The 144,179-nt window shown below is 38.9% G+C and overlaps 1 protein-coding gene and 1 pseudogene across 2 annotated transcripts; one reads left to right on the top strand and one right to left on the bottom strand.

The window, feature by feature from the left end:
- Positions 1–51,899: 51,899 nt before the first annotated feature.
- On the bottom strand, positions 51,900–113,403 carry ADGRA3 (adhesion G protein-coupled receptor A3). Its single transcript, XM_082653686.1, has 15 exons — positions 113,338–113,403; positions 111,251–111,411; positions 109,410–109,623; positions 102,481–102,645; positions 99,344–99,545; positions 98,256–98,411; positions 87,776–87,937; positions 84,986–85,189; positions 76,246–76,459; positions 75,827–76,035; positions 66,048–66,172; positions 64,818–64,941; positions 56,878–57,023; positions 53,644–53,739; positions 51,900–53,506 (listed from the first exon to the last, which is right to left on the bottom strand). The coding sequence occupies exons 2-15, from the start codon at positions 111,363–111,365 to the stop codon at positions 52,264–52,266; spliced, it is 3,375 nt and encodes a 1,124-aa protein (XP_082509812.1). The 5' UTR covers positions 111,366–111,411; positions 113,338–113,403; the 3' UTR covers positions 51,900–52,263.
- Positions 113,404–118,265: 4,862 nt separating this feature from the next.
- On the top strand, positions 118,266–118,627 carry LOC309821697 (large ribosomal subunit protein eL33-like; annotated as a pseudogene). Its single transcript has one exon. The product of its transcript is annotated as a large ribosomal subunit protein eL33-like (transcript).
- Positions 118,628–144,179: the final 25,552 nt, after the last annotated feature.

The following is a 144,179-nucleotide window of genomic DNA, read 5'->3' as shown; positions in this document are numbered from 1 at the left end:
TTCAATGCCTCACATACACAACCCCAATTAACCCTAATGTAAGGGAAAATGGCTATTATCCACATTTTATAGGTACAAATGAAATAAGACAGCCAAGAATAGGCACTTCTCATGTCACAGAGCTGCCTCATTCTATAACATTCTTATCTCTAAATTTCACAACATCAACTGTGACCTTTTCTTCTCTTAGCACGTATTTTCCATTCCCTTTATGGGTTTCAGTGTTTTTCTCTGAGAGTGTCCTATAGTCTTCAGGTCTATCCAGAACTTTAATATCTGTCTGTCTGTCTCTCACATGCATGGGTGTACACACACACACACACACACACAAACACACATGTGTGCATGCGTTTGAGTATAGACCTAGAATTCCTCATTCATTTAACAAACCTATATTGAGCACCTACTATGCTGCAGGCTCTATTCCAGGCATGTGGGACACAAGAAGGCTTCTTGAAGCTTGCACTTTGCAGGAGTAACAGATATTAAAGAAACATGGCAAACAAAAAATTATTTTATTGTAGTTGTAATAAATGCTAGAGTAGAACATAGTGTGAACTGACAGCTCCTAACATGGGGACCTAACCCTAAGATTGAGAAGAAGAGAATTAAAATATCATCTTTGTTAAGAACATATTGCAGTGATCGCTCTGTGGGCAGATCTGCCTGCTTCCTGACGGTGGGAACTAGTTCCCCTCCCCCTTGCTTTCCACCTGCCTGAAGCAACTGTACAATCTTGCTCTGTGATATTTTGTCCTCCATGCCAGACCAAAGGTAACAGAAATCTCGAAGCTTTTGAGCTTTTTGAGGTGACTGGATTCTGACTGTCATGAGTCATCCTCCTACACGAGTTTTTTTAAACATATATATGCTGTGGTTTCTATTTTAACTCATGGATAGGTAGCATTGGATTTGAGATTCTACCCTAGGTATTTCTTTCTCTTAATTACCCTTACTTGTTAAATGAGCACTATAAAAACTGACATAGGAGGGTTTTCACTGTAACTTGCGAGTCTCTCTCAGCTCTTATTCATTCATTCTCTGAATCACAAGATATATATTGGACACCTGTTATGGGCCAGGCATTGTGTTACCTACAGGATACATAGCTGGGAACAGAATAGGCATGACCCCAGCCCTCATGGAGCTTATATACTAGACTGATTCTTTGTTGCTGTGTTTACTAACATTTAAAAAAAATGTTTAGCACTGTGGAAGATGCAGAGTTTGCAGAACATAACATCTTTGCCTTGCAGAATTCATGTTCTTATGAGGGAGACAAGATCCAGGCACACAAAGCAACACATGAGAATATACGGTCAAAAAAGAAGTGAATATAGAGTTTAGTGTCCAGGGAAGACTTCCTTGAAAAGATGAGGTTTGAAAAGTGACTTGAAGGAAAAGTAAACTTGGAAAAGTGATTGGAAGAGAGTAGATCATCCAAGGTGAAAAATGACACAGGATCATCTGAAAAGGTCAGGGAGAGGACAGCAAAGAGATGTGACTGTCTAGATTGCAAGCTTACCAAAAATAAGGGAAGGTGGGGCCTTCAGAGCTAAGATGTGTTGTTAAAAATTGTCTTGACAGGTAATGCAAAGCTCTCCTTTTCGTGGTAAGTGAAGAGTTCTTGGATCCTTTTCTATCATTTTTTTTTTTTTTTTTTTTTTTGCGGTACGCAGGCCTCTCACTGTTGTGGCCTCTCCCGTTGTGGAGCACAGGCTCCGGATGCGCAGGCTCAGCGGCCATGGCTCACGGGCCTAGCCGCTCCGCGGCATGTGGGATCTTCCCGGACCAGGACACGAACCCGTGTCCCCTGCATCGGCAGGCAGACTCTCAACCACTGTGCCACCAGGGAAGCCCCTTTTCTATCATTTTTATGCTGCTAATACTATTTCTGAAAATGTATCTGGATTTGAAGGGCAAAGGAATAAGAGGCAGGGAGACAGATGGGGACATTAATGACTTGATTTACGTGTGATGATGTCTGTACAAGTGTGTACCCAATGGGACTAGAAGAAACAAATCTAAGAGATAATATATAAGACTGTGCTACAGTCTGAAACAGAAGGGATGAGGAAATGATGGAAGGGAATATAGGAGAGGGAGTGTAGGGGATGAGGGAGTGAAAGATAGACACAAGTGTGTGGCAGAGTAGCCTTGGTTAAGTTGGGTTTGTTGAATTTTATACAGTGGTTGAGCTTTTGCATGAAAATATCCTGGGATCATTTAAAGCCTGGTGCTTGGGTAAGAAGTCTAGCCTGGAAATCAGGATGTCACTGCGACAGAAGTGATTGTATAGCTCTGAAACCAGATGAGCTCTGTGGATGGAGGGGATGCAGAGACAAACCCAAACTCCCAGAAACCAAAAATGTTAGCAATAGCTAGTTATCTACTAGAAAAAAGAAAATAGAATAATTAGACTTCAGATGATAAGAATGTCTATGCCATTATCAGACATTTATTATGGTTATATAAATTTCTTGGGAAAATATAAATGCTAATTGGAAGAAAAAAAATCTCTTCATTAAGTCATCCACATTCTAATTTTGTGGTTTCTAGAGAGGTCAACACTTTGGACTTCGAAGAGGCCAGATTCCATAATTACCTGACAAATTCTCACGATTCCTGGGAAATGGGTAAACTCCCCATAAAGACAATGAGAAGAAAGAAGCTGATTTATTTCCAATAGCTCCATAAATCATAATAAAAACTTGAAAGATTCAATTAAGAACAGGAATGGCCCCCTGAAAATGTAATAAAGGTGGTGGGGTTTTTTGCAGATTCTTGTCACTGTTAGCTCAAGTCTCCCTAGGTTAAAAGCTTTCGTGACAGATTATTAAATGAGCTTTTATTTCCGAGACTCTTGCAAATGATTTGTGATTTTGTCACTGAATATGTTCGGTATATGCCAGATTTGCCAATAAACTCTCACGACCCCTCTTCTCAATCATGCACACATACAAAAACCCCATTAAAGTATTTAAATTTTAAATTGCAATTTCACCTTTAAAAATACCAGAGAGTGACAGTATAATTGGAAAGATATAAACCATGAGTTAACTTCTGAGTGTAGACCCCAGTTCTGACACCCCAAATTTTTTAAAAATGAAAACATGTTCCAAGGGTACTCTGTCTTAGTCTGTCTGGCTGCACAGAGCGAAGCTTATTTCAATCCATACCATGCCTGCTTATCAGGAAGTTATTCCCAATTGGAATGTGAGCCATGATACTGCCAGTTCCTTACGTTTACATTTCTCTCTCACGAGGCAATTTGGGAACAAACAATAGCTTATAGTTTTAAATCCACACTCCATCCTCTTGATCTAATAAGAGTTTACCTAGTTCTAATATCATCTTGCTTATGAAATCATTCATTCCACGAATATCTAATGCTAAGTGCTTATCTAATGCTAAGAGGCCCTTGATCTTGTGAAGCTCACATTTGAGTGTGTGTGTAGAGGGCAAAGGTAAGGAGGGATTGGGAAGGAAAGATAAAGAAATGATATACCAAGATAATTTCAGATATAGGAAAGTGTTGTGAAGAATTAAAAAGAGTGAGTTGATAGCGAGTGAGGACATAACTTCTGGGCTAAGATCTGCAAGTAAACAAGGAGCCATCCATGGGCATATCTGGGGGAAAAGAGTTTCATTCAGAAAGTTTGAGGTGAGAGCAAGCTAGACATAGTTAAAAACAGAAAGAGGGTTGATGTACACAGCCGCATTAATATAACTTGTAGCAACCAAGACGGTGCACTGTTCATACATTTCACCACTATTATAAAGTGGAACTGAGCAGAAAAGGGAAGGAGATGAAGAAGGAAAAGAAGGCTTGGGATAAATCATGCTGGACCTTGTAGGTCAAAGTCCAATGTTGGGTTGAATTTTAAATGTAACGGGAAGCCACTGAAGGACTTTAGGCAGTTGAATGACATAATTTGATTTATATTTTTACACATCCTATTTACGGCTGTGTGGAGAATGCATTGTAGGGTGGCAAAAATGGAAGCAGGGAGGCAAAGGAAATTGGTAAATTGAAGAGGACCAGAGGAGATATGATGGGAGCTGGAATTTGAGGGGTAACAGTGGGGAGACAGAAGTCTTGGCAGGCTTAAAATACAGCTTAGGGAAAGGTTTGGCTGGACCAGCTGGTGGATTGAATGTGGGAGATTAAGGAAAGGGCCGATTCATGGCCGATGCCTAGATTTTTGGCTTCACCAACTGGGAACACCCAGGGAGAACAGGTTGTTTGGAAGAAGCAGGAAATCAAGAGATTCCTCCCCAACTTTCTCTTCTATATCTGTAGTAGCCTCCTCAATACCTTAAACACACCTTTGTTGCTGTGCATACCGTGATTTATTGTAATTTGTATGTTTAACGGATTTTGAGTCCCGGGAGAGTAAGGATCTTGTTTTATTCATCTCTCAGATACTACCAAAGTGTCAGGCACATAGTAGGTGCCCAAAATATACTTATTTAATACACGTACGAACTGAAGTAAAATATTTCAAGTCCAGCTGCTTGCATTTTTGGAAAATTAGCATCTTGCATAATTGAATATATCCTTCTACTCTGATTTATGAAGTACCTTATTCACCCTGGGAAATACATGCCATATAAAATAAAAAGAGCTATGATTGCAATTTGGATGTTCCATAATTAAAAGAAACCTCTATTTATATGTAAAACAGATTGTATTTCATGTAGAGAAGAAAGGAAATAAGTTGTTTATGAACAGGAAATCTTTGGAGCCCTGTAGGGGTTTAAATTAGTCCCTCTGAATTTAGTAGTGTTTCAATATAAATTTATTTAATAAATGGAATTGAATGCAATAGAGTATTTTACCTAAACGTCTCCACTGGTCTATAAAAATTATATATGAGCAGAGTACTTTGGAATAAACCATGAAAATATCGGGAGGATTTGAATTTAATATACTGGGAGAGAGTCATTGATATTTAAAGGAATCAGTCACTTTTCATGTGAATTGGCCACTGGAGATTGTACAGCATGTTATTTCAATACGGTATTCATCTGTGTAACTTACTGTTTCTGTTGTTGTTGTTTCACTAAATCTCATACTTACAGAAAAATGAAATGTTTAAACCCCAAAATCCCAGGTGGTTCAGCTGACAGGTACAAAAGGCAACATGCTACTGAAATAAAACATTAAGTCAGTTTTTGATTAATGGGAGGAGAAGTTTTGATGTAGCATGCAGCCTTGATTCTTTTTCTCTTTCCTGAGTCAGAGTGTTCTATAAAATTCCCACCCACACAACTACTACCAAAAAGCACAGAGAGAAAGAATTCTCTGCAGTAGGGAACACATTTGAAAAAATACTGGTCCTTCTCCAGGGTCAGCATCGCAGTAGCTAATGGACAAGAAACTATAGAAACACAAGAGCCAAGATGGAGGAATAGGACTGATGACAACTCTGTGGTTAAGAGCTGGAAACTTGAGTAAATGCAGGCTGTGAATTCTACCTTTCCTGTCTATCAGGACCTGACCAATCTACCACACAGTAGGGTGGGCCACAGAAAAAGATGATGTTAAAAAGAACAACAAAGTAATAAACCATAGCGTTATTCATGCAATCTCTGTATAAATTTGAGCTCTGTGACACACATCACCATAAGCTTCAAATTTCTTATCACCCATTCTCACAATCATCCCATAAGGTAAAGTTATTTTCCCCACTTTTAACTGTAGAAACTGCAATTCAAAAATGGTGGATAGGGCTTCCCTGGTGGCGCAGTGGTTGGGAGTCCGCCTGCCCATGCAGGGGACACGGGTTCGTGCCCCGGTCCGGGAGGATCCCATATGCCACAGAGCAGCTGGGCCCGTGAGCCATGGCCGCTGAACCTGCGCGTCCAGAGCCTGTGCTCCGCAACGGGAGAGGACAAACAGTGAGAGGCCCGTGTAGCGCAAAAAAAAAAAAAAAAAAAAAAAAAAAAAATGGATAAACTTATTCAAAACTATATTTCTAGTAAGAAGTAGGCCCGAATCCAAACTTAAACACACCTGGATCCAAATGCACCACCCAAGTAGTGAATGATGCAGAAACAGGTGACATGTGAGGGCCCAGGCAAGAATCAGAATAGAAACGCCTCCCTTAGCCACCGCTGTTAAGGGTTTTTTACCAGTTCCTAGGAGTACACCATCCTGATAGCGAGCATATGACAGAGTACTTGTTATGTTTCATGTATTTATTTAGTGAATACAGCTTCTTTCTAGGTTTAGGTTCAGTTTTCCTCAACTAATCCTTGCTCTCTTTCTAAGGTACCAAGTAAATCAACATCTGGGGTATTACTGAGAAATGTACCTGAAATGAACTAACCCAACTGATCACAGCAGTTGGGGTTCTCCTTCCCAGAGGGGCGGACCAGGTAAGCAGACCCCCTCAGTGTAACAGAGTCCATTGTTACCTCTGTGCCACGTGCTTGAATAGATAACATTATTCTCCCTCCTCCCACCCCCCAAAATGACTAAATGTCTGTAGCGTTTAGCACCTATGTATACACGTTCACACCAAAATCGTTTCTATGGGAATGTATTCCCTGAGCCTATTTCTGGTTCATTTTCAGGTACTCTCGTTGTATGAGCACCATCAAGTTCAGCATTTATGGTAGTTCAACAACCATAATTTTACGGGCCTTTCTAACCCTGAAAACTTATGATCATAAATTACTAACTCTGTATTCATTAACTCTCTAGGTACCCTGGAGTTTATGAGAAGTTTTTCTTAGAGAGTTACAATCATGCTAGTGAGTAAAGGCTAATTTTAAAAACTATACAGCACAGGGAAACATAGCCATTATTTTATAATAACTTTAAATGGAATATAACCTATAAAAATACTGAATCGCTGTGTTGTGCATCTGAAACTTATATTAGTTTCTTTTTTTACTTTAATGAAAAATGAAAAACTACATTCTTTGACAAGAGAAGGGAATATCGGAGTTTAAAGAAGTGGGGAAAGGAGCTGGCATTATCAGAGAAGAAAGGATTTGTGAAAGCAGTAAGGATCACCTTGGCTGTGAAAATTATGTAGGGATCATGATGTTACAAAGATGTCAACACTTACTAAGCAGTTATTATGTACCTAGCACCTTTCTAATTACTTCACGTAATTTCACTTTGTCAGATCTCACAAGGTAGTTATTACTATTCCATCTGACAGAAGTTGTGGAGAATTAGGACCATGGCCAATTGTCATATAACAATAACAGGCACTCCAATATTCAGACTCAAATCTGGATATCTGAAAATCCTGTGCCATTCTCAGTTTGCCAGTAAAGGGAGCGCCACATCATGGCCAGGGTTAGCTAACAATATCCTGGAGCTTCTCTCTGTTCTCAGGTGTGCCCCCCTTTGTAGTGTGTCCTTGGCTAGCAGAGTCTTCTTCCTACTTTTCCCTTGGCTAATGTCTAACTTGCCTTTCACATTTCAGCTTAAACATCAATTCATCAAGAAGTGAAACATGGAAAACCTGTGGAGAGTCAGAATGTTCCCTGAACTCCAAAGTGGATTAACCTGCCCCCCCACCCCCATAGCCACCTGTACCTTCACCATGCATTAGTAGGCTAGCTAAAAGCTCTGCCCTTTGATTTGCTGGTCTCTGATTAGGCGTGGCGGAGAAGGCAGCTTCCTAAATCTGATGTTTGCTTCAGGCCTGTCTCACCTTGCCTTCCAGAGATTTCAATATGACATTGTGGGAGAAGGTTAGGGACGCCAGTCCTACTGAGTAAACTCTTTAGAGCCACCTGTCAACTGTTTCCATTGGGGTGCAGAGCTCTGCTGCACCTCACATGATTTAACTCTGTCATTCAGGATTTAATCTGAAGTAAGAGAGCCTCCATCCGCGCAGAGGTCTCTTTCCTCCCTGCTGTACTCGCAGGCTGGCTAGCTCTGGTCTCAGTGCATTGCTCTCGTAGGGCTTTGCTGGAATGACCAATAAGAACACACACCAGCATTCTGAATGTTTGTCTTTTCCCTAAAGCTGCAGGCTTAGTCAGCGTGTGGTCAGCTTTGCAGGGTATCACAAGGAAATGTTATACCCACGCTTCACCACAACGCACGAGGGTCACCAGCTTTCCAGCCCGCACACCCGTACCCTCCCTTCACAGCCTGACTGCTAAGCCAATGTCGCATTTTTAGGTTAAGTCCAGGGATCCCATTCAAAGTGTGAAACTCTGGATAAGGAGTATGTTGGGGAGGAGTATTATGGAAAGCAATTAAACCAAATTTCTTACCTTAAATCTTAAGTACTGTGAATACGCTAAATTTTAAGTTCTTATGCAAAATAGTCCTTAACAATAATGAAAACCACCATTCAGCATGCTTACTCATGAACTTCCAACATTTTTTTCTATCATTATCAAAAGTCCTTCCATACATTTTGTATATTTTCCCCAAATTGCCTTAGATCACAAACCGCAAGCGTGTTTCCTGCTAACAAATCATAACACCCCCAGGAGATGAGTCTGTGAAATGTCCTCATTCCTAGGTGCAGTGTCCCTCCACCCCTCTACTTAACCTGGCTAGTAGCCTTGAGTTTAAAACCCAAATTAGGTAAAACCTAACTTTTCACTTGGGTCTCAGGAGTGACCTCAGGTCTTTATGAATGTGTGTGTCTGTGTGTGTTCCTCTGACATCATACTGAAAAGTGATATATCCGCGTGTGTGTGTGTGTGTGTGTGTGTGTTTATTGACATGCAGCACTTAATATCTGTTGGCAGAATAATGAATCTCTTAATTCCAGCCTGGATATCAAAGGAACAGCTTTCAGGATTTGACCCATTTCTTCTTGTTCCAGATAATGTGGGTTTGACTTTGTCTTTTCATAGATAGACAGACAGATAATAGATTGACAGATAACAGATAGAGAGAGAGAGAGGCGTGTAAGTGTGTGATCTGGTTGACTCTAAATCTGGATTGGGTCATCCAGAATGAAAACCTATTTTGGTGCTGAAGCTCCGGAGAACGTTTCTTCTCTCACCTCTGGGTCCCTTTGAGCCATCTGACTCTGGTCTGCTTTCTTTCACTGCAAAGCAGCAGGCAGCGGTAGCAGCTCCTCTGGAAACTTTGGCCTGCTGTTTCCTGCACTAATTTATCCTCTCTCTGATTTCACCCCAGCTGTTTCCCCACCTCGTGCTCCCTGACTCACTGCCATAACAGCAGAGGTCCAGGGCATTCTGTGAAGTCTGGTCTCAGAAGGCACGGCAGCCCCCTAAATTCCCCCAGGCCCTGCCTTAAGCTTGGCGAGTGCAGCAGACAGCACTGCAAATGCCAACTGACAGGTGAGTTTTCTTTCTGTACAAGGCCTGTCATCTTTGCCCCTTCCCACCATGCAATGTGTGCCATCACTTCCGAAAGACATCAAGCAGGGGTCCTGACGCTGATGAGCCTGTGGGTTCTGGAGTAAACAATGGGAAAATACACTGAACCACCAGCTACGACCCCTGACCCAGAACAGACTCGTAGGTGCAGGCAATGTGTCAGGAATTCTCTTCCTCCCAGGGCTGGATGGTACATCAATTAGAGACTTTTTTTTTTTGCTACGTGGTAGATATTTCCAAATCTGTTTAGGCGAAAAGAGACTTATTCTTATTGACAAGCGCCTTAGTGAGAACTCTATATTCAATTGAGTTCTATTCAATAACTAACACATAGTTATCTTCATTTTCATGGAAGCAAGGGATATTGTTTAAGGGGGAAAGAAGAAAACATTTGGGGGACATGGGGTATTTGAGGAAGAAAGTTTAAGTCCTGGGTAAAACTACTATAGTACCTTATCAGGGAATGTGGGAAATAGGGATGCAGACCCTCTCAGTCTTGGTGCAAAAGCTCCAGGACTCAAGAGAGGGTGGCGAGAGAAAGGGGATCATGTCCTTCCACTGTCACTACACGTTTTTTTTTTTTAATCAAATAAACCTCATTTTTCATCTCATTATTTCTACTCAGATTCTTCCTTACCCCATTCAGGCCTCCCCAGCCTCCCTGATGTCCGCGCCCCCTTCCATCCCAGACATGCCACCTGCTTTTGCAACAGGTCACCATGTGGCTCACCTCTCACCCTTTCAAGTCTTTACACAAATGTCACCTTCTCGTGAGGGCTTCATTATCCCACCGCCCCCCACCTCCAAAAATTCCTGAGGCTTTTCCTAACTTATTTTTTGCTTTATCACTTAGTGCCCTCTAACATACATTTTACATATTTTACTTACTTGTAAACAGACTTTCATCTGTTTTGCTCTCCTCTGTAGCCCCAGAGCCTGGAGAAGTTTCCGGCCAGAGCACTTTTTGCTTGTCCTACTGCTTGTTGACAGACTGCATGAATGAATGCACGAATGATGGCCTGGCTGTCAACAGGGAACCCGTACCAGAACTTGACCCATTCCCTCTCCCTTCAGATGATGTGGTTTGATTTTTTCTTTTTTTCTGTTCATCAGAAGCAAAAGTCAACATCTTGATCACCTATTTCTAAAACAAAAGAAGGTGTCACTTTCCCTAGAATCTCAGTATTATACTAGACACATCGAGTGAAGATAAGGTTGTAGAGAAGGGTTTGTCAGCCTGGGCACATGACAGATTCCACAGCCAGCAAGGATGAAGGCTTGAAGTCACCTGCAGGCTGGATTTTAGATGCCAGAGGCCTCCTGAGCTGCCTGCTGCTCCTAAAACCCTGGTCGATATCACAGGTGTGGAGGAGAGAGAATGGAGGACTGGAATAACAGTGGTTGCTTGCTGGCAACACTGCAGGGCCCAGAGTCACCTGTGCAGTTTCTGCACCTGACGCCCACCTGCCAGGATTCTGATTTCCTCCTTTGAAAGATGCTGAGCGGCAACTTCGATACCCAAACAGGACTGAGATCCAGGGGTTTAGGGAAATAATACATCCCTATTCTTTACTTTGTCTGCAGTTCCTCCAGATCAGCTCTTCAGCTTAAGAATCAGCATAGTTTCGGATTTCCTTCCCATTTAGGTCACCACAGAGCATTGAGTAGAGTTCCCTGTGCTATACAGCAGGTTCTTATTAATTATCTATTTATACATATTAGTGTATATATGTCCATCCCAATCTCCCAATTCATCCCACCTCCCCTTTCCCCCCCTTGGTGTCCGTATGTCTGTTCTCTACATCTGTGTCTCTATTTCTGCCTTGCGAACAGGTTCATCTGTACCATTTTTCTAGATTTCACATATAGGCGTTAATATATGATATTTGACCGAAATGGGAAGGAAATCCAAAAAAGAGGGGATATATGTATACATATAGCTGATGCACTTCGCTGTACAGCAGAAACTAACACAAACATTGGAAAGCAACTATACCCCAAATAATAAAAAAAAAAATTGGCGTAATTTCCCCGTGCGCAGGTGTGCGCATGGATAGATGTGCTGGGCACATGAAGCACAGCCTGTGACCACTGCAGGGTTAACCACTAAGGGTAACTGCCAGACTTTCCAGAATTTTGCTTAGAGTGGGCCCAGTGCCCAGGAAAGTGGGTTACACCACTGACAACATTCCCTTTATGGGAAAAGACACTCTCATTTCTAAACAACAAGGTCACAAAATAAATTTTGAAAGAAAATTGATTTTTAATTTGGGAGTTGCCTATAATAGAGATTCACAGTTTAAAACACAAGCCCAATCAGAGGTCAAACTGGCAGAGACATGTTCTGAAAGGTATACTAATTTATGAACTGTTTACATTGGTTTTAGTGGAATATGTGCAGAAGGGATGGCTTACAGCTTGTGTATCCCAAAGCACAGTAAGAACTTAAGCAATAGGCCAAAAACTGTAGTTAACGTCTGATGTGAAAAATCTAAGACACCGTGGTGGTTTTTAGAAACTGAACTTTATAAAGATCTGCAAATTGTTGCCCCTTTTAGTTACTTAAGCATAAGGAACTATTTTTTTTCCCTATGCTCTCAATTTCTTGTCTGGCCCTAAATGTGCTCTCCTGTGAATCTGTACTTCTCATCCTCATTTCTGAAGGAACTTCCTGCTAAGGCGCTCTGAGGATCCAGGTGTGTTACCTGCACTGGAGGCAGAGGTCTTCTCAATGGTCTTCAAGCCTTCAGCCATAACTGACATATCATACACTAGTCTTGCAGCCTACTTCTGGTGTTGGAGGCACGCCCCCACTAGGAAGTGGTCAGGTGCAGAATCACTAAAAAAGAATCAGGAGAATTATTGCTATGATCGATCTCCATTTTCACTCTTCTTTCCTCCATAGTGGATGTATATGCTTTACCATCATCATAGGTCTCCAAAGGCCTTTCTCAATTTATGAATTTTCCCATTCACCCCATTACTTCCCCCTTCTTCGGTCCCTGCATCTCTGTTGTGTATATGTCCTTGGATATGTATGTATCCTTATAAGATTACAGGGGTTGATTCATATGAATATATGGTCTTACCTTATATAAATTGTATCGACCTATAAATCTGGTTCTCTTTATTATTTTCCACTCAACAATACACTTTCAAGATGTATATAGCTACCTACATGTCACACCCTGATTATTCCTTCTAAATGCTACACAAAAGGGAAGGGTAAGCTGGGACTAAGAGAGAGTAGCATTGACATATACACACTACCAAATGTAAAATAGATAGCTAGTGGGAAGCAGCCGCATAGCACAGGGAGATCAGCTCGGTGCTTTGTGACCACCTAGAGGGGTGGGATAGGGAGGGTGGGAGGGAGACGAAAGAGGGAGGAGATATGGGGATATACGTATATGTATAGCTGATTCACTTTGTTATACAGCAGAAACTAACACATCATTGTAAAGCAATTACACTCCAATAAAGATGTTAAAAAAAAAAAAGTCCTCGTGTGCCTCGGCCTCATTTTACCTATTCTTTCCCCAGTGACAGGTTCCTCCAGTTTCTCACCACCACAAACAGGGATGCAGGAAACATCCTTAGACATGTTGAAGAGGAGTCGGTAACCAATAGAAGGGTTGCAGGAGTGTTAGAGTATACACATATGTTATTTCATGAGGTATTGCCAGATTTCTCTCCCCAAGGTTTCTACCAAATTCTACGCTCTCCAGCAGAGTATAAGGGTTCCCATTTCATTACCACCACCAGTGTTTGCTAGCAACCTAATTACCAAGCTGAGGAGTTTAAAGGATTGTATCAATATTATATTACCAATTTGAAAAGTATAAAGGATTACATAATTTTTTTTTTTTTTTTTTTTGCGGTACGTGGGCCTCTTACTGTTGTGGCCTCTCCCATTGCGGAGCACAGGCTCCGGACGCGCAGGCTCAGCGGCCATGGCTCACGGGCCCAGCCGCTCCGCGGCATGTGGGATCTTCCCGGACCGGGGCACGAACCCGTGTCCCCTGCATCGGCAGGCGGACTCTCAACCACTGCGCCACCAGGGAAGCCCCGGATTACATAATTTTTAATTTATATTTATGTGATTATTAGTGAGGGTAAGAATCTATTATAAGACATTCAGGCTTCCCCGTTTATGAGTTGTCAACTCACATCCATTGATTATTTTCAATTTTATCTTAACTGCACATCAACAGACATTTTTATTATATTCTAGATAATAATCCCTTGGTTTCTGGTGTTGCAAATATGGTTCTCAGTTCCCAGTTTATCAGCTGTTTGTTACCTTCAGTGTCCTTCACTTACAAAAAAACCCTTAATTTAGATGTAGTCAATTCAACCCACTTTTTTTCTGAGATCTGTAATTTTTTTCACATTTATACATTTACTTCATGGAAATATGTTCACAACATATTGTTAAAGAAAAAGGTAAGTTATAAAACAGCATGTATACTATGTTCCTATTTATATAAAATGATTCACAATATCAGTCTTCTTCATCAGTTTGGGTATAAAAAGAGTCATATTTCTTTTATTGTTCAAATTATAAAAACCCCAATCTTATTCTGTTCAATTTAGGGAAAAATACAATTTTCCTTTTTGGGTCTCCTGCCCCAAGATTCCTCAGGGACATTCCTCAATGTCAGTTTTGTTGACCTTTTCACAGAACCAACTCTTGGTTTTGTTGATTTTTTTCCTACTGTTTTTCTATTCTCTATTTCATTTATCTCTGCTTTAATCATTATTTTCTTCCCTCTGCTAGCTTTTCCCAATCAACTTTTGACCTTTAGGGTATGTGAATTAGGGTTTTGTCTAAAAAATCATATTTATAAAATTTAGCTTTCTATTGGTGTAGATTTTAAAAATACCGATGTACATTTTTCCTATATAAAAAGCCAATTTCTTCAACAAGTTTAATTAAAAAGTCCTTCTGTTTCCCATGATTTGTGGTGAAATTTATAGCATTTAATAAGGATTAGATTCTGGGATATCCATTATATTTAATTGGCCCTTTTGAAATCATTTATTCTATTATCCATTAATGTACTTAAGAAATATTTATTGAGCACCTATTATAACCCAGACATTATTTTATGTCCTGGGGAAACAGACAAAAGTTTCTGACTACCACAGAGCTTATCTTAGGATAGGGAGATAGTGTAGACCCTTAAAGGTCATTATAAAAATTTGGGCATTTACTAAAATAACAGTAACTGCTGACACATATCTTGCATTACTATTTGTCAGGCACTGTTAGAAGGGTTTTATCTAATCCTCTCAACAACCCTGTGAGATACTAACTACTAGTATCCTCCACTTTACAGATGAAGACACCATGGCACATACAGCTTAAGTAATTTGCCAAAGGTCAGGCAATTGATGAGTGACAAAGCTGGGATTCCGACCCAGTCAGCCTAATTCTGGAGCCTCTGCTCTTACACACTGTCCTGCACCACCTTTGAGTGGGATGGAAAACCATAGGAGGAGAACCATGACTGACCCACATGTCAGGTTTACTTAGGCTACTGTGTTGCAATTAGGTGGTAGGTGGGGCAAGAGTAGAAAAGAGAGACCAGTTAGGGCCTATTTCAACAGTGTAAGTGAGAGATGATGGTGATTTGGATGATTTAGTAGCAATGGAGGAGGTAAGGAGGAGTCAGATTCTGGATTCGTTGACGAATGGGCAGTGGAGTCTGGGAAAGAAGGAAGGATCACTGACGATTTCAAAGTTTTTATCCTGAATGACTTAAAGGACAGAGTTGCCACTTACTGAATGCAGAAGACTACTTAAAGAACAAATTAAGGAAAAAACTCCCTTAATCTTTTAGATGTCTTCTAAAAAAGGGATCTAAAGCGTCATTTTAGATGTCGTTAGACACTCAAATGAGATTGGAATAGACAGTTGTATATGTGAGTCTGGAGTTCAGAGGCAAAATCTGTCTACAAGATATAAATTTGAGCAACATTACCATATAAGCTTAAAAGACTATAATAAATCACCAAGGAAAAGAGAAAAGGGGAAAAAAGAAGTCCAAGGACTGATCCTGGTGTACTCCAACATCACTCCAGAGATGCAGAGGAAATGAACAAATATTAAGAAGGGTGGCCGGTGAAGGTGGAGTAAACCTGGAAGGTTACAAGTTTGTAGAAGCCAAGTGAATAGAAGTTTAGGGGAAGTAATCTACTTTGTCAAATACTAATGATAGGTCAAGTTAGAAAAGATCTGAGAAACCATTACTGGATTCACAACATAGAAGTCAGTAATCATCATGGAAAGAATGGTAAAAGATTGTTGGTTCAAGAGACAAAGACGGGAGAGCAATTGGAGATAGCAAGAACAGGCAACTCTTTCAAGTTTTGCTCTTAAGTGTAACAACTAAATGGGATGGGAGTTAGAGGTGGATGTGCAACCAACAAATAGAGGACTTAAGATATGAGAACTTGTAGAATGTTTGAGTGCTGATGGGAAATATTCCAGAATGAATAAAAAATGGAGAGTTGTAATCTGTTTGAATAAGTGAGAGGATTAGAATCTGGTTCTGAAGTGGTCACGAAGCACAAATATTTCATCCACAGTTAGAGAAGGCAATGGACATGAGCACAGGTGTGTTTAGCACTATTATTTGCTTTGTAAACTGATCATGTATTCAGCAACATTGCTACAAGATCTTATTCATTATGATAATTGGGCTGTTGGTTTTCTTGTATTTCTTGTTGGTTTATGTAAATACTCTTAAATCTACAAAGAAAGACAGTTTTGTGTCTTGTCTTCTTTTTCAATTAATATGTTTCTGTGGTAGTCATTAGTAACATCCACCAATATTTCCATATCTTCCCTTTCTGGGTCCACGTTAGGATTTTAATTCCTGGGTCTTCTATTCTTGAGTGGAGCCATGTGACTATTTCTCACCAACTGAGTTTTGAGACAAGTGACATGTATCACTTTGGAACCAGAGCATTTAATTGTGGATACTAGACCCTGCCAAGTTGCCATGTTCCCTTGGATACGATAACTGGCAATGTTTAAGATGGTGGCTATTCCACCAGTCTGCCTCTCCGAGTGTTAATGAGCCCAGCCCTTCTGCCAACCCATAAAGAACATTAAGCATGAACAAGATATAAACTCTTGTGGTTTATATAATCTAGCCCATCCTGATTAATATGTCTCTTGTTTGTTTATCTTACCTGGTTGCATTGGTCAGTACTTCCAATACCATGATGAAGAGTAATGATGGAAGTGGAGATTTTTGTATTATGAAACACCACTAAGTAATGTTCGCAGTAGATTTTTATTAAGTAATTTTCCATTTATTTCTAGTGGTCCAGATTTTTTAAAATCACAAATAGTAATTGGATACTACGAAATACATTTTCTACTTCTATTCAGGTAACGTGATTTTTCTTCTTTAATCCATTAGTGTAGTAAATCTTTGTTATTAAATCATATTTGAATTCCTGGAATAAACCCTACTTTATCATGATATGTTACATTGTTAGACCTAATTAATATCTTATTTGCATTATAGCACTTATATTTCTAAGTGCAAGAGGCCTAAAATTTTCTTTTTCATATCATTTTCATGTTTGGAAGAATGGTTTTTCTAGCCAATTATACTATGAATTGAGCATATGTCTCTCTGTTTTCTGGAAAAAAATTAGTGGAGTAGGAATTATCTGTTCCTTGATAATCAGATAAAACTCAACAGAAAAATTATTTATTTTAGTATTTTTTAATGGTTATTTAAACTTTTGGTTTGATTAATGTTCTCTACTATTTTTACCCAATTTCATTAATTTCTGCAGTTGTCTTTATTACTGTGGATCAACTGAGTTAAACATTAATTAAATGCCTGGGTCAATGTTACATATAAAAATTACTGTCATAATTTTAATTTTCTTCTTTATTTCTTACTTGGGCTTAACTCTTTTGTACATTGTTAATTCTTTTTATAGGTGAACAATCAGTTCATTTGACTTTAGTTTTTACTGTAGTAAATGTTTTAAAGCTATAAATTTTCCACTGAATACCACCTTTAACTACATTCCATAAATTTTGTCATGTAACAATTTTATATATTTGTTCTAGTTATGAATTTATTGCTAATGATTTATGAATAATACTTCATAGTTATTCTAATTATGAAATATCGACACAAGAGTATTTAATAGTATGATTTTAGCTTCTAAACATGTGCCAATTTTTTAGCTTTCCTTTTGTTATTGACTTCTAATTTGATTGAATTATTTTGTGTAGTGTTGATTTTTTATTTATTGAAACTTCTTTGCCACATAGTATTTATACAGTTTTGTGAATGTTTTATGAGCATTCAACAATACTAAAAATTTTCCATGTATATTTTATATTTCTATTTCTGTATAAATCTATTAACCTGGGTATATTAACTATGTTATTAGTTACTATATTAACTATGTTAATATATAATATAGTTATAATATATAACTATATTAACTATGTAATAACTATATTAACTATAATATATATATAATATATATAATAATATATATATTATATATATAATATATATATAATAACTATATTAACTATAATATATATATAATATATATAATATATAACTATATTAACTATATAATAACTAATATTAACTATATTAATAGTAACTATATTAACTATTAATATATAATATAGTTATAATATATAACTATATTAACTATGTTAATAACATATAACTATGTTATTCAAATCGTTTTCCTAATGCAATGTATATTCCACAAGGATTCACATACAGTGGGTCATGGTCAAACTCCAATAGGCATAGATATGAAGGTGACTAAACAGAGTATTGAATAAATTTGTCTAGTACCTACTCACCCCATAGCATCTTCAGATTTGAGTTCAGGGTAGGAAGCCAGCAGCAGCACACGGAGTTCATCCATTTGTCAATAAAAACACTCAGCAAGTCCTTGTTACTTGTCACCTGTTTCAGAGTAAGGAGTGTCTTTAGTGCAATACCATGCCATTTCTCCACTCTGGGGCTTTGCTCCATTAATTATCCCCCTTTTTTTCTTTGCGTCATAATTCTCTCTACTGGCTTTATCTCTTCAGCCAAAAAACAAGTTCAATATCCCTCCATCCACCTTTTTTGTTCCTTTCCTTTCCTCTGGCACTTCATTAAATGATTTTTTAATGACTGACTCCACCACGTCACCTCTAGTACCTTGTATGTGGGCTACAGCCATGAGACGGGGCAATGACAAAACAAGGGTAGAATCAGCCTCTAATGAGATACTGCAATAGTCCAGGTGGAAGTGAAAGGGAATTTGGATTGATATGGTAGCAGTGAGGATGGAGGAAAGGCTCAAAGGGCAGAAGAAAGAATTAGAGTTTAGACAGTGGAAAGAAAGGTGTGAAATACTCATCTCAGAAAGTGAGCATTGCTGAAGACAGCGAAATAGGATTTTGCAGCAGTGTTGTGTACCCACTTGAGTTTGACGAACATGAATTTATCAATATAGCAATCTGCCCCGTTGTACGATTTCCTCTAAAAATCTCAAATGCGTGGATACTGTCAATCATGAAATTAGTAAATGATTTGGGAACCCATGATTTGCTAGCCATCTCTTGTAGATTGATCTTCTTAAATTAGTGTTGGATTTACTTATTTCTTTGCAGAAATATGTGCAACGGTTATCTATCCATTGCCTACAAAATAAAATCTACATATCTCTTAGCCAGGCATTCAAGTTCTCTCCATAATCTGACCAAAATAAAAATGTTCAGCTTTACCTTCTCTAAAATTGTCTGTGCACTTGACTTGTTAGTTAGTCAATATATCACATGGTAATATAGGGACAAGGGATCTTTTGTTTTACTTTATTTTCTTCCAGAGTTCATCATCTCCCTTTCTTTTAGCAATTGCACTTAGATTTTCCTTTGGGAAATGACTTCTTCTAGACTTTTAATCCATACAGTTCCGGAAGAGCACCCTTTTGGTGAGAGGGATGCATAAATAACCGAGACCAGCACACAGTAATTGGCTCAGGAAGCAAATATGTCACTAAAGCCATGAAAATTAGAATCCATGAGCATCAATCCTGAACTGTTTCTGGAAACACAGAGGAGGACAAACAACCTCCTAACTGGTGGTGGTAAATGGGCAGAATGTAATTCTGAAACTTCTAGGGGCAATCTGGCCCACGTGAAGAGGACCTTGCTGAGAATTAAGCCGACAGAAGGAAATTCCAGAATAAAGAAGGGAATATTCTTGATAACATCATTTGCATTCTGTGACAGCCATGCCAGAAGGTGAACTCTTGGGTTTTTAAATTATGTCACTAATGAACCCCCTTTGTTTCTGTAAGTTTGGGTTTGATATTTGAATCCTAAATGTTCTATAACCTGTACAAGTAGCCACCTGCAACACTGTCTCCCAGCTCCAGACCTCTGAGGCATCCACTGTGTATAGCACTATTTCAATATTTAGGACAAAGTGGGTTATATGGTCATTTACATGGTTATGGACATTTCCCGCCTCTCCATCTAATAGCAGGTTATTTGAGGGCAGTTTATTGCAGACCCTAAATCCAGACTTCCTATGATTTAAATCCTGGCTCTGCCTCTTACTGGCTGAGTGACATTGAGCAAGTGTTTCACCTTTTTGTGTTTCTGATTCATCATCCATAAGATGGGAGTTTGAACAGTAACACCTGAAAAACAAAACAAGCAAACAAATAAAAGAATGAAAGCACCACAGAGTTGTCGTAAGCAGTTAATATATGGAAAGCCCTCAGAAAAGTATGTGGCACGTAACAAGTAAGCTCTACGGGAGTGTGAGCTATTTTTGTTACAATTATTTTCACAATGATGATGATGATCACTATTATTATTTGCAACCCCGTTGCCTACTGCAGTGCCCTTCAATTATAAAGAGTGTATCATTCTTTATTATTTATAAGTGGATTTTAATGTAGTATTTGTTTGCCTGATCCTGCAGTTTTAACATGGATCAAACTTCCAATGCATCAGAAGGTAGCCCCTGTCATCTTAGCTCAGAATACTGTAAAAGTCCAAATCTTCCTGCCTCATTCCTGCTACTTCCAGCACCTTCCCCTCCATCCCTGCCTATACTCAGTTCCTGCCCTTTTAGTTTCATCTTTCTTGCCCAGCATCCAATAGGTGCTAGAACTTGATGATAGATAGATTTCTCCTTGGTCATTTTTGGGTATCAATCCTCTGTCTTCCATCTGATTCTCCATCTTACAGTGGTTTCTCTGCATTACCACACCCTGGCCTTCTACCTGGAGGATCAGCTAACACTTAACAAAGAACAGCCACTCCACTTTAAGGCTTTAGAACATACTCTAATCAGGATTCAGTATACAATCCCCAAGACACAGGAAGTAGCTAATACTATGTATTTCAAAGGGTTAAGTATAAAAATATATCTTCTCTTCAACTAAAAATTCCCAAGTCTCTTTCCCTACAAGTTAAAGGAGAATTTCTAGGTTAGGGAGCTCCATTCCATGTCAGCAGTAGTCAGTCTCATAAGTAGGATTAGAATGAAGATGGGGTCACATTGGTCACTTCCAACCTAAGGGTAGGAAGCCAGCAGCAGCACACGGAGTTCATCCATTTGTCAATAACAACACTCAGCAAGTCCTTGTTACTCGTCACCTGTTTCAGACAGGAAGGAAGGAAGAGGGGCCAGTGAGTTTGCAGATCATGAGGACTACTGAGTCTACTTAAAGAATGCAAGACATATTTATGACCTGGCCATTTTGAGATTTCAACACCATCGCCGGCCTGGATGCAGAAGAAACTGCCATCATTCAGAATGTTACCTGAAGCAAAGTGTGGGGTAAATTAGCAAAAGGCACAAAACCCATAAAAAACACCTATGACTTAAACATGAGACGTTTCCAAATTTGAAATGATGTGCTTATCCGTGGTCCTGCTGGAGGAAATAAAATGTTCAGCTTGCGAAATGAAGAAAGGAAACATATCAATGTTTTGTTCATCATGCTGGAAGAAATGGAATTATCTGAACCATGTAAATTCAAAATGTACCCATTTTAAAAAGGCACATTTGCTATATTTGGAATACAATTTGAGAACTTAGAATTTCAAACTCCTAGAAATTCAATAGTGAAAAATTTAAGGCAATTTCTAGTTTTCATACAACAAATATCTATAAGCTGCACTTTTGTACGTGAACACACTCAGTAGAAAACTTTTACATGGCTCGCTACAAAAATTATCACAGGTCAAATCAAATCTCGTGAAAAGTTATATGATAACAGAGGGTGTCCTAACATGACACTGCATGTAATGTTGGTTGATTTTTCTCCCACCTAAAATGAAGTAAGAAGGCACACATACCATGTTAAATATTGAAAAGAAACTAATATTTATTTTAAAGGGAAATATTAGCATGTTCGTTAGATTTTAATGTAGCATTTTTCCTACGTTATTTTCCCTAGAAGCTGATCCTGAAATGAAAGTTCATATGTAAGTGATGTATCAAGGAAATCTCATTAGCAAAACCAATAAAAGACTGAAGGAAGCAAGAGAGTGAAGGGAACGAAGCCAAATGAGGGTGTGATCTCAAACAAAGTCCCACACAGGGTAGCTTCAGCTTGATCCCAAGGAAAACTCTGGAGAGGAAATTACCCCTCAGAGTTATCTGAGTCCAGGGAGCTGGGCTTTCAAACTCCCACATCCATTGGAAGAGGGTCATCGATATAGGATCAGCCCAGAAGGCCATAATTTCCCATGTGCTCAAAGAAGGCTCCAGTAGACTGAAGAACCTTCTCCCCAAAATTGCCATAGTCGATGGAATGATGGGAATAAAAGCATATTAGAGTCTGGGGATACACAGGAACAGGAAAAGAGATATTAGGGAATATAGATATAGCTCTGACATTTACTACTTGGTTCTTTAATAATGTTCATTTATATAAGTAATACTTCATACCATTATTAACTTTATTATTTTAAAATACAGAAAGACACACTTTGCACAACTCAAACAAAGATACCTTCCCAATATGAATGGATATAGTTAATTGCTATATAGGTCAACTCAAACGAACAAGTCTTCATTCTGTGATACACCATTTTTATTTACACAGTCATTCAAAAGTATTCATTTATTGGCCACCATGGAGAGAGCCCATTTAACGTTGTTGTTAATAACTTTGCAGTCACAAAGAACTTGCTTTGAATCCTGGCTCTACTGGTTACCAACTCCATGATTTGGAGCAAATGACTAAGTTCTCTAAGTCCCTGTTTACACATGTGTAAACTGGGGAAAATCATATTTAAGGATTAAGTGAGATAATGCATGTAACTGATTTTGCATCATGTCTGGTATGTGGTAAGTGCTCAATGTTACTTAATATAACAATGAAAATTATGATGATAATGTACAGGCAGGGTGATAACATCTGTGTATGGGATAGTATACTTGAAAGAAAAATAAGATATGGTTCCTGCCTTAAAGAGCTTAAGATCTTAGAAGGCAAGTCATGAATAAATATTTAGCATAGAAAAGATAATATGAGAGAACGACATATGATTGCTACTGATACTTAAAAAAAGACGCCCCACCTCTACTCTCCCCTCCTCCCTAATGTGTTCTCCACACTGACACTGGAGTTCTCTAATACACAGCTTTAATCATGACACTCTCTCCTTTAATTGTCAGACTCCCTTTTACCTACATAAAACCGGGCAGGTTCCATAGCATTAACCTATGATCTACGCATTCCCCATCCCCTGCAATCTACTATAGTTCAAATCTTTCACTTCACCCTAGTGTTCATTCTTCATCCGAGAACTATTAAGAAGATGTAGTATTTTTCTACATCTGTGTCACCACTCAAGTAGTTTCATCCATGTGGAATATCTTAACTTCTTAGTGTTGAAATTTCTCCATCCTTAGATGTCCAACCCAAGTGTCACCTCCTGTATAAAGCTTCCCCATCTGTCCCATTTAAATTACTTCTACCCTGTCCATGTTCTTTTAGTAGATAGTTTTACTACTTAATGGTTTTTACACTTAATCATGTACTAGTAGACTGTATAAAGGAAAATGGCTGGGGAGTAGATGTTATGCACTGACACTGGGTCAGCCACTCAGCAATGACCACCAGAATGTTGGTCTTTGCACTAGACTGTAAGTTACTTGAGGCCACGGATGACCTCTAAGATACCACAGAGGAGTTACAAAGAAAGGAAGAAAATCATCGTGGAAATAAAGTAGTGGAAATACACAATGTAGTGCAAATAAAGGGAAGATAATTTCAAGAAAGTATACAAGGGAATTGGTGTCAAATATTTCTGAGAAGTCAAGGAAAACAATGAATGAAAGAGACTTGCACAGGTTAGGGCTTAGTTAATTTGGAAAATGCAATTCTCCAAACAAACCATACTTATATAATATATAAATATAATGTATATATTTAATTTATATAATTTATATATTAAATTTATGTCTCTGTATAGATATAGGAGGGAATAAATAGTGAAAATATGGAACTAGCAGTGTACTTTTATCCACATACAAATAAAAGCTATGAGACATGGTAGCTGGTGGTGGGAGGTTGACATTTATGTCATGAGAAAGAAATTTGTGAGTCTTTTTAAAAACTGTTTTTGTTAAAGGATAAGGGGAAATGATTCATTTAAGAGGGAAATATTAAAAGTGCTAGAAAGAAGAATAATTTGAGAAGGAACTGTTTTTTTTTTAACTCCAAATTTTACTCTATAATTAATTGGTGTATCTGCCTAATTCTTATAATTCTACAATACGGAAATTTAAAACTCCAGCTTGACCTTTTTGCACTGTATCATTTTTCCATTACGTAGGTAGATTCATGTATTTGAATTGTAACAGCAATTCTTTGTCCACTGCTCCATTCTTAGGGACATTCCCAACTGGTTCAATACAGAACTAACTGGGTCTGCAAGGCTGATGTTCTCCGTTCAAGCACCTAAGCCCACACAAGGTGGCCAGATTCCCCAGCCTGTTAGCAGAAGCTTCTGGGTGTTCAGGTCTGCTGGAGAGCAGCTTGTCTGTCCATGGGAGGTGAGTTGGCAGGTGTCCACACTGGGTGGTGTGCTTACTGGGAGTCATTTCCAGATCAAGGGCCTTTCCTTTCCCTCCCACTCTGGGGATCTTAGTCTCTTCCTCCAGTTCTTTCCCTCCAGAGTCACCACTCTGCCCTTCTTTTACCTCTCCCCAGCCCCAAGGCCTCAATCTTCTGATCTATAATAAAAAATTGACCCATGAATCTTTGTTTAGCATTCAAGTCAGTGGTTACTTTTAATCTTTTTTCAGCATTGGTGTGGGCTGAAGGGGGAAAAAAGAACCCTCAAAAGACACAGAGAACAGATTGCTGGTTGTCAGAGGTGGGGATGGGGGATGAGCAAAATGGATGAAGGGGGTCAAAAGGTACAAATTTGCAGTTACAGAATGAATAAGCCATGGGGATGTAATGTACCACATGGTGACTATCCTTAATACTACTGTTTGCATATCTGAAAGTAGCTTGGAGAGCAGCTCTTGTAAGTTCTCATCACAAGGAAAAATTCTGTTAACTATGGATGGTGACAGATGTGAACTGGACTTATTGTGATCATTTTGCAATATATACAAATATCAAATCATTACATTGTACATCTGAAATCAATATAATGTTATGTCATTTATACCTCAATAATTAAAAAAAAAGAACACTCAAGATACTAGAGAGACCAAAAGAGTAGGAAAATATATTAAAAACAGATTAATGACCTGAAGCATCGTTTTGACATGTCATCACATAGATTAATAATAATAATATAATGTCTAACTTTACTGAGTGCTACTGGTCTTATATATAAGACTTATGTAATCATAAGCCTTGGGAAAATCAATGAGAGAAGTGCAATTATTTTTGCTATTTTATAGGTAAGAAAACCAAAGCACAGAGAAGTTAAATATTCTGCCCAAGGTTACTCAGTGAAGAAGTGTTAGAACTGGAATTTTGAGTCTAGACTGTCTAGTTCCGGAGTCTATACTGTCAATCATCCCACCATCCTTCAGGGATATATTAGTTTTGCTGAAGTACGGTTTCTCCTAACACAATACTTTTGTATATTTCAAATATATATATATATATATATATATATATATATATATATATATATATATATATATATATATATAAAATTTGGGCTTCTCTGGTGGTGCAGTGGTTAAGAATCCACCTGCCAATGCAGGAGACGTGGGTTCAAGCCCTGGTCCAGGAAGATCCCACATGCCACGGAGCAACTAAGCGCGTGCGCCACAACTACTGAGCCTGCACTCTAGAGCCCACGTGCCACAACTACTGAGCATGCGTGCCACAATTACTGAAGCCCATGCGCCTAGAGCCTGTGCTCCACAACAAGAGAAGCCACTGCAATGAGAAGCCTGTGCACGGCAAGGAACAGTAGCCCCAGCTTGCCACGACTAGAGAAAGCCTGTGCCAGCAAAGAAGACCCAATGCAGCAAAAAATAAAAATAAATTAATTTAAAAAAATTTTAAATATATATAATTTTATATTATTACTTTGTAGACAAAGATTATTTCATACAAGTCAGTGAATTAAAAATTAAGATTTTTGGTTCCTATATTGGTCCAGCTACAAAAGTACACAGTATAATTGTTGCTGTCTAGTGAATGTAATCACATAGAGAATATTTTCTGTAAGATTCTGAGTGGAGCAACACTAACTAGTATATTAATTACTCTGATTTACATTAATGATTTATAAAACTACATATAACGTGCCATGGAAGTGTGTAGGGGGTTTAGACGTATGGAGAAATGTGGGAACTGACAAAATAGACTTGTCTCAGTTGTATGATTTCAATTTAGCTTTTAAATAAGTGCTTTCCACATTGCTTGAGTAATTAGAAAACCACCTGCAGATATATAGTGTAGTTCTGTCATATAGGTTCTTAGGTAGGTAATTATAGTTTACCTCCATACACATATTATGAATATTCTCAACATCAAAGTGAAGCCTTCCTAAGAAAATCATTTATGGATACAAATAGAAGAGTTCCTATGGAAATATTAAAAACTGGTAATTATCTCTTGGTTTCCCAAAGAATTTCTGTATAGAATTCATTCCCCTTAATGTTGGCGGAATATAAAACAGTAGTTCTCAGTCTCTTCTTTGCTCATTCAAAGAAGCTTATTGTGTCTTCAAAATGTAGATTTCTGGACACTGCCAGAGATTCTGATTCATTAGATCTTGTGGGGCAGAGGGGGGAGGTTTAGAGTCTGTACATTAAACAAGCCCCCTCTGGGAATTCTGATGCACATGATCAGCCCACCATACTCTGAGAAACACAGATCAAAGGATGTCAGAGCAACGTATGGCTGTGTCCTGACATGGATGCTTTGCTCAGGGAGCACCTGGACAGAAGGCCATATACCCAGTTCTGCCTACTAGGCAGATCAGCCACTTACTGATGGGTGAGTTTGTGAGTACAGAGTTGAGGCACCTCCCTCAACCACTGCTGAAGGATTCAATGACAAGATTTTGGAAACCAACACAAAAATTAGTTAAGAAGGACTGAACCTGGAATATAGAATGAACTACTTGCTATTTATTCAACAGTTAATGTAAGAAAACATGTATACAGCAGATTTTAGGAGCTGTCATTAATTCCTAACCTTCCTCATTCAAGCACTAATGAAAATTGTATCCAGGTGAGGTTGGGGTCATGTTTTTGTCCTATTACTGCATAAATCATCCCCTTTGCCTTGCTATCATGGAACCTGCCGATTCCCATCTTGTCTCATAGGTGTTAATGTTGATTCTGCCATTTGCTAATGTAAAAATACTTTTAGACTATCTTAATTGTTCATTAAGGTCTTCACCAACTATGTATCTGTAACTCTGGTTATTCATATTTTTCTTAGCTACTGCACAGATCTGTGTAGAATTAAAATGTGTTTATCTTTCAACTTGGTGAACATGTTAGCCATGTCCAGTTGTGACAGCCTGGGAACAGGTATAATCTTTGTTATGACAAAGTGAGGATGACAGAAACAGCTTCACCTTCTCACAGGAAAAGAAAGGCTGCTAAACTGAGTGATGTCTGAAACAGTTTCCATCAATGGACAGAAAGTTTCTACTTTAGTATGTGGCAATTCAATGCCCAACTGGATGCTGCCGTTTAAACATAGCATTCCCTCCTCCTGTGGGTTTTATGAGCTGAGTTAACGTTACCATGTTGGTTCTTTTGTGACACAGAGTTGCATCAAAATCTGCTTGTTGGGGTTGCCGTTTGTGATGGAAAAGATGTTTTTAGTGTTTTAGGAGAGTTGGGATTTTACATATTAGATTTTTTAGGTGGGGATACACCATCATATAGGTGAGGTTTTCAACATACCGAGACCTGCAGAGACACAGTGGATATTTTCAATCATTTTTTCCAGTAATAATTTAATTTCCTAGGAAAATAATCACAGGAAAAAAATCTTTCTCTATTGTATAGTTTTTAATTGTATAGTTTGTATAGTTTTTAATGCTAAAAATTGTATAGTTTTTAATGCTAAAAATTTTAATTCATAAACGGTGCTAAAAGGAAGAGTCAGATAGTTACACTTGTGCATCTACCACAGGCATCGAGTGTCCAAGGCATGTCAGGTAAATTGTGCCCAGAGGAGGACCCTTAAGTAACCTGTATCGCAGGAACTGCAGTGTGTGTGATGGGGCACGAGGTAAAAAATCTGCACCTGAAAGCCTCTCTGGGAAGTTTCTGCTGCCAATCAAAGAATTGCCGTGTTTCAGAAAGGACAGCCTCTTCAATAAGTGGTGCTGGGAAAACTGGACAGGTACATGTAAAAGTATGAGATTAGATCACTCCCTAACACCATACACAAAAATAAGCTCAAAATGGATTAAAGATCTAAATGTAAGGCCCGAAACTATCAAACTCTTAGAGGAAAACATAGGCAGAACACTGTATGACGTAAATCACAGCAAGATCCTTTTTGATCCACCTCCTAGAGAAATGGAAATAAAAACAAAAATAAACAAATGGGACCTAATGAAACTTCAAAGATTTTGCACAGCAAAGGAAACCATAAACAAGACCAAACGACAAGCCTCAAAATGGGAGAAAATATTTGCAAATGAAGCAACTGACAAAGGATTAATCTCCAAAATTTACAAGCAGCTCATGCAGCTCAATAACAAACACAAACAACCCCATCCAAAAATGGGCAGAAGACCTAAATAGACATTTCTCCAAAGATATACAGACTGCCAACAAACACATGAAAGAATGCTCAACGTCATTAATCATTAGAGAAATGCAAATCAAAACTACAATGAGATATCATCTCACACCAGTCAGAATGGCCATCATCAAAAAAATCTCGAAACAATAAATGCTGGAGAGGGTGTGGAGAAAAGGCAACACTCCTGCACTGCTGGTGGGAATGTGAATTGGTACAGCCACTATGGAGAACAGTATGGAGGTTCCTTAAAAAATTACAAATAGAACTAGCATATGACCCAGCAATCCCACTACTGGGCATATACCCAGAGAAAACCATAATTCAAAAAGAGTCATGTACCAAAATGTTCATTGCAGCTCTATTTACAATAGCCGGGAGATGGAAACAACCGTTCATCATCGGATGAATGGTTAAAGAAGATGTGGCACATATATACAATGGAATATTACTCAGCCATAAAAAGAAAAGAAATTGAGCTATTTGTAATGAGGTGGATGACCTAGAGTCTGTCATACAGAGTGAAGTAAGTCAGAAAGAGAAAGACAAATACCGTATGCTAACACATATATATGGAATTTAAGAAAAAAAATGTCACGAAGAACCTAGGTGTAAGACAGTAATAAAGACACAGACTTACTAGAGAAAGGACTTGAGGATATTGGGAGGGGGAAGGGTAAGCTGTGACAAAGTGAGAGAGTGGCATGGACATATATACACTACCAAACGTAAGGTAGATAGCTAGTGGGAAGCAGCCGCATAGCACAGGGAGATCAGCTCGGTGCTTTGTGACCACCTAGAGGGATGGGATAGGGAGGGTGGGAGGGAGGGAGATGCCAGAGGGAAGAGATATGGGGACATATGTATATGTATAACTGATTCACTCTGTTATAAAGCAGAAACTAACACACCATTGTAAAGCAATTATACTCCAATAAAGATGTTAAAAAAAAAAAAAAGTAGGGGGAGAAATCTGCCATCCTAAGCACAAAGAAAGCAAAATAAAATCTGGCTTCCCCATGAAGGTTAAGTTTTTTAACAAGCAAAAAATAGGAGAAGAGCAACGCTCTGCATTCTGCTTTAACATAAGTTCATTCTAGTTACATTCTGGTGACAGAACTTCAGAAGCAGCTGTCTTGCTTCTTTTTTTGTTGCTGTTTTTTCCCCTCTGATATATATCATCATTTCTCATGTTCTTCACAGTCTCCATTTTTGAGGTATCTACAAATTCTCAAGATTCTAAAGCTTTTGTCCTGCCCACTTGGGTGAAATCTGGGGGGTAAGTTTTTGCTTTTTCCTCAAAATTTCTTTGCCCAGTTAAAACTCTAAGAAGCAACCAGCATTTGCATTTTTTTTTTTTTTTTTTGCAGTATGCGGGCCTCTCACCGTTGTGGCCTCTCCTGTTGCGGAGCACAGTCTCCAGACACGCAGGCTCAGCGGCCATTGCTCACGGGCCCAGCCGCTCCGCGGCACATGGGATCCTTCCCAGACCGGGGCACGAACCCGTGTCCCCTGCATCGGCAGGTGGACTCGCAACCACTGCGCCACCAGGGAAGCCCCAGCATTTGCATTTTTAATAGTTACTTTCAATACAAAGAAACGTGTCAGCTTGATTAAACTAAAGACAAAGTTGAAAGTTTTTCCAAAAAAATAAGTTTGAAAGGTCAATGGGATATTGGTTCATTAATTGGAACAAATACCATAGTAATGTTAAGATATTAACACAAAGGAGAACTGGGTGTGGGTATAAAGGTACTCTCTGTACTATCCTTGAAATTTGTCTTAAATCTAAAATTATTCTCACAAAATATATGTTTTTAAAAAACTCAGTGGTCACAAAGAGCAGAGAGGTAAGAATTGTGAGACTTACAGATTATCTAGTCCAACCAACTGCTAAGCACTGAACCCTTTTTATCAACATCACCTATAAAGGTTCATCCAGCCTAAATACAACTGAATTGCATTTTAATCAGAAATCTCTCTAAGCCAAGGGAACTCAAAAAGGATATTTTTGGAGACACTTAGAGAAAGTTCTTCCCTTTACTGAGTCTAAGGTTGTCTCTCTGCACCTTCCGTTTTGGAGCTTTCTTTGGGGTCCTCATAGGCCACTAGGTCAAGGACAGGGGCTCCTCCATCTCATACTCTCAGCTCAATGCTTGTTGAATATAAAACAAATCTAACCCCTTGTATTAGTTTTCTAGCTACCATAACAAAATACCACACACTAGGTGGCTGTAACAACAGCAATATATTTTCTCACAGTTCTGGAGGCTGGGGTTCAAGATCAAGGTGTTGGCAGGTTTGGTTTCTCCTGAGACCTCTCTCCTGGGTTTGCAGAGGCAACCTTCTTGCTGTGTCCTTTTCTCTGTGTACACACCCCCAGAGTCTCTTCTTATAAAGACACCAGTTCTACTGGCTTAGAGCCCCATCCTATGACCTCACTTCACATTCATTACCTCTTTAAAGGCCTATTTCCAAACACAGTCACTTTGGAGGTTAGGGCTTCACCATATGAATTTGGGGGGAAAACCATTCAGTCCATAATACTCCATTTAAGTGTTAAAGCCCTTCAAGTATTGGAAAATTTCAATGAGGTACCACAGGATACTAGTTAGGAGTGTGGACCAGTTAGTCCACCTGGGTTCAAATCTCAGTTCAGGCACTACTTAGTAACATGGCTAACCTTGGGCAGCCATTTAATCTCAGGGAGTCTTCATTGTCTTACATGGAAAATGAGAATAATAATGGCAATTACTCAATTAGTATTGTGAAGCTTGCATTCACAGTTCATGTATAGCACTTAACAGTATCTAGCACATGGTAGGGCTTTACTTAATACTAACAATGATAATAATCTCTCTTGATCTTCCGGTGAACCAAGAAACACTTACTTTCTATTTGATGTGGTTTCAGTCCCCTTAACCCTAACTGTGTATCCTCCAAGGGATCGCCTAGTTGTCCCTGTACATGGGTTAGACTAAGCCTATCATTTCCAGGGGGTTGCGAACAATATCCTGATACTAGAAGCTAAGAGCCCATTTACTCTTTTGGCACTTAGATCACAATACATTCATATAAAGGTGTCCAGTAAAACCCTCGAGTTTTGTTGACTCCTGAGTCTTTTTCTTTGGAGATTTCTGCCAAACCAGGTCTCACTCTCACCTATTTGGAAAGTCAGTTCCCCCTGACAAAAGTCATAATTATATATTCATTCATATTAAATTTTACCTTGTTAGCATCTATATCTTTAGCTCATTACCTTTGTGTTTACAAATCATCTCACTTCGTTTTTTTTTTTTTTGGCAGTACGTTGCAGAGCACAGGCTCCAGACGCGCAGGCTCAGTGGCCATGGCTCACGGGCCCAGCCGCTCCATGGCATGTGGGATCCTCCCAGACCGGGGCACGAACCCGTGTCCCCTGCATCGGCAGGGGGATGCTCAACCACTGTGCCACCACGGAAGCCCTCATCTCACTTCTTATAAATAATATGTTTAAGATTTTTCTCTAGATCCATCCAAGTTTATTGATTTGTGTAGAGAAACAGCTCTGCCCTGGTGACCCTGCAAGTACCTGTATAAGCAAAGCTTGAACTGCAGCTTACCTGAGTCCTGGCAGAACACCATCCTGGAATGGAGAGAGGTTTGCAGGTCTCTAAGGAGCTGCTATGATGCCATCTCCCACTTCCCTCCTTACCTCCCTGAAAGGATGCTATCAGACAGATTCTCATCATCTCCTAGGTTCTGACGAAGCACAGGCAACTTAGCAATGTGACATCCCACAACTAATGTTGGAATCATTGCCCCCTCCTATTTTTGGGGCATGGGACAAGGACTCGGGAGCCAGCATCCTGACTTACAACTCTTCTCTCCACTGTCTGTAACAGATTAACTAAACCTCATTGCATCTCAACTGTTTGATTAGTCAGATCTTGGCTTTGACTTGTCTTCTACGTGTGGGTGAGCTTGACAGTGTGTGGAAGCTTCTCATTTTTTAAATATCAGAAATAAACTTACCCAACTCAGATTCTTCCTGAATCTTCTATTCCTCATAATTCCTCAAACAGCAGTTTGATGGTTTCACTTGCAATTTTTCAGTAGCCTGCGTTGCAAGTCACTGCGGCCAGGATGCTATAATTTGTATCAGCTGGTGGTTGCTAGTTGCTTCCTTATCTTTTCATCCATTTGAATTTCATTTCACTCTTATCCAAGTTCATTTCACACCATATAGCCTTTGTTGCCTATGCAAACTTCACCTGCCATTATTCCACCGAATATTTTAACTCTAGAGTTTCCCAACCTATGACTCCTGGATAAGCTTTTTTACACTGAGGTACACATTCATTCTTTTACCCAGACACTCACCAAGTGGTGACTAATAAGGGACACTAGGTCACCAAGTAAGGGGTTAACACTTACCTAAGGTCCTTAATAGGTGTCAGTTCTTTATGTATATGAACCTTTTTGAACTTCACTACAGGCTTATTTAGTATGTTCCATTATTGTTGTGTCCATTTTTATAGATCATTAAAATGACACTGCAAAAGGTTAAATATCTTCTAGTTATTACAAGATGCACAAAGCACGATTCCAGAGCTTCAGGGGCTCACAGTCCAGTTACTGTTGAGCCTGTGACATTTAGGTCACTGGTCCAGATGACCTTAACTGACATAGTAGTGAAGAGCTTCCTGAATTGGAGGCTAACAGGAGCAGAGGAAATGGTGCAACTGTGGGGAAACAGGAAAAAAAAAAAGATGATGAAAAATAGAGGAAGGGGACAGGAAATGTACCAATGAACAAAGGGCAACATCCGTGGTTATGGATTGAATTATGTCCCCCAACGAGACATGTTCAAGTCCTAACTCACCATACCTGTGAATATAACCTTAGGTGGAAATGCAAAAGGAGCTTTGCAGGTGTAATCAAGTTAAGATGAGGTCATACTTAATTAAAGTGAGCCCCAATCCCGTATGACTGGTGTCCTTATAAGACGAGAAAACACAGAGGAAGGAGAATGCCATGCGAAGACAGACACATAGGGAGAAGAGGGCCATGTGAAGACGGAGGCAGAAATTGGAGGTGTGCTGCCACAAGCCAAGGAGTGCAGGCTACCGGGAGTTGGAAGAGCCAGGAAAGATCTCCTCTCAGAGGCTTCAGAGGGACTCTGGTCCTGACGACACCTTGATTTTCAGGCTTCTAGTCTCCAAGCTGTGAGAGAACAGATGTCTGTTCAAACCAAACAAAAACAAACACCTTAGAGACTTCCCTGGTGGTCCAGTGGTAAAGAATCCGCCTTACAATGCAGGGGACCCGGTTTTGATCCCTGGTCAGGGAACTAAGATCCCACACACTGCAGAGCAACTAAGTCCATGTGCCACAACTACTGAGCTCACACACCTCAACTAAGAAACCCTCACTCCACAACTAGAGAGAAGCCCGTGTACCACAATGAAAGATTAGACAAATTTATCCAGAAAAATAAGTTTCTAAAATCCAGGTAAACCAAGAATTAATGAGTGCCCCAAATATAACCAAGTTCAGCCTTTAAAAAATGATGAAAATCAATGACATTATTATAAGGTACGTGGACAACAGAAAAAAAATGTTTTGCCAAGCTCAGAAGAGCGAAATCACATACATTCTCAACAATTATGCTTCCTCAAACAATCTAATGATACTTTATTATACAGTTTTGTCTCATTAACTGAAAAACATTCTTAATAGCAACTGAGACTTCCATTTATGAATAGGAAATGCCTGTTGAGTAGTTTCATATACCTTAGTTACTTCTGGAGGAAATTTTTAAAACACATAATAAGTTCTCTTAAAATCTAATGTAGTGGGGGTCTTCACTTCTAGCTATGCTAGAGTAACTGGGATCATACTTGTCCACCATGATAAAGACCTACAAAAATGGACAAAATATATGAAACAACTGTTTTTGGACATTAGAAAACATGCAGCAAAAACTATGATTCCCCAAGAGAGGAAAAAACAATCAAAGTGAGCACTACAGTCACCCCAGCTTTCTGTCTGGAGTCACATTACAGACCATGCTGGAAGAGAAAACCCAAGTACAACTCAGGAGTGTCACTGAGTTCATGAGGGAAGACTGGAATTCAGGGGAGCCCATGTGGTTGGAATTTGTGGTAAAGTACCAGAGTGGAGGGAGCTATACAAAGAAAAAGCACCAGGAATCTGCATAGGAATCTGTTCCAGACTACAACTGAATACTCAGTTGTGCACTCATAGGGTGAAATTTCACAAAATCAGGAAAGAACAACTGAGAAACAATCAGAGCTTAAGTAGGGCTGAGAGATGTTTGAGTGTAGCCAGCCAGGGTGGACAGGCCTCTTTGCCCACTGAGAGTAGAGACCTGAGAGTGTCGCTGCTAAGTGGTAGGGGTAAAACAGCCTTACAGTGAAGGCTACACTAGACAAGCCCTTACAAACAAGCCTCTAAAGAATCAGACAAACCCACAAGTAATTTAACTGCCTTAAGACAGAAGCAGCAAACACTCAATGGCAAAGAATCACAGTTCACAGCCTTCAGTTAAAATTAATAGACTGAGAAGCTGAAAATTGTGGTCCAACAACTTTGAAAAAAAGCAGTCAGTAGATGATAAGTAGAAATGAGTTATATGATGGAATTACAAACAGGGACTTAGAAGAGGTATTATAAATACATTCAATATTTTAAAGAAAAACATACACATAATGAAAAATACAAAGAAGAACCAAATTAAATCCTGGAGATAAAATATACAATATCTGAAATAAATAATCCAATGGATGAGTTTAAGAGAGATTAGACACTTTGGAAGAAAAGACCAGTGAAAAGAACAGAAACTATCTAAACTGAAGAACAGAGAGAAAACAGATAGAAAATGAACAGAACTTTGATGATCTGGGGGTAACTGTGGGCTAACTTATGTGTAAGACAAAGAAAAATATTCAAAGGAATAAGGTTGTGGGTTTTATGAATTTTATGAAAACAATAAACACAGAGATCCAAGAAATATACACACAACAAAAACCACACCAAACACATAATGAAATTTCTGAAAACCAATGATAGAGGAAAGTCTTAAAAGTAATCAGAAAAAGACAAATATTTTATAATAAATTAATTCATCAAAGGACATAACAATCTTAAGTTTGTATGTACCTAATTACAGAGTTTCAAATCCACTAGGAATAAAATAACAAAAAAGAAGCAGACAAATCCAAAATTATGGCCAGAGACTTCAATAACGCTCTCTCAGCAAGTGAGAGAACAATTAGACAGAAATCAATAATATAGACATCTCAAACACCACCATCAATCTAACTAACCTAATTTACATTTATAGAATGCTCTATCCAACAACAGTAGAATGCACATTCTTTACACATGCTCATAAAACATTTAAAAAGATAGATCATATACTGAGTATAAAATAAGTCAAATTTGAAAAGACTGAAGACATACAAAGCATGTTCTCTGATGAAAAAGGAATTCAATTAGGAATCAGTAACAATAAATATACCTGGAAAATCTCCCAACACACTTCTAACGAACACATGATCATAGAAGAAATGATGAGGAAAGTTTAAAAATATTTTTAAATGACTGAAAATGAAATAAAACATAAAAATTGTGGGGAACAAGCTAAAGCACAATTTAGAAGAAATTTTACAGCTCTAAATACTTACGCTAAGAAAGAAGAAAAATCTAATATCGAACAAAATTTCCACCTTACGAATAGAAGGGGACAGCCTCAACTTGATAAAGGGCATCTATAAAAACTCTATACCTAATTCATATTTAATAGTGAAAGACTAAATGCTTTTCCTTTAATATTAGAAATGAGGAAAGAGAAAGAAAACACATACAAATTAGAACTAAAACTGTCTTTGTAGGCAACATGATCACCTAAAGAATCTCAAGAAAGTTACTTTAATTTTTAAGTAAATTTAGCAAGTGGCAGATCTATATGTGTGTGTGTGTGTGTGTGTATATATATATATATATGTATATATGCACACATAGTTTTTCTATGTTATCAATGAAAGTATTCCTTCTTTCCTTGCCTGTTAACCCTGTTTTGCTTTGTTCCACTGCCAGTTCTCAGCTGTTAATTTGTTATCCAGCCTTCACACGTACTATATACAAAACAAAACCCTCAGTTAATCATCACTCAGGAAAAGCTTCACACTGCTGTAGATTACAAAAATGGCCACAAACTCTTCCCATCTTGTATGCACACTCCTTTGAAATACGACATTATCCTTCTTGCTCTTCCCATCAAGAAGGGTAGTGTATTCTTTACCCCTTGAACTTGGACTTGGCCATGTGACTTACCTTAGTGGATGGGACATTAGTAAATGTGTCAGAAGGAAAGGCTTAAAAAGTGCTTCTACAGTGAAGGTTACTTTCTCTTAATGCTCTTTGAACTCTGCAATCACTCTATGAAGAATCCAAAGTTAGTCCACTAATAGGAAAGAACATGTGGTCAAACAAATCATCTCAACTGAGGTCTTCCTACACCATCCAGCCACACACAGAGCTGCCAGCTGACCACAGAGATAAGCCAAGATGTCTCAAACCAAAAGAAATTCCCACCCAACCCACAAAATTGTGAAAAATAATGCTTGTTAAGCTGTTATATTCTGCGGTGGTTTATTACACAGTAATAGCTACCTGATACATGCTACTTCTGTTTTCATTTCAGTAGTGAAAACAAATCACATGCCCACAACTCACTTCAATGACCAGCATATCCAGCAGGTTTGGGAAGCGAGATCCTAACAGATAGTAATGATTATGCCTCAATGGTTAGGTTGTAAGTCACCTTTATTCTTCAGAGATGTAGATGTTTAGAAGTAAAAATCATATGATGTCGAAGTTTGGTATAAAATAGTCTTCACAGAATGAGCAGACGGGAGGACGGCGACAAAAAGGAGAAAAATAGATGAAGGAAGCATGACATGTCGATGATAATTGATCACAGGATATGGACGAAGGATGTATTCATCTGCTTGGGCTGCCATAACGAAACACTACAGATGTAGTGGAGGCTTAAACAACAGAAGTTTTCTTACAAGTCTGGAGGCTGGAAGTCTGAGACCAGTGTGCCAGCATGGTAGACCTCTGGTGAGAGCTCTCTTCCTGGCTTGCAGGTGGCCGTCTTCTGTGTCCTCATGTGACCTTCCTCGGTGTGTACATGTGGGGAGAGAGAGAGAGAGAGAGAGGGATGGCTCTCTCTCTTCCTGTAAGTCTAGCAATCCTAAGAGATTAGGACTTCATACTTATGGCCTCATTTAACCTTAATTACCTCCTAAAAACCCTATTTTCACATAGAGTCACACTGGGGTTAGGGCTTCAACATATGAATTTGGGGTGGGGGGCACAGAAGTCAGTTCATTACAGAGGGGAATTCATACTATTTCCAATTTTTTACATGTTTGGAAGCTTTCCTAAAATTTAAAAGTGTTCCTGTATTTTGTCCCCTATTGTCTTTATACATTATTCAGTGAGAGACAAAAATATTCCCTGAGAGAAAATTCTGGAAAGTTCTACAGTCCCTTTATACCATTAACAATTCTTGATTAAGTAGTTAGAAAGTCCAGTTCAAGATAATAAAGCTGTGAATCTGCTTTGGTATCCAATCTTCTACTCTCTTCTAGGTTGTTGTAACTACAATAGTTCCAAGGCAGCAACAGGAAAGGCATGGAGACCACCTTCTCCATTTCCACTCCTTATCTCCCCCATCTACCTGAAGGCCACTTTAGCTTCTATCAGAAATGACACGTTGGGGAAAGGGACAAGAAAAATTTTAACTGGAACTGTCATTCATTGGCCTTGACCTCTCTGGGCCCTACTCTGCTACAGTTTTATTGACATAGATAGATGTGCATGGTCATTTGAAATTCCTTCTTTAACAGGAAGTCAATGGCTCCAGACTCTTCCTGTGGAGACCTCCCTGCTCCTACAGAGGGCACTGCTGGATAAACCTGATGAAAACCCCATACCGGGTCTCTCTCCTGTGAGGTCCACAGCTAGCCCATGGGAAATATTCACCCATCCTTCTCCCCATATTCTGTGCCTGCTAACCTACCTCACGGCAGCAGTACTCTCTGAACTCTGTCACCAAAGCAGCACTCTGTGTGTTAGTTTCCTATTGTCACAAATTCATGATTTGAATGAATCAAATCATGGAGGTTCTGGAGGTCAGATGTTCAAAATCAGTTTCACTGGGTAAAATCAAGGTGCTGGTAGGATTGTGTTACTTCTGAAGGCTCAGAAACCATTTCTTGCCTCGTCCAGCTTCTGGAGGTTACCTGCATTCCTTGGCTCGTGCCACACTACTTCCATCATCACACCTCCTCTGACTCTCCTGCCTCCCTTTCAGAAGAATCCTTTTAATTACACTGGCTCACACGGATTATCCAGGATAACTTCCCTATCTCAAGATCCTTAATCACACTTGCAAAGTGCTGTTTGCCATGTAAGGTAATATGTTCACTGGTTCCGGGGATTAGGATGTAGACATCTTTGCGGGGGGACCATTATTTTGCCTCATCCTGTCTACTACATTTCTTAGAGGTAGGGGTGTGTGTGTTGGACCCTAATTCAGTATGCCTCAATTTCAAAGAACACATAAGCTGCCTTTCCGGGTTTCCTCATGGAAGTCCCTCCCACTAGGCTTGAGGTAAACAAGGTAGCACACTACACTCCCCGCCCAAGGATGGCAACTGGTCCTCCAAAGATCTCTTCTCCAGTCTCTTCACAAAAGCCTATCTGACCTCTTCTTTGATCCTTACAACAGTCAGATGGATATAGTTGTGGAATGTGTTCCTTTACAGTTCTTTAATAAAATTTACACGTGATGCTTTCAGTCCATTTGGTATCCTGATATTGCCAATACTTCAAATTGGCACCGTAGTTGAAACAGAGGCAGGGAGCGTTCCATTCTAACATCCTGTACATAACTATTTCCCTAAAGTAGAAATATGAAGTAGATCTTCAGGAATTGTTAAATTCTTCAAGCATGTCTTATTTTGTGACAGAATAATGTATTTGATGAGTCAAAAGGAACTTCATTATTCAAAGGTGATTACTAAATGAACAACATTCTGTCGAATGCAAAAATATTTTTAGGAGAGTATTTTTGCTTCTGAATAGCTTTTCAGTTAGTTATGCTGTTCCTTCTTGAATTAAGAACTATCACTCAGCCAATCTTCTGTTCATGTGAAAAAGAATAATTTTAGCTGGAGAGCAAATCTCACCTGAAAAATATTAAACGTGCTACGTGATGTTGGCATACTCTATTTTGCTTAAAGAAATGTATTTTTTCATTCTTAAACCTCTTTCTATTAGTGTAATGGCTAAACTCATTTATAAAAATCCACAAAATAATGGTGCCAAAAATTACATTCACATTATTTTTAGGCATTTTTACTCAAATGATGAAAATGAATTAGTGTGTCTATCCAAAGATGTAATTGCAGCTTTCACTTGTCAGATCTGGAATATTTCTTCCATCAAACATTTCATTAAAATAAAGATGTCTAACCTTTGAGATCACACCAAAAAATGAGATGGAGTCTCTACTGGTATATTCGCTTGAACTCACTGGGGATATAGGTAACAGAAATCAAATATAGCGTCAATTAAAAAAAAAAGTGGTGGGAGGGGACCCAGTGGTAGAAAAATTCAGTGATAGAAGGTATGTCACAGATCTCACAGGTAGGGAATGCAGCTGACTTTAGGATAACTCTAAACCCAGGAACTCAAAAGCCTTTGGGACTCTCTTTTGTTGCCACTCCCTCTGGTTTTCTGCATCATTCTCTCTCGCTGCAGGGTTACATGTCAGAATATAAGACAACCAAAGGATCCTGAGTCATCATTATCAATCAAGTGACTAGGAGAGACTTCTCAGTTCAAATTCCCAGGGAAGAGACTGCCTGCCCTGGCTTGGGCCATGTACCTGTTCCTGGAATAATTAACTATAGCCCAACGTGACACTGCATAAAGATGGTATTGATGAAATGGAGGGGTGCAAGAAAGACAACTATAGCAGGTCATTCCAAAAGTGTTTGGATAGAGTGATGCTGAATACCCAAGAGACAGCTCAGACCTGTGCACGTAAATCCCATAGGTTGTTGAGAGTGTATACTTTCCATATTGTATTATGTTTGCTTCTTCCATCTGTGGAAGTGGCATCTAGAAAGGCCATGTTTTATGCTACCATCTTTGGTTGGGGATAAGCACACAAGGATGCAAGAAATAAAAATGTGAACACCAAACCCATGTGGCTATAAACTTGCAGAGGCAACCAACCAGAGCCCAGGTCATAACTGATAAAACTCCCCTGTTCTCTGTCCCTAAATGTAGGTAGGATTTCTTCCTGCGGATGTAGCACATTGAAGGGCTCAGTTTCCTGTGGTCATCTTGGCTACAAACCCCTGTCTCTCCAAGCACCAGGCTTTCAGTCCTGTCCCTATACGAATGTCAAGAGCCAAGCCCTTTACTCAACAAAACCTGCCAAACCTTCCAGGCCTGTCTTGGTACCAGGTTGCCAGTTTAACCCTGAAGGCAGTAAAATGTATGGAAATCTCATATGAAAACCACTTATCAAACACAGTTTGCATTCAATGTTAGGAATGCTTAAGTTGTAATGAAAAGTCCATTTATCTGACTCAAACCAGTCTTTTAGTTTCCTTTTGTTGTTGATTATAATAATTCTAAAGTTACAGGGTTTTCTTCAGCTTTTCGTAAAGCTAAACTATTTTGGGGAATAGTCTATGTGAGAAGATGATCTAAATGTCTTAGAAGCACTGTTAGAATTGCTCTACGGCAAGATATTCTCTTTAGTGTCCTGCCTACACTGAGGAGACGCCCATGCAACGTATCTTCAAATGGGAGCACGTTCAGGCAACTGTACCTCACAATTCACACCCAGAAATTTCTAATGGCATGGAAGAAAAACTACTAAAACAAGTAGTTATGAAATTTAAGCAGGTAAGGGGATCCTAGGTGGGAAGGCTAAAAACAGAAATAATGAATAAACTTTAAACAGTACAGTAGTTTCTCACTATACTCTAGGGTAAACAGAAATAGCGTATTATTTTCTTCAAAATAAACAAAAAAGAAAACAATATGAAGATTTTTAAATATAGTTTATAACATTTAGATGGATAATCTTATGGTCCTCATTGTTTCTAAACAACATTCAGAGGGAAATATACAGCTCTAAATGTATATTACAGGGAAAAAAAAGGATTAACCCCATTTAAAAAGCTAGAGAAAGAACAGCAATGCAAACCCCCAAAAAACATGGGAAAAAGGAAATAACGAAGAGCAAAAGGCAATGAAAGTAGAAAGCAAACACACAACGCAGAAAATGAACAATACCAGAGTTGATTTTCTGAAAAGGTTAATACAAGTGACAAACCTCTAGGAATACTGAATTTTTTAAATGGAGAAAACACAAAATAGCATTATCAGGAATGAAAAAGGTGAAATTAGTACATACCTTAAAGGTTGAGAAGATATTAGGAAGTACTTTATGACAGTAAGTGTGTCAACTTACATGAAATGAACAGATACCTTAAGAAAATTATACGACTTACCACAACTGAACAAGAAGATATAGAAAATCTTTAATGACTCAGTATCTTTCAGAAAATTTAATGTGTAATTTAAAACTACCCATGAAAGGAAAACTGATGCCCAGATAACTTCCTTGAAAATTCTTCCAAATTAAGATGTAAAACTAATACCAATCTTATAAAAACTCCTTCAGAGAACAGAGAATAACTAAAGTAGCACCATTCATCTTAAGAGGCTGGTATAGTATTAATCTAAAACCTAGTAAGGATTATTAAAAGAACATATGGACCAATTTCTCTAATAAACATAAATGCAAAAATCTAAAAATGCATATGCAAATAAAACCCAGTAATGTATTGAAAGGATAATATTTTATGATCAAATAGTATTTATTCCAGAAATGCAGGGTTGCTTTAACATTCAAAATTCAGTCAGTGTACTTGACTATAATATCAGAATAAAGGAGAAAACCATTCAAACATTTCAACAAATATTGAAAAGGCACTTGATAAAATCCAAATCTCATTCATGGTAAAACTCAGCTAATTCAGCTGAGGTAAAACTCAGCTAACTCATGGTAAAAAACAAAACTTTCTTAATATCATAAAAGCTATTTACAAAACACCTAAATCTAATGTCATATCAAAAGATGAAATACTAGAGGACTATGAGTGTAAAAATCTTCAATAAAATAATAGCAAAAAAAAATTCAACAGCACATTAAAAGGATTATATACCATGATCAAGTAGGATTTATTCCTGGAGTGAAAGTATGATTCAATACATGAAAGTCAATCAATGTACTATACCACATTTACAAAATAAAGGGGGAAAAAACCCATGAGCACCTCAACTGATGCAGGAAAAGCACTGATAAAATTTAGTACCCTTTCATAACAAAAACATTCAACAAACTAGGAATAAAAGAAAACTACTTCAACATAACAAAAACCATATATGAAAAGCCCACAGCTAACATCACACTCAATGGTGAAAAACTGAAAGTTTTTCCTCTGAGATCAGGAACAAGATAAAAACACTAATTTGAAAAGATATATGCACCCCAATACTCACAGCAGCATTATTTACAATAGCCAAGATATGGAAGCAACCTAAGTGCCCATCAACAGATGAATGGATAAAGAAAATGTGTGAGAGAGAGAGACAGATAATGGAATATTACTCATCCATAACAATGAATGGAATTTCCCCATTTGCAACAACATGGTCAAATCTGGAGGGTATTATGCTTAGTGAAGTAAGTCAGACAAAGAGAGATGAATACTGCATGTTTTCACTTATACGTGGAATCTAAAAAATAAACAAATGAATATAGCAAAACAGAAACAGACTCACAGATACAGAGAACAAAACTAGTGGTTACCAGTGGGGAGAGGGGTGGGGGGAAGGGCAAGATAGGGGAAGGGGATTAAGAGGTACCAACTACTAGGTATAAGATAAGATACAAGGATGTAATATACAGCACAGGATGTAATGTATGAGAATATAGTCAATATTTTACAATAATTTTAAAAGTAGTATAAACTATAAAAACATCGAATCACTATACTGTACACCTAAAACTAATATAATATTGTAAATCAACCATACTACAATTTGAAAAAAATTTTTTAAAGACAAAGATACTTTCATCACTTCTATTCAACATAGTACGGGAAGTCCTAGCCAAAGCAGTTAGACAAGAAAAAGAAACAAAATTTACCCAAATTGGAAAGGAAGAAATAAAATTATCTCTGTTCAAAAATGACATGATCTTACGTAAGGAAAATTTAAACATTGAAAACAAACTGTTAGAATAGACAAATTCAGCAGTTACAAGGTACAATATCAAGTCACAACAATCAGTTGTGTTTCCACTAACAATGAACAATCCAAGCAATGAAATTAAGAAGACAATTCCTTTTATAATATTATCAAAAATAAATAAAATACAGTTGACCTGTGAACAACACAGCACAGGCTTAAACTGTGCAGGGTCCACTTATACATGGAGTTTTTTCAATAAATGTGTACTACTGAAACTACTACTATAACTACTACATGTCCTATAATAAACATGTTGTAATGTCAATATGACCCAAAGAAACCTACAGATTTAGCTCAATCCCTTATCAAAATCCAAAACATGTTTTTTGCAGAAATAGAAAAATCCATCCTAAAATTCATTTGGAATCTCAAATAATCCCAAATAACCAAAGTAATCATTATGTGCGTTATTATGTCCCCCAGAACTCCTATGTTGAAGCTCTGACCCCCAGTAGCTCAGAATGTGACCGTATTTGGAGACAGGACCTTTAAAGAGGTGACTGGGGTGGGCCCTAATCCAATCTGACTGGTGTCCTTAAAAGAGGAAATTTTGATACATTAGAGAGACGTCCAGGATGTACATAAAGAAGGGCCATGTGAGAACAGAGAGAGAAGGTGGCCATCTGAAAGTAATGAGAGAGGCCTCATAAGGAACCAAACCTGTCAATACCTTGATCTTGGACTTGTAGCATCCAGAACTGTGAGAAAATAAAAGTCTGCTGTTTAAGCCACCCAATCAGTGGTATTTTATTATGGTAGCCCTAGCAAACTAAAACTACACTCTTGAAAAAGGAAAACAAAATTGGAGGTCTCACACTTCCTGATCTCAAAACTTATTACAAAGCTACAGTAATTAAGAGTGTGGTACTGACATAAAGAGAGACACATAGGGCTTCCCTGGTGGCGCAGTGGTTGAGAGTCCGCCTGCCGATGCAGGGGACACAGGGTTCATGCCCCGGTCTGGGAAGATCCCACATGCTGCGAAGCGGCTAGGCCCGTGAGCCATGGCCACTGGGCCTGCGTGTCCGGAGCCTGTGCTCTGCAACGGGAGAGGCCACAACAAGTGAGAGGCCCGTGAACCGCAAAAAAAAAAGGAGAGACATATAGATCAATAGAATAGAGTAGAGAGCCCAGGAACAAGCCCTCAGAAACAGGATCAAATGATTTTCAACAAGGGTGGCAAGACTATTCAATGGAGAAAGGACTGTCTCTTCAACAAATGATGCTGGGAAAACTGAATATTCACAGGCAAAAGAATGAAGCTGGATCCTTACTTTAACATAAAATGTATCAAAGACCTAAATGTAAGACTTAAAACTACAAAACTCTTAGAAGAAAACATAGGGGAAAAGCTTTATGACACTGGATTGGCAAAGATTTCTTGAATATGATACCAAAGCATAGGGAACAAAAGTAAATATAAACTGGACACCAAATTACAAACTTCTGTGTGTCAAAGGACACAATGAATAGAATTAAAAATAAATCAATGAAATGGAAGAAAATATTTGCAAATCACATATCTGATAAGGAGTTAATATTCAGAATAGATAAAGCACCTACAATTCAACAACAAATAACTCAATTAAAAAATGGACAAAGGATTTGAACACACATTTCTCCAAAGAAGATACACAAATGGCCAAGAAACATGTGAAAAGATTCTTGATATCACTTACCATTAGTGAAATGAAAATCAAAACCAAAATGAGATATCACCTCACACCTAATCAGGTAAGCTACTACCAAAAAAAGAAAAGAAACAAACAAAACCCCAGAAAATAAGTCTTGGCAAGGATGTGGAGAAACTGGATCCCCTGTGCGCTGTTGGTGAGAAAGTAGGATGGTGCTGCCCCTAGGAAAAGCAGTACAGTGGTTCCTCAAAAATTTTAAAGTAGAATTACCATATGATCCAGTAATTCCCTTCTGGACCTAAACCCAAAAGAACTGAAAATAGGGACTAGAAGAGATCTCTGTACACTCATTTTCATAGCAGCACTATTCACAAAAGACAAAAGGTAGAAACAACCCAAATGTCCACTGGCGAATGAACGGATAAAGAAAATGTGGAATATACGTGCCACCTTAAAAAGGAAATAAATTCTGACATATGCTTACAACATGAATGAACCCTGAGGACATAATGCTAAATGAAATAAACCAGTCAGAAAAAGACAAATACTGTATGATTCCACTTACATGAGGTGTAGAGAGTACTCAAATTTACAGAAACAAACTAGAATGATGATAGCCAGAGGCTGGGGGAGGGGAGTGGGGAGTTGTTTAATGGGTATAGAGTTTCCATTTTGCAAGACCAAAAAGTTCTAGGGATTGACTGCAAAACAACTGTGTATATATTTAACCTTTAGGAAATGAACCTTCCAATATAATCATTTTTAAATGAGAATATGAAGGACATAGTTTAGCAAAATGGATACTGAATTTCTAGTGAATTCTTTTCAAAATTGACCATCACATAATTTGCAAACTGACCTAAAACCTAGCATTTTTGTTTGGAACTCATAAAGGATCAGTGCTTAAAAGTAAGATTTTAAAAAAGGTAATGAAGGGCTTCCCTGGTGGCACAGTGGTTGAGAGTCTGCCTGCCGATGCAGGGGACACTGGTTCGTGCCCCGGTCCGGGAAGATCCCACATGCTGCGGAGTGGCTAGGCCCGTGAGCCATGGCCGCTGAACCTGCGTGTCCGGAGCCTGTGCTCCGCAACGGGAGAGGCCACAACAGTGAGAGGCCCGCATACCGCAAAAAAAAAAATGGTAATGAAGACTAGGTGGGAATAAAGCTCACTGTTGAACATACCAGGAATTTATCCCTGTGACAATCTGATTAATTGCTCACTAAGCCATCTCCCTTTCCTCCCTGGACACACACCTAGACTACATTTCCTGGATTCTGTGTAGTTAGGTGTGGCCACAACTGTGTTTTGGCCAATGGACTGTGGGTAGAAAAAATATACGCCATCTCCAGGCCTGATCCATAAAACCCTCCCATGTGCCATCCTCCATCCTCTGAGGAAGTACCAAGAGAAGGGCAGAAACCTGGGTGAGAACTCCTGGGGAGAGGTGCCATGCTAGGAACGTACATGCCAGACTATTTCAGCAAGAAACTTTCATTGCGTTAAGCCTCTAAAATGTTGACTTTTTAAAAAAGTTTACCCAGACTCAACATGAAAGTTAAAAAAAAAACTAAGCGGTAAAAATTTGTTAACCATGGTTGTGGCCACCAAATTGACGTTTTTACACAGTTTCATAAAGGAATTGACACTGATAACAAAAAATACCTGTTTAGAACTGGAGTTCATTACTTTCATACGGAGTATCTTCCTAGACACAATCTTCAACCTGAGTTGGTACACATGACTAGACCTGGCTTTGCAAGCAATCATAACTTGCATATAATTGCTCATCTGAACACTCAATTTTTCTGTACAAGCAAAACATCAATATTATATGCCAAGACAGAATGAACACAATTATTGCAAAATTGAAAATATGATTAGCTGAATTCTTTACATTGTTGCAACAATCCCATTAAGGAATGCATCTGAAGAGCCCTCTGAAAATATTTTGAACTTTTTGAATATACTTAGAAAAGTCTTGTAAACAAAAGCCTTCATCAGATAGGCTCAAACTAGATGGCAGCAGCATACAATGGAATTTAACTCTTTTTCCTTCTACCATTTTAAATACATGACACAGAAGGACAGTATATGTTTCAAACAGAATGAAGCAAAACTTTGTTAAACAAGTTCTAAGCTAATTCTAAGCATCCAACTCTATAAGCAAAGGTAGTGGTCCATTGCTGACTATATAAATGGGGGTTCCTTAATATTAATATTATGGTCCTGTAAGTTCACACTCAGTATCCACCTATGAATCAGTGACATCCATGGTGAAAAGATGCTGAAAAAAAGCTATGACCAGAGGCTGCCTGAGACTTCATTCCACACAGAGCTGGGTACGCCAGGGAAGGTAGAAAGACAGGACTCATTAACCTACAATAATTAAGTTAATACTCAACTTGTGTTTCTCAATTGATGCCTCCAGTATTCCAGTATTACCACTGGCTATGAGCCTCTAATGGCCAATATAAGACATGGTTCTAGACTGGAGACCCATAGGTAGGTTGGGAAGAAAATTCAATTAATACCAAAACTTAAAAAAAATCTTATTGATTGCTATTTCATCTTTGTCTAAAACCAAGCAACATACAGTCAAAGATTTTTATTACTGACAAATTTATAAAGTTACAAATTTCTCCTTGAGGAGTTTGCTTTATTTATACAAATAAATCTATTGGTTTTATTATTACTTATATTTCAGTGGGAAAAAAAGTGAGTTGATCCATGTGACAGTATTAATATAAATTTAGGGAAAGTACAGCAAAATTGGCGTAAGTGATAAAATGACTTAAGTTCGGGAAATATAAGTAGTTATAAATAATCAAATCATTTCTTAGCTAAGAGCACTGAAGTGAATATTAAAGTAATTGAATGATTCTGGGAATGTGAAAGGAAAAACAAAATTAACGTTTGTTTTAAATTTCGGATTGCTGTTGTATGCAACACTTAACTTGATGATTTAGTTTAATTCCTGCATCAAATGTATTCAGTTAATTTTTTTTTTTTTTTTTTTTTGCGGTATGCGGGCCTCTCACTGTTGTGGCCTCTCCTGTTGCGGAGCACAGGCTCCGGATGCGCAGGCTCAGCGGCCATGGCTCACGGGCCCAGCTGCTCCACAGCATGTGGGATCCTCCTGGACCGGGGCACGAACCCGTGTCCCCTGCATCGGCAGGCGGACTCTCAACCACTGCGCCACCAGGGAAGCCCTCATTCAGTTAATTTTTTTACTTCCTCTTTTTTTATGGTCTCAACCAACTTCAGTTTGGGTATTTGAACTCAATGCCTGAAATACACAGGCCTAAATGTTTTAACATTGTTACTTCTCAATAATAAACACAATCTAAACCTTAGCATCTACACATAAATTGCCATCTGTTTATATTATACCTATTTATATAAATAGTGAACATGGAGTTACATTAAGTTACACGTGCAAAACAGCCTGAGATTTAGAAATTAGTTGCCACCTATTTACAACCTGAAATATTAACATACTTTTACACATGTATATAAATCACAAAAAATACTCATACACAAACCTAATTTCTAATTGTTACCTAAAAATAGATTAGTATATAACATCATTATATATGTATAAAGTGTGCATATTACACACATTACATAGTATATAACAGCTTGATTTAAAGAAAAACTTTCATGGAATAAATCATGTGTGTTTCCTTAAGTAGATACAACCAATTATACCTCATTATGAAATTAAAACTCAAAATAGGGACTTCCCTGGTGGCACAGTGGTTAGGAGTCCGCCTGCCAATGCAGCGAACACGGGTTGGATCCCTGGTCTGGGAAGATCCCACATGCCGCGGAGCAACTGGACCCATGCACCACAACTACTGAGCCTGCTCTCTGGAGGCCACGTACCACAACCACTGAGCCCACGTGCCACAACTGCTGAAGCCTGAGCGCCTAGAGCCCATGCTCCGCAACGAGAGAAGCCACCGCAATGGGAGGCTGGCACACTCAACAAAAAGTGGCCTCTGATCTCCGCAACTGGAGAAAGCCCACGTGCAGCAACAAAGACCCAACACGGCCAAAAATAAATAAATAAATGAAATTTAAAACAAAACTCAAAATAACCAGGATGAGAAAGTTTAGTAAAATTACAGATAATAGACACTGTGAAGAGCACAGGTGCTTGCCTTCAGAGAAGCAATCAAAGCACAGCGGACGTGGCATCAGAGAACATGGACCTGGTCCTGGATGTGGCATAACCTGCTGGTACTTCAGCAGGTAAGAAACTCTTTGAGCCTCAGTTGCTGAAAATTTAAAATGAGGAAAATGAATGAGCCAATTTTTAAGACAACTGAAGCATACCTTAAGAGTTTATGATTCTACGAAAAACAGAGAAACCTCAACTAGCAACAAGCCATAGATTATAAAAGACAAATATGGGAAGGATGCAATGTTTTATTCACTCCTTATTCACAAACACGAAATTTCAATTCAAATACTAAGAATATAATGCATCAAGTCATCACTCATCAACTATGCTTTGTGTATCAAAACACTCTGAATATTTTTAGTGGAATCTTCATTTTATTCCAAATATTTGATTTCTTTCCAGTCCCCAACTCTACCAGTCCCAGGCTTCTCTTCCTTCTGTTACCTACAAGAAGCTCTGTTTAAATTAATAAATGCTTACTGAAGGGTGAACATTTCCAAGAAGGGAAAGCCCTCATTTCCTGTGGAAGTAGGAAAAAGCAGAAGAACAAAGTTCTTTTTCTATTTGACCTACGGGTCAAATAAACAGATTAAACGTTGGAGTGATATACTGAAAAATAACAGAGAAAAATTTAAATAACAATAACAATTTAAAAAAAGAATTATTTACTCCATTCCTTATTAGTTTGTCTTGGTCATTTCTAAACATCATCCTGCACATATATATCAACTTACCTGGAGACCCTAGGCTAGGCGGTAGTTAAATGTACAGGTGCCAGATCTATCTACTTAATTGCCTTGTTTCCTCCATCAAAAAGAATGCCTTTAAAACAACACCTAACAAAAGGCTTAAATAGAACCACCAGTTTTATTATTGCGAAGCAAAATAATTTCTAATGCAGTAACCCAATGCAAAATGAACACTTAACACTATAATGCATGATCACCTGGTATCATCTCTGAGAATTACTCTGAGTAAGCAATAAATTGCTCGGATTTTGAGGTTTATCAAGCTTGACTTTAGCATTTCTTGGATATATATTTTGAATCTGATCTGATTCAAACCTTGAGACTATTGCCAAAAACAGATCTAAGCTGTGCCAATCTTTTCAGGTGTTGACTTGCATATCGGAGAGAAGTGAATGCACAAAGGAGCCAGGGCAGACCCGATCTAACCTTCCCGGAAAGGACCCCAGTGAGCCTGGAGACAGGAGATAGATAAGGACTGCAGTGCATCACTGACCAACGATAACTTTTGCATCAGACCTGTGTTTGCCCTTAGAGAGGAATTTAAAAATTAGAACTTTAGCATGAACCTGAGGAACTTTATCTGTTTAAGAACAAAGTAACAGCCAACAGATAGGAGCCAATATTGAAGAATCCAAAGTAAGTGAACGTGAACCTTGTATGACACCTTTTCATTTACGTTCATATATGGGAAGGGGATGAAGAGGCAAACTTCCAGTTATAAAATAATTAAGTCGTGGGGATGCAACATACAGCATAGGGAATAGAGTCAACAATATTTTAAGAACTTTGTATAATGACGGATGGTAACTAGACTTACCGTGGTGATTGCTATCTTCATAATGTATAAAAATATCAAATCACTATGTGGTACACCTGAAACTAATATAATAAGTCAATTATATTTCAATTAAAAAGAAATAACATGTGCTGGGGAAAAAAAAGAATGAATAGGAAAACCAAATATAAACCACTGAAAAGCCACAAAAATATCAAAAATAGTATTAATAAGATGGGCAAAAGTAATGCAATTTAGGAAAAGCTTTTTAGGCATCTCCGTTTTCAAAAAAAATTCTGTGAGATTTAAAAAAAAAACTTGTAGCATATAAAAAACTGTATTTATAAAATACAACAATCCAAAAGCTCTTTGATTTATATGCCATCAGTGGAGCTAATCATGTAAAAATCTGATAACTGATACGTGTATAATTCTCATTAAACTATCCCAATGCACCAACTTCATTAAAATAGCACTAAATGCTCCTAAAATGTAAAAATATAAGATTGACACAATGACAAACACCTATTTATTGTATTACATACAAGCCTGAAATGTTAAGTAGATATTACAGATCCCAAGAAAATTACATTTCAGATTCTCAAAATGTCCTGCTGGTGCTCTGACAACTAAAACAAGCCACCAGAGGGCTTTTAGAGGGTTGTTTTTTTTTAAGAGGGTTTTTTTTTTTTTTTTCAAAATTCATAAAAAAGCAACACGTGGGGGATATAAAATACATAAAATACAAAACTTAGAAGTTTATTCAAAATTCTTTTGAATCCCTAAGGTGGCTGTAAACAGTCGGTTTTTACATGTTCATAGCTTAAAGGAATTTGAGTATCACAGTTTATGTGGATTTCTGCCCAGGAAGCCCACCAATGCTACACAGTAGTTTCGTGTTTCCATAATCCAGTCCTCACATTGCCAGTGCTATCCATACCCAGCAAGGGTCCATCCTGCCCAGTGCTTTTGATTGGTCCGTTCTGAATGGCTAAGTTGAGGCCGTAAGACTTCTGCTGACTTTCAAGTTCAACTACAGTTGGCTTCCTTAATGCATCTTTTTTACTACTAGTTGAAACAGGCTTTTCAAAATTCCTGCTGCTTTTGGGAAGTGTGCTACAAGCATCACTGCTATCTTGTTGAGGCGGGTTGTACTGTCTCTCTCTGTAGGCTAAGTAAGCCCTTCGACTCCGAGAGTGTCCTTCATTACTGCCCGGCCGGCTTTTCGACAGGCCATTCTGCACGCTGCCTTCCACGCTCGTGGGGACGTCATACGCATATTCTCTTAGGACTGTGAGTCTGCTGGCCCGGTGCCCTTTACTTCTGTTTTTATGATGGCGGCTTGGGTGTACGTTTGTTCGAAACGGAACTTCTAAAGGCGCCACATGCATTTTAATATCATTGTCCATCGAATGCTCCGTCAGACTATTGTCAAGCTGAGGCGTGGCGTTCAAAGGTAGAGAGTTGGCATGGCACTGAGCTGCAGCAGCCTGCAAGTTTGTTAATTTGCAGCCCTGGGAGGAGTTTTTGAAGCTCGAGGCACTCTTGTTTGTGCATGAAGATTCTGTGCTGCTGTTGGTGCACTTGGGGGCCTCCCCGCTCGGCCCACTGGAGCTGGGGGGCTGCACATTGACCTGGACCGAGTACGCGCTCCGGCCCGGACAGCAAGTCATGATCCATGCGAGCCGGACGTCCTCCCTGTTGACACAATGGTGAACCACGATGAATGCACTGAGGCTCAAACACGTGGCTCCGAAAAAGAAGCTAAAAACCAAGTCTAAAGGGTAATACAAAGAAACAGCCAAGGCCCCAAACATCCACAAAGCGACATATAAGAGCAAGGTAAGGCTGGCTCCCAAAAGCTGAGAGTGGAAAGTATGCTCATTTTCCAGGGCTGATGTCGAGATGAGGGAGACAGACAGGGAATCCTGATGATTTACTTCGCCATTTTCATTGGCTGCCAGCCTCTGCTGCTCCTCACTGGGTTCCTTCAGCTCGTATTTGCGCTCAGGATGTCTTTTCAACTGAATAAATATGCTTAGAAAGTACATACAGTTTACAAAAGTGATGAAGCTGGCAGGCCCGTAGAAGGCTCCCAAGGAGGGTTCCCATGCCATCCAGCAGCTAGGAAAGAAAATGGGGAACCAGCTCAGATGCTACACATGTCAACACACCGTGTAAGAAACTGCAGTAAACTTTAGTGCTTCGGAAACAGAAGAGAAGCAATCGACTCAGGTACGCAGAGGACACTAAATACTCACTAGGGCGCGTTTGGCCGACTACCGTAATTCTTGATGTTTGCCGCCGCTGTTATGCCACAAACTATCACGGGTATACCGCCACCGATCAGGTAAAACCTAGAAAGGGCAGTGATGGAAATAAGAGCACATCAATCCAATTCATTAAGGTGGATACCTCACAGTATCTCAGTACTGCAGAAGTTATTCCTTAAAGATTCATCACTAGTCCAATAATGCATTGAAGGTTAACACTTAAAGCCTGCTTTGTTAACACTAACATTTTTTAAAGTTCTTATTTACTTTGGATTTCTTTCTTTTAAAAAAGCGTATAAGGTTTCTGAGTTAAGGAAAGCTGATCAGCTCCTGCCACCCTGTGGACAGGCAAAGTAACAGTAAGCTACCACAGGTAGAGCTTCAGTTTATACTTTTTTCTTTTGGGGGAATGGGGCTTCTTTTAGATTCAGCTGATGAAGCAGAAAGTTAGTCCACTACATAATGGACTTTAAGATCTTACTGCGCCACAGGTCAGACTAAATATGTAATGACGTTATTTATTTATTAATGTCCGGCTAAACCTGCATATTCCAGGATGTTCTACTGCGGTGTGTGCTTATCTTCAGTCAGCTGAGATTGGGACAAGAAAGATACCTGGATCCCAGCAACGTCCTGCAGCACTCAGGCCCTTCCTGATCCCTTGCCCACAGACTAGCTGGTGCAGGAAGAAATGAGGGAGACAGAGTGGCTGGTCCTATGAAGAACAACTTTTTGCGGGGAGGTACAGCTTCTTTGAGTTCTCTGAAAGGAGAACAGGGAACGTCCTACCCCGGCTAGCTACCCCTGGGTACAGCCAATCTTAATTCTGTATTTGCCAGGTTCAAAGACACAGTCCAAATGCTAACTGGCTGGATAAAGGCAATATTCGTAACACATTTTCCATACATTTTTTCTTAGTCATGCTCACAGGTACTAAAATCCTTCAATATGATATCACTGCTGAAAAAGACAGCTAATTACCCTATAAAACTATAACCCTGTCTTCTAATTTCACAGATTAGAGGCAGGCCAACGTCCGTGGCCCTGCCCTTCTTCCTGCTATGCTAATTCATAGCTGCTTCTTACCTGAAAAGAAGGCATCAGTTCACCCAAATTTATCTCGGGCTCCACATTCCTCTCTGCCACTCCTTCCCCACCCGACTCTGGGACTGCCTGTTACCAAATAACCCTTATTTTGCAGCTGTAAATCTTCTTCTCCACGGCATATTCCTTCCAGCCTATAAGTCTATTCACGTTTTCCCTATCTTCTAAAACTTTCCTTCAACCAGCACCTTCTTTCTTGCTCCCTTTGGTGACAAACCCCTGGAAACAATAGCACCAAGTGCCTCACCTTTGTCACCTTATTGTGAGATGAGGCTGCTTCCACCTACCATGCTACTGAAACCGCCCTCTCTGAGGCCAGCAGACTCAAGGCAAGCCCCACATCCACCTTCCAGGTAGCCGCAATGCTGGGGTTTCTTTAAGCTCAGGGACATGGGGGAAGGAGAGCATCCTAAAGCGTGCGCCTGCAGTGTCTAAAGCAAAGGGGGTACCTGCAGGTCACTAGGGACTGCACAGGCTTTGCAGCCCAAGCCGCCTTTTTGTTTTTAATCACCTAACAGAAAGGAAACCTAACAGAAACCTAACAGAAAGCTGCATGAGGATAGGTAGGATTCCTATCTCTTAGCCAAACGCCATCCCTCAGTTCCTTTAATACCACTGACAGGGGTGTCAAATCACATCCTGCAATCTGACCATGGCCCAGCACTCCTGCTGCCCCTTCCCACCCATGGAACCGCTCTCCCCCGAATCTTCAATGTTTTCTTTCAATTCTTCCCTTTATCTGCTATGGCCCACTGATACGGTCCAGGGATCATTCTTAACTAACTTTTCTCTAGGAGAGGTTGCTCGTTATCAGTGCTTCAACGAATACACGTGAAAACATCTCCTGTCCTGTCCAGAGTACACGTAGCTCGATTTCTCTGCTGAGCGCCAGACTCCCAAAATGTAAACTTTCCACGACAGAGTACTGGTGAGCCCACCTCCCCTGTGCTTACCCTCCCGGAGTTCCCGCATCTGCTTTTCCTCTATGATTTTCTCAGTTGATGGACGCACCATCTGCAGAGGGGCCTTAGCGAACTGGAGTACACACTCTGAAGCCACCTTCGAATCCTGGCACACACCCTCGAATCCAGCTGGCCAGCAATCCTGGAGAAACTGCCTCAGGTGTCTGAACACGTATCCTCTCTAATCTCCATGCCACTGTTCTAGCTGCAGTCCTCACGGGGACCCCCGAATGACCTCAGTGGAATTATTTATATATGCCCCCTACCCTCCAGCATTCCAATGTATAGCCCACATTTTAACCTGGCCCCCCACCAAGGCCTGAAACGCAGTTTTCACTCTGAATCCCACTACTGTACACTGTACACCCTAGGTTCCTGCCTCAGCCAAACTGCACTGCTCAAATTTGCTCAGCTCGCCAAGGGATCCTGTATCTGTAGTGCAACCTCCATCCCTTGTGCCGGTGGTCAAGCAACTCCTAATAGCCTACCATCCCCCCGCAGAATTAATGGCTCCTTTGTTGATACTTTCAAATAACACATCTCCACTCCAGCTCTTACACAGCTGCAGCGGGTTCTTCTTTCAGATTGTCTCCTCAGACTGTAAACCCCTCAAGGGCAGGAGGTTTTCCTTCAGTCCCTGGCCCAGGGCAAGGTACACATCCAGCATTCAACACACTCAGAGACACTGATCGACTGACTTCTACTCATCCAGCACAAGAATCCATTGACAACGGATTCAGATTGTAATGGTAGGAACAGCATGACCCCAAAACTGTCTTGTCTTTTGTAGAGAATAACCACATGGATATGTACTTGACTAGGTTAAAATCTATCCCATGACCTCAAGGAAATAGAAACAGCTCATATTTTCACAGAGCTTACTCTGTGGCCAGTACCATCTTAAGTGCTTTACAAAGTCAGTCACTTATTCCTCACAACAACTCTGTGAAGGAGAATCATTCCCACTTTGTATGAGACAGAAAGGCATAGAGAGGATACATAACTTCACAAAGCACTCCCAGTTGCAAGGCTACTTACAAGTCCATTTTTTTTACTTTCCAAAATTCACTGAGCAATTTTCTGTTATGACCATGCTTCATTAAATTTAAGATGTAATGGACATTTAACATAAAACAGTACACAAGATATTAGATACCTGAGCATTGGTCTTGGTGGAGGTGGCAGCTCATCAGGATCCTGGCATCTTTTAGCTTTTCTAGTGACTTGTTTGTAGATATTTCGAGCTGTCACTCCCACCCAGAGAACTGTAGCAAGGGTGGAATAATGAAGAATTATTCCAACCTAGAAAGAAGATTGAAGAATACATGAACTAAAACAAACAAAATCCCCCTTTACAATCATAAAGTACAGTAGCTGCCAGTAAACTTTATCAAAAAGATTGGTAAGTTACTTTTGAAAATCTGACTCAAAAACAGTATGAAGGTGTATTCTAATGATCAATTCCTTCACCTGCTGATAAAACAAAGAAAGCACTCTAACAGATGTATAAGAGGATCAAATCAACAGCTGGACCTAGGAGGCCCACAGACTACAACTTATACCCAAGATGACTCTAAATATATCACGGAATTCACTCCTGGACAATAAGCCAAAGACATGTTACTCATAGATGCTATGTTATAAATTAGAGTTGAGTTCCCAAATCCCATTTTAAGGAGGGATATAGAAGTCAAGGGTAACTAGAGGGTGGAAGTCACAGCACACAGAGTCAGAGACCTGAGTAGTTCTAATTCAAAGCTTTTATATATCAAAATGGTAAGTGAGCAATATAACAGATTGATTATTTTAAGTGAGTGAGCTCTGAAATCAACAAGTTTGCCTGGTTTTAAAACAAGAATCAACCCCTTATGACACCTTAGCAAGCTTGCATAACATTTCAAGCATTGTTTTCCTCATCTGTAAACTGAGAATATAAAACTACCATGAGGCTTTGAAAAAGACAGTCTATATAAAACATTTAGCACATCGCCTGGTCCCTGATAAGCAATTAAAAATACGGCAATATTTTTATTATTACTTATTAGGAGTATGGCTTTAAGAAAATAATGTCAACCTTACCGAAATTAATGTTTCTCATTTGAACAGTGGAAGGATTAGCAATAACCATCTCTAGGGATTTTGTAGGGACTGAATGGGCACAAGACCTGAGACATAATAAGTGCTTGATAAATGATGGATAATTGAAATATATTTAAATGACACCAAGTTTCTTCCCAGAGGGGTGATGAGGGGCATGTTTATCATGTAACCTGTGTTTGAAGCAACACCAGTTAAAGATAAAATTCTAGATGAAGATATGTATGGGGCTAAGAGAGGTTTAAAATCTGTTTTTAAAAAAATAAGTACGTGGGTCATTGGAGCAGAAAGGACATAGTTCAGCTTTCTTATCTAACTACTTACTATCTTTTTGATTCTTTCTTCTTACACAATGATTACAGGTAAAATTCTATTAATGAAAAGCTCCAAGGGGAAAAAAAATTTGCTTTTAAAGGATGGCTCTCCAATTTCAAGAAAATCAAACTGATTGACATTATCAAACCTAGGTCAGTAACAGAAGCATTTAGACTGCTGCCTAAGGCTCATTTTAATGAGAACCGATCTGCAGTTAAACGTGGTGTCATAAAAGCTCAGGTATTATTTTGCAGGGCAAGATACTAGGGTGGTCACTGTCCTCTTAATGACTGGAAGGGCTAGGAGGGTGGATCCAGCCCGGCCAAACCAGAGCGGTCAGAGTATCTTCTTATTAAGAAGAAAAGTGGCTCCTTGGTTCTCGTTAGTTTTACTGACTGCACTATAAAAGCAAAATTTACAGATATAAGTGGAACAAATAGCATAAAATAACCCTTTGAGCTACCTGGAGTCACACGAAATATTGTAAATAAAAATAGTATCCTTGGATTTGGTGCATAGAAACCAAACATTCAAAACAAATCACTGATATTGACTCAAAATGGTATACTCTACTGTTGCTAGTTTTCTCTGACACAGAGGTCAAAAGAATGAGACAGGGCTGTAAATAAGTTTAAAAACAGAAGTTAAAAATACTTTCAACGGAGGTGCAAGATGGAGAATTTTCTTGTTTTAGATCTAAGAGGTAAAACTCAACCTTTAGATTTTGAAGTGTTTCTTATGGCATTTCAAAACATGCAGAAGAAGTTTGCACACCTGAAAGATACTGAAGTCTTCTAGTTAAACAATTATTACCAATAGTGGAATTTCAGGAGTCTGACGTCACCTGCTAACAGTCACATAAGCAAATCACCGAATATTCCACAAGAACCAGAATAAAGTAGCAGGCACTGAGAACTAGCAGAGAGGGTGTTCCTGTCTTTTGAAAGGAGGGAGGTGCTTCCTATTTTATTCTCCATCAGACACTTGGGCTATACTTGAAATATAACCTCACTGTCACAATTTCTTCCAAATAAACAAGAAATACATGTGGGAAATCTGTAACCAGTTTGGAAATAAACAATCTAATTCATTAGGGCATGTAGACAATTCATTAAATGCAACAGATTAGAACTGAAGAAAGTCACCTTACCTCAGGGACGACAATAACCAAAGTTGCAAAATGGATACAAAATACTCATCCTGAACAGTCGCACTTTATATACTCGTTACCTAACCATAAACTGCTCACATACCAGAGACCAGACATTGTAACAATTGGACTTTTAACCACCAATAAAACTGCAATCATACAGCATGCACAGCCAAGTGTGCAAAAACTGATCTTTAATAGTCAGATATGAATATATATAAAAATTAAGAGCTTCCACTTTTGAACGCCTGCTATGTATCCCAAAGTGTATCAGACAATTTTGTGCATGCTTCTATTTCATCCTCTTAGCATCCCCATTCATTTAGCGTTACAGACAAGGAGGCTGAGGCTGAAAGAAGTTAAATCATCCACCAGAGGTCACATGGTCAGTGGCAGGGCTGCAACTCATAGTAGACCCCTCTACTCTGCGGGTCCTCTCTAAACAGGCAAGCACAGTTATTGGGGTGGGGTGGGGGACAGGACACACAGAGTCAAAGAGACTGTCGTCTGAATCAGGCCTCTGCCACCCAAAGGCCCTAGTGACTTGGGGCAAGTTTTTTCAATTCTCTAAGACTCAATTTCTGTACTAATAAAATCTGTGAGTAAGAAATACTTCCTAGGGTTAATATGAAATTTAAGATGACAAACTTGCAGTAGTTGGCAAGTAGAAAGCTCTTAATATCCACGGGTTTAATCTTTCCCGATGCATCTCACATGCCACTGCAGCGGTCCTCTGGATAAAAGACATCAGAGAACACCTGAGAAGGTCAGCTGGCACGATATTTAATAGATTAAATCATGAAGTGGTAGAGCAACAAGGTAACTTAAATAAGATCCAGCCAAATCCTTTCACTGCAGAGCTAAGGAAACCAAGGACCGGAAAATTAACGCTCAAGCAGTTATTCGGCAGCCCGGCACGACCCAGAACCCAGATCCTTTCCCACCTTGAGTCAACAGCCCCTTCTACTCTATCACTCAGCTTCTCCATTCTCCTTTGGATCCTCTTGCAAAAAGAGAGTTCAAGGCTATAGAATGTGTCCACGGCACCACCCAGAACGGATGACAAAAGCAGCAGAGGGGGAAGTACCTGGCCGGTGGGGCATTTAATAACCTCAACCAATCACTTCGGGGAGGAACCTGTATTAGAACCTGTCCACACTGTTCATAAAATACGTGAGCTCTGAAACGGAGAGAAGCCAAATCTACACCGATCATGTGCACATACAAAAACTGCCTGTGAAAGGTGGACACTTTAGGGTTCAGTTTTAGAGGTGGAAGAAGAGCCCAAGAAACATGAAGCCCCTACTAAGGTTAGGCAACTAGTCATACGGGCTGTTCCGGCAGACACAGCTGGCTACTAACTGAATTAAGTATTAGAATAACAAAGTGAAGTAAGTCATGTCTGGGTCAAAAATAACAAGAATGATGTTATGTCTTTCACAGAGGAAGGAAAGAACACTGTTAAAAAGAAAAAAAAGAACAGAAGAAAACAACATATAAAACCTGTCCATCCCCCACCCTAGCTTTTCTGGGTAAATCCTTAACTAACAGACATCTGTTATTGAGACTCTAATAACTCAGTGCAATTCCTGCCCTTTTCATTCTAGAAATGGTACAAAATACCATTCAGGATGATGAAAGGCAGTCATCTTTACTATGGCCTCTTTCTGTTCATTTCCTTAGTGAAATAAATTTGTCTATTCCAAGAAATCAATGAATATTTTTAGATAGAACTGAGACTATTACTACCATTGTGTGCTGAATACACTCCTAATTGTTCATGCTCAAAACAGCTCCAGGTGGAATGATTTCTACTATTAGCAAACAGAGGCCTTTTTTGTTCATTTATCCAATATCTGCTGAGCACCTACTATGCGTCAGGTCTTACACTGATTCTTGGATAAACACTGGTGAATCGAATCAATATAATTCCCGCTCCTGTAGAGCTCTGAGTCCAGAGACAACAAACAGGTAAACAACAGTCAGTCACAAAGTTTTGCAGGCACCATGGAATTTTAATAAGCACCAGAGGATAATGAGGGGAGGGGGGTGGAGGGACTGCATCTCTGAAACAGTGACAGTAAACTGAGACCTACAAAGTAAGTGGGAGTGGGCCAGGTAAAGAAGGGGAGAAAGACTGAGAAAAGAGAAGCACTGTTTTTTGTACATGTATTAAGTTGGTCTGAGATCCGTTACCTAACTTCTCATAGGCTCCCTAACAAATTTGTTTTCAGATGCATAGTAATGGCCTGAAACAGGGAAATATTCTGCACTGCTAAGAGGTAATTATATCAATAACAATAGTAGTAATAGCGTCTAACTGAGCATTTACTGTATGCCAGGCACTCCTGAGTCATTTAATCCACTCAATTCTTATGTGCGCGCACGCACGCGCGCATACATACTTTCAACTGAATCTCATGAATACAATATTGGATTAATCATCAGCCTTAGGTTAATGACCATCCTAATGACTGGGCCAAGCACAAAAGCATAGCCTGCCTTTATTTAGTTATTTAATTACCTATTGCTAATAATAGGTGTCCAAGAATCTTTCAATAAGACAAAAAGTAAGATCTTGACAAAAACCTGTATCAAACCATATGGTCCCCTTCACCCAAGGTAATCATCACCCTGTATCCTGTGTTTATCATCCCTTTGCTTTCCTTTTTTATACAGTTTTGTTGCACTTACATATTTTCATTAAAAGTGTGCTGTTTCATTTTAGTTACATTCACCTTTATTTTAAAAAAAGATAGCAGGGTGAATGTCACTTACGGGACTTAATTTTTCACTTATATTCCTGAGATTGACTCACACTGCTATGCCTTGTTGTAATTCATTAATTTTGACTCTTGTGTAATATCACCGTTTATTCATTCACCCTCTCAGTGATCGACACTGGGGTTGCTTCCAGGTTTCTGCTACTGTGTAGAGTGCTGCTATGAATATTCACAGGCACACGCCTGTTCCACGTGTGTCAGCTCACTCTGAGCCCAGGAGTGGGACTGTAGGTCCAGGGTGTGTGAATGCTTACCTTTAGAAGGTAAAGCCTCCTGGAGTCATCCGCTTACATTCCCACCATGTATAAATAAAACATGTGGATCCACATGTTCTTCAATACTTGGCATTGTCAGGCTTAATTTTTCTGACAGAAAAACGCATAGTATGGTAGCTATCTGAATTTGCATCTCCGTGACCACCAATGCCATGGAACATCTCTTCAGGCGTACCCTGGCCCTGTGTTTACTCTGCTGTCTGTCATTCTCGCCACTTTTCCACGGTGCTGTGTGTGGCATTCTCACTGATTACAGTTTTTAACATATATATATATTTTTTTTATTCTAATGCTCTGTCAGTGGTTATGTATTGGGAATAGTTTCTTCTAATTTGAAACTTGCCTTTTCACTTTCCTTAGGAATCTTAATTTTTCAAAAAGATCTCATTTTTAATTTAGTTCAATGTATGTCCTTTCTAGTCATATTTAAGAAATCCCTCCTTATCCCAAGGATTATGCTATTTTCTAATATAAATGTTCACTCTTTGGTTTGGACTTATGTAAGTTTTTAATTTACCCAAAGTTGACTTTTTAAAAATGGCTTGAAGTATAGATCCATTTTAATCTTTTTCCAGATGGATTTCCCCAGCTCCCTTAACTGTACAGTGGTCTGTCTTTACCCAACTGATGAGGCAAGTAACCGCTGTCTTGTACCAAAGCTTGCGTGGGTCTGCTTCCAAGCTTGCTCTTCTGTGTTGGTCAATTTACCCATCCCTACACCAAACACTACAGTTTTAACTACAACAGCCTCAAAAGTTTGGATCATTAGAAGTCTTCCTATTCTACTATTTTCCAGAAGTGTCCTAGCTATCTTTGGTTCTTCTTTACTTTCATATAGATTCAAAGACCATTTTATTGAGTTTCATGAAAAATTCTCTTATCTATAGGTTAATTTAGGAGGAACTGCCACCTTTCTGATTTTAATTCTTCCTATTCTTGGACCTAATGTATCTTTCCATTTATTTAGGTCTTCTTTAATATATAATAAATTTTTACCTGCAAATCTTGAACACTTTTTATTATTTCGAAGTACTTGATATTTTTTGATACTATATAAACGATACCTTCTCATTGTTTTCCCATAGTTGCATTTCTGCATACTAGCAGCAAAATTTTGTACATTAAACTACATTTTAAAAAAACTACATTTACTTTTGCTAAACTTTCCTATTTTTTTCAAATAATTTACCTGGAAATTATTTTAGCTTTTTTAATATAAATAATCACATCATCTGACAACAACTCGATTATTATTCCCAATTTACAGGTGAGAAAACTGAGACACAAAAATGTTACATATTGAAATCGGGATCTAGAAAAGATAATTGTATTCCTATGTTCACTGCAGTGTTACTCACAACATCCAAGAGTTGGAAACAATCTAAATGTCTATCGATAAAGAAAATGTGATGTATACATGCAACGGAATATATACTCAGCCATAAAAAAGGAAATCCTGTCGCATACTACAACATGGATGAACCTTGAGGACATTATGCTAAATGAAATAAGGCAGTCACAGAAGGAAAAATACTGCATCATTCCACTTATATGGGGTATTTACATAGTCAAGCTCACAGAGACAGGAAGTAGAACGGTGGCTGCCAGGAGCTGAGGGGAGGGGGAAATTGAAGGTTGCTGATCCGTGGGTATAATTTCAGTCATGCAAGATGAAAAAGTTCTAAAGATCTGCTGTACAACATTGTCCTTATAGTTAATAACTGTACTACACACTTAAAAATTTGTTAAGAGGGTAGATCTCATTATGTGCTTTTCTGCAATAAAAAAAAGTTAAATAAATTGCCCATAGAAACACTGGAAACAGGAGAGCTGAGATCCAAATCTAGGTAGTCTGAACTCAATACTCTGTGACACTGCTTGCTATCATGTACATAGAAAAGAGTATGCAAATAAATAAAATTTTACATATTTCCTATTCACATATTAGTTTTGATTTTTTATACTTACACTGCAAAAATACTGTTTACTAAGGCTACATATGTAATAATTTATTTGAAATTAAGAGTTGACCATATTTTTAAATTCTTTATATGTACCACAGGTAAAAAGTTTCTCATTTTTACATCTTACAGTTAAAATTTTTTCTAATTCCTACTATTTTCATAAATAGATAAAATAATTTTTAAAATCCTACTGTCGGAAAATGTCACTTCTCTTTCAATCATAGTCAGGATTTTATAAATTTTTTTAATTAAATGTTTGGCATTATAACAGGCATGACAAGTAGCACAAAATTCCCCAAGACAAAAAGACAAGCTCCATAAGTCATATATTCAGTTGTGAAACGATAATTCAGAATTTGAAGTATACTGGTAAACTGTTTAAGTGACATACAGTTTGACTTTAATTAGCTAAAGAAAAAAGCTTTAAAGAAACAATTTTCCTTTTATAGTTAATGAAACATGACATTTCTAATAGCAAATTTTTTTCATTTCAGTTTTTTACTTTGACTTACTGCTTGGCAGACGCTGGCATTTCTGGTTTGAGTTACTCCTCCCACAAAGATCACACATGTCAGAAAAATATGAAAGCATAAGTTCACAAGCATGTGCCAGCCTTTGAGACTGATTCTAATCAAACTGTTAAAAGAAAAGGGAAAAAATAAGACCCAGGTTAGTATACTTGAAGCTGGACATCTTCAAGTTAACATTTCCAACTCATAACAGGCCAGATGTAAACGTTTAAACATTTTATTAAAACATACTATCAGACACACACACACAAACACACACAAACACACACACACACACACACACACACACACACACACACACACAGGGTTTGAGAAATCACTCAATACAGTTTCTTAACATTTAACTTTGCAGTACAGTAAAAAAGACAAGTCAAATGGAACTACTACATCCACTAAAGGCTAAACAAAATCTCCATAATAAGAAATATGTGAGCTTTTGTTAGTTACAATGTCTTATGACAGATGGATTACTTGTTTGCTTCCCAGAGATTTCTGCAAGGTGCCAAGCTCTATTTTTCCTGACTTACTAGGATAACATGGTCTAAATGCCCAGTGCATTTCTTCCTGGCCTTTCATAATGAAATGCTGAAGTCTCTCTTTTTTACATCAAAATCTCCTTGTTTCTTAACTAAATATCAAGAAATGTCACATATGTCCAGCTTAAAGAGGAAAATACATTCTAGCAAAACCTCTTGTAAAGTGAATTTCTGCTTAGAAAATCCTTTCAGCTCATTATTTCTCACCATAAAATAAAAATTTCTGTAGCTTTGCCTCCAATTAACAAAAACCATATCCCACACTTAAATTCCACAAACATTCTTAAATGCTGTCTATAAAAAAGAATATCACAACAGGCAAGAATTTATAAAACAGAAATAATACCACAGTCTGGTTCTGGGAGACACATCTGCAGGTAACCAGGCTCCACCTTATCTCCCCCCCATGCCCCACCCCCCAGCCACCAACACAGACTTCCCATATTCTTTCCCAGGTACAAACCCAGCAAAGTGACTGAGTGCTGTAGAAGATGAATTTACCATCACAGGCACTAATTATTTATGTCTTGAATTGCATGAAGTGAAGAAGGCCTGTAGGTATTCTGAAGTAATCGTCCTTACTTTGGAAGGATAGCATGGTATTAAACTCAGTTTTATCCTAATTAAATGTGAAATAAACTCCACAGACCTCTATTCACAAAGTGTTATTTCTTACCTGTGATGGTATATGTAACTGACGATGACCACTAAGAGGCAGAAGAGAAGAATGACAGCCGTGGTATAGACCACAGGGTGCAAGAGATTGGCTGCCTGGGTATAGAGTTCAGATCCCGTCAAATCCTAAGGGGGGGAAATGAAAGCATTATTCTAGGAGCACTTCTCTGGACATCTAGTTACTGAGATTTTCTCAGTGACTAAAACCTACCGATAAACAGAACTCTGGCCCTTACATCTCTTCATTTTATTCAAGGACTATGGTTCACGCTATTTTCCTCACACATTACTTTGCCCTCCTAACTCCCATGTGTTAACTACTCATGCAGTGTGTGTATACACATACACTCACACATACACACACACTCTTGTCTTACCATAGACCATCTGCTTTACAAATCTGAATACTGACTCTCCTATGAGGGTAATGGAGAGAGAACAGCAGTGATTTAGAAGGGCAACCACAGACTTCATCCTTTTTGATGCCCTTTCACCCACTTATCACTCTGTGCATTCACCAGCTGATAAAGCACAAAGCAGCAGCATCTTCAAGTCAATAAAGCCTAAATAGATCTCTCTAACCTCCCACAGTCAAGTTCAACAAATATGAATGAACCAGACATGGTGCAAAGCACAGGGACAGAGTGGTAAACCGTGGTTCTTGCCCTTGAAGAGCTGAAAGTCACAGGGCACTAAGATGCACAATCAGATCACAGTAATGTTTGATGAACAAGAGAGCAGCCCGGTGATGGGAGCAAAGAGGTCAAAGATCAGTTAACAGTAAATAATAATAGCAAATCACTTACATAGCATTTACTATAATCCAGGCACGGTGCCAGCACCTTACACAGAGTAAACCTATGAGCTGGGTATATTGTTAGCCCATTTCATAGCCTGAAAAACTGAGGCACAAAGAGGTTAAGTGCTGGGAAGGAGGATTAGATCCAAAAGAGCTTGGTTACCAAGGTTGTGATCCCAAAACCAAGGCAGACAGTGCCTTCCTAAAATGAAAACAGTGGATAGCTTAATGCTTCCTTCCTTATAAAGGACCAAAGCAGGCTGGGAGGACGCCTGCACCCAGGCCGGACAACCAGGGTTTCAGGGTCAAAGCTGTAGATTTACCAGATCCTAGCACTAAACTCTCTTTCTAAACTGATTCTGAAAGCTGCAAATTGGTCAGCTGGATGTGAGAAGGCGTTCATAATGGGTGCACCTCCAATCCGGAAGTTCTTGAGACAATTCCGGAAACTAGAAAAACTAGATGAAAGACAGGAGGGAATGGGTGACAGAGAAGGACATTGAAGACGGGCTCAACGGAGTAGGGAAGGAAGCAGCACATTTTCCCATAGAAGAATCAGAGACTGACTGTATAATTACAGATCCAAAAAGATCCTATTAGAACACCTTAACAAGCCCCTCACCGTAACAAATTACGAACAGAGGCCACGGAGCCTGACAAAAATCAGAGTTAATGGGCAACTGTGAGATACCACACAGAAAACTGCATTCCAGCCCAGGCACTCGACCCCACTGTGATGAGTCTCGAACATACAGTCCTTCTCTTTATTCGATAAATGTTAACTGGGTACCCACGATGGCAAGGCGCTACGCTAAGCACTGGGCATCAGCTAAATGCAGGACCCTCCAGGGCTGACAGTCTATAAACTAAGACTCGAAAAGGAAAATACAAGACAAAAGCCTACCGCCACCATTCTGAACCTGCCCTTGTGAGATGCCCGCGGGATCGGTCTATGGTACACAGCTTCAAGGTACTTGCATTCTGCTAAAAGTCCAGAATATTAGAGGAGAAATTCAAAAACTACTAGGGCAACTGGAACCAGTTAAACGCTAGCTGGAGTGCACACATTTCCCCTCGCTTCTATGAAAAGCTCCTCTTCCCATGTAGACTAAATAATTGAGGATAAACTTTCAGTGTCCAGAATGTGGTCTCTAGACTCTTTCCGTGCGCTGCCTGCTTTCCATTTCCTCCAGGAAATGTTCAAGAATACGTCACCACTTACTAGCTGTATGATTTGGGGCAGTTACTGAGATGGAGATACCACAATTATCTCATCTGGCAGGATCTGAGGAAGGGGCAGAAGGTGTGTACGCGTGTCTTCCACCAGCCTTTGCAGAGAATAACAAGACACAGGCGGCTGGATATTATCTAATAAAACATCAAAGTGCCAGCTCAGTTCTCAAAATATGTCATATACAATATTTACATTTAAAAGAAATTAGGGCTTCCCTGGTGGCGCAGTGGTTGGGAGTCCGCCTGCCGATGCAGGGGACACGGGTTCATGCCCCGGTCCGGGAGGATCCCACATGCCGCGGAGTGGCTGGGCCTGTCAGCCATGGCCGCTGAGCCTGCGCGTACGGAGCCTGTGCTCCGCGACGGGAGAGGCCACAACAGTGAGAGGCCCGCGTACCACAAAAAAATAAAAAAGAAATCAGTCGTTTTTCAAAAGCCAAATGTGATATAGTATGAGAAAGAAGCTAGATGTTGACACAGAGGACCCAGACTCTTAAAATTCCAAGGTAGGACTGCAGGAAGGAGCAAGTACTATTGACTGGTCACACAGAGCACTGCTTCTGCAGGGGCATTTTTGTTGTCACAACAAACTGAGCTTCCCAAGTGAAAGAGAACCTCTACTGAGAAAATGACCTTTGGAAAGGTGTGAAGAGCCAGAGAGTAAAACGGTTTAGGCTTTGCGGGCCAAGAGCAAATTGAGGCTATTATGCAGGTACTTGTTAACCACTTAAAATATAAGCATTAAAAAATTAAAAACCACTCCTAGCTTTCCAGCATTTAGAACATCAAGCAAACAAACAAATGGCAGCTGACTGGAACAGGCCTGTGGGTCAAATGTCTGCCAGGGTTTGCAGACCCGCTGCCCAGTATAAAGGAAACAGATCAAGTTAAGAAAAACCTCCTATCTTGATGACAAAAATACAAGAGAATACTATTTAAAATAACTGCGAAGATCGGGATAGGAAAGAAGAGAAGTTAAAGATTAAAACAAAAGAGGTAAAGTAGAAATCCGAATCAAAATGATTTTCAATTACATCGGTCAACAATATAGGCTTTGTGATACTATAACGAAAACATTGGTGAATGGGGTCAAAAGGTACAGATTTCCAGTTATAAAATAAAGTCCTGGCAATACAGCATGCAGTATGGGGATTATACTTAATAATACTATATTGCATATTTGAAAGCTGCTAAAAGAGTAGATCTTAAAAGTTTTCATCACAAGAGAAAAAAATTGTAACTGTATGGTGATGGATGCTAACTAGGCTTACTGTGGTGATCATTTTGCAACATACACAAATATCAAATCGTTACACTGTATACCCGAAACTAATACAATGCTGTATGCCAATTATACCTCTACTTTAAAAAATTCAGTATCTACCTGTACAGGGAGAGGAGGTGACATCTCCAATACCCTCAAATCCTATAATTTCACTGCTACCTATGATTCTTGCTTTCACTCTTTCTCTTTTTATAAATGAAATCACTTATATTAAAAGAATTACTAAATACATGGTCCATAAATGGCCACTAGGAGACACCCATGAGAAAAAAAGTAGAAGTGTCATTCAGTTTGCAATATAGTGATATATAAGATAGGAAAAGTCTGTGCCTCTGGTGCTTACTCAACAGTCCATCACTAAATGGTGATCCTAGTCACTCTCTTTTATATGGTGCAAAGTTTAAGAAAATAGGCCAGAAAACGGAAAGTAAAGTTTTCCACCAAAATAAACTGCATCAATTCAGAGAATATTAGAATACCAGAAAGTATGTTAAAAACTGCAAAGATAGTTATTATTAAGGAACTGAATAAATGGAAGAAGAGTTTTTGAAATTCTTTGTTTACTTGACAGAGATTCACACATTTACAAGGGTTTACTTTTAGCCTAAGAATTACTAAATATGAAATTACTGGCAGTTTTAAATAATTCGTTATCATCATATCAATAATAAGAATAATTATAAATCAGTAATTGTTTAAACTCACCAGGATCTGAATAATGGAAGGAAGTCCAAAGAAAAACATCTCAGGGTACCCTCTGTTTGTCAGAGTATAAGTATTTTGAAGAGTTTGACAATAAAATAAAATTTTAAAATAGATCTGAAATCAAAAATGTAAAAAAACCCACAAAAAAACAAAAAAAACCCCAAGACTATGACGTCTATGTTGCTTTTAATTTTTCCCCTAAGAAACAAAGCATAACTTAAAGATTTTAATCCTCCTACCATACACCATACACAAAAGTCAAGTCCAATTAAATCACAGACCTAAATGTGAAAGGTAAAACACACTTAAAGCTTCTTAAGGCAAACAAAGGAAAATATCTTCATGATTTGGGGGTAAGCAAAGATTTCTTAAATAGGACATAAAAAAGTACTACTAAAAAAATTTAGAAAAATTAGAAACTCTGCTCATAAAAAGACAACATTAAAAGAAAAAGGCATGTGTATGGACTGAACGTGTCCCCCTCACAAAATTCGTATGTTGAAATCTAACCTTCAATGTGACGTTATTTGGAGATGCTGCCTTTGAGAGGCGATTAGGTCATAGGATGGAGCCCTTATGAACAGGATTAGTGTCCTTTTATAAAAGAGACACCAGAGAGTTCCCCTGCCCCTTCCACCATGAGAGGACACAGAGAGAAGACAGCATCTATGATCAGGAAGCCAGCCCTCATTAGATACTGAATCTGCTAGCTTCTTGATCTTGGACTTAATTAAGCCTCCAAAACTGTGAAAAAAAAATTTCCGCTGTTTGTAAACCATCTACTCTGTGGTATTCTGTTCTGGCAGTTGAATTGATTAAAACAGGCATGAACTGAGAGAAGACATTTGCAACACATAAATCCAACAAAGAGCTCCTATTCAGAACTCATGAAGAATTCCTATAAACCAGTAAGAAAACAACAGACAACCAAATTAAAACTGGCAAGACTTGAGCAATAACTTCACAAAAGGGCATACCCAAACTGCCAATATGAAAATGAAGAGGTACTCAACATGATTAGTCACCAAAGAAAGGCAGATTAAAACCACAATGATCAATCACAACACAACCACTAGAAGGCAAAAACTAAAGATTGACAATATCAAGCATTGACAATGATGTGGAGCAATTAAAACTCATTACTGGTGAGACTGTAAACCAATAAAACCACTTTGGTCAATTGCATGGCATTACCTACCAAAGCGTATGGGTGCCTAGAACCTAGCAATTCCACTCCTGAATGCACACGTCCATCAAAAAACATGTGCATGCATATATACAATGGAATATTACTCAGCCATAAAAAGAAACGAAATTGAACTATTTGTAAACAGGTGGTTGGACCTAGAGTCTGTCATACAGAGTGAAGTAAGTCAGAAAGAGAAAGACAAATACCATATGCTGACACATACATATGGAATTTAAGAAAAAAAAAATGTCATGAAGAACCTAGGGGTAAGACAGGAATAAAGACACAGACCTACTACAGAATGGACTTGAGGATATGGGGAGGGGGAAGGGTAAGCTGTGACAAAGCGAGAGAGTGGCATGGACATATATACCTGCCAAACGTAAGGTAGATAGCTAGTGGGAAGCAGCCGCATAGCACAGGGAGAACAGCTCGGTGCTTTGTGACCGCCTGGAGGGGTGGGATAGGGAGGGTGGGAGGGAGGGAGACGCAAGAGGGAAGAGATATGGGAACATATGTATATGTATAACTGACTCACTTTGTTATAAAGCAGAAACTAACACACCATTGTAAAGCAATTATACCCCAATAAAGATGTTAAAAAATTTAAAAAAAAACAACAAAAAACATGTGCATGAATATTTACAGCAGCTTTTTCTTGATACCAGATCCTTGCAACAACCAAAATACCCATCAACAGTAGAATGCACAAATTTTGATATCTTTGCACAATGGACTACTATGCAGCAAAAAAAAAAGAATAACCTGCTGCCACATGAAAAAACGAAGATGAATCTCACAGATGTAATGATGGGAAAGAAACCAGACACAAAGAGTGCAAGCTATACATTTCCACTTATATGGAACTGGAAAAACTTATCTACAGTGATAGACATCAGAAGGGTTATCTCTTGAGATGACAATGGAAATTAACTAGAAAGAAACATACCAGAGCCTGTGAGTGCTCAAGTAAAAGTCTTTATCTTGATGGCAGCTAAATATGTGTTCACAGATAAAAATATCAAGCTATATAGTTAAGATCTGTGCACATCGCTCAATTAGCTCAATTTAACGAAAAAAGGAAAAGTGTTGGTCCCCCTTTGATTACCAATTCTACTTCATATAATTTATCCTGCAGATTTTCTAATGTGTAAAATAATTTTGTACACGGAAATTATTGGAAACAAATAAAATTGAGGAATATGCAAATAAATTATGGTGAGATCATAAAATAATATTCAGAGGTGAAAAAGAATGAGAAAGTTTTTTAATACTGATATGGAAACTTTCAGAAAGGAAATTTAAGAAGACATTTAAGAAGACATTTCTGGAGCCTGAATTCCAATTCCAACACTAACTACCTTTGAAAACTTGGTCATGGTCCTTAGCCTCTCTATGCCTTGGTTTCTCCACCTGTAAACTGGGGGCAATAATAGTAGCAGGATACTTCATGATGTGGTCATGACGACCAAATAGGTTAATGCACGTAAAGACTTGAGAGCACCTGGTATATAAATGCTTAATGAAAATTAGCCACTGCCATCCCCACCCTCATATCATCCTAAAAATACCACCTTCATAAGATATCAGCAGCAGCATAAGATATATTGTTCCATGGACATCATTATCATTTTCATAAGATATACTGCTTCCCGGAAAAAAAGCATGGTTTAGAACGTTTGTAGCATGCAACCTTCGTGTAAAAATGGAAGAAAATAGGACCATGTATTCATTTTGTTGTAATATACATGAAAATCTCTTCAATAATCTGTAAAAAACTAATCAGGGGTTACCTATTTTGTGGAGAAGAGGTGATAAGACAGAGGGTTGGGAGTTCAACTTTTCACTGTACATCAGTGTTAGAAATAACTGAAACATTTGATCCATGAGAATGTAGTACCTGCTTAAGAATTATATAAACAAAAACATTGCTAGCATTCACGTTCAATTATAGAGTAAATGAAACCAAAGTTCACTTTCATTCAGCAAGTTTTATATAAACAAAGTTTAAAAACTAGACGTGTAAAAACAAACGAGTGCGCTCTGGTTTCATGTATTTCTAGGTGAATACAATAACAAAAGGGGAATCAAGGTATAGTGATTATTTTATCTTCACTACCATTACCAATTACCATTACCATTACCAATTAAGTAGTAAGTACTTAAGTAAGTACTTAAGTAAGTACTTACAATTAAGTAAGTACTTAATTAAGTAAGTACTTACAATTAAGTAAGTAAGTACTTAAGTAAGTATGGCCCTACTCATTCAGTTTTTTTGTTCCCTACTGACCCCAGCTCCTAGAAAGTTTCCTGCTCAATTGGCTACTTCCAATCGTATCATTCAAACAAACCCAGTTTCTGCTTAACTTTTTTCCTTGAGAACTTGGGATATAAATGGCTATCGCAGGATGTCTACTGAACCAAACTATGGTATCTCTTCGAGATTTACAAACAAATACATTCTTTTGTATCATTTTTTAAATACAAAATTATTTAAAACCAGAGCAGGAAAAGTTTTATGGGCTAGCTGCCAAAACAGGAATTTAGACGTGCTATATAAAACCCAATATTAAGGCAGTTTTCAAGAAAAATAGCATTTTACCTACTGTTCATAGTGTCAGGCAAGGAAAAACAGATGTTGACTTCTAATTTTTTAAAGCTATTTCTTCTATCTTAGGCATGACTTATTTAAGAGTATGTATGATTTCATTAACTTTGCCTTCATGTTTCATTAGCAACTCCAAAAATCCCATATACTAACTTTATTACAATTTTGTCAACAATTTCAGATACATCTCACCTTGCTGCCTCTAGGTGGCATAGCTATATTTAAGAAAAGCGAAAGGATATTCTTTGAAAATAGAAAAAAATCTTGGTGCTATTTCTTAGTTTTAAAGAATTGTGCATCACATTTTTTAAAAGATTAAAAGTATGAAAGATAAAAGAATAGCTTATTCCTTCAAGAAAAGGATTATACTAATTTAAATTGTTGAACAGCTAGGAAGTTCAAAAATAGATGTTTTAAACTGGTATTAAATTAAATAAAAATAAAAGTTTCACATGGTACAGTGTCATGTCTTTAACAATGAAGTTTATAAAATGCCTTTTGTGTGTGTCTGCGTTTCATTTCTCTTGCCCAACTTTTTCTAGTTAACTACTAAAAAAACTTCAGATGCTGCTGCATCTCTCTTACTTCTCCTTCAGTACTTCTCAGTTTCATGTTACTTTATAATCAAAACCTGAATGAGAAAACACTTTCAAAGTGAAAGAGAAAATGCTTCGTATTTTAATTACTACTTCAAGCTTTCTTTGAAAGGTGACTACAAAACAACAGAATGTGAACTTACAGAAACCAGACTCAGACTTACAGAAATCAAACATCTATTTGTGAAGAGTCCTAAACTATCAACACTAACTTTAAGCCCAAAAGGACAGATGACTGATACAAACACAGCTGAGTCTTTGCTAGTGTAGACTTTACCCACTGTCAGCTGGGCTGAGTAACACACACATTAATCCTTCTGCCCTGCCAGATAATCTACTTACTCCTCTGCTTGTCTGGGACACTAGGTAATGTATCCTAAGTTGAGGAGCAAAGAGAAAACTAAGACACAGAATTGAGGAAAATCTACTCTAATTCAAGCTTGCTTCAAGACCATTTCCAGTGGTAGACGCTCTTTTGTCTTTTTAAGAAAATAATACTTCACCTAAGGTAAAATATATCACGTTTCAAGATTATTTGGTGCTTTGATAAAATACTGTCTAGATGAGCTGGAGGCAGAAATCAGAATGCAGGCGTCCTCACTCCCAGGCTAGCCTCAAGCCATTGCTGGGAAATGTCCTTCACAGTCATCAGTAATTCCTTACGCTCTGAATGCATGTATACATACTCCAGGATGTTAGTATCTTATAATAACCACAATATGAAATAAAAACTAGCATGGCTAATTTCATAATTATCAACTCAGGAATCAGATTCACTTAAATGACTCATTAATAAAAAGATCCGTTCCTATACATTAATAACTGGTTATTCTACCAAAGATTAATAGACATGTAAAATGATAAATAACACAAGACATTAACACTGAAGATATTTGGGTCAATACTGTCACTTGCAGCAACTAAACTGAAATTATCACCATTACTCTAAATTCAAAAGGAGTCTAAAAATTATGATGTGTAGTGGGATAAGGCACTAGATGGCAAAGAAGGAAAACGTCTCACTGTTCACTGTGCATCTTTGGGCAAAACGAGTCACGCTTTCTGGGTTGACAGTTGGACTGCATACACCCAAGATGTTTCCAAATTTTAAGGTCAAGGTCTAGTTGAATGGATTTGCTTACAAATGTTACTGAAAATTCCTATGCCAAATTCAATCCCATACATTTCACTTCGTAGTAACTCAATTTCCCTTTAAACTCAGAATTACACCAAAAGTCGCCTCTTACTTAAAGAGAGCAATTATGTCAAAAGTTTTAAAAAAACAATCTTCATTTGAGCTTAACTACGCATAGGGAAAAATGAGAATACTTAAGTGTTTATGCATAACGTTAACGACTGCCGTACCATTAAAACCGCATAGTTACTAAGGGAGTAGCACTGAATGGTGGTGATATTTTCATCTGAGCAGAGTATACGGCACCCATTTGACGTCCAGCCTCCTTGTCCGTTCAGCAAATCAAAATCCCACTGGGCGGCCACAGGATCTGCTCCGTGCGCAATTCGACGCAGTGTCACATTAACAGGGATGTGGTGGGTATCGATGTTCACACCATCTGGAGGATATGGGAAATAGAAATATTTCTGAAACAAACTTCATAAACAATTAAATGTCAACTTATCCACGAATGGGAACTCTGCAAATACCTTTTCTTCACTAGTGACTCATTAAAACGAGAAGGAACAAAAATAAGCATCTTTAGGGACAGGGCATGATAAAGTCGTATTGTCCAGTGACTACAGGATGACATATGCCACAGACAAACCTATTTTGGTGAGAATCACTGGGGTAACCACTGTACGCCGTTTTCCATCATCGGCCAAATTCGTCGAATTCCCGGTGGCTGGAAAAAGCTTTCCATTGCGGAATGCGATGAGTTGAAGCTTATAGAGAGAGTCATCACTTGGTCTGACTTCTCTTTTTTGCTTTGGTGAGAAAAGGGAAGGAGGAAGCTGAATAGAAGCCTCTACAATAGTATTCTGAAAATATATTAAAAAAAAAAAAACAAAACAGAAACAAAGAAGAGTTGTCATATCAATAGGTAAAAACCAGGAGTATTTTAGATAGTTATGAATGTTGTCTAGTTATATGCTGAATATAGTTTTTAAAGGTAGGTATGTGAAATTTAATAGTTAGAACAATTTATCCGTTAAGTAAACATCATATAATAGCATAGAACAAAAGAAGTAGAAAATGAAGAGAAAAGCAAACTCTATTTCAGAGCGCTAAAGTAGTGAACAAAGGATTCTTTCAAGCTATAAAGTGAATTTTCCCGATAATGTACATTGCTGAAGTAGATAGCATTAAACAGAACAGGGATCCCAGTGACCACTCTCCACATGAATTTTACAATGACAAAATATGGTAAATGAGCACAAAGGGAGCATATCACAAATGTGAGTATAATTAATTTGGGCTTCTGAAACTTTAAGGTGATGTATGATGGATTCCAACTGTCAAACGACAGAAGAAAGAAATTATACACAAACATAATAGAAGTTTAGATTCAGCAAACTTATTTTAGCAGAAGACTAAGAAACACATCACGTTTAGGAAAACACATAACAAAGAGGAACAAGTGAAAATTCTGGCTGGGCACTGAGTGTTCTTCAGAGTTCTTTATTAGGGATTTTAAAATTATAAATTATTCAGCATTTCATAAAAAATGAATCTGTACACCAGGGAGGCAAATAATTATCTAAAAACGTCCTTATTTTAAAGACATCACAAAGCCGCTTTCTTGGCACTCACTTCTCTCTCCAATCCAACACACACGATGCCAACAGAATTTCCTCTTCAACAAATCTGTTGTTATTTCAGTTCAAATAACACCTTGGTTCCCAAATGTTTAGAAACTATGGCCAAAAAATCCTAAGTATGCCATATAATTTGGCTAATTTCCTTGTCCCAAATTCATCCCCTAACTCTCCCTACACCACAAGACTGGGCCACACTGAGTTTATCACTTTTTGAAATCTCCTTCTTTTTAAATGCCACTGTGCACGTGTCAGCATCTCCGGCTGAAATGCTCCATGGTTCTTTTATTTGGTAAGCTCACACGGGTCAGATTTGATTTTCAGTAAGTTAATTCTGCTGGCAATGCAAAGGACAGAGGATCGGGACGAGAAAGGCTGGCAGCCAAGAGAAGGACGCTGCAAAGTTCTATAAATAGGGCTTTTGGTTGGGGGGGATGATTAATTACACGACTCGTCCAGATACTGCTTTTACAGGTAGGTGCTCCCTCCTCTAGACTCATGCAGCATTCTGTACACAGCTCCATGATAACTAATACTTAAAAGCAGCACTGTGGATCTCACTGTCTGCTCCTCTTAACTAGAGTAAGAGAATTTTTGAATGCAGATAATCTCATTTATTTTTGGATAGCCTATGTTAATAATAGTTCCTGGCACTAGTATTTGATAAAATAGCCCATTGTTTATGAAATTAATGGAAGTCTGTGTGGCATTTTTTTAAAAGGTTCTACTGAAGCAAATGATTGACTTCAGATTTAGTTTTTAACTGCCGTGCTTAGAACAATGTTGTAACACGGCAAATAACCATAAATATCTGTTGGAAAAAAGTATTTCAGAAGTTTGAATATTGACAGTTGAATATTACTTTTAAGTTGAGGATGCCAAGAAAATATTCAGTAGAAATATTTCACCTAAGAAAACATATGAAAAGGTTTCTACTATTCTCACAAATATAACTTGATAGGAAAACAAAGTTTATTATAAATTCATTCACTAATATAGTATATTTCTATCAAGTATATAAATTTCTCCTAAGTATATAAGGTTGCATGTAAAAAAGGAAAAACATCAGTAGACTGATTTAATTAGAAGGTCAAAATCCTGAGGAACTGTTACATACCAGACATTTATTAAGCTTAAGTACTTTAAAATTCATAAAATAATTCTGTTGTGAACACAAAATAACTTGAAAACAAAGTGTAGCTCTCTGGAAAAGTTTTATAATAAATCAAATTAATTTAAAAAAAGAGGTCATACTTTACTTTCTAAAAGAGCTGAAAAAGGAAATGACAACTATACTTTCTAGAAGTATAAGCTTTTTTCTACACAAATTTAAACTTGTAAAACCATCCCGACAACAACAAATGAAAAACCTCAGGTGTACTGAGATTCCTGAGAGATGAGAGCTAAAAATTCCAGGCTGTCAGACACTTAGATTTCTAAAACATCTTTCAAAGTCCAATAAAGGATATTACTAAATAATAATTATAGGTCCCCTGGGGTGGCCTGGGGTGCTGGAAAAGCAAACTTCACCTATATCAATAATATTTAATTTTTATAGTAAAAAAGTAACACCTGCATATTTAATCTCCTTAAAAGAAGTACTGATCATTTATTCCAGAAAGGTTGTAAATGTAATGAAAAAAATCACTAAGGAACACATCTGTCACATTTACTGTGACTATACTTTTTGCCAGTTAGCCTTAAGACAAGAACACAAAGGTAATAATTTCATTTAACCATATATTCATTTTTAAACATATGGATTACAGCAATGGAAATAGATATAAAACGTACAAATTATAGCTAATAAATCAGAAAAATCTCTCCTAAAAACCTCTGGGGAACCCTCGTAACACTGTTGGTGGGAATGTAAGTCGGTGCAGCCACTACGGAAAACAGTATGGAGGTTTCTTAAAAAACTAAACATAGAGCTGCCAAATGATCCAGCAACCCCACTCCTGGGTATATATCTGACAAAACTGTAATTCAAAAAGACAACCTGCACCCCTATGTTCATATTCATAGCAGCACTATTCACAATAGCCAAGATATGGAAACAGCCTAAATGTTCTTCGACAGATGAATGAATAAAGATGTGGTACATATATACGATGGAATACTACTCAGTCATAAAAAAGAATGAAATAATGCCATTTGCAGCAGTATGGATGGAACTAGAGATTATCACACAAGAAGGAAGTCAGAAAGAGAAAGACAAATACCATATGATATCACTTATATGTGGAATCTAAAATATGACACAAATGAACTTATCTATGAAACAGAAACATAGAGAACATACTTGTGGTTGCCAAGGAGGAGGGGGAGTGGGGAGGGATGGACTGGGAGTTTGGGGTTAGCAAAAGCAAACCGTCATATATAGAATAGATAAACAACAAGGTCCTACTGTAAAGCACAAGGAACTACATTCAATAACCTGTAATAAACCATAATGGAAAAGAATATAAAAAAGAATGTATATACAGGTATAACTGAATCATTTTGCTGTACAGCAAAAATTAACATAACATTGTAAATCAACTATATTTCAATTAAAAAAAAAACTTTCGGAAAGACATGTTTTTGGTGTCTAACATCTATTATTGAAGACCATATGCCACCCATAGGGAGAGGAACATGGGATCTGAAAGAAGAAACCAGAATTTGGATCCCAGCTTCACCATGTGGTAGCTGCTTAACACTGCACAATTTTGTCTACCCTGTGAGTTGCATCTGTCATGTGCAGCTAATGATCTTCCTAACAAATGATTATGAGGACCAAAGGAGATCATGACCATGACAAGCACAAAAGGCTATGGAACTGCGGGTAGTATTTTTATTATTATTTCAGGCATACCTCGTTTTATTGCACTTCACAGATAACTGCATTTTGGGGGGCAGGAGGTGGGTTTTTTTGTGTTTTTTTTTTTTAACAAACTGAAGGTTTGTGGCAACCCTGTGTTGTCAGACAGTTAGCATTTTTTAGCCATAAAGTATTTTTTAATTTAAGGTTTGTACACTGTATTTTAGGCATAATGCAACTGCACACTTAATAGACTACAGTATAGTATAAACATAACTTTTACATGCACTGGGAAACCACAAACTTGTATGACTCGCTTTATTACAATATTTGCTTTACTACAGTTATCTGGAACCGAACCTGCAATATCTCCGAGGTCTGCCTGTACTGCCACAGCGTGGCAGGTCGTTCGTTATCTGGAGGCTGGGGAGAGAGAAAAATGCCTTAAAGTAATTGACTTACCAACAATCATCTAAAATCTCGTCCTGTTTTGACTTTTACAACTCAGCTTTAGTTTTAACTTCAATACTAAAAAATTGACAAACTACACACATGAAATAATGTTATCATAGAGCTCTAATCATGAATTTATTTGAATTCATGCATATTTTCTTATTTAGAATGACACTAAGAAGAAAATGATAAGTATCATAACAGATGTTAACTCAAATATTTTCACTAGATTTTAACATCATTCCTTATTAAATAATCTGCACTTCTGACACTACATAATTAATAAATCAAAATTTTCTGAAATCCTAATTTTGTTTAAGTCTCTAGAATTCTAACAATAAAATTAGAATGGGTCAAAGAGCCAGCTGATTAAAAACAGTAATTTGTTCATGTCTCCTTGACTATCGACTCACTAGATTTTAAACAGATAGATGTTATGATACATCCTAATTATTTTCTTGTGTATAGTTATCAACTTCATTCCACCTTTTGATTATCTCACTGTTGAAGATTAACAGGGATTATGTTTGCCTTTAGAATTTTTTTTTAACTGACTTTCTTTGCGAATTAAGTTTGGCTGTTAATTTTTGTTCAACGGCATTTATTGGATGTTTCATTCCTCCATGCATGGCACTGTGCAGAATCTAGAGATATACAATGAAATAAGCCATGGTCCTTGCCCTCAAATATTAAAAATCTAGCAAGGAAAAGACAACAACAATAATAAAACCATAAGAGCTAACATTTATTAAGTGCTAACCCTGTGCCAGGCGCTGCTATAAATGTCTACATATTTGCCTCATTAAACCCTCTCAATAAACCTTTGAGTTTAGTACCACTTCATGATCCCTATGGAACAGAAAGGAACTGACATTCAGAGAGGTTAAAATACTTGCCCAAGTTTGCATAGCTTTTAAGTGGGGGAGCCGAACAGGAACACATTTAGGTAACCATACCCTCTGGCCTCTCACTATAACTCAACTCACCAGCATACCAGCTTCTTATTATTCTAGACAGTGAACAAAGCACTATAGGGCTAACAGGCAATGATGAATTCTGTCTGAGGAAGAGAAGGAAGCTGCCAACCGAATGCAGTCTTAGAAGACAGTAGCAGGGATCTTCCCAAGCAGGGGGGACACTGAGGGCATGAAAAAGGGCACAAATGAAGGCAGGAAGTGTGACGATGTATACGACTGGCTTGGAAATGAAAATGACTTCAGGTGGGCTAAAGCCCTAGATGGGATGAGAGAAATATGGGATGCATAAAGAAAACGTGATTTCTAAATTCCAGTCAAGAAAAATTTTAAAGAACCAATTCTTTCTGGCTACATTAACAGCTGTATTCAAAACACCAACAGCTACTAAAAGCTCTTAGCAGTTAATCGAAAATAGGTAATATTTTGGATGCTAACAAATCTGAATTATGGTAGCAACAGTGGAAGGAAGCATTTGGTTAGGAAAAAAATTAGATTAGGTGCTGTAAGGGTCAGATGACAGGTAATTCAATCTCCAACTGGCTGAATGACTGAGACCAGGCACTGGATTTCATCAATGAATCAAGCACTAGCTCTGACCTCGAGTAACCCTCAGTCCAACGCAGGAGTTGTAAGAAACCCATTTGGCTCCTGTGTGTAACATGCAATGCCAGAGATGAGCAGAGTGTTATGGGCAAAGCGAGGAAGAGAGATTAAGATGAGGATGGAAGAGATGAGGACAGACCAAATGGTATTAGGTAAGATTCTTGAAGTTGACATTTCTTCTGTGTGTTATCATAAAACCAAGGAGCTGGGGAGGGGAGAGGAGAAGCAGGGTTTCTAGTAGAAGACTGAGCATGAGCCTGGCCTAAGAATGGCCAGTACTTGGAAGAGACAACAAGGGAAGTTTTCTGTTACTAGACAAGGGCAGATAAATGAGGACGTTAACTGACAGCCAGCCTCCAGAGGGACACCAAGCCTCCAAGGGACACCATTTATCGTGGGATCTGCAAGGTCCATTTCCACGTCGGGTCAATGCAGGGATAACGTTCACAATATTAACAATCTGAGCAGCTTCCGCAGAGGGGAAGTCTCGTACAGGACCTCTGCTCTGTAGGTGCCAGCCCTTCAGTTGCTAAAGGGTGGACAGACGGGGTCGTGTTCCTGAAAGAAGGACCAGGATGCCAGCTGAGGAGACTCAGGGGACTGGGGCAGCAGCTATTCGCTAAAGGGTAAGGAAGTACTTCAATATTTTACTAATTGGTATGGTTGGATTGGTACGTGTTGGCTGAAGACTGCCTTAGGCAGACCAATCTGTATGAAAAGGATGAATTTTTAAGAAGAGCCTGGAGACACAGAGACTAAATAGGAGCTCACGATGGCGTGGGCAATGCAAAATGGAAGTCCAATCTGGGCTGTGAAGGTAATAAAGACAGGACAATAGAGATTCAAGAAATATGTGGAAGGCAACTCAAGCTAGGCTCCTACTGCTAAGGACTGTCTTTTTATGGGTTTAACTTCTTACGCTAGCATGTTCTCCCATCCAAGGGTAATGCAATTATGAGATGTTCAAGGTGTCTAGTTAGTATATTCAAGGCATTAAAAAAAAAACAGGCAAAAAGAGTAAAAATTGCCATAGTATACAGTCTACAATGTAAGTTTCCTGTTAAAATGCTAAGGCATTTGGTACTCTCAACATTAAAATTTTTAACTAATTTTGTGTCATGAAGGATATGTTCCGTTTTCACTAGGTTTAAGCATGTCCACCTATAAAGCATGAATAATAATGTGATGTGTCCCTGGTTTCTGGCCACCAAGATGATCTTAAAATGATAGAACAGTAAGAAATTAACAAATTTGAGAGTATTCATTGAAAGCTTTCTACTTCAGCAGGTAGAAACTCTCCTCACCCAAAGGGATAGGTTGTAAACTTGATGAAACGTTGGGTTTCATCATTTTTAATTTCTCTCAGACGATCATCTAAGATAGAAGGGTTCATCAATTTTAAATATTCCTAAAAGACATACACTTCTCATGGGCTTGTGTGTGATGCTGTTTTGATGCCTTTTGTGGTATGTTTTTACCAATAAAAAATACTCTAAGGAAAGGAGCAGGCATTAAGGAGCAGCATCGCTCGGTGCGTCAAATATTCTCATACAGCCAAGAGCAACAAATCTTGCCAATTTTCGTCTGAATATATGGTGTCAAGTAAATATGTTATCATTAGACCTTCTGACATAGTTGAGATTGTCTTGGGCAGTGGGGGAAGTTGGACTATTATTAAATTAGGCAAACTGGCTCTCCTTATGGAGGTCACCAGGGTCAAATATGACAAAATATATTAATTCTTCATTCATTCATTCATTCAATATTTGAGCCTCCACAGTGTACCAAGATACCTAACACCTATTTCATTGATTATTCTGCAGGCATAAAATGACTGGAATACTGTTTGCGACATAATTCAGGAACAAATCAGAAACACAGAAAGCACTGTGTAATTATAAACTACCAAACACATAGTTACACGTGGCCACACAAAGCTCAACAAAAAATCGTGACTCCAGGGTGTTGAAATTGCACTTTCACCGTTTGCTTCAATGCAGTTTAATGAAACACGCCTGAACCGCAAATTTTAAAAATCAATAAAAATGCTTTTAAATTTTGCGTACTGCAATAAAACACACAATTTGTGAACACATGTCACACGCTTGCACTTCTGTGCTAAAAATCTTGATCTACAGCTTGCCTGATTAAATGGCCTGGATTTTCCCATTAGGCCCAGAGCCAAGGGCACACAATGCTTTTAGGAGGTCTACGAAAACATTTTTCTTTAAAATCAGAAGCATAAAAATGAACTTTAAAGTCAAAGAAAATGTCTTAATATGTAATATTAATATATTCATCTTTTTACCACTGCAGTTGTAAAATATAATTTTGACATATTTGTGTGGAGAAAGGAGTCCAGAGGGCAAAAATGTCTAGGCCCATGAAAATCAGGATGTGTCCCTTCTTGGTCTAAGTTTCTTTCAAAACAACAGCAAAGGCAATACCAATATCCCCTCCCTCCAAATAACTTTTAGTATGGTTACCTCTGCAAAGCAAAACATTCTGAGTACAGTCATCCTCCACATCCACAGAGGACTGACTCCAGGACCCCCTCGGATACCAAAACCTACGGATGCTCAAGTCTCTCACGTTAACATGCCATAACAGCTGCATATAACTAAGCATACCTTCCAGTATACTTACTTTAAATCATCTCTAGATTACTTATAATACCTAATGCAGATGCGATGTAAATAACTGAAAATACAATGTAAATCCTACGTAAATAGTTGCCAGCATGCAGCAAATTTAAGTTTTGCTGTTTGGAACTTTCTGGGATTTTTTGTTTTTGACTGAATATTTTCAATCTGCAGTTGGTCGAATCCGCAGATGCAGAACCTACGTATACGGAGGGTCGACTGTATTCTAATCTAACTGTAGAGCCTTAAATGATTACAGAATATAACGTACCTTCAGAGCCAGACTTGAAAACGTATTTGAAACGTTGCACTTAAAGCTCAGCTGTTTATCCAGGTTTCCATCCGGATCCCGCCTCCCATAGTCAGAAAAGCCTGTCCGGTCAGTAGCTGCCACTTTCTGGAACACGGTACATGTCATCCCAGTGAAGCCAGCAGCCTTGATGACATAAGCCTCCAGAGCAATATTGGGTGAATACTTCAAAAGTCAATCAAACAGGAGTTATAAAAGATGTATAAGATGGGAAAAAAGCACTTTCAAAGAGTTTCAAACACAAAACACTATACATAAGCTAGAAGAGAAAGCTCACATTCTTACTAAACAAAGACACTGTAGATAACTGGCAGAATGAAAAAAGACGCTGGAAACAAAAGGATGTCCTAAAATAGAAAGATACCTGTGCAGAGGAAAAGAGCAAGTCCCAAAGTATGGAAGATCAGATACAAATGAGAGGTCAGTTTACAATAATTTGAAGAGTACACTGCAGGAAACTATGAGCTGAAGATGGAAGTGTCTTACTAAAAAAAAAAAAAAAAAAAAAAAATCCCACCAAGCTAGAAAAATCAGTAGACACCCTTAATGATCATAATACACTTAAAAGTCGCTTCATTCAACACTTCATGCCATCTTCACTTTTTTCTTTCATGGGGACAACAACTCTCAGCATTAAGTTTCACCAATAAAATCTTTATACAGAGTCGCTCCAAAGCTGTTTCGTCAGAAAAGGAAGGGAGGTGCTAGGCCAGACAGAAATGAACAGATTTTAAAAGCAAATTAGGCCAGAAAATCACCTTAAAAAGATGGCATGGGCCCCAACAATTTTAAGGAATGCAAGAGTGAGACTGAACTCGAGGGTCCACCAAAATGTACGGCCTGCCGATACAAACAGCCACCAAGCCCATGTCCGGAGGACTGCTGCCACCACTCCCTCTGTGAGAACCACGACAGAGAGGGCATGAGAAGTGACAGGCTGACGGGTCTCTTTCACATCCATCAAGATGACAGCATGTGCTGTAAATTTCAGGGACAAGATGACATCTCCCTCCTTCAAGGATGATTCATTCTATGCCTACTATAGAGGGAAGGCATCTTTCTAAGTACCATATGTGGACGAAGTCCTCTTTTAAAAAATTTTTTTAAACATAGGACTTCCATGCGAGGCATCTAAAATCTATTGGGAAAATTAAAATTTTAAAATATAAGAAGGCAGAATTTTCCAAGTACCATATGCACAGGAGAAAATAACTGGTGGCTTCCTAAATTTTTAAGACTAAGGAATCTTTGCATTAGCTTTTGTCCCACAGATGACACATTGCAAAAAATCTTACTAAATTCAATTATATTTAGCAAATTATATTCGAAATTTTTTTGTCAATCAAAGACATATATAATCATGATAAACATGTGAAACCTCAGTTGAAAGAAAGAAAACTGCCATTTTGAGATGGCCTTGAAGCCATATCATAAGTAGATATATAGTTTCTCAGAAACCTTTTTATACTTTGAAATACTGTGCAAATACCCACTATACTGCCCCCTATTATATCCTTGGGTTCTCAGAAGAACGAAGGAAGTTCTCTGTGCTGAGTAATAAGCAAGGCTGAAGCACAGGATTGAAAATGGATCTAAATGACCTGGAGGACCAAGTGTGGCCCTAAAACTGGCAAGCTCATTTCAAGTAAGATCATATGCCTGAGAGGGCAACTACCCTGAACTATGTTGTCAAGATGGGAGTCATGGGCTTCCCTGGTGGCGCAGTGGTTGAGAGTCCGCCTGCCGATGCAGGGGACACGGGTTCGTGCCCCGGTCCGGGAGGATCCCACGTGCCGCAGAGCGGCTGGACCCGTGAGTCATGGCCGCTGAGCGCCTGCGGGTCCGGAGCCTGTGCTCCGCGACGGGAGAGGCCACGGCAGTGAGAGGCCCGCGTACCACAAAAAAAAAAAAAAAAAAAAAGATAGGAGTCATGCTAAGCCTCCATTTTGTTTATTATTCAGGAAAGCAGTCCTAAACTTAACTGAGCAAAAGGACCAATAAAACACAGTCTCATCAAAAAGGTTCCACTGATCAATGGAAAGACAGCAATCTTGAATTGTGTAAAATCACAGGAGGAGGTATAGAACATTCGATGAATCCATTAAAATAGTTAGAAAATGAAAATCATGGGCCAGATCAGAATATGACTGCTAAAAGAATAAAGCATTATTTATTATATTTACGTTTGTCATATTTACCACATTTTAGAACAAAAAAAGGAAGCAGTACACCAAGAAATTTAGGACAAATAAAACAATACTATTTAATGCAGTGACTATTACATATAAATAACTCATTATCCCAAGAGTGAAATTGACTGAAAAATGCCCATATGTTCAGAAGGGTTGGGGATTGGAATCCTTGTTCCCTTTTGAAATTGAAACCTGGGCAAGAAATCAAGCACTGTTTCAAAACATCCTTCAGGGACGGGAATAGAATACCAGCTAGGGTGGACAGTGGGTATGTGACAGGAGGGCAATTCTATAGTGCTGTTATTTGTGTTGTAGCAAGTTTCAGAGGATGAGACAGTGCTAACCGTTCAAATTACAAATTAAGATAGCACTTTCCAGTTACCAAGGACACAGACTATTCAGAGGCAAAATTCTCTCTTAAAATGTCTAAGAACAGGAAATTCTGTAATAATCAGCAATAACAAAATACCCCATAATGGGGAACAGACTTATCTCTTTTGAGCTAGAGCTGCTTTACATGAACCTTTTCCTTAGAATTCTAGGCTAACGTTGCACTTACTGTTGAATAAACATGAGCTCCGTTTGCTAGCCGGTACGTGGCGATGCGCTGTAGACACTGAACGATCCTACTGCAGGCTTTAGCTTCCCTCTGCGCCAGCCCCAGGACACGATCGTCAGCCAACATGATGTTACTTGCAATGTCAACCATCACATCACCGAGCTAGCAGGCGTGCAGGAGAGAAAAGGAAGCTCTTTAAAGCCAACGCAGGCGGCTTAACATCATCAAAATCCTAATGAGACACCAAGATGGGCCTTCAGTCTACATTTTCACGTGAAAACCCAACAGGCATTTGACTTGCTTCTCATTAAAACATCTCCAGATGGGAAGAGCACAGTCAGTTATAACCATTTGGTAATATTTAGCTCAAAACAGTACACGTAAGTAACCATCAAATCATTGGTGAAAAGACTGACATGCAGTACTCAAACTGATGAAGGATGGGGGTGAGGGGGAGAAAGGCGATTAAATTAATCAAGGGGAGGGAAAAGACGTCACGTGATTCTCGGAATAAAAAGATCTCGACTCTGTCTGGAAAAATACTTATCTTCCTTTTGCGTGTTACTTAACATTTTTATTAAGAAATATTTGCCACACATTGTCAATCAACTATACTTCAACTTAAAAAAATTTTTTTAATTAAAAAAAGAAAGAAACTTACACTGGCTCCCTCTTTAGTATCCTGTCATGTTCAAAACTCTAGGTATGTCCAACTACTGCAAGTTCCCCATATGCACTGGGCCATCACACGTGTCTGTGCACATGTGGTTCCCTCTACCTCGCATGAGCTGCTTCTTGCTTTCCTCCCAACTCAAGGGATGGTTTAAGACCCAGTGCCACGAAATAAATGGATCCTAAGAAGTGTCCACTTTTCCACCGCTTGTTTCGTTTCATTTACTCAGTTCTTTTCATTAGCTCAGTTCATAATTTACAGACGTAAACATCTGTCGGGCAATGCCAGTGGAATGTCAATTGGCCGTTGTTGATGGTGACTTGTGTGTCCCATATCAGAGAAGTGCACTGAACAGTCCAGGCTAAGGAGGCAGCCTGTTGTCAAAGGGGTTTGCTACTGAGCAAAATATCCACAAGAGGGAGAGCCATGGCAGAAAGAACACAAGCATTCCAGAGGTAGCACCGGAGGATTTACAAACTGGCAGGTCCTCTAGCCAAGAAAGAAGCATCAAAAGCCCCAAAGCCAAGCCAGAAAGCCAAGGCCGTTTCAGCAGACCTTTAGATCATCCCAGAAGATCCCAGCTGAGCTTGTCAACCCTGTTCTGCCTCCAATACTTTTGCCAGAGTGTATAACTATGACAGCTGAGAGGGGTTTGGAAAAAGGTCAGTCCTTTCCACCCATGGTTCACTTCAGGAACAAGACAAGCCTGCAGAAATCCACCAGATCCCACCCCCGGAGCCTTGGAGTGAAGCAACTGCAGTAAGAACAGGGGAAAGAACAGAACCGCAGATCCTGACCGCGAGCAGGGCAGGCACCTCCCATACCTTCCTTTATTTGTGAAATAAGGATAATAACCATCCTGTCTTTTCTGCATGTTGTAAAGATTAAGTTCCACTAATAACTATAAGACTCCTGGGCTTCCCCAGTGGCGCAGTGGTTGAGAGTCCGCCTGCCGATGCAGGGGACACGGGTTCGTGCCCGGGTCCGGGAAGATCCCACATGCTGCGGAGCGGCTGGGTCCATGAGCCGTGGCCACTGAGCCTGCGCGTCCGGAGCCTATGCTCCGCAATGGCAGAGGCCATAACAGTGAGAGGCCCGCGTACCGCAAAAAAAAGAAGACTCCTGAAACCATGCCTGGCACATGGCAGGTACTCAAAACATAGCTCTTCTTGTTATTTTTATTGTTTTTTATTTTCATTTCAATCCCAGAGTAGGTCTATTTGAGGATGACAGGCTCTAGAAGAAGTGTTAAGAGGGGTACATTTTTAAAGCCTATATGTTCATACATATAAAGAGGAACCATACATCCAGCAAAACTGCCACTTCCTCCTCTGGAAAGCCCCACCGCCTCACCCAATTAAAATATAGTTAACTGACTTCATACTGACCTTACCACCGTGTGTCACAATTCTGTCCTTATTTTAATTCCAATGTAAACATCTTGGGGGCAGGGACAGCACAACATCCTATTTATATCCACACCCTTACTCATTAGTGTAATAACTCTTCGTATAAAAGCCAATAGCTGTACAATATCCATTCACTCCCTGACTAAATATTTATTGAGGACCAAGGTGAACTAGACACTGTCCCAAGCAATGGAGATTCAGCAGTTAAAGAAACATAAAAGATCTGTTTTGGAGTTTATACCTAGTAAAGAAAATATATAACAAGTAAATACATTTTTAAAAAGTGACTAGGTTGTGATACCTGCAATAAAGGAAATAAGCAGAGTAGTATATGATAGACAGTAATGGAATATAATTCAAAAACCCTATTCCAATAGACTCACATGTTCTCAAGAGGCATTTCACCCAAACCCAAGACATTAACAAGATCAAACTGTAGAATCCTGAGTCTGTTCACTTGACACAATTTTTGAAAACATCAACACCTCGGAACATATTCCCAAAAACAACAGGTATGAGGGTAAATTTCATTTTAACAGAAGCCCTTATTTCTGGAGTTATGAAGACGGGTAGTGACTCCTAAATATGTCAATCAGCCATTTATACAGCAACTGAAATAATAACTGCCACCTCTTGATGGGAATTCAGAGTAGCTGGACTAATTTGGTTATGTTTTTATCTCTTATTCTTAACTTTTATTTCAAATTTGTACGTGAAAATAAATAAAAAAGAGATGATGTGGTAAAATATACCTACTGCAGTGGTCCCCAACCTTCTTGGCACCAGGGACTGGTTTCCTGGAAGACAATTTTTCCACGGACAGGGTGGGGGGGGCGGTTCAGGCGGTCATGCGAGCCATGGGGAGCGATGGGGAGGGATGCGCGATGGGGAAGGATGCGGAGGGATGGGGAGGGATGCAGAGGGGTGGGGAGGGATGCAGAGGGGTGGGGAGGGATGGGGAGTGACAGGGAGGAAGGGGGAGCAACGCGGAGGGACGGGGAGCGACAGGGAGGGACGCGGAGGGACGGGAGGGACGGGGAGGGATGGGGAGGGACGGGGAGGGATGGGGAGGGACGGGGAGGGACGGGGAGGGACGAGGAGGGATGGGAGGGACGGGGAGGGACGGGGAGGGACGGGGAGGGATGGGAGTAACGGGGAAGGATGGGGAGGGAGGGGAGGGATGGGGAGGGACGGAGAGGGACGGGGAGGGACGGGGAGGGACGGGGAGGGACGGGGGAGTGATGGGGAGGGACGGGGGAGCGACGGGGAGCGACGGGGTGGGACGGGGAGGGACGGGGAGGGATGCGGAGGGATGGGGAGCGACGGGGAGCCGCAAATGAAGCTTTGCTCACCTCCTGCTGTGCAGCCCGGTTCCTAACAGGTCTCAGACCGGTACCGGTAAGCTGCCCAGGGATTGGGGACCCCTGCTCTATAGCTATAAGAAACGAAATGACCACTGGCTGCAAAAACTTAGAAGATAAAATACAGGAAAATACCAATTCTCCTCTGAGGCACTACTCAAATATTTCTGTAGTGTTTAAAAAAATAAGCACAAGTACAAGTAGTTTCATAATTTCTTTAAAAGTTTTACATGTATGGACTTTATGAAAATCCAACATGAGACCTGACTGATACATCATCTCTTCTGAAAAACTATGTTTTGATCAAAGAACTACAGCTATGGGTCACTAGATAATGCCGGTAAAGGAATTTAACATGTGTTAATAATTGTAAAGAAGAGAAATATCTCTAAGAATGTACAGAGCTAATATGAGTGGTTGCCTTAGCTGAGAACAAGCTATTTTTCTCATTATTTCATTACAAATGGCTAAGAACTAAGGAAAGGGATTTGTTGCCAATATATTCCCTAGGGCAGGTAATCACGAAATGCTACACGCTTCTGTAGCTTGGTTACGGAAGTAGTTCTGAATCCTTCACAGTGGCAAAAAAGGACACAGAAAGGATAACAGTGCATGAAGAATTACACTGGATTTAAAAAGTATTCCTGAAATCTGACACACAGATATAGTTTAATAACTGCAACCAGCGTTAGGAAGCACTGTCTTCTCTGACCGCATTCCCTGAAGGCCACGCCAGCCGCAAAAGGGTCAGAAGGAATCAAGCACCTGCTCTTCCACCTGTCACACTAAACAGTGAGGATCAAATGAAAACACTCTGAACACACTTTATCCAAGATAAAAGGATAAAGAAATGAAAATGCCGCATTAATAACAATGAAATTGTTAAATGTCATCTGCTGTAAGAGACAGAATATTTCATCTTCTCTTCTGTATTCATGTTCAGAACCCTGGGCAAAATTAGTTCAAAAATCGTCCGTAAATTCCATGAATTTCTGATGTTAGTTCATGAAACACACAAGATAATACAGAGACTAAACTTGAGGATATTTAATTTTAATGTAATAGAAGCATAAAATAACACTGCAGCTAGAATATTTACGTGCCTTGGAGTTAAGTACCCCTGGGTTAAGATTTCAACTGTCCCGTACATGTTAAATGCCCATAGCAGATTATTTAGCGTCTCCAAGACTCAGTTTGCCCATCTGTAAAATGAGACCAAGAACCCTATAAGAAGTGCCCAGAATGTCTCATTTCATAGTAAATTAAGGACAAAAAAAAAAAAAAAAAAAACCAGAAGGCAAATATCTTCATTAAGTAATTCATGCAGTTTGAGAAGTCAAGAGATCCAGGCCCCTCCCCATATTTATGTTTTCAACCACGAATCAGCAGGGGGTACCCTCAGCAATTCTAAAAACCAGAGAAGCTAAAAACAGACACATGTATCAGCAGGGCAGTACGCTGGGCAGTTGTTTGGGGACAGCCATGATGGAGATGGGAAGTGCAGAACTGACATGTAGTCCAAATCTGACTAAATAATGACAAGAGCAGTTGATATCATTATTTAAGTTCAAGCAGTCTTCATAGTTTTCTCCTAATTACAATCTATTATATTGAGATCATAGCTATCTCAAGGTATGTTATGTTGCCCTGATTACTTTTAACGAAGGAATTGCTCTGTTGTGAGAGTCAAGTTTTAAGAGTGTTATTTATGTCACTGTTAACTGGCTTCAGCATCCTGGGGGGCCTGGGGACCCCACTGAACGTGTCTCAGCTTGTTTAGTTAAGTAGTCAATATTCGGTGAGAGGTCTAATTGTGATGACCATGAGGACTGTGGCAAAGGTGAAAGCTCTGACGTCACTGTGGTACAGAAGTAAAGAGGATGATGATGGGGAAATGGGTGGGAAGGGAAGAGGAGAAAAAGACTGAAAATAATGTCACATGGAATAAATGTTGCATTTATTCTCAATTTCTTTACAGAAAGGATTTGAAGCAGCCTAACACAATTAAAAAGGTTATTTATCTTTTAATTTAAAAAGAATTAAGAGTGAGAAATACAGACTTGAAGAGACACAGATAAGTCAAAAATACACGTCAATGCAAATACCATATCATAACACTTATATGTGGAAACTAAAATATGACACAAATGAACTGTGTACGAAGCAGAAACAGACTCATAGACATAGAGAACAGATTTATGGTTGCCAAGGGAGAGGGGAGGAGGGGGAGGGATGGACTGGGACTTTGGGGTTAGCAGATGCAAACTACTACATATAGAAAGGATGGACAACAGGTCCTACTGTAGAGCACAGGGAACTATATTCAATATTCTGTGACAAACCATAATGGAAAAGAATATAAAAAGGAATGTCTATATATGTGTGTGTGTGTGTGTGTGTGTGTATAACTGAATCACAAATTAATGCAACATTGTAAATCAACTATACTTCAATAAAAAAATAAAAAATTACATGTCAATGGCAGAGCTGCTGGGACTGGGGAAAAATTGATGCTTACTAGGTTTCTAGTCAAGGCAATAAAGACAAATTTACAGTTCACAGAAAGAAGAACATTTCCTCCAGGTAGACAAACTTGCTTTTATAAAAAAAATTCTTAGAACACGTGAAGAACACTATTCAAGGGCGGCAGAGCATAATGGGCAACACCCTCAGCCATACGTTCACAACAAATGGAAAAGCTGAACTTCCAAGATTCCTCCAGTTCTCCCCATGGAAGCAGATTCTGTTTTTTTCTGATTACAGAAACATTATGTGCATCTCGTCTTCTGGAAGTATGAAGGTCTAAGTACTCTGGACAATTCTTATAAAAGTGAAAAATGCTAAAGGAAAAAAGTTACCTTTTAAACACAGCACTGGTCAGTGAGAAAATAAAGGCTCCACCAGAGACTAACAGCAAAACAACAGGAATCCAAGGAGCTCTGAGGGTGAACTCAGCTGATCACCGACTATGTTTTGACTTCCACGCAGGGCCTAGGCCCCGCCAACACAGGCCTAACAGGAGAAGACCACTGCGTAAAGCTGATAACACAAAGGAGACACCCCCAGGGTCAGTACAAACCAGCATTAAATTAGCCTCAAGGAAGGAAGGGAATGGCAAGGAGACTTGAAACTTCCCTGTCTTGACCCTGGCATGAGGTGGGAGGTGAAAAAATCTCTTCCCTGACAATCTGTCAACACAAATCAACCTTCACACGGGACTGAAAGCAGAGTTCACCTTTTTTCTGTGGTCTGTAAAACCTCAAGCGAACAACTAATTTCAAAGTGACCCCCTTACCCCACTATTGCCCCTCGGCTCTTAGCAGCAGCACATAAATATCACGCTTAATAATGATACATTAGAGCATTCTCATTAAGACTGCTCATCACCAACATGAATCAGCACTGTTCTGGAGGTCCTCACCAACGTATATACAACCAGAAAAAAAGGAGGATGTATTTTATATAGGAACAGGGAAACCAGCTGTTCTTTCCTGGTGACATAATTGTCTACAAAATCCCACATAACCAACTACAAAATTATATGAATGAATGCCCAGACACGAGGTCCACATGTTTTTAAAAAAAACCATAATCAAGGAAAACTGAACATGGACTAGGTATTTTATGATATTGAGGACTTAGAATTCATTTGGGTGATATAATGACAGTATCATGGTTCTATTTTAAAATTCCTTATAATTAAAAAAAATTATGGATGAAATGTGACATCTAAAATTTGCTATTAAATGTTCCAGCAATGAAAAAGACAGAAAGATATAGAGAGTGAGACAGAGAGAGAGAAGGTGGGAGGGATAGAAGACAAAGGAGATGAGTGGATAGGAGAGATGAAACAAGATTGGTAAATACTGAAAATTGTTGAAGCTTTGTGAAAGGTATTTTAAAAAAGCATTAATAATAACATTCCTTCTCCTATGTTTTTGGCATTTTCCAACTAAAAAAAAGTTTCTGGAAAGTTTTTAAAAAGTTAAACGCAAAGAGAACTTTTTTAAAAAAGCAAGATAAGGATGGAAAATGAAGATTCTACACTGGTTCTCAGAGCCTGTGCCAAAGACTTGTTGCCCAGTATCACCTGGAATTTGTAGAAATGCCAATTCTCAGACTCCCTCACAGACCTACTCCCTCACAGACCTCAGGGCATGGGGGCTACCAGTCTGTGTTTAACAAACCTTCCGGGTGATCATGACACACACACACATTTGAGAAACCATGTGGTGGAAGGATCAAAAGGCCGGAAGCTGGCTCTTTGAAAATCTTTACAGAAGAGTTTGACAAGTAAGATGAAGGAATAAAACATTAAAAATACCGAAAATGAAAAGGAAACATAACCATCAATACTGAAGTGATTATGTCTTAAAATGAATAAATGAAAGAACTTTACATTTTTAAAAATCTGTACATAAAAATGCAGTCAATTAGCATTAAGGTGCATGCCTCACTCACATATTTAAAATGAGAGCACAGGAAGGAGACTATACCATGTAACCAACTCTAATCTTCATAGACTTTCTCATCTTCTGAAATGGATATACATTTGTTTTCACGAGAGAAATCACTATCGTAAATATGGAACAGACACTGCCTGACAGACAACCTTCAGCTCTTTTTAAAAGACCCCAGGAAACAAATCACTTAGATCTGGCAGTTTGGTAGCTTCCAGCACCCACCTAAGACCATAGAGTACCACCCTGTGTTGGCTGGATTCAATCACAGGTTATTTTAGTTATAACAAAATCCACAGCAGAATAACTTTTTGGACATAATAGAAAAATCAATTTAATTGTCCAATTACGCTATATGCATTTAAGGATACCTCAGCATAATTTTATGCAGTGGTAATTAACTTAAAATGAAGCCCTTAAAATGAAGCCTCATGATTGCCTCTTCATATAGTAATAGACAGTTAAAGCAACGGCCTGTAGTCTAAGTTTCCAAAGAATCAGATGTCTGTCACTGCATCATAGGTAACATTACATTTATACCTCAATTGTTCAATCCTGAATAATTTTCCTGTGTCTTCTATTTCTACTTAATAAGTTGCCATCATTTGTTTCCAAAGATGATTAAAATTTTACCTCCTATGTTAGCCAGTGAAAGTGACAGCAATCTCCTTCAAACTAAGTTTGTAGGTAAGTAACTAAAGCAGTCTCGTGATTTTTTTTTTAAGGACCTCTTTCGTAGTCTCTGAGATCATAATAATGTTAAATTTCCCAACCCTATAAAAAGTATATCCTAGCTTTGCAATGATTCTGCAAAATAGTTTCATCTATATTTCTCACTTGCACACACAAACTTTGCACGTTACACAGGGCAAGTATCATCCCCCATTTTAAAAACAAAGGGCCCATGGTTAATAACTCACGAACCAGGTCCACTTCCAGTCCTCAACAAGATGCTTCCCCCTAAGAACATACTAAAGCAGCAGACCATTTTTTCCACACACCAGCAAACATGGTGGAATGTACCGCATTGCTCTTCCCAAGTTGGGAGGTGTGCAGAAGTCCCTCACACCAAAACAGGGCAGCATGGGCATAAACATCTATTACATGATGGCAAAATCTTTCTCCAGGTCCACATTCCAAATGTCATTCCAATTACTCTAGTGACCACCTTCCATGAATGACTTCTAATCATGTGGGCAGCTAACCTGTGATTATAATCAACAAGGGAGAGCAGTGTTACCACAGAAGCAGAATTCACACGGCTCCTCCCAGGGCTAGAAAAATTTACCATGCGAAGCAGGCTGTGGCCCAAAGACACAATCAAGCAAGAGAACAGTTCATTAGGAAACTGTGGTCTGAAGTTCAGATAACAACACAGAAATGCTAACTCATCGTCAAGTGGTCCGTTGACCTGAATCCTATCTACATACATGTCACTATTTTCTTTCCTTTAACAGCTACATCACATCAAGTAAAGTAACTAATGTACTAGGGCTGCAGTTTCAAAACTTACCACCAAAATGCAAGATATTAATAGATACTATACAAAAAAAATTCCTTGGTTAAATGATTTAAGGAAAAAGGCATATTACTTACCTTTTTGCACATTAATGAATCTGAGATGTCCCACATAAAGAAATAAATTAGACTTTGTTTAGTCCAGTCTTTTCCCCACAGTACTTTTGGAATACAATGGGCAACACGGTACTTTCGAAAGTAAATGTTATACAGCAGAAACTTCTGGATTAGACAGCCAAGGTTCTTGGGTTCTGTTTTCAGCCCTGCCCTAACCTAGCTGAAAAACCTTAGGTAAATCATTTAATTTTTCTCTGGGCTTCAGTGTATGACCTAATCTAAGTTTCTTCTACCTCTAAAATTCTTTTTTATGTAAGTGATTTTATCACAAGAGAAACAGTTTATATAAAGCTCTCACCTAGCTGGAAACTTAAAGTTTAAGAATATGTTAATCTGCATCTAAAAACTTATTCAAAACATTATTTGCTGCTCATTCATTCTGAAAACCGTGGTTTGTTGAAGTTTTCCCTTAAAGGATATCATGTGGACAAGCATATCACAGTTTTAACATGGCCCCTTTTCAAAGCTATTAAATTTTCATAACTTGTATATTTTAATCACATGGAATTTTTTTTTTAAGTTCCTAAAGTAGTCTTTCACTTCTCTAGGACATTCCAAAAGCAGTTAAGCAATTTAACACAAGATCTGGGGGCCTAAAACTCTCACTAAGAAGGATGGACACCTGACAGTGTGGAGAAGAGAAATCCCAGGCAGCCTGAGAGAAGCAGCCAGGCTGACCTACAACGTGGATGCAGGACGTTGCTTTCTCACAGGCTGGCTGTGCCCCATCACGGTAATTTCCAAGAACTGACAGTTCACCTCTACTCTTCCCAACAAGTCACTATAATGGAGCATAGGTTTTTCAATGACAATTTTAGAAGTTAAAAGGTATATTTAGTTCAAACACAGCAAACATAAACAGCCTTTCAAAATACAGATTCAACCCTATCACATGACCATTTGCTGATATGCTATATGCTACAAATCTGAACCAGAAAATACCTCTTTTGATTTTTCCTCTTTAGTAAATCTTCCAAATTTCTCTATCATTTCAGCCACAAATATAACATCCATCTTGTCAGAAAAGTTGGCTGCTTCCACAGTGTAAGCCAATAATTGTCGGGCTGTGGCCACAGCGTTGGTAAGGTTGAGGGGCATCTATATTAAAAAGGCAAAAAGAAGCACTTAGCAAAATGATGGACAAAATTTAGACATCCTACCTTTGCATTTCAAAACATGGCAATGAATTCAAATTTTTTATCATCTACTCACTATGACCTTCTTAAAGTGCTTTTCCAAAACTGAGAAGACTGAAATATTATTGGAAACTTACCTGAAGGAATTATTTTTAACTTGGAATGGAATATAACAGTACATAAATGGGCTGCACCATCTCTACCTAGCCAAATTCTATATATACTCAATTCCAATTGCCTAGTAACACCTTTCCCGAGTATTCCAGCCAGGAAGGATCAATATCTGGCCTGGAACTCCTGCCACATGGGAGCATGAATCACTTATTTGCCTCTTATCTGTACTGTCATGCACTGCCAGTCATGCTTCCCATTTGTTTATTTATTGACTTAAACACGACTCAGCACCAACCATTACAAAAAGGGTATATCAGGTGCAGAGGAACGTAAGAAAATGTGTAAGACACAGAAAGCACCTGCCAGCAGCTTATAATCTGCTACAGTTTAAAAAAAGACACACAGAAGCAGAGATAAGGAAAAGCATACGAATAGTACAAGTGCAACAAGGGATCCCTTGTGACAAAGGATTTATAAAAGGAACTAAAGGGTAGCTTCCCAGGTGCATTTGAAGGATGGTTGGGATTTTGCCTGGAGATACAGATGATGAAGGTATTCAGGCAAAGGCACAGAGTCAGGTCGTAACTGGAAAGGAAGAGTGATGCCAGAGATGCCCTTCTCTGGTTGAGAAGGACAGGTCTGATCCCAAAGACACAGTCCACTGAAGTATAAACACCAAATCCTATGCTTTACTAGTATTAAAAAAAAAAATCTTGTGTATTTGGTGTGAGTACCACGTTTTATTAGCACCCTCGGCCGATCTGAAGACTTTCCAGTTACCTGATTAAACATATAAAGAACTCTAGTGACATCATTTGCATACTGGCAGCGAGAATAATCATCATCCGCCCAAAAGCCACCTCGATCACATCTGCGCCAGGCCTTTCTCTCATCCTGGGCGTTTCCGGGATAGATCCCACCGCTGTGGGTATTCCGAGTACACTGCAGATGTGCGGTAATGCCCGCCAGCGTTCTGGGCCACCTAGAGAGACGAAGACAAAATGGCCTAAGAGAACCTACGCTGACACTAGTAACAGCAGAGGAAAATCAAGGTTTAGAACATGTCACACAGAATCAGACAAAAATCAAGAAGAAACAAAACTCCTTTAATAGTAAGGACCCCAAAAAAATTTTTTTAAGTTAAAATGGACTAAACCGTTTTAAGCTACCAGCCAAGTGTATTTTACTACCCTAACAGAATATTTTCCTAAACTATTCTAAATATAAACAGGGAAATTGTATCTTACCCAGTAGAAAAGAAAAATGGTACACCAAATGGTCCTGCGTTTCTTTTTAATTACTGTTACTGTATTGCTGGCTTATATAACTATTAGTTACATAAGGTCAGAATCGTATCCAAAATAAATAGAATTTGCCCTGTCACAGAAGGAGAGTTAGGATATGTGTAGAAAAGAGCTACCATAGCAGGCCCAAGACTGCTCTCCTTAGAAAGGCCTGCTTGCAATGCTGGTCCTTCGGTGGCACCTAGGAACTTGGGGCTTGGAGTGTTCCCATGAACAGTTAACGGGTAAAGGTGATTCACTGTACCTAGACTGTCTGGACAAGCAATATGGTGTATGCTAAGCACCTGCTTTCTTCCTGGGGGTCTGAAATTTTGGTATCAGGTAGGCAGAGGATGCCTACATGACCAGCCCCCAACAAGAACTTCGGGTGCTGTGTCTCCAGTGGGCTTCCCTAAGCAGAAACACTATACAGAGGCTGCTGTCTTTTCAAGGCTGGAAGAGTAGTGAGCTCCGTGTGACCTTCCTGGGAGGCAGAGATAATCAAGAACCTTACACGTGGATCTCTCCAGAACCCACCTGTGTCTTTTTCCCTTATTATCCAGCTATGTATATTACTGTATCACTATATCTTAGATGTCACTACAGCTATACGCTGAATCTCGTAAGTCCTTTTAGCAAACTTCTGCACTTGGCTGGGATGGCGGGGGGTGGGTCTTGGAGATGTCCAATACCATATACAACTGAATTTATCTGGGTGAAGCCCAGATAAATTGTACAGTCACTGTGCAAGTGAAGTGACTACACTGACCTGCTGGTATGAATCAGCACTAACTGGATTGAGAGAAATCTTTGTTATTTGAGCTCTATTTCTCCAAAACTGGGAATGAAAATAACATATTTGATAATATGTTATATGTCATATATATATATTATATATATGAGTCAGTTATAGCTGACTCATAGCATATGAACTGCTAAATTATAATATCAGCCACACCAAAATAGAATGCATTATGAAAAACTATATAAAAGATGAAGCAAGACTAAACTAAATCTTATTAATGCAGTGGAAGTTGTAACTGTATAATATCTTACAGAATGTCAAAAGATAAATAATTCATTAATCAGTTAAATGATTAGACTCTACTTCTATTTTTAAAAATGGAAAACCCTCCAAAACTATGAGTAAAAACAGAAAATCCACCACAAGCAGAAAACATACTATGACTATTTAATGAAGATGTTGAATTTAACAAAATTAACAAATGTTATATATTGCACTTTAACGTATACTTTAAATATTTAAATATTATAGATTAACAGTTAATCCACATAAAAAACTTATCCATTGGCAATAATAAATTATGATTTCCACACATTCATGTCAAGGAGAATTTTAGAAGGGGGAGGGGGAGGAGGACGAAAGACAATTTTTAAAAAATCAATGGAGAAGTAGCTGAGGTAAAGATGTTATTGCTTCTTTACCTTTGACTTGAAAGATTAACACCAAAGGGTTTTTTTTCTTATCCTTAAAAATCAGACTTACAGCCACAAGGCAGCAATACCACCAATCATAAGACAGCTATGAACTGGGTATTCAACAATCTTTATGCTGCTTTACAGAGCTACATATTTCCCTTCATTTATATTAACTATATAACTCATTGCTAAAATTCTAAACATAAAGAACTTTAGGTAAATAACATATTTAAAAATAATGTTTTAAAGCAACTTTGAAAGTAAGGAGAGTCTAAGGTAAAAGTTTTTAGCTCTCACAAATTCTAAACTTTCTACTAAAAAAACAGCAAACAAATCACAGTATTTAACCCATTCTGATCACCTTAACGGAGTCCAACACTAGTGGCTCCCCAGCTTTCAGACCACCCAACAGCCTTCCTTTCTCAAAGTCCCTCTTGCTTAATTGCCAGAAGAACCAAAGGGGAGGAAAAATGGTTATGTGTTTCTGCTAATTATGATGTCCACTTAACTGCCTACGGTTAAAAGTCAATTAGCACCACAAAACCTTCCAAAGGTCATCCAAAAAGAGCCCTTAAAAAAAAAACAGGGGAAAAAAAAAAAAAAAACCAGGAAATGCTATTAGCACACTATTTTAGTAGAATTTCCAAACTGTTTCCTAAAGTAGTGGTTCTTAACTTTTACAATAAAACCACCTGATAAAAATGAACACTTCTCGGGCTTCCCTGGTGGTACAGTGGTTGAGAGTCCGCCTGCCGATGCAGGGGACACGGGCTCGTGCCCTGGTCCGGGAAGATCCCACATGCCTCGGAGCGGCTGGACCCATAAGCCAGGGCTGCTGAGCCTGCGTGTCCAGAGCCTGTGCTCTGCAACGGGAGAGGCCACAAGAGTGAGAGGCCCGCGTACCACAAAAAAAAAAAAAAAAAAAAAGAACACTTCTGGCTCAACTTTCAGAGACTTATAAATCAATAGATCTCAGATAAAGTTCAGGCACCTGTTTTTACTTTTAATCTCCATAAATGATTCTGAAATCACTTATGGGTAGTCCTTAGATATGTAAGGATATATATGTGAATACACGTATATTGCTCAAATTTTCTTTCTGAGGACAGGAGACTGGTCACATATGTCAATGCCTTTGAGAATAAAAAGACGAGGGGCCAGTCAGCCCTTTCCAGCACTCTCCATGTCACTGACCTGAAATCTCCTTTATTGTTTACCACCCTCTCGGGAGGACAGTACTGTGCAGAGCTTTCTAAGACCACAATATCGACGGTTCTCGTATTGTTCCCACGTTTGGACTGGACATGGCAGCCCCAATTTCCAGTCGATCCAGCCTGAATATTAGAAATGGTTAGGGCACTGCATGAAGAAAGAGTTGAAAGAGAGAGAAAATATGGTTAGGCAAGAAGGAAGACAACATGTGCTTCGATCATTCTTTGAGCAAACATGAATGTATGCTGTAGGACAAGCGCTTGCTTGCTAGATTAATAATAATAACAATAATAATAATAATAAAAACCCTCCATTTAAGTACTTCAGCAGCAAGTCAAGACAGGCAGGTAAAGGGAGACCTAAAATACTACGGTAAAAGCTATAGCAGAAGAATGAATGGAGTGGCACTGAGACTTCTCCCTCCAAGAAAAGGGAGGGCAGGCCACCACAGGGAGCAGAAACCAAGTGCCAAGGCAGAAACATCATGGCACTTCCTTCAGCAAAACTAAAGGAAAGTCAATTTCTGTTTTGTATATAAGTTCATTTGTAACCTTTTTTTTTTTTAGGTTACACATACAAGCAATAAAAACAGAAACAGACCCAGACATAGAAAACAAACTTATGGTTGCCAAAGGGGAAAGGGGGGAAGAGGGATAAATTAGGTGTCTGGGATCAGTATACACACACTCCTATATATAAAATAGTAACCAGCAGGGAACTTCACTCGGTATTCTGGAATAACCTATAAGGGAGAAGAACCTGAAATAGATACGTGCATACACGTATAACTGAATCACTTTGCTGTACAACTGAAACTAACACATTATAAATAAACTATACTTCAATAAATAAAGAAAAAAATCAAAAACAAAATGATAATTAAAAAAAAAACTAATAGTTTCCAAGTTATATCTACCTTTTCAGATCCATACTCAAGCATGAAGAAGACTACTATTATGAAGTGTGTAATTAATATTTAAGATGAAATATTTTGTGGAAAAGGAGTTAAAACCTGTTAAGTCTCTAAAAAGATTTAATAAATTACCAATTAATGCTTTAACAAAAGTAGCTTTCCATTTAAAAGTACACTTCAACTTATAGTAACAGCTATATTTCTAAATAGCTGTCAGAAAATTCAACTTTCAAGATGAAATCATAATTCTCTAATATAAAACCTATTAATTAAAGAGCAAATGTCAGAACCTTCAATTAAACTTTATTCCCCCCACATGATCTACTATACTTTGCTTTCATGTAGATACAAATAAATCATTAGACATAAAGCATGTATAATTTTAATTAACAAAATAATGCCTTGAAATTAAAACACATTTTTCTAGCTTCCTAAAATCATTAATGGCTATACAACAACAAATGTTCTAATAAAGACTTTGAGGCACTGTGATTCTGAACCAAAGAAAATATTTATCATCTTTACTAAGTTAGTAAACAAACTAAAACATTGAAATAAATATATTCAAGGTAAAATGACACAGAAGAGTTGGACATTAAATGTAAATAACCAGAAAGCCTGTCAAACATTATACTTTGCATAACTCTATCGAACTAGTTGGTGTATAAAAATTTTTGGCAATAAAAAACATTCCCTAATCCAGAGACCCCCAAATTTTCTTGGTTCATGGTTCCTTCACTGACTAGATAACTTCCACAATGCCCCTAGCCTCAAAGAAACACCTAGGGTGAAAGCAATCTACAGATTCAATGCAATCCCTATCAAACTACCACTGGCATTTTTCACAGAACTAGAACAAAAAATTTTACAGTTTGTATGGAAACAAAAAAGACCCCAAATAGCCAAAGTAATCGTGAGAAAGAAAAATGAAGCTGGAGGAATGAGGCTCCCTGACTTCAGACTATACTACAAAGCTACAGTAATCAAGACAGTATGGTACTGCACAAAAACAGAAATGTACATCAATGGAACAGGATAGGAAGCCCAGAGATAAACCCATGCACATATGGTCACCTTATCTTTGATAAAGGAGGCAGGAATGTACAGTGGAGAAAGGACAGCCTCTTCAATAAGTGGTGCTGGGAAAACTGGACAGGTACAAGTAAAAGAATGAAATTAGAACACTCCCGAACACCATACACAAAAATAAGCTCAAAATGGATTAAAGACCTAAATGTAAGGCCAGACACTATCAAACTCTTCGAGGAAAACATAGGCAGAACACCGTATGACATAAATCACAGCAAGATCGTTTTTGACCCACCTCCTAGAGAAATGGAAATAAAAACAAAAATAAACAAATGGGACCTAATGAAACTTCAAAGCTTTTGCACAGCAAAGGAAACCATAAACAAAATGAAAAGACAACCCTCAGAATGGGAGAAAATATTTGCAAATGAAGCAACTGACAAAGGATTAATCTCCAAATTTTACAAGCAGCTCATGCAGCTCAATAGCAAAAAACAAACAACCCAATCCAAAAATGGGCAGAAGACCTAAATACACATTTCTCCAAAGAAGAGATACAGACTGCCAACAAACACATGAAAGGATGCTCAACATCACTAATCATTAGAGAAATGCAAATCAAAACTACAATGAGGTATCACTTCACACCGGTCAGAATGGCCATCATCAAAAAATCTAGAAACAATAAATGCTGGAGAGGGTGTGGAGAAAAGGGAACCCTCTTGCACTGTTGGTGGGAATGTAAATTGATACAGCCACTATGGAGAACAGTACGTAGGTTCCTTAAAAAACTAAAAGTAGAACTACCATACGACCCAGCAATCCCACTTCTGGGCATATACCCCGAGAAAAACAATTCAAAAAGAGTCACGTACCACAATGTTCACTGCAGCACTATTTACAACAGCCAGGACATGGAAGCAACCTAAGTGTCCATTGACAGATGAATGGATAAAGAGGATGTGGCACATATATACAACGAATATTTCTCAGCCATAAAAAGAAATGAAACTGAGTTATTTGTAGTGAGGTGGATGGACCTAGAGAGTCAGTAAGCCAGTCAGAGTGCAGTAAGCCAGAAAGAGAAAAATAAATACCGTATGCTAACACATATATATGGAATCTAAAAAAAAAAAAATGGTTCTGATGAACCTAGGGGCAGGAGAGGAATAAAGACACAGACGTAGAAAATGGACTGGAGGACACGGTGCAGGGGAGGGTAAGCTGGGACGAGTGAGAGAGTAGCATTGACATATATACACTACCAACTGTAAAACAGATAGCTAGTGGGAAGCAGCCGCATAGCACAGGGAGATCAGCTCAGTGCTTTGTGACCACCTAGAGGGGTGGAATAGGGAGGGTAGGAGGGACATGCAAGAAGAAGGGGGTATGGGGTTATATGTATACGTAGAGCTGATTCACCTTGTTATACAGCAGAAACTAACACAACATTGTAAAGCAATTATACTCCAATAAAGATGTTTAAAAAAATGCAATTGACTATAACAGAATAAAATAGAAAAAAAAAAACACCTAGGGTGGTTCCAATGACTAAATGCAATCCTAAAACTGTATATATGTCCTAATAACTTAGTAGCCATTTGAAAAAACACACATCAATTAAAATAAGTATTTCATTCTTAACCACAACTACTTCCTAATGGGTTGTGCATGCCTATTGGGCACTCCAAAATTAATCAAACATTAGATACAGATCAAACAGTGATATCCATATTCCTTGTTCCAAAATTATTTTCACACACTACTTGCTTTGCACCATAGTAACTGTCAAAATCCCATTATCTAAAGTATGGCACCAGCAAAAGGGATGCAGCATCATGTAAATTCAACACCCGAACTGCCTGGAGCTGGTAGCTGTGTCGTGTCTCACTAATGTCCAGTATCACTATGCTCAAACACTTATAATACCACACAGTACCTCCGTTAACACACTGTGGCACCCCAGGACACATTAGCATACCCTCTGGGGAAAACGGTCCTAACCCAACTTTCAGCAATACCTTCAATGTCTAAAACCAATTATCAGAACAAATTTTTCAGGAATCCTCAACACGACATATTAGGAGATTTAAGGAGAAGGAGGTAGCTTCAATTTCAGTGTCTAGGAAAAATACAAACTCTGATTCTTACTAATGAAGGATCAACGACATGAGGAGACCAATGAAGAATCAAGAGCTGTATGAGGTAAACCAGTCCAATAACCACATATTTCCTTTTCCTACAACTTCTTTATTATTCTGGGATTAACTCTGTGTAAAGGACTTCTCAGGCTTCATATGAAAGATTTTCACTTTGGTAAGTGTCCCTACCAACAAAAAAATGTTACGTGAAGTTGCTATCCTTAGAATTAATTTTTTTGTAATGCTAAAGGAATTTAGATTAATTTAAACATGACTTACAGAAATAAATTTATAAAGTAAATCTAGTTACTTTATAGCTACAAAATTTAAGAGTTAAATTAAAGCTCTTGGAACTATATTCAATATCCTGTGATAAACAATAATGGAAAAGAATATGAAGAAGAATAATATACATATAATTCAGTCACTTTGCTGTAGAGCAGAAATTAACACAACACTGTAAATCAACTATACTTTTCAATAAAATTTAAAAAAATAAGGCTCTTTTATTCAGAAAAGGGTTCTATTACATTTTTAAAGCTTTATTGTTGTATTATATGTCAATTATTCTCTACTCAGAAAATAAACTGCTTAAAATATACAATTTGGGGACTTCCCTGGTGGCACAGTGGTTAAGAATCTGCCTGCCAATGCAGGGGACCCAGGTTCTACCCCTGGTCCGGGAAGATCCCACATCCCGCGGAGCAACTAAGCCCGTGCGCCACAACTACTGAGCCCATGGGTCTGCGTGCCGCAACTACTGAAGCCGAGCGCCTAGAGCCTGTGCTCCGCAACAAGGGAAGCCACTGCAATGAGAAGCCCACGCACCGCAACGAAGAGTAGCCCCTGCTCGCCGCACCTAGAGAAAGCCCGCACGCGGCAACCAAGACCCAACGCAGCCCAAAAAATACATATATATACAATTTGGTAAGTTTTGACATATGTATACACTTGTGAAATTATCACACAGTAAAAATAATGTAACAATTAGAATCTTCTCACTAGAACTTAATATTAAGTGCAAAGAACATATAAAAAACTTTCCTAACAATCTTATCCCCTAATAAAAGAACTCTGCTTCTGGTAATAGCAGAGTGGCTCCTATCAAACCACCCTCCCTGCAATTAACAGTTAGTTATAAGCTGTGAACAAAACTACAATATGATAACTATCTGAACACATGGAGAGTGATCCAAAGCAAGCAGAAACCAAAGAGGACCTGACAGTAGGAAGAAGGGAATGGCAGTGGGGAGTAACCAGGAAATTTTTTTAATGGCTTTTGCCCAAGGGCAGGCATTATTCAAATAGAAACTCAAAATCTTACCGGTTGAAAAATCAGAGGACAGAGGTAGAAAGGAGCCTGGCTGGAAGCCCAAACTTCTGCATATAAAATCCACCCAGCTCTTTAACTGACCCTGACCCTGACCCATGCAGACAGGGCAAACACCGAGCAGATTTCAGTGGCTGCCTAATACAGAAAAGCCAGATCCAGGAGTCTGAATTTAACCAAGGTAACTGTTCAATGAAACAAAACTAGCTGTCTTGAGAAGAATACAAAGGAATCCAGAGTCAGGGATCAGCAAACTTTTTCTTTGAAGGCCAGAGAGTAAATACTTTAGGCTTTGCTGACCAAGAAGCAACACTGAGAATATTATGTAGGTACTTTTATAACCATTTGAAATGTAACCATTTAAAACTATAAAAAAACATTCATAGGCCAGATTTGTCCCATAAGCTGTACTCTGTCTACTTTTCTATAGCAAATTATTCACAATGTCCAGGATACAATCCAACATTACCAGACATATAAACAATATTTTTTAAATAGGGAAATATAAACCATATTTATAAGAAAAATAGTAAAGGTGATGATCCCAAGATGACCCAGATACTGGAATATGAAAGCAAGGATTTAAGGGTACCTACTATAAAAGTTAAAAGACACAAATGAAAATATGCTTCTAACAGACAGGAAATCTCAGAAGAGAAAGAGATATTATAAAATAGAATATTCGAACCTCAAAATTCCCAAACCTGAGTCTCAACTCAGACAGCTTTTAGTTTCTTGGTAATTTTTTCATGATGCTTTTGTAATACTACCCTAAAGTGCCCCAGGAGAGAGCTGAGAAACTACAGATCTACTCTTCAATACTCAAGCTGAGGTCTATCTTTATGAAATTGGTAGGAAGGAAAGACAGAGAGACAGAAAAAGGCTTGGAGAGATACACAGAGACAGAAAGAGAGGCAGAGAGAAGGAAAGAGAAAATTCAATACCTACAGATTAAGATTTTACCAAAATAAAACACGATAAGTGATAACATCATATTTATTTTTATCCTGTTTTTTGTACTTTAAGTTCATTCGAAATAACTATTGCTATGCTTACACCAATCGTGGGTTGACACGTGTTATATTCTTTTATACTACTGGGGTGAAAAAAGGAAGTATCTTAAAATGTTACATTAATCTTAAGACAGTGAAAATTAGGTGATTCCCAAAAGTGAAATTCTAAGCTTATTAGTAGCAGGAAATTGTTAGAAATTAAGTTTGCCACTAAAAGTTTATATTTTTTCCTCTTGAGACTTTAAACAAAAAGTCTCTCACTTTTAAACAGTGTTTCCCTTTTATCCTATGATTTTTTTCCTCCAAAACTGGATGGAAAAGATAGCTATTTAATTTTAGACGATAAGTAACAATCAGGAAAAGAAATGTCAGAAGTTTACTTTTTTAAAAGCAAGAAGGTAAAATATTCATTCAAATTCTAACTAAACAGTACAATTTTGAAATGATAAAATCCAGAGACAATTTCTCATCTAAAAAAAGTTTACCTTGCAATCAACGAGCAGTTGTGAATCATGTTCTTTTCAACAAAGATACCTTGGGATTCATCAGTTTCGACTATTCGCCCATCCTGATACCATAACACTTGCATGTCTTGATCAATATATGAAGCCATACACTGGAAAGGAAGGCTGTCTCCTTCAAACACAACTTGACGATGAGATGGAGTCATGTAGAAAGATGGTAATTCAAGGGGAGGATCTAGAGACAGTAAAATAAAGACTCAGTTAACAAATACAATACTATATTCACACTCCAAAATTTAAAATTACAGAAATTCTAATTGAAATTTTAAAAATGGAAAAACAAATTTCTCAGTAATCAGCATTCTAATGTTAGTATCAACAAAGCTATTACTGACTTAAGAGGGTCCAAGATGAAAACACCGTTAAGTAAAATTAAAATGAAACCATTTCATATCAACTTTTACAAAGCTGATATATTTCCTTCCAGTAAGAAAAATAAAAGAGAGAAATTTTAACTACATATGCAAAAATGCACACAAATCTTTTGGCTCATTAAAAGCCTTTAAAATATTTAGTTCCTTTGTCTAAACAATAATTCTACTTTTAGTAGTATTCTATCCTAAATAGCTAATATGTAAAGATGTACACAAGGAAATTAATCCTTTTAATGTTTATAGAGTGAGAAATTATTAACCTAAATCTGCAGTAATAATTGCTATGGCTACATCTCTGTAATGAAAAAATAAAAGTATGGCCACATCTGTATAATGGATTGGTATGCATCTTTTATATGATGAGGAAACAAGTTTACACCATTTCCAGTTACAAAAGGTTACAAAATAACATTAGAGTATGATATTTTGGACAAAACATAATAAAAAGGTATAGAAGATGATACACCAAGATATCCTTGACATTAGCTACCTATGAATGATAAGAATGTAAGTATGGGTTTTGTTTTTTTCTTCTTTTAGTTTTTCATTTTTCCCCCAGCTTTATGGAGGTATAACTGACAAAATTATAAGTTATTTAAAGTGTACACCAAGGTAATTTGATATATGTATACATTATTTATTTTCATAAATCTTTAATCCAATGAGCATATTTTACATGTGAAACGATAATAAAAATAAATGGAAAAAACTGATACAGTTGTCTATTTTCAAACACAAAGACTAAACTAGAACCTACTCTATCATTTTAAGGACTGTGTTTGGTTTTCTGTTTTTTGTTTTTCATTTAGCACATGGTAAATGTGTTATTTCCCTCAAGTCTTCAGGTATTCTTAAAATTCATGATTTTCAACAGCTGCATACTATCTCACTGAATTGATGTGCCATAATTAAACCAATGCCCTATTTTTGAGAATTTAGGATATGTTCACAAAGTCTGAAGACTTACACACACAGCTGATGATTTCTTAAGAATTAACCCCTACATGCAGAATTACTATACGAAGTTGTATCAATTCTTTAAGAACACCAATACATATTGCCAAACTATCCTTCAAAAAGGCTGTATCAATTCACACCCCACCAACAAAAAGTGTGATTGTATCCTGAGATTTTATTACTATCAACAAATTCCTGATTTGCTGTTAGAAAATCTGAAGATCTATACTATTTATTGAACCTGGATTTCATAAAGAAAGCTGTTCAGAACCTAAGAACTTTAAACACCCATCGAAAAAATGTTTTTTAATCCAGCTGACTTAACTATCAGCAAAAACTAAATATTATCAAATCCATGAAGACTGACAGTTGTAATCAGTCCCAATGTGTAAACAGAACTCCGCAGTTTGTCAGGCAAAACAAGATAGCAAGTAAAATACAGTTAACCCTTTCTCAGTTTGTCTTCCTTACCGCACGTCAACAACTCCTGCTTCACACCTGTGACTGGCTGGGCCTGAAGAGACTTAGGATAAACACACCGTGTGTCCCGTACCGTGATGTTTCTCTCCTTTACCCAGCGATGCATCCAGAGTATGTTACAATCACACAGCAGATACTCAGTCTGAAATTCTCTGTAGCATACAAAATGCAATTTAGAAGTTATGGTGAATGAATTAAATCGCATTTTTGCTTTATGTTGGCTTTACCCTTTGGGTGGCAAGCACATTCCTGCTCACCCTTACCATGCTACGGCACATACTGTACCATCAACTGGTTATGGTCTCCTTTCCCTTGCGATGACGCCAAATGCCTGACCCCAGCTCCCTTCCCCACTGACTCGGGGAGTGACTCCAGTTTCAATCAAATTTGGCACGTGAACAAAATCTATTCCTCATCTATGTAACAAACTCCTGAAGCCCAGGGTACTGGAACACCACATCCCCATCCTTTGTGTCTATCAAACTGTTACCCTTTCATCAAGTCTGTGGTACAAATACTGGATCCTGAAGCCTTCCCCAATTTTTCCATCATCACTGCCATGTTCTTGGCTTAAATACCTGCAAACTCTGTTAGTTCTGGCAACATAAAGCAATATATGACTGTTTCACATGGTTATATTCTGTTTATCTGACTAGGATGACTGGCTGACTTCTAATTCCTAAGCACCACCTTCTGGTCAGTTTCCAGCACGATCAGTTATAAACACTGGCAATTTTGCCCAATTTTTGGATGAAAGTACTTCCTACATTGCTGCTATCCAGGGTCTCAAAAGCCAGATTATTTTTACAGCCTTTATTTCCTAAACTTCACAGAAATGGCTGACATGAGCCCACTAAAAGGAGATGTTTTCACTAAAAAGCAGTTTTCTGGATAAGAACCGTAGCAGTACCAAAAAGACCAGATAGAGTTTGATGCCGTGTGATTCTAGAACTACATACATATGTCTGCCATGGGGAGAAGCACCGTGAGCGCCTAACCTATCAGCTACATCCCAATGAAAACTGCTAAATGAGATTGAAATGATAAATTTAGAAAACGAAAGATGAGGAGGAGGGAAGGGAAAAAAGGGAAGAAGTCAGCATACATCAAACAGACATCTGGCAGAGAAGACATTTTTCACTGGAAAAAGAGACTCAAGCCCATATGTTATATACCATAAAAATTTGAAAAACATTATCTTTAACTGTAATTCCAACAGAAATCATTATAACTTATACTTTGAAATATATTAAGGTTTATCTGAAAATACAGTTAGCTTCAAAAGTAACTCCTATACAATCTCGCACTTAATAAAACTGTATTTTGGGGGGAAAAATCAGCCAGTTCTAAAGCTACAGAGAAATTATGTAAATATGACCTTACGCTGACTTCATAAAGCAGGCATTCTATGTAAGCATGCCTAGAAATGTCAGTAATAAGTTGTGAATTCAGTTTGGGGGATGGAGTTACAGGATAAAATTAAATCGCTAAAGCATAACAGTCTTAACTATAAATTCTTTTTTTTTTTTTTTTTTGCGGTACGTGGGCCTCTCACTGTTGTGGCCTCTCCCGTTACGGAGCACAGGCTCCGGACGCATAGGCTCAGCGGCCATGGCTCACGGGCCCAGCCGCTCTGCGGCATGTGGGATCTTCCCAGACCGGGGCATGAACCTGTGTTCCCTGCATCAGCAGGCGGACTCAACCACTGCGCCATCAGGGAAGCCCTATAAATTCTTCATAGGGAGGGAGGCATATTTTATACTTTGGGAATTTAATTAGCTGAACAAAATATTTTCTGATTTGGAAATACAAAGAGAAAAAAATTACCAATTTATTTACTTTAAATATAAATTAGAGAGATAGAGTAGTATTCTAAGGAGAAAATGGTTGTCCCAGCCTGAAACACATTATTAAGGTTTATGGTATGTTTTTCAATGTGAATGCAAGTTCTCAAGTGAGATTCTAATTATTGCAAAATCACAAGCTTTTCCTATGAAGTCTCTTAAGCCATATAATAACTTTTTAACTTTAAAACACTAAAATATATCTACTAAAACAGGAGAAAAATTCTTACTTACAAAGATCGTAATGAGCCAAGATAATCAAAAGTTCCTTGAGATAATGATGAAAACAAATTCCCTGAAAGGTTCCTGGAAAAAAGGAAATAATTACATTTTAAGCAATGCTAACAATTATATACCGTTTTATCTATTTTATATTTCCTAAAATGTCCTATCATTAACTACTGATATAAAGAATTTATGAAAGTTATTTTAAATCTTATGAAGAGAAACATCTAGTAAATATTTTCTCCAAAGTTGAAGAAGAAATTGTTCTTAACCTTATATAAGGCAGTAAACAAAATTATTTAAAATTACTGCTGGATAAGGATTTTTCTATCAAATATCATGTGAACCTCAAAGTTGACTTCCTGAACTAGATCTTCAGTCATACTCTCATTGAAACAAGAATTATTCTTCATGTGTTCACTCAGTATCACATAAGAAAGCAAAAATTTAAAAAAACATGGAAAACGAGGGTCTGAAGGGCCAGCAACAGCTGACAGTAACCCAGTAAAATAACGTTGGCAGAGTGAAATGAGTCCAGGGTTTAAGACGAAAGACTTGGGATAGAATTCCGTGTTGGCTTTGGGCAAATTACTTAACCTCTCTCGTTTCCCCCTGTATCATGGCTTTAATACCTAAACACTTGCAGAGTTCTGTATGAACGGCAGAACAACTTATGCTACAATGCTACAACAACTTATGCTACAACGGCAGAACAACTTATGCTCTCTCGTTTCCCCCGTATCATGGCTTTAATACCTAAACACTTGCAGAGTTCTGTATGAACGGCAGAACAACTTATGCTACAATGTGAGTAGTTTGTTACACCCATCATGCTTTGACCAAATCATTTTTTGTGATTTCTTCCATGCTTGACTATAAGCTCCAGGAGAGGAAGGACTTGTGTGTCTTATTTACTGGGGTACCTCTGTCAGCTAGTAACAAACTGGGGTATATAGTAGGTGCTCAATTGTGGTGGCTGACTGTTCAGACCCCACCTTTAGGAGGCGCTAGCAAAGACTCTGGGAAAATGGCAGCATGGTCCAACCATCACAAGATCTTTTCTGTGCCTATTGTAGTAACAAGAATGATAAAATTTTGGGACTTCCCTTGTGGCACAGTGGTTAAGAATCCGCCTGCCAGTGCAGGGGACACGGGTTCGAGCCCTGGTCCAGGAATATCCCACATGCCACAGAGCAACTACACCCGGGCACAACAACTACTGAGCCTGTGCTCTAGAGCCCGTGAGCCACAACTACTGAGCCCTCGTGCTACAGCACACCTAGAGCCCGGGCTCCGTAAAAGAGAAGCCACTGCAATGAGAAGCCTGCGCACCACAATGAAGAGTAGCCCCTGCTCGCCGAGTAGCCCCTGCTCGCTGCAACTAGAGAAAGCCCGCATGCAACAACGAAGACCCAATGCAGCCAAAAATAAATTTTAAAAAATAATTTTAAAAAAAAAGAATGATAATATTTGGACCTAGAGTTCTCAAGGAAGAAGTCCTGAGACCTGCAAGGAGGCCTGCCTCTCCTCCAGAGTCTGAGTTTCATCCTTCAAGTGTGGAAGAAAGTGACAATTGGGTAGATGGATTCTCCAGTGAGGAGAGAAAGAGAATTGATGGGGGAGAGGTCAGCTGTTACCATGACACCTGCAGCAATGTATTCCTGGATGGGAAGACAATATTATACAAACACCAATCCCTCACAAATTAATATACTGATATAATGGATTTCAGTAAGAACATCACTGGATTCATTTTTATTGCCTTAGGATTTTTTTGATAGAAAAAAGGCTGGATAAAATAATTTTGATCTTCATAAAAGAATTGCCTAGGAACTTAAAAAACAAAAAGAATACTTGCAAATCAAAAGAACCATGAAAGTGATGCCTTTTTCTTTTTTGGCCTATCAGAGTGAATACTGAATGTGGATTTGGAAAAGGGTACAGCTGATGGAGTGTAAATCACTGTAACATTTTAAGAAAGTAAACTAGATGCAATTAAAATGAACAACTATACTTTTATGAAGGTACCCTATGTGAAATTATATGACTTCTGGGATTTACTCTAAAATGTACGCAGGAAGACAAGAGATGTGAGGTGTAACTAAAACAAGACTGGCTATGAGTTACTAAGTGTTGAAACTGATTGATGGGTCCATGGAGATTCCTTATACAATTACCTGTAATATTTTTTTCGATGTTTTGAAAGAGTCCATAGTAGTAAGTTGGAAATAAAAATACATTCTACAAATATAGGATTTAAGTATAAACAAGATAATTGCAGCTTACAGGGACCATTAGATTCTAATTACTATGTAACTTTATTCTAATTATTAGGTATTATAATTTTTTTTTTCCTTGGAAATCACAGAGGAGGCAATCACATTGGAGACAGACATGCCATCCTCTCAGTAAGTACCAACACAACCAATTTTTCCTCCAGTGTTGGAACAGACTGCTATTTGTTTGGCTGGACACCTATGAAGTAATTGGCTTCGGCTGGTGGCCATAAAAACCTACACATACTTTAAAACATTAAAATCCCATTCCAACTCTGAGGTGCTTACACCAAAAGAAGCATAAGGAAACTGAGAATGACAACATTCCCAGCAAAGACACCGCTCTTGTGTCCTAATGTAGTTTACTGAATGGGGTGGTAGGTGAATTACCCACCTACTCCCACTCATGTTGTTTCTTACTCTGTCAATTTTTCTTTACTTACTTTTTGCTACACAGATATATTTGTATTCCTATAAGTTAAGTGTGTATGATGCAGCACCTGTGTATATACAGGAATGTTTACCAGGGCAGATTTGTTAAAGGAGGAGGAAAGGAATCAGATAGTATCTACATTAACAGAGGAATAATTGACTAAATTATGATCTGTTCTATACTTGGAATGTTCTATAGCTATTCACATGAACTAAATCAATATGTATTCTCCTGAAAAGATATTAAGGGTACGTCAGTAAAAAATGTTTTAAGTACAATGTCAAGTAGAGCACATTTTTAAAGCCCTATGTGAAAGCCTGCACATTTCGGGGGGGGGCGGGGAACGACAGAAAAATCTGAGAATATATACACCAGTTAGTACATGCTATCTCAGAAGGGTGTGTCTGAAGTGATGAAGGGGAGATTTAACTTTTGCTTCATATCTCTCTATATGGTTTATTACTTAACAGCACCAGTAATTTTTAATTGTAAAAAGGAAGTTCTTATAAATATCACTCACCTACTATTTCTGATAGAAAAATATTAAAGGTATAATTTTCTTAGGGGAAAACAGGCTTTAAACTGACCAAAATTCATAAAGAAAACAAAGGAAATCTTTGCTTTTTTTGACCTGCTGACAATTTCTCTGTAAATTAACTTCCTAAGTGAAGGACAGAGACTTCACTGAAGTCCATTATTGGGTCCCATCTTTATCTGTCAGTTACTCCTAGGGTTACAATGGGAATCTCTGGGAGGATGGTTTCACTTCCCAGAATTTCTCCATCAATAAAGGCAGAGATCAATACATAGAATTAATCAATTTTACCCACCACACCCAAGTCCACTGAATCCTCTGACATATATTTAAAAAGCCATTTTTGAATTTTTACACTGAATCGCCAAAGCCAAGATGTTTCGATATGATAAGAAGTATGGGTGAGAATGCAACAGGGTGTCTGCCAAGGTTTCCAGCCCCTTTGGCTAAGAGGCCAAGTCAGTCTGAGATCCCAAGTTCCAGGGTAACCCAGAAAGTTCAGCTGAAGAGGTAGCTGAGGAAATAGCTAGAACAGTGATCCACTCTAGACTGATTTCTTTTGTACACTTACTCTTTGGGGTGAGAAATAGTAATTAGGGAGCTTCTCTGATTCCTAACCTAAAAAATGTACTACATGAGGTGGATGGACCTAGAGTCTGTCATACAGAGTGAAGTAAGTGAGAAAGAGAAAAACAAATACTGTATGCTAATACATATATATGGAATCTAAAAAAAAAAAAAAAAAAAGGTCATGAAGAACCTAGGGGCAAGACGGGAATAGAGACGCAGACATAGAGAATAGACTTGAGGACACGGGGAGGGGGAAGGGTAAGCTGGGACAAAGCGAGAGAGTGGCATGGACATATATACACTACCAAGTGTAAAATAGATAGCTAGTGGGAAGCAGCCACATAGCACAGGGAGATCAGCTCGGTGCTCTGTGACCACCTAGAGGGGTGAGATAGGGAGGGTGGGAGGGAGATGCAAGAGGGAAGAGATATGGGGACATATGTATAGGTATAACTGATTCACTTTGTTATAAAGCAGAAACTAACACACCATTGTAAAGCAATTATACTCCAATAAAGATGTTAAAGAGCTTCCCTGGTGGCGCAGTGGTTGAGAGTCCGCCTGCCAATGCAGGGGACACGGGTTTGTGCCCCCGTCCGGGAAGATCCCACATGCCGCGGAGCGGCTGGGCCCGTGAGCCATGGCCGCTGAGCCTGCGTGTCCGGAGCCTGTGCTCCGCAATGGGAGAGGCCACAACAGTGAGAGGCCCGCGTACCGCAAAAAAAAAAAAAAAAGAGATGTTAAAAAAAAATTTACTACATGTCCCTTAACTAATCAGATTCTCTTTTCCACCTGTTAGACTGAGAAAATGCTATTCTCCATGTCTGAAATATAAATTGTTATCAGCCTTCACAACCGGCATGCAGCCTGGCTTAAGAGAGCAGAACACCCATTCAAAGTTTCCTGATCCACAGCTCTAGAACTATGTCAACCCAAATTATCACAAGCAACTCCACTGCAATGCATTCTTCAATGTTAAGAAGCTACCTCAATTACCAATTTTTCTTAGAACAGTATTTAAAGGATATGTCAGGTATAGTTCTATATACGCCATATTGTTGCATTTAAAAGAGCCACCATCACCCTTTCTATTTCAGCCTTCTTGGACCCTGTGGAAGCCTGCTGGGAACAGGACTTCTAACAGGACAAGTATGTCTGGAAGGTTGTGGTCCAAGGCCATTTTTGTTGGCTATAAGCGGGATCTACGAAACCAGAGGGAGCAAATGGCTCTCCTGAAAACTGAAGGTGTATATGCTCAAGGTGAAACAATTCTATCTAGGCAGGAGATGTGCTTATGTGCGCAAAACAAAGAACAACACAGTAACTCCTGGTGGAAAACCTAACAAAACCAGAGTAATCTGGGAAAAGATAACTTATGCTTATGGAAACAGTGGCATCATGGTTCATTCTAAATTCCAAAGCAATCTCCTTGCTAAGGCCATTGGACAGAGAATCCGAGTGACAGTATACCCTTCATGGATTTAAACTTAATGAAAAGTAAATATATAAAACTGTGGACTTGTTTTCTTAAAACAAAGAAAAAAAGAGCCACCATCATCTATTATTGCATGGGCTACAAAATCATCTCAATCAATCTCAAAGTAGGAAACGTGGTAGTGCTATTTCTATGTTTTAATGATTCACCTGGATATATGTCCACTGTGTTCCATGACCTGTAAATTCTCACAGGTATCAGAGAATTGGTAAAAATGTAAGATACAACCCAAGCTCTAAAACTTCCAAAAATGTTTGCTTTTAAGGCAGGAGGCAAATAAAAATAATAATAGTAAGCATATAGTAACTTGCCTTAATGTAAGCACTGTCCCACACAGCTCTTTTGCCTAAAGAACATTTGCTGATGGGTCAAAAATTCCTAGACCAAAGCTACATATCCATCTGAAACTAAAGTCAAGAAAATGGTCAAAAAACTTCAGACTCCCTTTTTCATTATTTGATTCACAGCTACCCAAAAGTATAACAAATTTTCTCCATAAATGCCTCAATTTGCCAATTCTTATACATTCCTTAAAATGAAAAATACAAAACTCTCGAGATAATGAAAGCACTGAAATGAAATTGTTTGTAATCCAGCTACAAAAAGGGAAACCGTAATTGATTTAATTAATTTCTCGCTATGAGTAAAGCTGTACACCAAATCAATCTTTTGTTTAAAAACATAAACTTGTCCAACTATCTTTCCTCCAGAATTAAAGGGCACACTGAAAAATACAAATCTGCTGACTAAGAAGCAGGAGTAACTTTATTCTGTTCTGGCAAGTGATTTGGAGACCCTCCCTTACTGTATAGATGAAATGATCGCACTACTTAAGCCGCTATAGCTTTTTCAAAGTTAACTTGAACGAAACAGAAGAAACATTCTAAAAAGCTACAAAGAGAAAGAACCAGGCATAGGTGATCTCAATACTAAAACTTCTACCCCTAAATCCTGCATTTCACCCGGCACCCTATTTCTAGATTGCTCTTCTCTAAATCATGATTTTATGCCATTTTCCCACATCAATGTCTTTCAGTGGCTTCCTAGGGTTGAATGATTTCTAAGCTTCAGTCTGCTTTTCATATGGTCTTGTATAAAGCTCTATTATAGATAACTGAACTTACTTCTACTTACTCTCAGAGTCTATTTTAAAAATAAAATTAAAATATATTTGATGGCATATACAAAGTTCTGCACTTATATTAGATACAAATTATAAGATACAGGTATAGATAATTCAAATGCTAATTAATCCTTATAATAACTTTGAGGTATTATTAATCTTACTTTATTTATTATTTACTTTACTTACTTACTTTATTAATCTACTTTTTCATCTGAAAAAGAGAAAAGCTAAACAACTCACCTATAATCACAAGGTCAGAGGTGTGATTCAGATGGTCATTTTACTCATAAGTCCAACGGCCTTCACCTTGACAAACTGGCCTCACTCTTATTTCTACCTCCTTTTATCATTTGCTTGACTTCTTTTCCTTTCTAACGATCTGGACCATCAGCTCAAGTTTCATCTCTTCCAAGAAATTTTCCCAAAGTGGCAAAGCTTTGATCATGTCTCTCAATGTGGACATGTTCCCTGGGGTATATACTACATCGTGTGTGTGTGTGTGTGTGTGTGCGTGCGTGCTGTGTGCGTGTTTGGGATGGAGGATATAATGCATTGTTATGTTTTGATGACATTATATCTCCATGATTAAATTGCCAGCTCCTTATATCCTACCACTTCTGTAACCTCTACAGTTGTTATTTTAATATTAAACATATAGGTGGTCATAAAAATTTGGGTACTGGTTCAAATGCTTCCTTGTATTATAATACAAAAGAAAGAGGTACTTACAGCCTAACGAGATTGGTGAGTCCTCGGAATATGTCTGCATTCAGACACCCTATTCGATTGTTTGTCAGATCCCTAGAGAGAAAGGGAAAAAGTGTCTTCAATTAGTTCTCTTGGTTAATGAAGGTTTCATACATTCAATATTCAAGAATGGCACCCAGGTATCACACAAGTCCTATCTCTTAAGCATCTATCTCTCTCTTAAGCATCTCTGTGCAGCACTATCTCAAGTGCAGCACTGAGAGAAGAAATAATCCTTGCTTTCACTTACTTCTGGCACGTACAGGCTAAACGCTGTTTAATTACAGTGCCCTTGATATTTCAAGCATTTACTCCTGTCAAATGACTCAAGATAAAACCGAAGTAGTAAAAATGAGACTCCATCTTATTGTCTGTGATGATCTACACAGCTAATCATGCTAGGTTAAGTTAGGGAACAGAGCCTGATCTCAGGCAACATCCAACGGACAATGGGTAAAAGGGCAAATTACCAAAATGCTGAAACTTTTATTTCCTCAAGAACATCTGAAACTTAATGCTTTCTAATTTCATTCCTTAAATACTCAGAAGTTTTGACTGTAATGAAAAAAACAACTGAGTTAGCTTTTACTTTACAGATCTGTCATTTATGCTCCAAGTCAAATTACTTTATAACTATATCTAGGTAACGGCCCATTTTTTCCAGTCACTCCTAACTTCTTACATTTCCTATCAAATGTTACTTTCTATCCATTTTTTTCTTCTCCTCAAGCCATGAAACTTTTTTCCTTTTAACTGTGTGATAATTTTAGTAAGTATTTTGTTCTATCTTTCTACACTATTTTTCTTCACACCAAGCACAGTGAATACAATTTTACATTTCAATCAGATTACATTTTAATTGGGAGGTAACTGACAATTTCTTCAAATGAGACAGCATGGCTTGCAACATTTTCCATCAGTGGATTTAGTATGAAAGCCCTAAAACAATTAATCTTAATTTTTCTCGGTTGTTAGATTTGAAATTATTGATCATTCTGAATTTCAATAAAAGAACTAAAACAAACTTTCTAAACCGAGTTTAAAAAATATTTTTATCATATTTTCTTCAATGCCCATATTATTCTCTGTAATAGAAAAGCATATATTCTTTGAATTTCACTCTGAGTTACTCTTTAAAGACTTGTACCACCCATTTCTAAATTAAAACTGATTCTAAATTGTATACCTGGTAATGGGGAAAAAAATGTATTAGTCCGAGAGAAATTACAAAGACTTTGCATTTGAATCCGGTACCTACTCATTAACTTTTTCCTCTAGATATTTCAAAAGCTAGTTTAGGTAATCCTGGTTTCCAAAAATTTCATAGCACTGCCTTCCCTTTCTTATGGAAACTTTTGATTAAAAAAAAAAATCTTAAGCAATGAAAGTCTTTATCTGCATTCGCTGTGCTCCAGCTCCTCAGAATATTAACGCTAAGTATTTTTAATCGTGTGGGACTTTTTTAAAATTCCAGCTGATTTTCCTCTATTTCTGGGCTTTACTGTTTAAGAAAATTAGGCATCATCTTGTGAAGTGTTGCTTAAACAAGCATTTCTGTGCTCTATTCATTATCTTGTCTCAATTCTGAGCTTTAAATGGTGCAACTACCACTGATTCTTTGGGAAACAATTTCATTACAGCTATACCTATTTAAAATGGAATTTAGGTATTGGTAATGGGTTTTAATTTGAATTGAGAATCAGCTTGAATTTGTTGATAAAGCAAAGGAGAAACTGAATGGGTCTAGGTTTTACCTACTTCTGGTAGTTTACTCTTCAGAAAGCCACTTAATCTTCCTGATCCAAATTATCTATAAAATAAAGGCAAAGGCATGGGACACTTACAAAAATACTTTACATGTGGCTGCCGAGTGAGATGCACAATTGAAATGAATGAATGATTGAAGGCCTCATAAGAAAAACTGCCTATAATCTAGAAGCAACTAGCAGAATATCTTTATATCTCATTGAGTTTACGTATAGGACTCTCTCAGCTTACAAGCTGTATACCATAAGTTCAATTACAAGTTAGCTGTTTGGAATTAAGAATGAATTTTCTATGGGAAGAACATTATAAATGACAATTACCTCCCTAGGCAAGAACACAAGAGACTACTTAATGTGTAATGCAATGAAAAAATGCTAAGGCAACATCTGGGACAATAATAGTAATTAAGTGCTACTGAACAAGAATTTTATTTAGTTTGGATAGCAGTACTTGAAAAATTATTTACTGAAGGATAAAGAACTGGATGGAGAACCTAAGATATTCTACAGTATCCTTGAAACATCCTGATGAACCTGCTTTTTATTAACAGTCAAGTTTCATTCAATCTCTACCTTGACATGGAGATATTATCAGTATTGATCTCCCTATTACCAGAAAACAGAACACAGTGGTGTGGATCACAGAAGGAGAGAATGAGTGGACTTGTCTGGCCATATGATGCCACACTCCTCCCTCCTTTTGGAAAAACAAGTTGGAAGGAAAATATTCTAGAAGTTCTCTAACTTCAGCATCAAAATCACTAGGAGGGACTGTGGAAACAAAGGTGGTTTAGCCTCAGCCCCAGAGTTTGATAGGGTAGGTCTAGCACCTACACTCCTGTTCCCCACAGGAGGACTCACATTCCATCCAAGCATGATGTCAGTTTGCCCCAGTAAGAAACAAGAAAATGACTCATTGTTATACATCAAGCTCAGTTAGCTGCTGCCCCTCCACTTCCTAATGACTGTTTCTGGAGATGCACGTAGCCTACTGATGGCCGTGTTCCGTGCCCCTGCCTGTGTCCGTATGGCTGACTCCTAACAGCTTCAATGACTCTTAGCAGCTGAACTCCAGCTACTGCTCCATCTCTCCGGGAGTATATTCCAATTCCATATTCAGGTTCTTGGTTGGTATATAACGATTCCACTGAACTGCAAACCTTCCAAGCAGTTCCTGAGTTCCCTTTGTATCTCTAGAGCCTGGCTCACTACTGGGCACACAGGATAGAATCAATGAATTTTTTTGTAACTGAATTGATGCTGATCTCTGTCTTCCCACTTCGATTACATTGCTATACCTGGTTGATACGTTACTTTTACTGAACTCTAAACCCAGCTTGATCCACTGCAACTCTGACGCCACAAATCTCATCACATCAACTCCACAATGAAAAAGTTCTGCCAGTCCCTACTGTCTAACAAATAGATTCGAAATTCTTCAACGTGGCAGGAAAGCATCAAAAGCCTAGTTCCCCCCTGACCAGCTTATCTCCCAACGTTTTTTCCCCCTTTCTACTTGAAGCTCTGGCCGAAGGACATGTTCTTTCACACCTATGTCCACTCTGCTTAGGATGCTCGTTCTGTTATTCTTCAATATGTATTCACCCCTCGGGGGCAAGGTCAAATCTAACAGCTGGCCGCTCTCAAGGCAGGTCATTCCCCTCTAAGGTGGTCCCCCTCCTTTCCCTGGCAGACTACTATCATTATTATTTAGGATGTGTTTGCATCATCTATTTGCCCCCAAGAGTCTGTGTGCTCTTCCAGAGAAGTCAGAGCATAAGTAAGTAGCCCGCACTCAATAAATGCATTTAGAAGGAATAAAGGGTGGTGGGACAGTCCACATGGCTTGAGCACAGGGTGACCTCTCAAATATGAGCATGTTCACACAGCAACCGTGACATGAGCACAGTAAGGGGAGCAGGGGTGTTTAGCTTCAGAAATAATAAAAACTGGTCTTTAGGTTTTGAAATGATAATACATAGAGAAAATATATGGAAAAATGGCAAGATTTTAAACCATTAATAGAAAGGGGCCTCAATTTTTAGGGCATTTACAAGAGACTGTTTAAACGTATTCATAACCTGAAAATCATCTACAGATTATGGCAGCTGGCAAAGCCAACCATCATGATTTCATTACCGTAAGAGGGATGCAACCATCTATCACCAAACAAACCATATTACTGTAAAAATAAACTGCCTTCTAAGCTACTTACATTAAACACTCCGTTTCTCTATCTAGGACCTGGCTAGATGAACTTCTAAAAATTATTAAAAAGCCACTTTTTTTATCGTGTTAAAGTTTAAAGTAGGTTAACAGTTACTTACAACAGTTCAAATTCATAAGTCAGCAATTCAAACACTTACAATCGTTTTAGCGATGACAGTCCCCAAAAGGCACCTGGATCTATACTACTAATAAGATTGTTTCGGAGGTCCCTGTTAAAAATAAAATAAAAGTTATTTATATCTTGACACTGCAGGAAATATTTAGGCACACTGCACCTATCTGCTATACAGAAAACAACAATAACAATAATAATAATGGGAGGAAACTGAAGCCAAAAAGGTTAGGCCAAAGTCATCCCAGCAGTAGAGCCAGAATTCAAAATCAAGAAATCTGGTTCTGAAGCCATTTGTTTCGGTCAATATAAGAATAAAGGTATATGTCAAAAAAGATATGTGTGCTAATATTATTCCAATTCAAAGTTATGACTAAACTACAATCTTACACATTATTTCTACAATCTCTTCCTTAGTATGCTACATTTCAGTTATCAAAATAAATCAGACTATATTTGTCACAAGCATAATTAAATTTTTTAAACCATTTTCAAAAATATACACTCTAAAATTCATGTCATTTGCTTATTCATATTTTTTCCTCCCCAGGCTTCTACGGCTAGGTTCTCTATAAAACAACATGTTCATTCACAAAATACAGCTCAAAGCAATGATCCACCAGCTCCCTATACAATGGCATCTGATAGCAGTCACAACTGACAGCAGTCCCCTGCTTATCCATGGGGGGATACATTCCAAGATCCCCAGTGGATGCCTCAAACTGAAAATAGTACCAAACCCTACATATACTATGTTTTTTTCCCTATACATACCTATGGTAAAGTTTAATTTATAAATTAGGCACAGTAAGAGATCAACAATTAAATAGAACAATTATAACAATATTTTGTAATAAAAGTTATATAAAATTGGTCTCTCTCTCAAAGTATCTTATTATATAAATGTATTGTCTTTTCCATCTTAACTAAGGGTTTAACACACACTGTGGCCATAACTTTTGCCAAGTGAGGTATGACGACAAAACTAGTACAAATTTTCTTCCTTTTTCAAAATTTCACGGAGATTCATTCTTACCATGAATCTAATCAACCTCAGCATACAATTTTTTTCCTCTCCTTATTAAAGTCAAGAACTTTCACCTTCCACCTAAGGTGCTTCACTTAAAGGAAGCACCTTACAGCTTCCCTTTAGCACATCCAAACTGTCAGCATCAGTATTCTCATGCTTTGGGGACGCTATTAAGTAAACCAAGGGTGACTTGAACACAAGCACTGTGAAACCTCAACAGTGGATCTGATACCCGGGACGGCTACTATGTGACTCATGGGCAGGATATGCTGGACAAAGGGTTGATTCACATCCTGGGTGGGATGGCGCAAGATTTCATCACGCTACTCAGAAGAGTGTGTAATTTAAAACGTAGGCATTGTTTATTTCTGGAATTTTCTGTTTAATATTCTCTGACTGTGGTTAACCATAGGTAAATGAAACCACGGACAGCAGAGCCTCGGATGGGGTGGGGTGTCTTTTGTATCCCCATTCTTCTCCAGTGCTCGGCTCTTCCATGCCAGCACACTACCACTGGGGGCACCAGTGAGCGTCACAGCCAGATCCCTCCTCCAAGGTGGATGTGGACCACCCGCTAAGGCGCTGCTGTCCTCTGGGTGCCTGGGCTCTGCTGAGACTCCCCAGTTGCCCCACACAAGTGTCCAGCTAACCTCTGTAGAGAGCTGACCATCAGCCACAGGAGTGCTGAGAAGCAGAACAGTAGCCCACTTCCCACATGCCTGCCAGTGGCTGGCCCACAGTTCAACTCTGCTAGACACCCGAGGTAGGCCCATTCATCAGGACTCACTCATAACCTTGCCCAATGGAGGCCTGAGTGGCCTCTGGTCATCTCTCAGAATGCCTCAGGTCAGACTGTGAACAGAAACTCCAATTTCTCTTCTTCTGGGAGTCTTTCCGGAACAATGGCAACACTGCCTCCTCCGTGTGTGAGCTTCTGACGCCAATCCTCGTAATTATCCATCACTGTCTTCATAATTATTCAGCTTAGGGATACACATGGAGTTGGTGAAACAATACAGAAATGCAGAGCAGTGTTGTGTGAAAGGAGAGAAGGTTAGCACTCCCCTTGACAAGGATGGAAGAGGCCTTCGGGCCTGACAACATGCATACGGTTAAGGCATTGCCACCTACTTCGTGGCATCTAACCACTGTTTTTGTCATACAGAGTGAAGTAAGTCAGAAAGAGAAGAACAAATACCGTATGCTAACACATATATACAGAATCTTAAAAAAAAAAAAAGGTTCTGAAGAACCTAGCGGCAAGACAGGAATAAAGACACAGATGTAGAGAATGGACTTGAGGACACGGGGAGGGGGAAGGGTAAGCCGGGACAAAGTGAGAGAGTGGCATGGACATATATACACTACCAAGTGTAAAATAGATAGCTAGTGGGAAGCAGCCACATAGCACAGGGAGATCAGCTAGGTGCTTTGTGACCACCTAGAGGGGTGGGATATGGAGGGTGGGAGGGAGACGCAAGAGGGAGGAGCTATGGGGACATATGTATATGTACAGCTGATTCACTTTGTTATAAAGCAGAAACTAACACACCATTGTAAAGCAATTATACCCCAATAAAGATGTTAAAAAAAAAGAAATGCAGAGCAAAGCGCAATGCAAACCCAGGGTGGCAGGTACCTCCCCGGGTTCTTTAGTCCCTCACTTAAGTTGAGAATTAAAAGGCCTTTCTGAAAGTAGTTCCTGGGCCACCGGTGCCGCCTGTTATCACAACACTGAGGTGATGTGTCTCAGGATCTTTTATAATTATTGCCCCATCATGGCCATTCTAGCCTGTGAGAAGCAGCCTAAATTCTCAATAGAAAATCCTCAGTTTGCTTTCTCAAGCATCCAACTTGTCTACTTGTGCTTAAGAAAAGGACACTGAGGAAGGCTGACTGCAGTGAGCACAGATCCACATGTTTCCTCCCAGTAATGAGGGAGGCACATTCAATTTTACTGACACCAGCTAATGAAAACTAACCATTGTATGGCCTGCTTCATAACTTGCTATTTTTTTTCTAATGGCTCATTCTAACTACATCTAACTAATACAGACAAGCTACAGAGTTAGGGCTGGTTTCTGGACAGGTTTCCTGGCAATTTCACAAAAGCATCCTGAGGAAACTGGCCCTCTGGCCCTCACAGTGCTGGTAAGTCACTGCTGTAAACCCAGCATTCTCGATGAGCCATCAACCACGGCTTCCAGCACTATCCATGCTGTTTCATACAGGGTGACAGAGGCTGACCAGAAATTCTCGAGAACTCTCCTCTGGAAGCACAACCACAAACAGTGACTCCTGTGCACGTAAACGTCATACCCACCAGCAAACCCTGTCCTGCCTTTTCCGTGTCTCACTCCCACCCTAACACATCATTCTTCCCTAGCTGGACACAGAATTGCAATTGCACTCCCGATCCTCCAAATCAGAGCCAGGTTCTTCTAAATAAAACTGAACCCTCGGGTACCTTGAAATTCTTTAAATAAAGGAAATGACTATTAAACATAGTATAAAATCTATGCTCTGGTTATCATTACTAAATTAGTATTTCATTGACCCAAACTCAGATTTTATGTTCCACAAAGATGGGGCCTTTGGGAGGTGAACAGGTCATGAGAGCAGGGACTTCATGAATGAGGTTAACGCCTTCGTAAAAGAGACCCAGAGAGCTCCCGCATCCCCTTTCGCCAGGTGAGTGAGGCTGCAGCAAAAAGACAGCCAACTAGGAAGTGGGCCCTCACCAGACACCGAATCTGCTGGTGCCCTGATCTTGGACTTCACAGCCTCCAGGACTGTGAGAAATAAAGTTTTGTTGTCGATAAGCCACCCAGCTTATGGTATCTTATTACAGCAGCCAGAATGAGCTTAGACAGATGATAAGTGGATGAAAAAGTAAACCATGGCTGAGAAACAGAATTACATTACCTGACCTTAATGATAAAAATCTTTTTAGTAAGTAAGAGTTAGCCACAGAATTATTAGGATATTCATAGTCAGACAATGTAGAGACCGCTGCATCTCATTCATAACCACTTACATTTCTCAATAAAGGTAGAGGGTCATGATGCAATTGACCTTCAAATAATTCAGAAAACGTGTACATGTAGGCATGTTCCAATATAAAGGGAAAAACTAATGGCATGTTGTTACTAATTACTGGGTAAGTAAATTTTTGATATGGGAGATTACTATAGGAGATTATTCTTTCAATGTTTCTGTATGTTGAAAATTTTAATTAAAAAGTTGGGAACAAAAATATTTTTAAGTCCCAGGAATTACAACTAATCATCAGGCCCAACTTATTAGTTCCCATCTCCCCTCCCCAACCAACCCCAATCCTACACCTCAAAGAGATAAGATGATTTTAGGAGAAAATTCAATCAATATGTTTTTGACCTATATTACACAAGCAAAAAAGTGCTGCAAAAAGAAATATATAATGTCAGTTCCATTTTTTCAAAACATGTTTCCCTTTTCAGATTTTAAACAGTATCTACAACAGGAAGTGACTTAGATAAAGCAGTACATAAATCTGTGGTCAGTGATGTACTGCATGTGTTTCTACAAAATATCTCTCATGAATAACAGAGGACTATAATATGATTTAAACATAAACTTTTTCTTCAATAATAAAGAATCCTAGACACATTATATAATATTTAATAATAGCCATATTAATCAGGTATTGCCAAAAGATATTTATAGTCAGATTCTTTAACATCTCCCACTACCCTTCACCAACCCACAGCTTCCCTAGTGAACACGAGTCTAACTTTAGGATCTACGGCTAAATCTGAATATGCTGCATCATTAAAATATAAATGAAAAGGCGCACAAGAATTGCTTAAACAAAATTAAAGGAATATCTTAACTGTTGTTAAAAGAGCTAAGTCCTTTAGGAAAGAATGCACGGTGTATCAGATAAGATGCTTTTTAGCTGCAAGTATCAGAAACCTTTACTTCAAAAGGCTTTAACAATAAAACAATAATTCTCACGGGGCTTCCCTGGTGGCGCAGTGGTTGAGGGTCTGCCTGCCGATGCAGGGGACACAGGTTCGTGCCCCGGTCCAGGAAGATCCCACATGCCGCAGAGCGGCTGGGCCCGTGAGCCATGGCCGCTGAGCCTGCGCGTCCGGAGCCTGTGCTCCGCAACAGGAGAGGCCACAACAGTGAGAGGCCCGCGTACCGCCAAAACAATAATAAAATAAAATAATTCTCAGGCATTACAAGAAATCAACAAGTAAAGCAGCTTAAATGGGTGGTTCCATCCATCTCTCAGATCCACCCTTCTCAGAATGTCAAGTTTGCCTCCAGGCTGACCCTTAATCAGGGTGTGACATCCAGGTCCAGAAATCACCTCCAAGCACAGAGTCATGAAAAAGAATGGACACTCTCCTTGTATCTTCTTAGGAGCCAAGAAATCTTCCTCCAAGCCTCACAGTTAACTACTCTTCATCTCTTATTGGCAATGCCTCTATCAACCCCTAGAGAAAGAGATGCTGTGGTGACCTAGAGCCATCATTTGGTGTGGAACGAAGGCTGGAAAGTCAAACACATTGGCCACTAAGCAATTCTAGAGTCAGGAATTAAGAGTATATAGGGGAGGTGTGTCACTAAATACTGGCAAATATATAACACAACCCAAGAATAACAATAAAAAATGAAGAGGGAGGTGGGAGAGAGGAAGGATAAATGGGTCGATGGATGAATTGATGGACAAGGTTAGAGACTGTAAACCACGTTTGGTTCCCTTGAGCAATGCCTAAGACACAGTAGTCTCAAAGGCTCTCTGTTCAATAAAGGATCCTCACCTTATTTATCTGATCAGCAACAACTGAGGCTTGACCCACACCCACCTCTCACTCCTCACACACTATACTTTCTCTGAGGCAATCTCATCACTACCTTGTCTCTAGACTCAAATTTGTATCTCTAGCCCAAACTTACCACTCCTGTGAGTTCCCTATCACATACACAGCTATCTAACTCAACATCTACATCTGGACATCTCACAGCCATCTCAAAAATCAGCATAGCCCAAGTTCAATGCCGTATCAGAAACCCTAATCTGTGCTTTATCGAGCCCCCCAAGTGATTCTGATGCACATCAAGTTGGATAACCACCAATCCAGGCTAGGGCACTGGTCTCTAAACAGAGATTATGGGCTTTAAATTATCTTAGATTTAACACAGCTCCCTACTTCCCCCTTATCCTCACCCCTCATTCCAGCAGTCAGTGCATCTTCTGCTCACCGTGGCTCAGAGTAAAAGCCAAGGTCCTTACAATGACCTACAGGGTCCTCTACAATCTACCCCTCACCCCTCATACCTCTCTGGCCTCACTCAGCTCTCCTTGCTGTTCCTCAAACAAAAGCAGCATGCTTCACAGCACAGCCTTTGCACCTACTATCCCTCTGCCTGTAACGTTCTTTCCCCAGGTGACTCAAGGCTCAATCATTTGTGCTAAGCCCCTGCACTATCACCATGCAAAACTCGCATACACACACAGTGCTGACACACCCAAACTCCACTCCATGTTTTCTTTACTCATAGTACGTCATCCCTCAGTTCCAGAACCCCCACAAATACCAAAACACAGATGCTCAAGTCCTTTGTATAAAACGGCATAGTACAGTGGGTCCTCCATACCCATGGAAGGTGGAACCCTGGGCAGGGTGGGGAGCCGGGCAACTGTACTTATGCTATAAAGCTGCTTGCTATGTTTACTATTCTGTTTCTCCCCACTGCAGCAGAAGCTCCATGAAGACAGGACCTTTGTTGTGTTCACTAATGAACTGCAAGCCTAGGACAGTGTGGGCTATTAATAAATATCTGTTGAGGGCTTCCCTGGTGGTGCAGTGGTTGAGAGTCCACCTGCTGATGCAGGGGACACGGGTTCGTGCCCAGGTCCGGGAAGATCCCACATGCCGCGGAGCGGCTGGGCCCGTGAGCCATGGCCGCTGAGCCTGCGCGTCCGGAGCCTGTGCTCCGCAATGGGAGAGGCCACAACAGTGAGAGGCCCGCGTACCACAAAAGAAAAATAATAATAAAAATAAATAAATAAATATCTGTTGAACAATTTTAAATTAGCTACTCAGAAAAGACTTAATAATGGTTGAGGCAATATTTGTACCAAGCATTGATATTAGGCCAGTTACCCTTTTACTTAACATGATATAATAAATCTACATCAGTTATCCACTGAACGCACTTTTAAAAAAATGCAAATTAATCCTTAAAAAAGGCAGACCATAACCTAGTTTCTAAGATGTCATAAAGATTTAGGTATTATGTCCTAAAAATAAAAACCTCAAACCATAAATTAAAGAAAAACTCAATCCAAATATTCCTACTTAAAAAGAAAAAGAAAAGCACACACACTCTGCTACTTTCTTATAAGGGACAAAAACAAATATTGGGTTGGCCAAAAGGTTCGTTCCGTTTTTCCGTAAGATGGCTCCAGTAGCGCTTAGTTGTCTTTAACTTCATTCGAAACAATTTGTTAGATTGTATTGTGACAGCTGTCATTATCAGCATGCGTTTCAAAAAAAACACTTATTGGGCTTCCCTGGTGGCGCAGTGGTTGAGAGTCCCCCTGCCGATGCAGGGGACGCGGGTTCGTGCCCCGGTCCGGGAAGATCCCACATGCCGCGGCGCGGCTGGGCCTGTGAGCCATGGCCGCTGAGCCTGCGCGTCCGGAGCCTGTGCTCCGTAACGGGAGAGGCCACAACAGTGAGAGGCCCGCGTACCGCAAAAAAAAAAAAAAATCAAAATTCGTGAATTTTTGTGTAGCCATTTTAATATTGAAGATGGAAGAGAAAGCAACATTTTCGGCATACTGTTTTATTATTTCAAGAAAGGTAAAAACGCAACTGAAACACAAAAAAAGATTTGTGCAGTGTATGGAGAAGGTGCTGTGACTGATCAAACGTGTCCAAAGTGGTTTGCAACGTTTCGTGCTGTAGATTTCTCTCTGGATGATGCTCCATGGTCAGGTAGACCAGTTGAAGTTGACAGCAATCAAACTGAGACATTAATTGAGAACAATCAACGTTATACCATGCAGGAGATAGCTGACATACTCAAAATATCCAAATCATGTGTGGAAAATCATTTGCACCAGCCTGGTTCTGTTACTCGATTTGATGTTTGGGTTCCACATAAGTTAAGCGAAAAAGACCTTCTCGAGCATATTTCCACATGCGATTCTCTACTTAAATGTAATGAAAACGTTCCATTTTTAAAACCAATGGTGACGGGCGATGAAAAGTGGATATTGTACAATAATGTGGAACGGAAGAGGTCGTGGGGCAAGCGAAATGAACCACCACCAACCACACCAAAGGCCGGTCTTCATCCAAAGAAGGTGATGTTGTGTATATGGTGGGATTGGAAGGGAGTCCTCTATGATGAGCTCCTTCCAGAAAACCAAACAATTAATTCCAACAAAGTACTGCTCCCAATTAGGCCAACTGAAAGTAGAACTCGACGAAAAGCGTCTGGAATTAGTCAACAGAAAACGCATAATCTTCCATGAGGATAACACAAGACCGCATGTTTCTTTGATGACCAGGCAAAAAACTGTTACAGCTTGGCTGGGAAGTTCTGATTCATCCGCCATATTCACCAGACATTGCATCTTTGGATTTCCATTTATTTTGGTCTTTACAAAATTCTCTTAATGGAAAAAATTCCAATTCCCTGGAAGACTGTAAAAGGGACCTTGAACAGTTCTTTGCTCAAAAAGATAAAAAGTTTTGGGAAGATGGAATTATGAAGTTGCCTGAAAAATGGCAGAAAGTAGTGGAACAAAACAGTGAATACACTGTTCAATAAAGTTCTTGGTGAAAATGAAAAATGTGTCTTAGTTTTACTTTAAAACCGAAGGAACTTTTTGGCCAACCCAATACGAATGATGGAAAACAAGCACGCTCCCAAATGAAAACCAAACATTTAGAAGAACAAAGTGGTAAGCCTAAAGAAAAAGGATCCATTCTAGACGGAGTCTGTAGGAGTGTGTCCACCTGCACCTGTTTTACTTTGTGGAACACTTAATACATCCAAAAAAAAGAAAACAAACAGAAAATTAATCCTCTTAAGAAGTCCATTCTTCATCCCAAAAGAACTGCCAGGAGAGCTTGCCTTGCAGGTTTACTCGATCTCTGGGGCTTATCTGCTAGCTAGCTCAACCCAGCCAGCCCTGTTATACTACCCTACGTGCCCTACCCCACACTACTAAGCCTATCCCTTATTCTGCATGGCTTGGCTACAGTAATTTTAAGGCCAGAGCTTTAAAGTTTGGGCCCTAGTCTGAATAATTTCTTGACCTATCACTTGCTTTTTACACCACATCCTTTTCTGCCATATTTTTAAGTTGTTTGATTTGTTTGTTCTCATTTTCAGGGGTCTCTAACTAGCCAAAGCAGCTGCAAACATTTGGCTGCCTATGTCTCTCAGGCAGAATTCTCCCAGGCAGCGTGTCAGTGCAAGTGGCTTTATTCGGGAAGGGACCTCAGCACACACTAACAGGAAAGTGGGGAAGTGAGCCCAGAAAGACAAGAGAACCAATAACGGGGGCATTGTTGAGGCGATCTCTGCTGTGCTCAACTGATACTCAGGCCCCTGGGCACCTGTGGAAGGCAGCCTAGAACACACTCAGGGTCGTTCCTCTTGTAGTGGTTACCCACCATCTGCTTTCAGTCACTGTTTGAGGGTTGCTGAGGCAGGGGTGGGAGAGTGGGGCAGCTTTCATTCCAGCAATGGAGCAAAGAAAGCTCTCAGGTTTTGCATTTGGAAGACTTAGGGAGAGACACTGAAGGGCGAGTGTTGAAGGAATAAAGTCCGCTACAGTGTTTTCAGGTGATTTTGAAAATTTTGAAAATGATGTCATTATACAAACATGAAGGCATTTATTTGGCTAGCTATGTCTTAAGTTGGATTCCCCCAAAGCAGCTCAGGACACTTCTAAAGCACTTCCTGGCAAAACAGCAGGCTGCTGTAGAAAGAACTCTCTCTCTCTCTCTGCTAACAAACCCCCGTGGCTATTCTGCTGCTCCCCTGGGAAACTCTAACAGAGGGTCCTAGCCCATATGCCTCAACGGCCACACGACCAGTTCTCCTGCTCTACATCATGCTGGATCCTGCGAAATTGGGATTTTGCTTCCCCAGGAAAGAAGCCTCAGATGCCCCTTGCCCTTGGATCCAGAACCTTATATTGGTTTCATGTGATCTTTTTCCCTCCCTCCCCTCATCCCAGGTAGGGACGGGGAGGCGAGCAAAGACAGAGCCCTTTCCTGGGGACCCACCAACATGTAAGCTCTTTCTATACTCCCTCTAACTCTCCAGTTAGCCCAGGGAAGGTGTATTGAGGTGAAGAGGAATTTTCTTTCTTTCCTCCTTTTTTTTTTAAATCTGTTTCAAACCTCTTTTTTACATTTAGGGTAGGACTTCAGGAACTCACTGGTCAAAAACTGAGTACTTTTTTCTGTTTTGTCATCACTTCTCCTGAGGTAGAGTAATTAGGAAACAGGCAGGGAAAATACACATCTGTTAATCTATCAAAATGCTACATCATTGTCACAGGCTGAACTGTGTCCCCCCAACTGTCTTATATTTAAGTCATAACCTCCAGTATCTCAAAATGTGACTGTATCTGGAGACAGGGTCTTTAAAGAGGTAATTAAGTTAAAATGAGGTCACACAGGTGGGCCTTAATACAATAGGACTGGTGTCCTTACAAGAAGGGGAGATGAGGACACAGACACACACACAGGGAAGACTTCGTGAAGACACCAGAGGAAAACAGATGGCAACTTATAAGCCAAGGAGAGAAGCCTGGAACAGATCCTTCTCTCATGGCCCTTAGAAAATAACAACTCTGCCAGGGCCTTGATCTTGAACTTCCAGCCCCCAGAACTGTGAGGAAACAAATGTTTGTTATTTAAGCCACCCAGTCTGGGGTACTTGTTACGGCAGCCCTAGCAAACCAGTACAGTGATTACACTCACAGAGATTGTTTTGGGCTCTATTTCAGACACAAAGTCCTAAAGTCTCCGCAGTCCTGGAAGAGAAGCCACCTAGATACACTATTGATTGTGTAAGAGCCAGAAGCAAACTGGAGTCCACGAGAAGCATCTTACAGGGATGAAAATCACAGAAGGGTACAAGAGATAGTCTTTGGGTTCAGTCGCAGGATGAGGACAGCAGTGCAAAGGCACAGAGCAGGTTAGAAAGCTAGGTAACCAGGCAGAGAGGGAAAATGAGAAGCATTATGGAAACAGCAGAAAGTATGAATGAAGAGATTGTTCAAGGAGTTGGTATGGAAAGTACTAAACTTAGAGAGTCTTTAAAATTAGTAAACCAAATCAGAAAGCAGCAACATGGTAGAAACTATAAATACGAAAGATGGTGCTGTGCCCTAGGGGAAGGAAAGCCACCAGTCCTCTCCCACACCTTCCTCTCCGAGGCCCCTGCACCAACACCCTACTTCCAAGCCCAGGTGGAATAATGGGGCAGCGCTAGGGAAGGTTTAGAAGCCGGCAACCAGCCTTGGGTAGTGAACTCCCACAAAAGGGTCAAGCAACTGGCTAAGGGCTCTCTTTGGTCTACCTTGTGCTCTGGAAATCAAGTGAAACAAAGGCCAGGGTCATTTCCACGAGAGGCCGCAGGGCCCTTTGCAGCCTTTGCAGTTCCCAGGAGGAACGTGGAGGAGGAAGGAGCAACACCCAGCTCGTGCCCACAGAGGAAGGCCCTGTGGGTGGGGTGCTTCCTCTGGGACGCTTGCCCCTCTCCTTCCTTCTCGGGGCCAAGTCTTCCAAGACTGCAGTCGGAGCCTAGCTCTACCATCCCTGTCCCCTTCTGTCTCAAGTGGGCGGCTCTCCTGCAAAGACAGTGTGAGAAGCAGCCATCCCCCCAGGCATGCGCAACCCTCCTCCGTGGCAGTGGTTAAGGCCAAGGTTCAGGCCTAGGCTTGGAAGTGTACATAGAAAATGCCAAGCATAGGGCATGCTTAGGTAAAGATGATCCCGGACAGAGGAAGCCCAGTCCCAGAGTCATCACTGGGATTTCAGGCTGAAGCCCCCAACAATATGACAGTCTTTCAAAGTCCCCCAGTGTGTGTGTGTATATATACATACACATATATGTACATGTATATATGTACATATATACATGCATACCTGTACACGTGTGTGTGTTTCTCTCTGGCCCTATATAAGAGAGATGGTGTTCTGGGATTCTGGTATAAACAGCCCCCTGGCTGAAAACAATAGCAACATTTTAATATCATCTAATATGTTGCTGGCAACCTAATGTTTCTAACATGTACAGGGATTTATTTTCAACAAATGGCTAAAAATAAGGCCAAAGACAAAGGAAATTAAAAAGTAAATGTAAAAAGGACGGTAATTCACACCATAGCACAGAACTGTAGCTATGCTGTCCACACTTCGGATGTACATGAACCACCACAGCAATCCTGGTGCCAAAAGTAACTTGTGTTTCTAAACACAACAGACACCACTTAACACCTAGGAGTGCCTGTCATCCTTCCTTGGAAAGGGCAAACCGCACTGACCCTGCCATCATTCTGAGCACCTACTCAAGGCCTGACAACGTGCTACATGCTAAGGGTATCTGTCAGGCACAATGACTCTTCTTGCAAAGAACAGAAAACCAAACAGGAACAGGCTGCCTCATTCAACTCTAACAGTCCAGAGGGAGTCATACTTCGGCGAGGTCCCGCCAGCTCCCCTACGCTCACACCCTGATGGGCCCACCCCACACTCCTCAGTGTGTCGGCTCCAGCCCAAAGCCCACAGCAAGGTGGCTTCTGTACCAGAAGTACAAGCATCTTTTCTGATGAAAGTGAGGAAATTCCTCTCCCCAAAGCCCCAAGCAAATCTCAACTCAGTTAAATTGGGTCAAATGCCCATTCCTGAACCAGTGACCATGGAATGTGTGTGGACTCTCCTATCAAGATAAGGCCTAGAAATGAGATGCAGCCAGCATCCTCTGAAGCACGTGGACTCTGTGGAACAGAACAGGAGGGCTTGAATGAAAACAGAAAAAAAAAGAAAATCTGAGAATTAAGCACTGCTGTGCCGAGATCATTTTACAGGTGTGTGTGTACACACATGTATATACATACCCATGTTTATATGTATACATATGCACACATGAGTGCACTGCTATATATATGTAAATGCACACACACACACACACACACACACACACATATATAAAGCCTAATTTAAAGATGTTTGATCTTAATGAAAAGGACAGGCCTACATAAAAGGATGAAGAACTCTGGATGTTACATGCTTAAATAACACATCTATGATCAAAGCAATAAAGTCCTGTGGGATTCAATTGTGGCAGAAGACACTAAGTAAAACAGTCAAGGAAGGGCACACAGAAGGAGAAAAAGTGAAGCAAAGAGAACTAAGAAAATGAGGAAAGTCTGTTATCCAACAGAAATGGAGATGCTCACTGTGACTGGCTCCCTGATGTATCGGAAACGTTATCCTAAGTGTATGAGTAAGATGCGAATTTGAAACTTGATCCTAGAATAGCATTCAGCACACAAGCAATTCAATATCCATTTTTAATCCATTAAAAACTCACCAAGGCAAAAACTAAGTGCTACTTGGCACACATCTTATCAGAAGCAAAACTAGACCTCATCATTAAACAAAACAGAATTATCACATTCAAAGATGGCTGAATAAGATAGTCAAAGTTTATCCGAAAGTACTTCTCCTGGATGTGTTTTTTTTTTTATTCTACCGGACTATCTTATAAGGCATAAACATTATGACAGAATTTCAAAATAGCATTGAGGCTTTAAAACCCACTATCATGCATGGCCTGTTTTGTAAATAAAGTCACATCCACGTTGATTCGTGTATGCATTCTCAAGATACTGGCATAATTGGGTCACTGTGACAGAGACCATATGGCCCACAAAGCCTAAATTATTTAATATCTGGCCCTTTACAGCAAGTTTGCGCTTCTGTGCTTTAATGAATTGTTTTTTAAAATGCAATTCTGAGATGTTTTATGATAAAATATTGGGAAAACTCAATTTTTATTTTGAAAAGTTGAGAGTTTAGTAACAGACTTACCATGAAAGTGCAGTGAATAAAATACCAATAAGAGATGATAATAAAAGAATACTCACAATCTTTCAAGGAGACTTAACCCAGAAAATGAGCCATTCTTCAGCTCGGATATTTTATTGTTACTCAGAATCCTAAAAATGACAAAAAAAAAAAAAGGTAAGTTGCCTAATATATGTACACCATCAATATCAAAGTAATTTAGCTTGTTAGGTTTCAATCTAAATACGAGGAATTCTAAGAAGTCATTTATTACCCAAAGAATTTTTGAGATGCCTGACCAAAAAAAGGAGCTTCTTTCTCTGAGAAACGACCCAAAATAGCTAACTTGCACATCTTGTCACATCTTGAATTGTTCCTGTCACACTGAACCAAAAACTTTGAAATAAAAAGGGAGAGAAGTCAACACAAAATAGCTCTTAAGTTCAGAATAAAAATAAAGAATGCCACGTACATTTACATAATTAATCAACTTACATAAGTTGAATACTTAAAAACTGGAAACAGAAAAATGCAGAACAAGTGCTCTACAGAATACTGACTTTAAAAGAAATACAGTATCTTCTAGATACCATTTCAATAATGCTGAATATTACTTGTAACTTAACCATATGCAAATCTGTATTGCGTGAAAATATGCTTTTTGCACACACGCACAGACACAGGTAGCTATATTACAATACTAAATCTCATGTATTAGGACGATGCTCTTAAAAAAAATGAACTGGAAACAAAAAAAAAGATTTAAAAGAAGTCCTAGTTGGCAGGACTTGCCTAAGAGCAGACAATGTGTACATGACCTTGCTTCCTCTCAAGGCTTTGCAACTACGCTCCTTTTGCAGCTTGGATGCCAACACAGTAAGTCCCCTACGTACGAACCTTCAAGTTGTGAACTTTCAAAGATGCGCCCATGTGCTGCACAAGTGGTTGCGCTTTTAATGAAGACCTGATGGAATTGGAGGCCCAGAGAAAGGACTAAGAGAGACAAGAGGAAGAAGAAGTAACTGAAGAGATTTACGACACAGGAAATGGCATGGAGATTTTCTTTACTTCAGGAGACACTGCTAGTTTTTGAGGCACAGGACCCGATCATAGAACGGTACACGAAGGTTGCAGCAGCCATTCAGAATGCAATCCAGTGCTACCATGTCATCTATGAAGAGAAAAAAAGACCTACTATCCAGACAGCACTGGATCGTTTTTTCAAGAAGGTAGGTAGAATTGAATCCAGCAAGGAACCAGAACCTGTGCTGTCAACGTCAGGCGTGAGTGAAACAGCAGCTTGCCCTCCATCTCCTATCGCTGACGATCCTTCAGCTCTACCATCTCCCACCTCCTCTCCCTCCTCCAGTCAGTAACTCTTCTTGCCTGTTCACTAGATGCCAGCCCTGTATGCCATCTGTTGTACTGTACTACTGTACTTTTCAAGGTGCTGTACTGTAAGATTAAAAATGTTTTATTTTTTGTGTTTGTTTTTTATGTATTATTTATGTGAAAAGTATTATAAATCTATTACAGTATAGTACTGTAGAGCCAATCGTGTTAGTTGGGTACCTAGGCTAACTCTGTTGGACTTAAGGACAAACTGGACTTACCAACGCACTCTAGGAATGGAACTCGTTCGTATGTACGGAATTCCCATACAGGAGAAAGTGCAAAAGCTACCTTATTTGGGGGAATGATACCCAGATAAGGTAAATGAAAAAACCAAGGCATAGAAAAGTTAAATTAATGGCCCAAGATCACACTAGCGGAGGCAGAGGCAGATGTGAACCCCGGCACGCTCCACTCCAAACCCCACATTCTTCAATATACACCAACGTTGGTCAAGAGCCACTCTTACCGGCATTTTAGCAGAAAATTCTCCATCCCACACAGTGTTGCAACTTCAGGGGCACCCTCACACTGCGTACAGGCTGAGTGCTGCCCCCCACCTGGGACGGTGCAACACTGTATAAACAAATGTTAACAGAGAACACCCCTGGGTCACAAGATTTCAGGTATTCATTTTCATTTTGTCTACTCTCATCTTTCTTTTTAAAAAAAATCCACTATGTGTATGAAAACAAGCAAAATCAGCCATTTGACTGATTTTCTTTGGCTTTAAGTGGAATTTTTTTTTTAATCCCGCTAATGCAGGTTAACATTTCACAGCATTTTGGTGAGATGATTACGGGCTTCTAAAGTCAAGCATACTTGTGCTTGAAGGCCAGCTCTATCACTTTCAAATTACACTAGTCTTGGGCAAGTCACTACATTTCTCTGTAACAGAATTCCTCATTCATGAATGGGAAGAACAGTATCTACCTCATATAACTCTAGAAGGAAAGCAGAAAACGCCTAATATACTCAGTGAGTATTAAGTTTAAGGTTCTATTTCCTTGGTTCTAAGACACATATCTTCCCTCATTTTAATGTTTCTGAAATCAAGATGTATCTGGCAATCAAAGTACATTACTATGTAGTATTTTCTCTCTCCAAGCTGTTACTAAAGCAAGGATGGTGATCAAAAACATGCCGGGTTGGGGGGAAGGGGGGAGGGATAAATTGGGAGATTGGGATTGACATATACACACTACTATATATAAAATAGATAACTAATAAGGACCTACTATACAACACAGGTAACTCTACCCAATACTCTGTAACGGCCTATATGGGCAAAGAATCTAAAAAAGAGTGGATATATGTATATGTATAACTGATTCACTTTGTTGTACACCTGAAGCTAACACAACATTATAAATCAACTATGCTCCAATAAATTTTTTTTAAATGCAAATGAAAAATGATTCGTATCCTCAAGGAATTTACACTTAGCAAAAAAGAAATAAACATCATAATCACATTCAGAAATGCAAGCTGGAATGTGAACTCTACATACTCAATCAGCAAAGACAGAATTTAGGTGCCAATATAAAGCTTAATATTCCATTCTTACACCTTCGGGCAATTTTCACATTAAAAAGACCAATAGCATGAACTGCAAGATTTTGTTCATTTTAACTAAGCATATGTAATCTTAAAATAAAAATTCAAAATCAAAAAAAGCCAATTAGGGCTTCCCTGGTGGCGCAGTGGTTGAGAGTCCGCCTGCCGATGCAGGGGACACGGGTTCGTGCCCCGGTCCGGGAAGATCCCACATGCCGCGGAGCGGGTAGGCCCGTGAGCCATGGCCGCTGAGCCTGCGCATCCGGAGCCTGTGCTCCGCAACAGGAGAGGCTGCAACAGTGAGAAGCCCGCGTACAGCAAAAAACAAACAAACAAACAAAAAGCCAATTAAAACACCATTTTCTCTAATCAAAATTACAAAAGGTTATTTCAAGTAAGGTGGTAGGCACGGGCAAAAGCAAACTTGGACTTGGACATGGCCACAAGGTAACTGGAACAATATTTCTCCAGCTGCCTAGCAGTCCACACCCAAGAGCCACCAGCCTTGCTTTCCTAAATAGGCACTGATCCTAAGCTAACAAGTTACCAAATCTGACAAAAAATATATTCAATGACCTTATTCAGACATGATTTATAACAGACAAAACCTGGAAACTATCGAAGAGTTCAGTTTGTGTAAGAGGAGTAGTTAAATGATGGTACACCAAACAACAAAATGTTATACATCCATTAAAAAATGATGCTTTTAAAGGAAAGTTAATAAAAAGGAAATTGTTTACAATCAGTTAAAAAGCAGAAAACAAAACTGATATCATTGATTGAAAAGATGCAGAGACAAAAAAAAGACTTGGAAGAAATACATCATAATGATCACTATCTTAGTGATGAGGTTTCTACTTCTCTTTTATTCTTTATAATCCTGCAGTATCTTTTGAAATATCTAGAATAACTCTTATTTTTAAAATATACTTTCTGATGATAAACCTAAGAATCTTAATTACCAAATACAGCTTGAAATTGACTTAATTTTGAGTATAATTATATCTTAGAAATAAACACTGAAGTAAGGAATACTTTATTTGTGCTTTGAGATTTAAGACTCGCATTTCTTATTTACATTCCAAAAAGATTTATGGGGCTTCCCTGGTGGCGCAGTGGTTGAGAGTCCACCTGCTGATGCAGGGGACACGGGTTTGTGCCCCGGTCCGGGAAGATCCCACATGCCACGGAGCGGCTAGGCCCATGAGCCATGGCCGCTGAGCCTGCGCATCCGGAGCCTGTGCTCCGCAACGGGAGAGGCCACAACAGTGAGGGGCCCGCATACCGCAAAAAAAAAAAAAAAAAAAAAAAAAGATTTATGTAGTGACTATTTGCAACTTAAAAGGCAGTAGTGCAAAGAACAATAGTGTTGATATCTAGAGCCCAAAGTTTTAATTGAGACCTCACAAGTAATAAATGATTCCATCTGTGACAAGTCACTTCACTTTTCTAGGTAGACTTCATTTCATCAATTTTAAGACAGAAAAGATTAGACCAGAATGATCACCAAGCTCCTTCCAGCTTCTTTTAATTTTCTATAATTATTCATGTTGTAATGAGCAAAGCTGTCGAACTTGATGGTGACTGAGAATTTACAACCAATAAACCAAAAGTAAGGAAAACAACACAATCTACCAAGCTCAGTGCCATTGCTATCCTGTTTCTGAATGAAGAATGAAACCCACATATAGAAGTAGCTTGGGAAAAACTGCCAGGGTGGTAACTGAATTATACTCACTTAGATTCGGTATTGCTTCAGCAAAAGGACTGTCATTTGCTCAGTCATAAAGGCTTTAGCAGAATTAATGATAGATTTTATTGAGAGTAAAAGGGAAGACATTTCATCACACTTAAAAAGTTATAACTGTAACCTTAAAGATAGTTTCAATATATTCAGTCTACATATTACTTGATGTGTTAAAGGATCTTGTGCAAGAAAACAGGATCGGTGTGAATAAATCTACTCTTCAGACAGCTTTTACACTCAATTTTGAGACGGAGGGACTGTGGAACTAGCAAATGCATAATATCACGTAACACATAAACCTAAAACCTATTCATACTCAATATGTTTGCTGACATCTTTGAAATTTCAAACTTTCTAGGAGGTAACTAAATGAAAAATATAAAACTTGACCAGAGTTATAAAGCTTATTATAGATACCCATTTCTGTTCTATACTAATGATGTTATCACCACATTATCTATAGACAACACCTCTTGAATTTAAATACAAGAACAGTTTGTTGTCCATTGCTACCATTTAACACAGAAACAAGTTAGTTCAGTATATCATGTATGCTGAAACATGAAAAAAAGAGTAAGACTTAAATGCAGACATGTTTTTTTAAAAAATCAAAACTTTATGGAGCAGAAAGAAATAAAAATTAAGCATTACAATTTCTCAGTTGCATGCTATTCCAGCTCCCAGAACGGAATGCTGTTCACAGGATCCACACCCTGTATGGCAGAAGACACAGAAT

The sequence above is a fragment of the Grampus griseus genome (assembly GCF_964374135.1).
Source record: "Grampus griseus genome assembly, chromosome: 4".
Taxonomy (NCBI): Eukaryota; Metazoa; Chordata; class Mammalia; order Artiodactyla; family Delphinidae; genus Grampus; species Grampus griseus.
The sequence above is the reverse complement of the archived record's forward strand: the minus strand, read 5'-3'. Positions and strand labels throughout refer to the sequence as shown.

Excerpts from the sequence above, each read along its gene's own strand:
- ADGRA3 (XM_082653686.1), bottom strand. The coding sequence starts at position 111,365 with ATGCATCGCTGGGTAAAGGAGAGAAACATCACGGTACGGGACACACGG. Across the intron at positions 87,938-98,255 it reads AAGAGGAAAAATCAAAAGAG|CTCGGTGATGTGATGGTTGA; the intron begins GTATTTTCTGGT and ends CACGCCTGCTAG. Across the intron at positions 85,190-87,775 it reads GAGCTCATGTTTATTCAACA|TATTCACCCAATATTGCTCT; the intron begins GTAAGTGCAACG and ends TGACTTTTGAAG.